Raw genomic sequence first — 144,179 nt, 5'->3', positions numbered from 1 at the left:
GATGAAGTGGAGGGTAGTCTTTCTTTGACGGAGTGCAGTTGGCATACTGAGATGCATCAAAAACGAAAAAGGGAGGGGGGGGGGGGGGTGATCATTGGTCCGGTTGGTCTGTCTGCTTGGTGTATACCATCAAGAAAGAATGATCTCCTGTGCAAGAACTTCAAGTCTGCTGGCAGCGTCAAACCTTTGAAAGTGGTACGATATATTTCTGTGGGCCTTCAGGAGCTGCCCTATAGTTCTATTAGCGCGTTCGTTCCCTACGACGCCGCAGTGATGTGGAAGCAACTGAAACCTCAATGGGTGTCATCTCTCATGTGATGTATGGAGAATACATCTATAGTCTTGAATACGAGCTGTTCGCAAACGTTTTGTTGCACACCAGTGATGAAGCGGGAAGTGAGCTTGAGTTGGTAAAGAAAATATTTATAAAGCGGTGATATAGGCAACTATGATAATTCTGTGATGGTCTGATTAACTAAATAGCGGCAAATAATATTATAATGATGATGGTATCATAACGATGATGATGTAGAAAAACAATATCATAATGGCTATGATATTTAAAATGACGTAGGGAGTCATTTCATATTTATCCAAACTTTTTTTACTAAGTGAATGGTCAGAACTCTTTAATTCCTTCCACAAACATATTTGTTGTCCCCAGACAACTATCTGTGACCTCTTACGAGGACATCTGTTTCTTTGCTGTGTTTTGCTCGCACACAGGAAGAGGACCTGCCACTTCAGTAAGCAGCTCCGTCATCGATCTCAACCCCCGGTCTCGTCGCATTGGCAGCACCGAACCTCGTGCCTCGGCATGCACTCCCTGCCGAAGCCTCTACGCGTACGCACGACCACGCGCGTCCCGTTGCTGGGACCACGAGTCCCCGGCTTCTCCCTGCTGCACCCGCCGGAATTCTCTTCTCACCCGAGCGACGAAAGAAAACAAAAAGACAACGAGAAAAGAAAATAAACGCGGGAACACAAAACGAGAAGAGGCGCTTACAGATGTGCAGAGAAACGAGCGCCAGAGGAAACGGGTGCAAAACCTCGCATCTCCCTGCCGGTGAACCACCTCGACGCTTACGCGCAGGCGCACACCTAGATGATGAGGAAAAACGAAGGAAAGGGCGAGGAATTCAAAAACGAAGAGACAGGCCTCAACCACAGTTTTGCATGGTCGCAGCAGCAGCAGCAGCAGCAGTACACGTGGGGACGGTGGGTTGCGCGGAGTTCTGCAGCCGAGTGAAGAAGGAACGTGCACAAAAACACAAGATGAACTCGGTCCAGGAAGCGGGACCAAGTGTCCCGCGCACCTGGGCGAGACAGTTCAAAAGAGGGCACACGGCGGAGTTCCGTGAACGCCCATCACTCGCTTCTCCCCTCAGCATGGCACGGTCTGTTTATATCGCGCGCTATGGGAGGGCGACGCTGAAGGAACGAGACGAACTCCGGCGCCCCAGCGGTCCTATACCTGGCCTGTGTTTGCTGCATTCCCGGCGTCTCACTCTGCCATTCTGCTCGGTCGCTTGCGAGTTCGCTTTAATCCTGCTGCTCTCCCGGATTTCTTTTTGGGAGGCTTTGGTTTCCACTGACGGTCGTTTTGGGTTCTTCCCTAAACCACTAGGAGAACCCTTCCCCTTGCCCTATATTACTTCTTTTTTGTGCGTCTGAAGGGAGAGAGAAAGAGAGAAATATTTTAATGAAGAACTGGAGAACTTTGCCTGGCTTTTCACCTGACATGCTACTCCAGGTACCGGGTGATGACTATGATACATACAGTGAAAACGCGGAAAATTGGACGAAGGAGAAGAAATACTTGTGAAGACGAGGAAGTCTTTGAGACTTCTTCGTCGGTGGTGATAGAAAACACGCGTTCTCAAGTTACTGGAACGAGGACAGGATGAAGAGGGAACCGCCGTAGGAGTGTGCGTACACGTTTTTCCGTTTGCAGGTGATGCGGTTTGCGCCAGTAGATTTTTTTCCGTGTCGCGGCTGGAGCGTAAACATTGCTCCGGGAGCTCAATATGTTTACAGGTTCTAAAAGTAGCACGCGCTTCAAGTGGACGACGGAAAGAAGTGAATGCACTAGTCACGGTTGTCGCTTAAGACATGTTAATATACAGGGTGTCCCACATAACTTGAGCCAAGAATTTGAAAGTGAAAGGCACTTAGGAGGCGAATTGAACCGAACGCATACTACTCGAACTACCTGTAGGTGCTCAGGCTATTTTTTTATTTCTCCCCATACTAATTAATTAATTATAATTCTTAATTACCTATTTTTGAATTATGGGCCGGAAACCCAAAATATGAACACTGAGATCTAGAGCACTTTCAGAAACCACTGAATAAATTGTTTCCTGTACGATACTTTTGGCGATGTTATTTTGACCATGTTGTAAAGAAAGCCTGCGAAACATGAAAAAAAAAGCCATGTGACGGACCACGAGCGCACTGCTATAGTGCTGCTATAGGCTTTCTTTACAACGCGAAAAAAATAACAGCGCTAGACGTATCGTACAGGAAACAATTTAGTCAGTGATTCATGAAAATGCTCTACATCTCAGTGTTCATATTTTGCGTTTCCAGCCCATAATTTTAAAAATTTGTAAATAAAAGATTAATAATTAGTGTGGGGAGAAATAAAAAAAATAGCCTGAGCACCTACAGGCTAGTGCAAGTAGTACGCGTTTGGTTCAATTCGCCACTGAAGTGTCCTTCATTTTCAAATTCTTGACTCAAGTTATGTGGGACACCCTGTATATGCCTCCGCGTACGTCCTCTAAATTACTTATAATCGTTCTCGATTCGGAGCAGTGGTCCTCAAGGAGCGTGTAACCGACGCGCGCTAGCGGGATAAGTGGCTTCCGGGTAAGAAACACGCACACTGAGACTTACACCCCAGCAGTGTTCTATATACGTGACGGCATAATACAATGAAATTTACAAGACACGTCTTTCAGGTAAAATAATTAAACGATTTTTTACACACATGGCTGGAAAGTGTGCTCCTTGTGGCTACATGTATGTTTTTATACATGGCATCTTGCACAGGCGTGCCCAGGGTACTCCTTCAGGGGCAAGCCATGTCTGCTCACAGCCCCCTCTCCCTCTTTTGATTGAGTCGTGAGGAAAACAAGTTCCACAATGGATGCAAAAATAAAAATGAAGGACTCTCAGAAAGGTCTGCCATTGTTCCCAGGCTTTCCGCGCTAAAAGTAGAAAGAAACAGCACACGTACTGACAAAAATGTGTAGCACCAAACTTTTTTCTTAAGAGAACATTTTTGCCAATAGCGATGCGGGACATATCATTAGCGAATCCGGCTGACCAATGGGGAAGCCCCTTACATAGAAGTATTGATAACTGGGGCTGGGTTATTTGAATGCAACACCAGGAGTTTGTGGTCGCCATTATATTTAAAACATGGCGTGACAGGCCGGACTGAGTAGCGCTATGGGGCTATGGCGCCTTCTTCAGCGTGTCCCAATGCGACAGCCTTATGGGAGTTCCTGATATCTTTGACCAGAACGCACTAAATGAGAAAATAAATGTTTTATAATTTTGATGAAATCAGCAGTTTTCCATTGCTTGCCATCCTGACATAGCAGCTGTATCTCTGTCAAACATCTTCACATTGGCCGTGTTTCACTGAAACAAGGTTTGCAGACTGTGCTGCAACAAACCTTGCTTGTGAGTTACATAAGCTTTTTTTTTCTCAGTCGAGAATTTTTAAAATCAACTTCAAGATACATGATATTTAGGTTGAAGCAGTATAGAAATACCGATAAAGCTAGTGACTTAAAAATTAAGCTTCTCTTAAGTTTTTTTTTTCAGCGAATAATAAACTGTTATCATTTTGAGGGCGCGCTATTGCCTGGCAGTACACGTCATGGACGCACTCAACCGCGATCGCGGTGAAGTGAGCGATCAACACCTTATTGCGCACTCGGGCAAGCTTGATATTTCAGTCGTTTTTCTTCTTTGTGCATAAGATACGGTAACAATACAGGCTCTGCTTCTGTTTAGCCTCCCAGTCTTTCCTTCAGCACATTATCTCTCTCTTTCTCTCTCTCTTTTTCTCCTTCGTCTTCAAGCATGCACGCCTCATACGAGAAACCAAGAAGTTTCCAAACTTCATGTACTGGTGTTAAGTCTATTTAGATACCTCAGCAAGGACAGCAAGAGCTTTGAAGGCTTTTCCGATTCTGGGCAGCATCAGAGAAATTCGACGTTGACAGTTTAAAGGGCAGCATCGATGCCGAGTCGTCCTAGTCATGGATCGCGTCTAAAAATGTGGCCCCATCTTGTGCCTACAAACTCAGAGCAACGCATGAAATATGCTTATTTTGATTCTTTCGTGTTCAAGCAGGTGAAAAAGTAAATTTAGCTTACATTAGGCGCGTACCAAATGGTATCTACATCTTCCGGTGAGCAGGTGACCTTCCAGGAGAGTTTTAAAGCCTTCTGTTACTTCTGTTTAGCCACCATTCTGTTTGGACAGCGTAGTAGGCTACATAGGCTTTTTAAAGGCTTTGTTTGACGTTTATTATTGGTGTATTGGTGATACACAACATGGAGGAGATCTTCCCAAACTATGCAGACTTAATGGAGACCCACGATAAGGAAAGCTTGAAAAAACAATTCAAAGGCGAATGACAAGACAGCGTAGAACCAGTTGGACTCTGTTACACAAAAGGTAAAGAAAGAAAGCAAACAATTAAACTATAATATTAATAATAAATACAACATCCAAGAAAAATTCAAACTGTACATCAAAATTCAGATAGGACAAAATTGAATTACTTATAATGAAAGAAGATATGATTTCAAAGTTTTTTTTAATGTACATGTTACGTAGAGAGCTCAATTTCGATTGAAAGAAGGTTAGTAACGAAATGGCTGTAAATTATAATGCTATTGTGCCGTAGTTAGCGCAAACTCGAGGTAGTATAAACTTCCTTCCGATGGGAAACATGCATGGTTAGCATTTTTCAGTTAGTCACACCTGAGGGGATCGAAAGCACGGTTTATTTTTTTTTTCAAAGCAAACCCATACAATCGAATTAAAATTGTCGTTACTAATACATTCAATATCATATTTTCCAACTAATGAAACAGCGTTAGAATGGCGGCAACTGATAGCGATGTGACGAATTGATTGGTTCTTAGTGTGTTGCACTGATGAAATGTGCGAAGTATGTGTTCGCCTAGGTAGTTATGGTGTAGCTAAAATTACTATGAATAAATGAGAAGTAGAACAATGATAATTCACTAGTAAAAATGTAGCCTAGCTCTAATTAGCACACGAATGCCCAACGCAGTAGTTTTCTTAATATCTGTAATAAGTAATCCGCAATCAGGCTTTGCATCTAAACATATTCCGAGCAAAGAACAGTATCACGAGCGTTAATAGTATTAGGATCCCATTGTTATTGCCGCAGGAGTTAAATAAAAGCTTTGGAAAAGATCTAACGATCGTAAACTGTGTTTTATAATGGTGTATAGTTAGGTCATAGTTGTTAAACCCTATATTATTACATTGTTGAGCAGAGTTTCCTTATAAATATTATGTCTGGGCCAAGCTGTGTGTTTACCCGGCTTCAAAAGACCACAAATCAATCTTTAGAAGTCTGTTGTCCGCCTATAGTTGTCCATTCACTCACCTAGGGGTGGGTGTTGGACAAGACCATAAGCCTATATGTGAAGCGTAATATTACGGCATACTAACGAATGCCCGCCTGGACTTCAGCCTTGATTGGCCAGTGGACGACGTCGGCGCCACTTAACATAAGTCCTCCAGATGGTCGCGGAATACTACACGTACGCTTCGGCCGCTTAGTTGAGGGAGCTTGGCTGTCCGCCAGTAATGTCACACTGCGGGAAAGTTGAGTGGAACTTCGAGAAACCGCAAAACACCAACAACGTCGCTTGACCTACATTCCCCCTTCATTCGTCATTGGATTCAATATTGTCTTCTATAACTAGTCGCCGCCAAGCCATCAGAGCGTTTCCGAAACAAAGCCCGGCGCAGAAACGACCATTTCGAATCGCCGTGATACGCTAGCGACGAACGCACCAAAAAGCCAAACAGACACCAAATTGAACAAAAGAATGCTATAGCCAACCTATGGCTACCGTGTCAGCAAAAGGGAACAAGCCGGCGGGTCTTTAGAGGAACGAGCCACGTCAAGATCGGCGACGTCAAAGGAAGACAAAATAGGCGACATCCGCCGCGTATATGTCTCATGTCGAGCGCGCTCCGGTCGAGGACGTAGCTCCATTGGGCGAGCACCGAACGATTGTAACGTTGCCTTGTATGGGAGACGAACATAAATGAATAATATCGAAAAAAAAGGGGAAGAAATTCGGAGCAGTACGAGCAATATGGTGCGGTTTCAGCAGTGCCATGCCGTCGGCGAAATTTGGTCCGTACGAGGACGATATGTCGCCGTGTACGATGGCCGCAAAACTAAGCGTCACGTGTGTTGCGGAAAAAAAAAAAGAAATGATTGTTGCGGCTATGTAGGAAAGCACTTTAGATGGGGGAAGGGGGGGGGAGCCACAACGACGAAGAAGGGATGATCAAATAAAGATACCAACAACGGGACAAACTTCGACGCTGGGCAAGAAGACATCTCGCACTAGAAAGCGGAAAGGAATAGACGGAGGGATATAAAGATTGCTGAGGTGAGGAGCGGAGAGAGGAGGGCGCGCTTTCCTCCTCCCGATGTCGGTGAGCATGGCTTTAGGGAAGGTTAAGAAATGAGAGAGAGGGAGAGAGAGAGACCCAAGAATTCGCACAGCAGCAGCAGCGTTTCGCCAAGCTGCCGCTCGTTGTTCCAGATTTATGACTGCACGCTGCAGCGACCGTGGGCTCCTCTGGCGGAATGGGGGTGAGGAGAGGAGGAAGGAGGAAGGGGGGGCGTCATCGCTGCGGTAGAGGTACGGTGGGGCACGAAATATGGTGAAGTTGCAACTCTCGCCGTCAAAGCCATATACCGCACCGCGCCACTCGCCAGTGCAGCCCAACCATTGTGACGGCGGCCGACGTCTGCGACTGCGACGTGAGAGGCGCGCGCCGCCACTGAAGAACCACGCAGCGAAGCGGCCACAACTAAAGCGACGATCCTTATTGTGGTCCCCGCGGTGGGGATTGATGAATATACGCCGGAGACACGTTTCATTACTTACGGCGAACGACTTTTACGAGGCGACTTCCTGCCAACGCCGCTGAGGAATCGGGAGCTCCGTCAAGGGAAGAACTGGGAAGAAGAACTGGGAAGAACTCTGGTGCAGAGAAATGCCCCCCACCCTCCCCCGTATATGGCAAAGTGTACGCCACCGCGCGTATTGTGTATCTCTCCTACGTGTGCGCTTCATTTTTCAGCAAAATTTTGGTATAGGATACAACGCGAATAAGCCCACGAAAAAAATAGAGAGACGAAGAGGGCAGCGTTTGGACCCGCATCGGGAGCGATGCGCCGGAGAGAAAAAGGAGACGGGTGGCCTCGAAACCGATTGGAGCGGGCAGAAACTCATCAGTTCGTTGGCTGAGCGGTGGATGCTCCACGCTGCCGCGCTGTGCCTTAGCTCTGTACGCGAGGTACGAACGATGCTGGACAGACACAAAATGACGTCAGAAAGTATTGCGCCACGTCTTCCAGGAATCCGCAAAGTATGTATATATACGGTTCTAAATAACGGCAAATGTACAAACGACAGTCGGCGCATGCGCATTATTTTTTCGGACCAACAACAACAAGTTTGCGGCCTTGTTGCATCATCTGAGAGGGGCGGGCGGAGGTAGACATATACGATAAACGCGACACTAATGCTATACGCAAAAAGTATTTTTTTTTTCAGAGTTCTCTCAACAGACCGCGGGTTATAAAAGAGCCATCGGGTCGGGCGCATTGCGCTACAGCTAAAATCCCTGCCATACTGCAGTGCTGGACAATGCGAAGAAGTCGCGTTAAAGTCGTCGACCTCTATTTTGGAACGAATCTGCCCGTGTGGCAAGGGCATGTGCGACTGAAAGAGAAACGGCGAAACAAACAAACAAACAAAAAAAGAAGTCTGACAGTAACGAAAAACGATTGGCTGCGGACAATGTAAAAGGGGCTTGACGAAATAGCATGCAGAGGCGAATAAGAGAAATGAGATAGACCTTCGAGTTGAACTCGAGAACGTTCGTGGAAGGGCAGACAGCACTTGCGTAGTTCAAGAAATAACGGCGTCTGTATACGTTTCAAAATGAATTGTTATCAAGCATACCCACGAAGTGCTGCAGGTGCATAACGGGTGAAGTTAGCGCAACGCTCGCAAACTCGATTGGTGTCTCGATGATCTGCCGAAAGTTTCACGGAGTGCACTCAATGTCTTCGGTGTTATCCGCCTGCAAGCACAACTTTTCTAGGCTTGACTATAGGTGGCTGCAACATCGGCAAGAAGGCACATCTGCGATGCAGCAATGATTTATCTTGCTACTTACAAGCTCTGAACATGCTTCAAAGCACGTGCTCAAAAATATTGCTGTACTTCCTTGCATTCACCATCTATCTCACCGCCTTAAAGAGGTGACCTCCTGCTATAGCGTGCAGGTTTTAATATAGCCGCAAACAAGTTGAACAGATTATGCGGCCAGGTGGACTGCAGCGTGGAGAAGGGTGGCTGCTTCAGGGGTGGGCTGTACTGTCAAGCATATTCATATTTATGTGTCTTGCAGTCATCCTCGAGCGCTCGACTACATTCTCATCATAGGCGTGCGAGCAAGGGTGGCTGCCCCTTCCCCCTAACGTTACGTCAGGCCATAATAAAAGGTGACTGATCCCTCTCTTCGGGAATCCGTATAACACTAAAGTAAAACGCGTCATCACAGAGGTAGTTGATCATTAGTTGTGCGTCGTTTCACCACAAGGGCGAAAGGATGAATGCTGCAGCAACAAATTCCGATGTCACGTGAAGAACGACGAGCAGCTCGAAACTTGCAGCGCGCACCTTAAGCAGAAAGCACGCACGAAACCAGCACACACAGGACGAGCGGGGACAAACAACTGTAGCCCCGGTGCAGTGGTCCAGTGGGTAAGTTACTCGGCTGCTAATCCGCAAGTCGCGGGATCAAATCCCGGCTGCGGCGGCTGCATTTCTGATGGAGGCGAAAATGTCTGTGTGCTCAGATTTGGGTGCACGTTAAAGAACCCCAGGTGGTCGAAATTTCCGAAGCCCTCCACTATGGCGTCTCTCATAATCATGTGGTGGTTTTGGAACGTTAAACACCACATATCAATCAAATCAATCAATCGACAAACAACTGTAACAGTTCGACACCTAAACCAAGCTGCTCGTACAGAAAGAAAGGCGCACGAAACGAATACTCCTGGACGAGTGCGAGCAACTGTCACATTTCTTACTTCTTCGTGTGTGAGCAGCGCGTTCCTTTTGTAAACACGGCCACGCTCGAAGTGACCTTCATGCTCTCTTTAACCAGCGTAATCTAAAAGCGAACTTGTGGTTGAAGCACAAGGTGTACGAAGCACCTGAATCTCGAGATAAGCACGCGCGCGAATGAGCGAGCACGCCCGAAAACATCTATGTGGCCGGACTTTGACCAAGCCCAGTGTGGAGGCGCGCACGCATCGCAACGGGTGGGGTGGAGCGGAGCGTCGACATTAGTAAAAGCGCGCGCGTTCCACGCAGTGAAATTGTCAATCTCTGAGAACCACCAACGTTACATGGTGTATATAAACAACTTGCCGTAAACAAGCTTGGAAACGCCCGTGTTGTAGTCTAGGGGCTTGCGTCGAGCGCTGAGGAACGAGAGGTAGCTGGTTCAACGTCCCGCATGAGGAACTTTCTGTTTGCAATTTCAGCATATATACGTTTTACAACGTTATATTCATGACAGAAATACATCGGTGGGTCCGTGGTGAACTTCAAGATACAACACGTTTGTGTTAAAAGTCACAGTTTCACCGCAAGGGCGAAGCAGTGAATGCGATAGCAACAAATTAGAATGGCACGCGAATAATGGCGACAAATTAAGCGCCAACGAACACACAGAGGACAAAAGCGAACTAACAATGTTGACAACTCGACACTTACTGCACTGAAACGTACTCACAGGTACAGACATGACAAGCGCGAACTAACAAGTGACTCCAGTCGTCACTTCGCTGTGTTTAAAAGAGCGCTTTTTTTGGCAAACAGGGCTGCAGCAAGCGAAGTGACCTTCGTGCGCTAAATAACTATAAAGGCGTGGAGTCTGCCGAACTTGCCATTTTCAGCCGTGAAAAGCCAGGCACCAAAGGAAAGGCCGTTGTAAAAAACACGCGATTGTTTCTACTATCATTCATGCATCCACTGGGAACTCAAACACCGGGCGAGGGGAAGGATGGGGGGAGTGTCGTGCGGTGTGACTCGTGCCCCCTAATGGGGAACCCTGCGCACATCTGTGGATGTGACATTCAAACTGAAGCGAACCTATTTTGCACTATAGTGCAGAATAAGGGCAGTTGATGCTTCGTGGTTGCAAAACTTTCTGGCTTCGAGCGGGATGAAAGAACTTGCCCGGATGCCAAGAAACGCCCACGAATACACCCGGGAAGCTCGGCACGGTGTTGGCACATGGAAAGCATAGAGAAACATATATACGTAAACAGCTGACACTCTCATAGGGGCCCTGCGGCCGAGCTACTTCGCTGCTTTCAGCGCCACGAGTGGCTGGTCAGACTCGATAATGTCTTCAACATAAATAAAATAACAAACTCATTCTTTTCTGATGCTGGGATTTGAACCCGCACCCGAATGCTCCGAAAGCGAGTGTCTTTACCACTAAGCTACACACCCATAGTTGCGCAAAGTGAATAAATGTACAGTGCATCTAAACCACATGAATCCGCACTCTTTGTGCAAAACAAATACAGAAAAACAACACTTTCTAGTCAGACTTTACGTATCTTTGTGATTGATTGATTGATATGTGGGGTTTAACGTCCCAAAACGACCATATGATTATGAGAGACGCCGTAGTGAAGGGCTACGGAAATTTCGACCACCTGGGGTTCTTTAACGTGCAACCAAATCTGAGTACACGGGCCTACAACATTTCCGCCTCCACCGGAAATGCAGCCGCCGCAGCCTGGATTTGAACCCGCGACCTGCGGTTCAGCAGCCGAGTACCTTAGCCACTAGACCACCGCGGCGGGGATTACGTATCTTTGTGGCAAAGCATGAACAGCAAAGCATGCATGCTTACCATGCATGCTTTGCTGCCATGCATGCTTTTCATTTTAACATGCATGACAAAGCCATGCATGCTAAAATGAAAATTAAGTCATGACGCACTTCTCACAAAGGCCTGCCTTAGGACTCCTGTTTTCCAGGGTGAAGGAAGCAGTTCTTTGAATGCGACGACAGGAGTCCTTGGTCACCATGACTGTAGAAAAACCACGTAGTCATAACCCTGCGCGTTGAAATATGACGCAGAAGGCCCGACTAAATAAAGGTATCAGACAGAGCTGGCGCCACCTTTAATTAATTTAATATAGCGGGCCCCAAACCCCTTGTGCGCAGGCTCATGAACAAAGAGTCTTGTCGCACCTACAATTGCCACATGTAATGCTGCTGGCCATTCTAATTTGAAATGATTATATCTACATGAATTTGTGAACGGAAAGGCAACTCCAAGTCACGGGTGGCAAGTTGCCCACATAAGGTTACCATGACGATGCATTCTAGTCAAGCTTGCCAACAGTTTCCAAAAGCAACGAATCTTTACTATATCAAAAGTAGAAACACGCCTTGGATATGCCACGTGCACACGAAGATGAGCAACAACCGGAGAAAGAAGAGGAGGAGTTATCCGTCAAAACTCTTCGGGAAGAGCGTGACATTCGCTCACACCTAGGGGATGGCGTGCCACGCGTTTCTGGTCATTTTTATTTTCAAAAAAATGCCCAAAGACTGATTCATTAATCATTCCCGGAAGAGATAAATAAAAAGAAGAGCGCCTCACGTAAACTAGAGCATCAATGCTTGAGCAACAGCTGCTGCTTGAAGTTTAGATTCCACTTAACCTTCTTCCTATATTTCCTACCATTTTGTTTTCTCATCTTCGAAGGAGCTCATGGGCACAGCTTGCGGAACGGCGCCGATGTGAATGTGGGGGATCCACTTTCCACGGGACTCCATGGCCGAACACTCGCGCATCAAATTCTGTCAGGAAAGCATCTTGATCAAAGCGTTCTTATGCCGGGGCTATACGGTAGAATGTACAACAAAATTTTCGCGTCGTTTTCTTTTTAAATGAGAGAGTCGGCTCAGTCCTCGCAAGACACCTCTGGCGCTGCCAATGACAGCAGTGACAAGGTGCCTGGCCAAGTCAGTTCATCAAAGCTCAGAAACACCCAACTGCTCCAAAGTGATGTCATGCATAAGGCGTATGCATGCATGCACGAGGTGATGGTGTTTGTTGACAGTTGCCGTAGTCTGTTCTTCAGCCATGTGCTTCGACTGGCGCGGGACTTTGCGTTTACAATATTTGTTTACATGTGATATTCAAAAACACAGACGCAGCACGACAGGAATAAGAATACAAAATGAAAGAATACGCAACGTTGGCGTCTTGGACTAGTTGAAAATCTATGACAGCATACTATCAGCGCAAGGATACACGGACAAGAAAGAGGACGACACGTTGGCAGACCGCACGATGCTGCATCACCTGTAGAATCTCATAAGCAAGTGCCGCTTTATTGTCAGAACACTTGTAAGGGGACGCAGCCCAAGGCTGCTATAGGCAACTATGTAACGTCCGCTGCCCCTCTCTTTCTTGGCGAACGTGCATTGGTCAACACTGCATCTCGACGATCTCCTTGAACTGGTTGTCGTAGGACAGGAACTTCGATGAACGACGTGTTTTCAGAGATCTTTGAACAGGCTTTGTGTCGGAAGTGCTTTCTGTCCTGATGTGTGGTTCTACTGGGGCAGTCACAGGAGCAGATGACCCAGCACTGTCATCGTTATTCTGGTCAGGAGTTCGATGCACTTCCGAATAGTGGAGTGACTGCACATCTTTTGTCATCCCATCATCGTATCGGTTCCTAAAACTGCAGGCTTCCGACGTGGGTCGAAGATGCCGTCTATTTCACCTGAACTCATCACCGCCTTCAGAGAGTACTCTGTAAGAACGCGGTACAACCTGGTCGAGCACCATGGCTTTTCTTGACCATCCCTTCTCATCCCTCAGGCGAACGATGTCTCCTGGATGAAAAAAAGCGTTCCTTTTGTTTCACCACGTTGAGGTCGCTTTGTGACCTTTCAGCTGCGAAGTGGATTGAAGTCGGGAAGACCAGACCTGAGGTGGCGATTCATTAACAGTTCACGGGGGGAACTACCGTAATCCAGAGGGTCTGTGCGATAATCCAGAAGGCCTTGATAAAAGTCACCTCCAGAATGGTGGTCTTCTTCAGAATATGTTTCACCGCTTGCACGCTTTTTTCCGCGATATCATTGAACGTGGAAAGAGAGAACTTGACGTGATATGCTTGAAGTCATAAGATGCTGCGAACCAGCAAACTCTTTTGGCGTAAACTGCGGCCCATTCTGAGAACTTCCATTTGTACTCAGTGCCTAGCAAAAATGAACGACATTTTGCGTACCACTTCCTATATAGTGAAGTACCTTGTAGCAATTAAACCTCCGGATAATAGGGGTACGCGTCGTAGAGAACCACGTATGTTTTACCTGCATATTTATCTGCTCCAACACGATTACATGGAGAATGGGGGCTTCTCTCATCAAGAGCGATTCTTATATGGTTGGGCATATGTGTTGATCTTGCAAGTTTCACATCTGCTGATCATGTCCCTAATGTATTGAGTCATTCCTGACCAGAACACCAAAAGCCTCGCTTTCATGTGTGATCTGTTTATGCCTAAGTGACCTTCATGTAGCCAACTGAGCATTTCTGATCGTAATGGCTGTGGTATAACCATTTTGGCTCCCTTATGTAACAGCTTTCCAATGACCGACAATTCTGAGCCGGATGCTTTGTATGGACTCGTAAGCGGTTGTTTCTCCTTACATTTAATTACTCTGATGACATCTAAGAGAATTGGATTTTTTGCTGTCTCTTTGACCAGTCTCGCGCTGGTTTTCTCACTGAACAGACTGGACAGGACCCATACTGCATGTACTTCCAAATCGCTATCTTCGTCCTCTGTCACGTTGCAGTGGGAATTCGGAGCCCTAGAAAGCGTGTCTGGCCGAACTAGAAGTTTACCCGGAACATAGGCAGACTGGTATTCGTATCTCATCAGTTAGAGGAAAGGCGTTGTATACATTTTTGTGTATGAGAAGCCTGTATAACGCTGTCCGTCTGTGTTTCCTTGCCAACGCGCCAGGCTGCGCTCCTCTCGCCGCAGATGTTGGGGCGGTGCCAAGTAGGTCGCGCCTTCCTTCGCAGTGCGTGATGAGGTTACTCTCTCCCTCGCCTTCTCTCACAGTGCGTGATGACGTGACTCTCTTCCTCGCCTTCCACGCGCTCACCACGTGTCACCTCTCTCACACTTAGCCCTCTTCACCACTATCAACGTTCGGGCGCACATCCAGTGAACACTCTTTCGACTCGTTTATTTGCGATGAAGAGGACGCCGGACAGCGACGCTCCTTCACCCACTAAAACATGCACCGAAGCAATTTGGCCTAACCCGGCCTTCGCCAGCGTTGCGAAGGTTAGCAGAGCCGACCACATTCGCGAATGGTGACGTCACAACTGCAACACCGACGAGGCGTGAGCTAGGAAAACCAAACGCAAGCGTCGGCAGTGGAAGACCAACGACTCCAACGAGGCGCGAGTCAAAAACGCCGATCATGTCCGTGGGCAACGCTGCTGCTTCGCATCCCATCAAGGTTCTCTTTGGGAAGATGTCATTTTTTACATCAATATCAACGGCTGCTGATCTGTTTCTATGAGCATATTTGGCCATATATAATGTCCTGAAACTTTTCACAGCCATAGACAACACCTAACGCCTCCTTTTCAATGTCATGAAACTTTTCACAGCCATAGACAACGCGTAACGCCTTCTTTTCCATTTGCAAAATCTTTTTTCACAATACGTGAGTCGTCTTGATATATGCCACTGGTCGCCAACCTAAACTATGGTTTTCGAGGAATACTGCGCCAAGCCCGAATCCTGAGGCGTCAGTAGACATTTTACATTCTCTTTTGGGATCACAGACCGCAAGCACAGGTGAGCTAGTTATGGCCTCTTTAATGGCTTCTAATTATTGTGTTTGCTAGGGTCCCCATGTGAAGTCTCTATTGTGCTTTAACAGTTCACGGAGAAGCGCTATAGTTCTGTCTCAGAAATGAGGCACGTATTTTCCGAAATACGCAACCATGCCTAAGACGCGCTGAAGCTCGTCCTTTGTTCTTGGTTCTGGCATTTACAAGACGTTGCAGATGAGTTCGAGAGACGGCTGTATGCCTTTCTCACTGATCCTTCATGCCCACTTCACGCTTCTCAGCGTTTACGCTAGCTTCGGGTCCCCTGCCACCGAGGACGACTGGTTCAACCACCTCGGGAGCCCCGACAGGGCCCTTCAACACCAGGCCGTCCAGAAGGCCCAAAAGGTGGCTGGCGAGCTCCGACTCCCAGTCCCCACATGGGCGGAGCCACCGGGCTGGCCCCAGTAAGGGGTGCCCAGTCCCCTTCAGGACCTTTATTAAAGTTAATTCTCTCTCTTTCAGCGTTTAGTGTTATTCCATGTTATCGAGCCATGTCCAACGCAGCCCTTCAACGCTCTTCATGCTCTTTCAGGGGCGAAGCTCCTTAAAGCGGAGCCCGTTCGTCCCTCGTAGTAACCGTAGTCGTAGGGTGTAACCAGTCTTACGTTTTGACCTGCAAGGTTGTGCCAGTGGGAGATTTCTCCTGTGCGTTGTTGAACAATAACAAATTATCAGCGCGCGCGTTAACTAGAAGCCGAATTCTCCTATCTCTCATTCCCCATTAGCAGCCATTGGCATGTACATTGATCACTATCTGACAAGAAAGGGTTGCTGCGTTATACTCGCTGGGCGTAACCTCCTTGGTTTTAGAAAGGTTTAGCGAGCGTTCAGCCGCGTTGCCATGAATAGGCACCCGACAGTGGACCAGAGGCCGCGACGAAGCTTTTTGGGCTAAGGTCCCTAGATGAAACAAGTTTCATCTATATAGGGACCTTATTTTGGGCCGCCTCAGCATTGTTGCTACCAACCACCAGAGATACAACAAAAATTAAACTCTCGCTGAAACTGTTGAGACGCTGAGTTGTCAGTGCCCTTTTTGACACCTTTTCAAAGAATGCTTCCTGGGCGCTTACATAATCAGCCCTCACCTCCTGCACACAACTAAAAAAGAAAATGATATACACGTGGAAGTCCGGTTTTGCTGCGTCTACTCGCCAGGCTATGCATTGGAAGACTCGGTTTTGCTGCGCCTACTCGCTAGGCTGTGTGTTCTGGCGCTTCCATCAGATCTCGTAAACTCCATTGCCGAGTGCCTATACAGTGAACTAGTATATACCATGAACTCAAGGTGGTTAAAGGTGGGAAGTAGATACGAAGCGCAAACCGTAAGAAAGTAAAAGCCGAATTCTCCTATCTCTCATTCCCCATTAGCAGCCATTGGCATCTACATTGAGCCTTATCTGACAGGAAAAGGTTGCTACGTTATACTCGCTGGGCGTAACCTCCTTGGCTTTAGAAAGGTTCAGCGGGCGTTGGGTTACAGTGCCATGAATACAGCGAACTAGTTTATACCATGAACTCGAGGGGGTTAAAGGTGGGAAGTAGACACGAAGCGCAAGCCGTAAGAAAGTGTGCGTGTGCCACCTCTCATTTAGTCCTTGGTATGTCCGCTGGATGGTGGTGCTTCTATAGGCACCCGACAGTGGATCAGAGGGCGCGACGAAGCTCTTTGGGCCGCCCCGGCATTGTTGGTACCGACCGCCAGGGATACTAAGAAAATGGAACGATCGCTGAACACAGTGACACGCTGAAGTGTCGGTGCCCTTTCTGGCATGTTTTCAAAGAACGCTTCCTGGGCGCTTACATAATCAGCCGTGACCTCCTTGATCAGAACTGAAAAAAGATAATGATACGCACGTGAAAGTTTGGTTTTGCTGCGCCTACTCGCTAGGCTGTGTGTTCTGGCGCTACCATCAGATCTTTTAAACTGCATTGCTGAGTGCCTATATGGGGAATATATGATGAAAAGATGCGAGATGGTGGTACTTGGAGTGTTGAATAGATGGACTAACGGACACACAGACAGATGCATGAATGGACGCATGAACGGACGCAGGGGCGGATGCATGGACGAACGCGGGGACGGACACACAGGTGGACGTGCGGACGCACGAACAGACGCACGCACGGACGGGCGGATGGACGCACGGATGGTCACACAGACGGAGGCATGGACAGACGGAAACAAGAACGAATAGACGGACGGATGCTTCGCCCCACTCTCCATCATTCACTCCGTGGATATGCTGCCATTTTTTTTTTCATTCGAGCCCCACATGAGCACATCATCGAAGTATACTCTCACACCCGAGAGGTCATCAATTACTTGCAACATGGCTTTCTGATACACCTCTGGTGCAGACACTAAACCGAATGGCATGCGAAGAAATCTGAAACAGCCGAATGGCGTGCTGAATGTACGTACAAATACGAGAGCTCCCTCCGTCTAACGCAATCTGACAGAAACCAGAGTTGGCGTCTAATCTTGAAAATTCACGCGCACCTGTCAGCTCGGCTTCATTGTCTTCCCGCTTCCGACATTTCAAAGTACTCACGCTTGAAGCATTCATTTATGTTCCGGGAATCCATACGAATTCTCAGAGAGCCACTATGTTTTTCTCCAAATTACAACCAAAGGACTCGCCCATTGAGCCGGTTCATCAACCTTTGCGATGATGCCGTCTGCGCTTAATCACTGCAACTCATCCTTTAGTGGTTGCTTGAGGAGGTGGAGCACTTGGCACGGGTGTTGAATAACTGGACTGCATATAGTTTCCTTAATTATTGTGTGAAACTGTATGCTGGACTGAAATAACTGGACACGTTCCCTGTCGAAGCACTATCTCGTACGGCGTTCGAACGCATCCCAAGCCGCGAAACAAGTTCGGGTAGTCGTTTATGACGCGCGTTCCCGAAGCGTTGCTTTCCCGGTATAGCTTAAGAAACAGCTGATACTTCCGCGGTGCGTTGAACAAGGTCAAAGTCCTCACATGCAGCAAGTCCGAGTATGGCACATTCTTTTAACACCACAAAAAATTAAGGCTCACAGTCTTGCCTTCAAATGAAACTGGAATCACTACTGTTTCAAGATGCTTGATGGCTTGACCACTGTAACTGCGTAGCGTCGCCGTGCTTTTCTGAAGCTCGTGGTAGCTCCTGGCCTCTGGAATTTTTGAGCCAACGCTGAAGAATCAAGTTTGCCTGTGATCAAGTGAAGAATCAAGTTTGCCTGTGATCCTGTGTTTAATTTGAGCTTCAGTTTTCTGTATTTCACGGTTGCGTTTATAATCCATTCCGAACTCTTGCTGCAATAAACTTGACACACTTCATACTGCATGTTCGACAAGTTGCTGCACGTCTCTTCATTGTCTACCGTTTTAGGGGCGAAGCTCCTTATAACGGCACCCGTTCGTCCCTCGTAGCATTGTAGGGTGTAACAAATATAACATTTTGACCTCCAAGGTGGTGCCGGTGAGAGATTTCTTCGCTGCGTTGTTGAACAATAAATGATAGTGCTCAACGTACATGCCAATGGCTGTTAATGGGGAATGAGATACAGGAGCATTCGGCTTTTAGTTAACGCGCACACTGCGATCCCCATTAGCAGCCAATGGCATGTACATTGAGCACCATCCGAGAAGAAAGGGTTGCTACGTTATACTCGCTGGGTGTAACCTCCTTAGTTTTAGAAACGTTTAGCGAGCGTGGAGCTGCAGTGCCATGAATACAGTGAACTAGTATATATCATGAACTCGAGGTGGTTAAAGGTGGGAAGTAGATCCGAAGCGAAAGTCGTAAGAAAGTGTGCGTGTGCCACCTCTCGTTTAGTCCTTGGAATGTCCGCTGGATGGCGGTGCTTCTATAAGGGAAATATATGATGAAAAGATGTGAGATGGTGGTACTTGGAGTGTTGAATAGATGGACGAACGGACACACAGACAGATGCATGGATGGACGCATGAACGGACGCAGGCGCGGATGCATGGACGAACGCAGAGACGGACGCACGAACAGACGCATGCACGGACGAGCGGATGGATGCATGGACGGTCTCACAGACGGACGCGTGGACAATGGAAGCAAGAACGAATGGACGGACGAATGCTTAGCCCCACTCTCCATCATTCACTCCGTGGATATGCTGCCATTTTTTATGCGAAGCATTTCTTAGGAAACCTCGGCAACTCTGCGCGTGTCTATCTATCTATCTATCTATCTATCTATCTATCTATCTATCTATCTATCTATCTATCTATCTATCTATCTATCTATCTATCTATCTATCTATCTGTCTGTCTGTCTATCTATCTATCTATCTATCTATCTATCTATCTATCTATCTATCTATCTATCTATCTATCTATCTATCTATACGCCAACAACATTTCGCTCTCCTGACCGTTTTGATAATGGTATCGGTACCAAACTTGGTATGGCATAACATGACTCTATGAAAAACGTATTTGACTAGTCAGAACATGAAAATCATGACATGGATGTTATAAATGTCATAATTTACATGTCATGATCCAGCAGCTCTCACGGTGATTTCATTCACATGGCATGTTGCAAAACTGGTATGGTATGACATGATTGCATGGCAAACACAAGCGACAGACCCCAACATGAAAATCATGACATGCGTGTCATGTAACAACATGACTACATGCCAAGCTCATGATGCGCTCGCAGACGTTTCGCTAGCTTCACTTATACCAAATTTGGTATTACGGGACGTGAGTGGATGACGAAGGTATGGTACTCGTGCAAACGTGATAAATATGAGATGCGTGTCATATACACAACATGACTACATGCTGCGCTCATGATGCACTCGCGGCAATTTCGATAGCTTTACATGTACCAAACTCGGCCTTATGCGACGCAAACGGACGACATAGGCAAATGACACATATAAACATGATAATTATGACGTGCGTGTCATGTAACAACATGACTACATGCCACACTCATGATGCACTCGCGGCCGTTTCGCTAGACGATAGTTATAGCGCGAGAACAAAACGACGACACAGAGACAAGAAGGACACGAAAGACACGAGCGCTAACTTCCAACTGAGTTTATTGCGCAGAGCGCGAAAATATATAGAGGAGACAGTAACCATGTGATAAAAACCATATGGCACAAAGAGCAGAACATGAGTAAGAAAAAAACAAAAAACAACACAAACACAAAAGCACTGAAAAACAGCAAAGAAAAATCTAGAAGAACAGCGCTAAAAATTACACACACTTAGAGAGGACACAAAGGAGCACTCGTCTGTGTCCTCTCGGAGTCTGTGTAATTTTTAGCGCTTGTTTCATCTTGAACTTTCACCAACACGCCCAACTCGCAGTCATCCTAATTCTGATATATGTAGCAGTGTACAGGGCTGCCGTCCTCGCGAGCACCGGCGCTTCATATGAGCTTATCATTTTTGATGTTGGTACTAATCATGTTCTTGTTGTCATCGTTGCGCAAGTGCAAACTGTTCGAAAAAGATCGTCGAAGGAGGTGATGATCTGTTCTGGCCTTCGAATGCACGCGCTGCAGCAGCATCCCAAGGAGTCGGGCGGCGGTTTATTGTAATAAACCCTGTTTGCACGCATAGGAGGAGGGGGGGTCAATTTTTTCACAAACAACAGCAATTCTTCAACGTATGTCACTGCGTTCAATATTTATACATATATTTATCATCATTTCATGACGCGTCACCCAATAAAACAATTATAGCACGGTCACCTTCCCTCCACGTGCTTCGCATAACGTCGATTACGGGACCTGCCGAATTGTTTTTGTAATGTCTTTAAGGGTGGCGACCCTCGAGTAATGATACCCTCCCCATCCTTTTCCTTCGGCTGTATGGTGTTTGATCCAGCTTCACTGGACATTAACGTTCACAGGACTAGATGGCGGCCAGACCGACAAAGAACTTTAGTGACGTCCCGACTTCGCTGACTAACACCATATTAATGAGAACAGACAGCAATGCCAGGAAAAGTATAGGGGACGTTGTAAGAATTAGTTTTAATGTATATCTGAAGAAAGAAAAGTGGATGAAAAGATGTCTTATCACCAGTAAGATCCGAACCTGCGACCTCCGAATAACGTGTTCGATGCTCTACCACTGATCTACGGTAGTGGTTACCCCCCCCCTCCCCCGCCCATTCTATAGATAGATATATGGGGTTTAACGTCCCAAAGCCACCATACGATTATGAGAGACGCCGTAGTGGAGGGCTCCGGAAATTTAGACCACCTGGGGTTCTTTAACTTGAACCCACATCTGGATCACACGGGGCTACAACATTTCCGCCTCCATCGGAAATGCAGCCGCCGCAGCCGCGATTCGATCCCGCGACCTACGGGTCAGTAGCCGAGTACCTTAGCCATTCGGCAACCAGGGCGAGGTCCCGCCCACTTTGTAGGGTATACATTTGTATTCAACGTGGAAGTAGACTTACTGTATGCTACTTTAAGGTATACCATATACAGTAACTCTACGCGGGAGCGTCAGTCAGCGCCACCTTTTGCCAATGCGGCGAGTGTGGACCAATTATTTCTCGTATACCAACCACTTCAAGGAAACAAGTGTGCTAAAACGCGAGCTTTGCTGTGAATGAAAGAGAGTGTAATTTTGAGGACTCGTTTTTCCTTTGTTGGACACAATTTTAATGTGAACTAAAAGACAATAAAGCCAGGGAAAGTATAGGGAATGTTAGAGGTTACTCAACCTTCGCCGTCTTTATTTTCTGCAAATATCCGTTAATTACTTTCGAATCCGCTATATGACATTATTCGTAATGTGTATTTCTCTCTGCCATTTTTTAATGCGAAGCATTTCTTAGCAAACTTCGGCAAATTTTAGCGTATCTATCTATCTATCTATCTATCTATCTATCTATCTATCTATCTATCTATCTATCTATCTATCTATCTATCTAGCAGCCTAGGACTTTTAGCTCTCCCGGCCGTTTCAATAAGGGTATCAATACCAAACTTGGCATGGCATAACATGACTGCATGAAGAACATATTTTCTTAGTCATAACATGAAAATCATGACATGTATGTCATGATTTAAATTCCATGGTCCTGCTGCTATTGCGGTGGTTTAGTTCACATGGCATGTTGCAAAACTGGTATGGCACGATTGCATGGCGAACACAAGCGACATACCTTACCATGAAAATCAGGACATCCGTGTCATGTAACATCATGACTAAATGCCACGCTCGTGATGCGCTGGCGGCAGTTTCGCTAGCTTCACTTTTACCAAATTTGGTATAATGAGACGTGAATGGATGACGAAGGTATGGTACTGGTGCAAAGCATGATAAGCATGAGATGCGTATCATGCAACAACATGACTACATGCTAGGCTCATGATGCGGTGGCGGCCGTTTCGCTTGCTTTACATGTACCAAACTCGGTAATACGCGACGCGAACGGACGACATAGGCAAATGACACATGCAAACATGATAACCACGACATGCGAGTCATGTCACAACATGACTACATGTCACACTGATGATACGCTCGCGGCCGTCTCGTTAGCTTCGCATATACCAAATTTGCTATTACGTGACACCAATGGATGACGAAGGTCTGTTACTGGTGCAAACATTATAATCATGAGATGCATGTCATGTGAGAACATGACTGCACGCCACAGTCAAGGCGTCAATACATTTCGACGTGACGCGGTGCGCGTGCTCGCCGGCGTTGCCACGCCAGGGGCCGGTCCTGCCATATAGGCACCGTTCAGTCGAGTTCGCCAGTCTCACTGCAGCGCCAAAATGCATAGCCTAGTGGTTGAAAAAAGCAACCTTGAGACGGCTTCGGTAAAAATGGAACACGACGCTCCCGTCTCGCGCCCCGCATCTGTCAGCGAACTTGGCCGGAATACATGGGGTACCCGCGCAAGCGTCTTCTTCCTGCGTGCCCCTAACGGCGAATGTCAAAGACTTTGAGACGGGGCGATCTTACTCTATGACGGGACTGTCCCTCTGGCCAGTGTGGGCGCCGCACTGCGTTGCTTTGACGCATGCGCGTTTCAGCGCGTCCGGTGTCCCTCCGTCACGAAGAGGGAGACGCAGTGTTGTCTGGGTAACGCATCGGCGCGAAATGCAGCATGTTGCATTTCGCGCCTGTTGCAGTCGGGCCACGCCGACGGACGCTGGTCGCGCCTGGCGTAAGACTATACACCAGAACACAGCGATGGATGGCAAAACTTTATTTCGTCAGAAAGCAACTGCGGATGAATCGTGTTAGATGGCCATCAATCCTAGGTTGGCGGCGACCTGTGTGGCCCACTCGACGACCCTTAACTGGACGACTGGGTCTGAGCTGGTCAACACGGCCTCCCAGAGAACACAGCGAGCTCAGTCAACAGGAGGCGTTGGCTCAGGGCTTGCTGCCAAATTGAAAAGCGCGTGGCGCCGTCTGTTGCAATCGCGGCGAAGCAACACACTCAACTGCATGACCTACTACACTCCTGACCTGCCCAGAGAGCACCTCTTCCAGCGCCCACGTTCTAGTTCATACCTTCTGCCGCTAGGGCCGTCACCTACGAGCGGCGTGGCGCTAGTCAGCACCTGCTCGCTGACGTCATCTTCACTCTTTGTGGTCAAATTTTGACCAACAAAGCACTCGTAGTGCGTATTTATGATCCAAAATTTAGAATTATTCAGAAATAATAATACTAAAAGACATTCAGAATTTTTTTGCAATAAAATGCACGCTACCACGCATAGGCTGCCCTACATCGTGTAAATCTACGGGTTCCCACGTTTGTCAACCAGTGTGCTATAAATACTCAAGCGCTCTGAACACCTTGCTTAACCAGCAATGTATGGGAAGAAATAGTCACATATATGCCGCCAGTTCACTACAGAATGCAGGCATTCTTATACCAGCGCCTACAAAACAACCGTAAAGAAACAGACGAACAGGTTATAGGTAGCGCCACCAATGGTGAGCGGTTGAACGAGAGCGGGGACACGCGCTCCCATAGGAACCCCGCTATCTGAACAGGTCAGGAGTGTAGTAGGTCATGCTCAACTGCCAGGCGAGCAGACGCTCTGCAAATCAAACGCGAAACTCCACAACTCGAGTCCGGCTGTAAGCATGTTTCGCGCTGTTCCTGTGCTGCGAGTTTATGCTGATGCATTGTGAAACGTCGAGGAGACCGTCCTCGACAGCCTGGAATGTCTGCAGCACGTGTATTGCAGACTACAGATGCAGCTTCATCAGGTACGTACTATTGCGATTGAAAGAAACGCGAACAGCGGAAAGCGTTGCTTTCGACTCAGTCGAACTGCGGCGTGCCTTGGCTGTGACAAGGCGGAATTTGTGCTGTAAGCCAGCGTCAACGTAGCGTTAGAATCCGGTTCCAACTTACGCTCATGCACCGCATGTGTATCAATTTTCAGTCCTGCCGGGCACTCGGAACTCACGTGCGGTGCGAAAGGGCCAGCCAGAACAAGATTTTGAAATACTGCGTTGGCGCCGGCCGAAAGCACATATAGATTCGCCGCGTGACAGTCAAGGCATGTTGCAGTTCGACCGGGTCGAAAGTCACGCTTTCCGCGCCGTTCACGCATCGCGATATTAGGCAGTTATGGTTGTACTAAACATGCACGGTACGTGCATCCACGCGAGAATCGTAATACGTATGTCCTATTACTGACATGCGGCCTGCGAAAGAGTACGGCAATAGTTTTGTGCCTCATACTACAAGCATACTGCACGCAAATCGCTGCTTTAAAGTGAAACAGTTAGAGTCATTTGAATAACCACAATAAGTTTACTTACTCGTACAGGGCTCGTAGGTTTTCCTGCTGATTGCGATTATATCCTAAGGCGGTGGAGCTCAGCGTTTTTCGTTGTGAACGGATATCTGTGCAATCCGACTTATCCAAAGCGGCTGCAATCGCAAAACACCGCACCGGCACGATTCCCGCGATGCGCTGTGAACTTCACGGGCATTTTCAGCAATCACTTGCGCTGGTTGTTGTCGCATCAAATGACAACGCAGTGGTAAGCAGATGACATTTTATAAGCGGGTGCAGCGTGAACAGGCGCTTTTTCACATTTTAAACTGCCAGAGCCACTGCATATACCACGTTAGCGAGGTGCGCCTAGACAGTTCCAAACAAATTTTGGCGTCTCTGGGAGCGAGGGTATACCACCGAAGGCGCCTCGGTTCGAGATAGGCGTGCTCTCGTCTATAGAGTGCTCGCATTTTGCTAACGTAGCGTCGCTGTGCCCAGCGTGCGCGCGCGTCAACGTGACATTGGAGTATACATTGAGCCCTGCATGATGCGCTCGCGGCCGTTTTGCTAGCTCCACGTATACCAAATTTGGTGTTACGTGACGCCAACGGATGACGAAAGTATACGACTGGTGCAAACATTATAATCCTGACAAGCGTATCATGTTAGAAGATGACAACATACCACGCTCATAGCGTGCTCGCGGCCGTTTCACTAGCTCCTCATATACTAAATTCGGTATAATGTAAAGTGAATAGAGGACGAAGGTAGACGACACATCCAAACATGATGATCATCACACGGAAGTGATGTACGGCATCATTTACCTCCACCTCGTAACGTTGTACTGATTTTAAAGTGACATATCAACATTTCTCATTCGTGCTTTGCATATAATCGCTTCCCACTGTACATGGGATCTGCCAATTTGTTTTTCTTTGCGCAGTTCATGTTTCGTATACGTGCAACATTTGTGTGTGCAATAGCGCAAAGAATATGTTTGTTCGCACAACATAAAGTATTTGTTGTACTTGTATATTTTGGTAGAAATGTATGCTACGTACCCTCCTTTGTTTTGTTTTTTTTGCCTGCGTTTTTACCATGATATGATTGATGTATTTCCATCCTGCTAAAATCTCTTATAGGGATTACATAATCTGTAAGTAAAATGCATAAATATTTAATTTGCGTGCTCTACACATGACATTCATAGAACGAGCTGAATGAGTTGCTACAGTGGTCTCCCTTTAATATATAAAACTGAGAAAGTCACGCGAGAAGACGGAAGAGCCATTCGTCGCGATTCGAAGCCCTCGTGTGAAGCGCAAAGCAGCTGCAACCTAATCTTTACAGAGAACGCGTGGGAGAAGTTCCCTTGTTCACAGGTGCCTTCCATCACGCGGTTTTGAAGCAATGGTTCTGCGGTTTTATTATTCGAATACTGCACTCTATATTGTATATGCTTGATTACAAAGAAAGGTCCCGTTTGCCTTCAATCGCTAAAGAGTCCCTAAACCACAGTTCAATTCACCTGCGCCAATCAAAACCGGTCCACGGCAATGCACGAGAAGTTCAGAATTCGTGCAGTGCAGTGCGAATGTAATGGTGCAGGCACAGCACGACACCATGCACAACGTATGAAGAAGTGCCGACATAACTTCGGCAGGTGCCAAGAACACGTGTGGCGTGTCTTTTTTTTTTTTTCTACTGACAATATCGTCAGGTCGTCTTCAACAATTTTTTTGTCAGTGTATTTCTGTGCGATAGAATAAAACAAGAGGCCTGCGCACATAACATAGCGGGGAGGGGTGGGGAGGACAGGAAAGCGCATCCTCCCCCCTAGTCACCCAGGAGGAAGAGGAGGGGGGGGGGGGCGAAGTTTGCACCATACATTGATTTAATAAGAGGGGGGGGGGGGCACTACGACGAAACCTCGCCTCCCTGAAAAAGAACCATGTGCCAACTTATAAAGACTAAACATAATCCTAGTGCTTGCTCGAGGCCTTTCAGGTGAGAAATAGTAGTGAAAATGGCGGATTTAAACTGCTAGCCGCAGTCTGTCGTTACTGTGGAGGGCACCCCGAAGCGCGCTATTTAGTGGTACAGCAAAGCACTCGATGGTAACCACGTCTTTCTACTTTCACTTTTTTCGTGTTTGTTTCGACACCTTTCTTCGTGTCTCTGTTGCTGCTTTTCGATCTATTTACTTTTATATTCATTTTGTTCCTCTCCCTTCTTTACAAGCCGGACAAATAGGCGCAAGTGCTCCGGGCGCGAAGCAATGACGAAGACAGCCCATACCTGTTCTTGTTAATTTTTGTTCACTTCACACGTACTGACCGTTGGCTTGAACAGCTCCGCTGCTACAGCTTAACGCGTGTTTCTGTCATCCTGTTTCACGAAAAGTACACAGAATTTCATGCAGAAATGCTTGTTATAAAAATTGTCAGTGTTCTCGTAGCTGTTTGACGCACAGTTATAAGAAATAAATAAATAATGAACGTTAAGAAAAGAGTCCAGGTAAAAAAAGCATTCTCTATGCATGGCCTCTGAGATTGCGGGCGCGCGGCTCTGTGTGTCGAATTTACCACGCTCATAGCTAGTAGTTATTTGCGAGCGCTACCAAACACACTATTTCTTACACGCATGTTTCTTCCTAAATGAACGCAGCCTAAATGCGGATTCAAGTTGTGTGGCAGCCAGGTTCAATGCCGACATGCTTGATAATGCCGTGTATTCAGCAGTTTCAATTGGTGAGCTCCGTTTCAATCGTTGAAAAACTTAGCGCTGAGGAAGTAAACAAACAGATTGGTAGGCCTAAACATGCTGAAGTCATGGAGGAAAGAAACAAATCCTCCGTTACATTCTAGGCACTGTACCTCCGTGTGCTTAAGTCCTGCAGCTATCCACTGCAGCCCTTTAGCATTGTTATCAACTTAAAGGATATCATGCGTCAATAAGTGTTCTTTTTCCAATAAGTTATACAGTAATTAAACAAAAATAATGACGTAACATTCACGCGTTTTTACTTTTCTAATAAATAGGCGCACAATAAAATTCAAAAGCTTTCGGTTTTCGCGTTAGAAGAGTGCAAGTAAACGCCTAATTCTTTTTTTTTTTAGTAAACAAGGATCACATTTCACACTTATGATTTTGAAAGTGGTATGGAACTTAGAAAATCTCTATGGTAATTAAGGAGATTAAAGAAAAAGATTGCTCGAGGGAAAATTACTGGTCGAGCGTAGGAAGTTTTCAAATAGCGTACGCAAACTCTAATCGTTGCATACCGTCGCGGTCGCTGCCGTTGCACATGCGCCATAACGCTAGCCACCGTTAGCGTATGCGGTCCGCACGCAAAAGAAAAAAAAATCCGAAAAGCCTGCGGCCCGCAAAGCTCGTTTGAGGTGGCATTGAGCGTGTGTTGGCGTTTGCGGGGGACAAACGCTATTCGATGACTGATATGCCGGAACGCAAACGCGAAGCCCGCTACGCCCCATACGTTGGTGGGCCATGCCCACCCAAGTATGAATAGTATATTCTAGGGAAGGGTCATCATGGAGGCAATTGAGGCTGCAGCAGCCATCTTAGTAGAGGTAGCAGAGGCTTGATAAGTATTGGTGTTGAGCGAAAAATTGGAGTGTTTTCCTCGCACGCCTGACGAGTCTAATGTGGCAACTTTTTCGGGTGAGATTTCCATCTTTGTGTTATTGCTTTAACCTCCTTGAAAGTATCACCATGATATTTACACCACTATAGTTTACTCTAAGCAGTTGAGTAGCAGATCACACTGTTAACCAAATTATCCCAATTCTTACCTGCGTAGCCGTAAATGAACGCTGGAGCGTAAGATCGATTGCCGGTTCAACGAACGGACGTCATTGACTCGTAAAGGCTTCATCACACGAATTTTAGGGGTGAAGCTCCTAAAGCCGTAGGTCTGTACATTCATGTCCACGACTGGTTCGTAACCACCTATAGTTGTATAACTCACTTAGCAGGTGGCGCTAGTGTGAGAAGCAAACAGACGGATAGACAGACAGACAGATGCTATGCCCCACTCATCGTCACTCACTCTGTAAATGTGCTGCGATTTTTTTTTCTTTTCCCATGCATCACCGAGGCATCACTACGAAGAGTACAGCTGCACAGAGAGTTGGCTTGCCATCATGGCATATTTCTAAATGAGATGGCCGATAATCTGATGTGGTGGTCGCAAGATGGTCCGGTAATGTCCACTGAACCTGCTTACAGCCTTTTGTTAGTGTCAAGATTCCGGACAATATTACCTCTGAAAGATTTTGTGAAAATTAAATTACCAGTTGAATAATATGACACTCTTCCTTCTGCTTGGGATAATAAAAGGTGTCCCACTCACAAACTGATAGCATATACCAACACTTAATTTTGGTTCATACAGGTCTGGTCTGGTGCCATCTCTATGCTCTGACTGTCAAGATCTTGAGCACACCATTTATTACTGACCTGCCATTATTTCACTAGTTCTTAAGAACATTTTAATATTTTATACAGGAACTTAATAATTACTTAGAATTCTAAACAAATTCTTTTCATTGGGTTGTTCTCACCAGGCTTCTGCAAACAGAACGTCTGTTCAGCCATATACAAATTTCTTGGTGACACAAGAATTCCTTGATCATATTATTCCCACAACACAATTCGTACTGTGACATTTTCCTCACTAGATGATTGTATCGCGTGTTATTGTATTACTGCTCATCTTTGTGGCCACAATCCAGTGATCCTTCAGTTTTTATTTAAACCTTAGGCAGCCGATTTGCTCCTCAACCTTTGTCTCAATTCGAAAATTTTTTTCCCTCATATTAACCAGCTGTTTAATGGCCAATACCAATAGCGGGTAGGAGCCAAGAATCAAGAAAACGACCAAGCAAGCAAGCCCGAGCTAGCTGAGTGATGTTTTTAATTTAATTCCCTCCTGCATTGGCCAGTGCACAATCTAGTCAAACCTATTATAGTCCGAGAGACTGTGGCATGATGCACTGTCGTTAACGTGCTAAGTAACATGTTGTCTTTATGCTAATTAACATTTTGCCTTTGACTGTAAAACAATTATAGGTGATAATTAACATGACTCTAAAATAAATATGTCAGTTTCCTTTCCCTTCGAATGATACTTACAATACTGCACAAATATAAATGGCAATTGTAAACACTTCACGCAATGGTCATGTATCACACAAAGTGTGAGTAACTGCATAATCATGATGTAATCAATGTCCCTTATTGAACCTCTCATGAGATCATTGCAATTACAACCACGAAACCTTTTTTTTTTTTCAACTAAAGGAATTTTTTTTTCCAAACAGACATAAAGGCAACTTCAGAAAAGTAGTGTGTCCAAAAGACCTTGTTGATTTCACATTTATATTACGTTAGAGTCTGTGTTGTTCACTGAATGTACACCAAGTGCAACAGATGCTACAGCGTTGGTAGAGTAATCAGAACACCGAACAAGAAACACAGGGTACTTTACAGCATATAGAAATAAATAATGGTTTATTATGACGCATAATATTGGCACTGAAGTCCAATGTGGGTTCAACGACCCCCATATACAATACATATGTATATATTTACACGTAATGGTATAATGTCGCATACCAACACAAGATGATTCAGTGTCCTATCTTACATATGTACACGCTCGTGAGAGGCGGGGTTACCTCTCATAAGTGAAAGGAGAGGGAGAGATAAGGCAATATAATAAGGAAAGGGAGAAACACTGTCACGCACACGTTTCCACAGCTGCTTCAGATGAAATAAATACAAGCTATATACATCACACGAACATTGGAAAAAAAAAGTGCCAAAACCAATGGCGGGGGAACTTCCATTTCTTAAAAACGCATGCCATACAGATATACCTCTTTTGTCGTTAAAAGTAAGAATGAATTATGGTAACAAATGTACATGCTGAAGTGCTGAGATGAATTTAAAAAAAAAGAGAGAGGGAGGTGTGACTCATCAGTGCCTGGTGGCTACATGAAGTTTGCCAACCCCAAACTGTGAATAGGTGGTCAGTGCATGTGCGCACTGCTCTCGCAAAAAGGAGTGCGTCAACCGACTCCGCACCCGTTTAAATGAATGCTGTCCTTGATGCTTCATACTTCACACTTTCCCTCGATTTATACGTGCAAACAGCGTCTCTCCCAAGTGTGCTCATTCTTGCACACGTCCTGACCTCTCCTACACAGATACACATGCTATATATATTTTCCTTAAGTACAGTTGACATGCACACACAGAGCATAGAGCTCTGTGTGTGCATGTGTGCTCTGTGTGTGCTCTGTGTGTGTTGACATGCACACACAGAGCATAGAGCATTTGACATCCATCCCGATGCCACGGAGATGGAAAAGCGGCACTGCAGACATAACATCAGACACGCATAGCCATACACAGTGTACAAACTTCAAAACACATATACAGGCCTCAAATTCAGTGAGAGTTTCTGAGAGCCTCGTTACCTTCCTGCACGCTGCTAAACAAAGGAACAGGCTTTAAATGTGTATAGTGTGTGTGTGTAGCAATGAGCAAGTGGCAGATCTGAACAGCTAGATACTCTAAGTGCCACACAGGTTTCAAGGGAATAAAGAGAAAAAAAGGGGGGGGGGCAGAAGAGAGAGCATTGAGAGGAGGAAACGAATTTTTGGAGAGTCTCCCATACATGAAATTTAAAAATGGGAAATGATGTATCCTACACTCTCAGCGATGCATCCATGCCATGATGAACAGGCTGCTGTGGACAACAAACTCTTGGCAAGGATGCAACTGCCCTGTCCAGACAAATGCACGAGTGCCTCATGCATTGCCAATGTTGTCAATACAAATGTGCTCACGAAAAAAAAGCAAAAACATTGCCTTCTCTTTCTCTCTGTTGAGAGGGCAACAGAGAGAAAGAGAAGGTAATGTGCACCAACTTACAAGATTCATGCCAACTCAGTGTTCAGGCATGTGGAGGCCTCGTTTGGTGCTGCCGTGCAAATGTCTCGAAACGCATGATGATAATGATGCACGCAAATGGTGTATATTTGTTCTGTGGATGACATTATGCGCTGCCCAGTGGGATTATGTTGCAGTGTTGATGATGCTAAGATGAAAGCAAAAAGTATGTGTGCGTATATGGAAAGCAGACACAATATGCACCTTGTGTACACGTATGAACACAAAAGTTAACCACCAACAAACCACACGAAACGGGCTGACAGAGTTCTCCTACAATCGTTACTTCACAAGGGCCAGCCCAGGCAGTGCAGAACGTGAGAGATGCACCAGGAGAAATCTTGACTGAAGGAGTGAAAGACGCCATAATGGCAGAAAAGAGGGTGTGCTCAAAGAATCTTGTGAGATGTGGCCATGACGATTCTTTGCGTTCCTTGCAAACCTAATCTCACCTTAGGCTGCGTACAATGATTGCAGCTCTCTTCTGATCACTCAATAACATGAGTTCCCAACTGCACTTTTGTTGCAAGATAGATCTGCCTTTTGGCAGGAAGAGTGTGCCAATACATAAAAGGTAAATGAGTGTATCATATGATTTCAATTGTAGCACGATTACATGATGCGCTGCCACTAAAATGCACTAAAAAAGTGTGCTAGAGAAACAAGAATGCATGATTAAATCGGGACCATTTACAATAAAACTAGGGCACTCCAAGCAGCAGCATAGCTAGGCGTTTAGCTCACAAGTTTATGCTTGATATCATAATAAAGTGATAAGTGTAGTGTCTCCAAAACAATGTTGCAAGGACTGAATGAAATCATGAGGCTGTAGGCACTCAGCCTTGCATAAACCATTAGGTGGAATAAATTTCAAGAATTACATCTAAAAAATAAGCATTACAGCATTGAAAGTTTGCTTTCAATGGGAAGAGACATTATGAAAAGAATGTAAGCCACAATTCTGCTGCCGGTTGCTCTATGGGCAAATCAAATCAGTTGTTTTTTTCGCTCTAAGCCAAGGTGGACCATGACTTTCACTCAGCATACGTGACCATAGAGATTGCTGTCTAAGTTTCACCAGTTCAGGCAAGTCTGCCTTCTAAACTCCATAGAAAAAAGAAAGGCAGTAAGCGTCCACCACGTTTGGAATGTACCTTGACTTGACGGATCTGACACAAACCAGCACCTTTTAGGAACATAGCCTGCATGAAAGTAAACCTTAGCCACGGAAGAATGATATGTCAAAATTAAAGATAATAAAAGATAAAATCAAATAAAGAATGCAACAGTGAAAATCAGTGGCCCACAAAAGAAGTGCGTCAAATTGTTAAATCTGGTAGAAATGTTGCAAGCTACAAAAAGGAAACATATATATTCAGCAGACAAGTCTATAGACATAGTCTACAGACATAGTCTATGGACATGGACAAGCAAGCTTCAAAACGGCACATAACATAATGGAAATGTGTTACGTGTTGGCATACTATAAGACACGTCATAAATCAAAAGAACATTCTGCACAATGGGCTATATGCAGCAATGGGAGAATTTCGAAGCATATGAAGTTGTCCCTACCATATTCAAGCCACAGGTGCATAAGCCAAAAGCAATAACACAATAAGAAAAAATTACATCAAGTTGATAGCAAGAAAATATGCACAGATGGAAAAGTGGATGATGATGGGTTTTGTTCTAGAAATCAGGAATGAAGCTCTACCTAATGAAGTGTCCCAAAAACAGGCTATCCCTTAATTTTGCCTGAAATTTCGTCTACTCAATAAGAATATTTAGTGCATGATGATTTCGAGAGATCAGCTGAAGGAAACAGGACATCACCATTTAGGATGCTACTAAAATTTTCCAAAACATCATGTCTTGAAACGATATCAGGCAAGTAAGCATAAAGCTCAACTTATACATGATGATGCATGCAGTAGGCCGGAATTTCTATGACTATCTAATGCAAATGGACCATGTCTAAGCTAGGTGAAATGCAGGCATCTAAGGAGGTTATCCAAGAAAAGGATAAAAGTATAAAAGCAACTGTAAGATAGGATGGTAACTCCTTTTTCACATAACTACACACAAGGCTTATTACTCCTCAATTCTAAAATGTCAGTGTGCTTAGTGTTAGTTTTCATGGTTTCTCTTCAGACTGCACCACAAGCACAAACTATGAATTGCAGTGATTGCCTCTTATGTACACATCTAATTTTCATCAGAGTACAAAGATGCCTCTATGTAATGTGCAATGCTTCAAATTCAATCGACAAGACCTCTTCCGGCAGTCCCACATTGAAGTGACAGCCAGGGAAATCCCAGATAAAGCTGAGAAAGTGTGTGCCAATGGTGCGGCATACACTAAGAATGGCCTAGAAAGCTAAGAGATTGATTTTAACAAAGCACAAAACTGTGTGATGGTCTGAAAGCTTTGCAACATGCATGCCACTAGACGGAGAGAGTGAGATAGAGAATAAAAAACAGAAACACTCGTGGAGATGCAGAGCAAACTCACAGCAAAGGCATGAGAGTACAGGGAAGGGTGTGAACCTACTACAGGCAAACCAAAGCGAAACACCGTTTTCCTCCCAGCGAGCACTCTTTTCTTGACACCATCTTTGGCACCATCGCACGCACAAATGGGGGAGGGGAGGGTGAATAGTGAAAGAGAAGATGCTTTCAATTGACACTTGATTATAAGGACCACTAAAAACAATGGCACAAATACTTCCGAAGATCAACACAACACAAAGTGGGTAGTACATGCATGCTTTGTTTTCGCCAGCCTTTCGCGACAGTTCACAATACTAAATGTAAAAAACACAAATAATACAAGGCCAGCAAAAAAAGAAAGATGCTATAAAAGAAATTTAGGTTGGGGAGAACATGCGAGGGCATCAAATGAGAAAAAATAATGTGATCAAAGCATTGTAAACAACAAAACCATGGTAAAGCAACATGAACAAACAAAGTGAAGGTAATAAAAACACCCGTATGGAAAGCAATGTCGTTCTGCCACTGCCAACTGACTGCACACATCTGGATTACGAGTTTGCAACAGCACACGATGGCATCAGCACACAAAGCTAGGCATGTGACAAGCATGCTACAGGTTGTATAGGGTAGCTCGAGAGATGTAACAGTTTAATTTATTGAACAATTGTGCTGCGACACAACCACTAGTTACGGCGCACAGTGACAGCATTGTTCCTGTCCTTTGGTCATCACATGTGCTACGACAAAAGTTGACGATGAGGTTAACTTTAATGCAAATTGTGCTGCGTGAAGGGGAAAGATTCACAAAGAGAAACATTCTCATAAACGTAAGGCAGCAGTTGCACTGAACGCTCTTAAGCAAAATGTAGTGCCCAGAAAAAGAAAACGGAAAAGAAAAATGGCTCGTGCTAATCAGTCTGTCACCGAGCAAACCAGAAACTAATGGAGACTCGCCAAAAGCAAATGGAACAAGACAACTGCAAAAATAGTTATCTCTAGAAATTTAATCTTGCCACAGGTACCAACAAACGAGGCTGGAAAAAATTTACAGGTGACAAAAAAAAAGTACAACTGGCCCACTCTTCATTCGTTTTGTACTACATATAATGAAGTAGGAACAAAACTCTCCACATGAATGATCACGATCTTAAAGGCCAGCAATATCGTAGTGGTGAGGCTCAGTGAAGCTATTTTACATAATTACGTACAAACAAAGAATGAAGCAAAAGATGTGACTAGATGTGGTGATGACCGTCATGGCATAAAATACTTAAAAACAACAAGCTGGTGACATGAAGAGTCAGCCAGCTACACACATAAAAAAAGTGAAAGAAAGATGATTTAAGAAAAAAAAGGCCATGCGAATATGCATTACCCGCTTGTATACCTTGTGCCGTTACCCTAATACCTTCCTCTTTGAAAAAAAAAAAAAACGCTTTGACACTGAAGCAGAAGAGTTGAAAACACATACAAGGCCTGTGTATATTCATGAATTGGGAGAATTCCCAAAGCCAGTAGTGTGCGTAAGTGCAACTTGACATGAATGCAGCGACCCCTAAGTACATTTGTTCAGTGAAAATATGAAGTAATGAGACTAGCTTTTGAGAATAACTGCAGGAAAATATGTTTGCCATTGAAACCTCAAACTCTCTGAATGCCTCAAACGATATTGTGCTTACACATCAACAAGTCATGCCAAAATTGACACTTTAAACTGATTGGACATGACATGAAAAGTAATGTGGCCAGTATTGTCATACTGGAAGTATGTTGCTAGAAGTCTAGGCTGAATACACCCCCTTCTATGGTAAACTAATTTCACAATAAACATTCTGCCTAATATCTCTAAATGCCAAAGGTAATCCAACTGATCTCATTAAAAAGATCACTGCTCCAGTGGTCTTGCCAAAATAGCACGAACAGAGCGGCCCACATGCAGCGACCTCGTAGCCACTTTTGACAACCAGATCTCACAGCACTTCGATCATGAAATTCCTTGTGCTCATGAGGGACAAGATTCATCAATACTAGCTCATTTTCATTGACACCCCAGAAGAAATGATAATAGTCAGTGCAACTGCAGCCTTGTCCGCTAGCACAAAAGACCACGGTCATTACACTTGACCATGCTAGAAACTATGTAAGGCATTAATCATTTCAGAAATGTTGTGTTGCATGCTCTCAAGCAGTTTGATTTACCAAACCACAACAAGGCACTCGCATAGTTTCAGCAACGATAAAAGGGTACAATGCAGTCGTCAGAATTTCTTTTGCCGTAACGTGTGCTGTTACAAATCGACGACCAGAATGGCTCGGCAGCGACTTGCTAATGTTACTGTCACTACAGCGCGAATGTCAGGCAGTGTGACGGACTGCAACTGGACAGATGTCTGCACGATACATGGCAGGCCTTCATGTTGTGCGTTCGTTGAAGACGTGCTTCAGCACATCCAAAACACACAGTGGACCGATTACCGCAGTAATGACGGCCCCTTTCGTCTAAATTGTGAGTGGAGCTCACAGCACCTCTGTGCCGATGACAAAGCAAATGAGGCGTGAGCATCAGCAGCAGTGATTCATAGCCAAAGTGACCCTTTCAGGTGCATGAATAAGCACTATAGACCTGCACACAAAAACCACATAGCTGTTACAGTGACAATCTATGAGAAATCTCATAAAGCTACACTTCCGTGTCAGAACAGATGGAACAACCACTGAGGCTTTCGGCGGAAGCCGTCCCGCCCTACAGCATGACCCACTTGTGGCAGCCTCTATCAGTTGTTTCAACTGCCACCCACACTTTCCTCATGGGCCTTGCAAGGCCTGCCACAGACTATCTATTCACGTGCCCTGCCAATGCCTAAAGAATGCGAGAACACAGAATCTCCACAGTGTGTTCTTTAGCAGCATTAAGTAAGTGTGCTACTACAAGGACCTCACAGCAGCAGTTGTGTCACATCAGGACCAACACAAACGCACGGTGCACTCTGTTGGGCCTTCTTTTTTTTTTGCCAGTGCAGTGGCCCCTGTCGTGTGGTGTGGCTGATGGGAGTGAAGCAGCCCAGCTGGTGCCTGCGAGAAGCCCGCCATCTTGCAAGGCGAGCGAACAGGAACATTGGTGATGGCAGAAGGTGAGGAATGGGAGGAACCCCTTCACCCCCTTGACTGCCGTGTCGGTGCGGAAAACCCCTGAGACCTTTGAGCTCTCAGGTGACCCAGTGCTAGCACGCAGTAGTCCGGTTTCCAAGCTGCGGAAAGCACATGCGTCCATTCACAATGCTCCCGTTGGATAGGTTGCTCACCTTACTCCCCTTGCTCCCATCGGAGGGAGGGAGCTCGTCACCTGACCGCTGCTGCTGTTGCTGTTCCTCACGCAGAGGAGAATTATGTCCACAATGCGACGGTACCATGAACACTGACACGGGCGGGTCACCGGCAGCCAAGCCCAAGGCTAGATCGGCCGCGTCCATGTCAGGATCATCGTCGTCTTCTATCTCGTCAGAGAAACATCGCTGCAGGTGGTCTTCATCCATGTCGTTGAGTGACGACACGTCTGGCATAAAGCCACGAGGCCGCTGCTCTGAAGCGGTGCTCGGAGCGTTGCAGAGCGGAGTCTCTGCTGTCAAGTTCTCCTCCTCTTCTTCCTCGTCGAAGTCGCCGGCTGTGGCACCAGCACCATTCTTGTCTGTAGGCACCGAGGAACGCCTCTCCTGGTGCTTGAGGTGGCAGGTGTGGTAGAAGGAGACCTCCTTAAAGTGAGGTACCACGTCATTCAAGAGCATCTCGATGACTTGCGTGAAATTTGGTCTTGATCGTGGGATGCGCTCCCAGCACAGCTTCATGATCTGGTACCTGTGAAATCGTGAGAATAGAACTTTTACAGATTTGGACTTGGTCAAGAAAAACATTAGAGTTTCATTTCTGCCTTCTTTTTTCAGAACATATTAAGAATGTCTCAAGCAATAAAGTATTTCTTGAATGCTTTCTTAATAATTAAATCGTGTCAGACATTTGAACTTGTTTTCACAGTCTTGCCATGATTCGGGTGAGGTTTTACTAAGAAATATCTGTACTTTCAATTCGAAATAGTAAAAAGAATAAGACTATTTCACAAAAGCACCTGATACACTGCAAACCATATTTAGTGTTTCATAACAGAACAACAAAAATGACACAAGAAAATGAAGGTTGAACAAGATATGACAAATCCCTTCTATGTGATCTCTTTTAATTTGTGCGAGAGTGAACAAACAACCATTATGACAAAGGAAGCTAAGATTATGAAGAAATCCTACTTACAATTTCTCAGGGCAGTTTTCTGGCTTCTCCATGATACCGCCACTGATGACATACTTTAGGACCTGCTCATTAGACAAACCTTGGTAAGGCTGGGAGGCCAGTGTTGCCATCTCCCACAACACTACTCCATATGACCTGCAAGCACAGCAAAATTCCAGTGATGTCAAAGATGGTCATCGAGGGTAAGATATCCAAAGCCTCTCAAGCATGAAATGCGCGTCATTTCCATTGGATTGAATACTTAACAAGATATGTGAACTGCACAAAGGGAAAATGAATACTATAGCTAAAAATAACATTACACGGAAAAAAATAAGCATCCCATAAAAAGTGACACATTCAAGATAAGGAGATTAGGCAGAAAGATAAGAAAGCTGAATGGACACATCTGTACCAAGCTGCAGTGTTCCTTTATTAATTAACATGGGTAAAATTATTGATGTTAATGAACACCTGGGTAATAAAGGCTCACCACCACCAATGCACTCCTGGCATTTTGAATGAACAGCGTTTAGCTCAAGTGCAGAACCTAAGCTGCGAGTATTAGTAATGGCATATTGTTACAAATACAGGTGCACAGACATTCTGAATGTAGTGATTATCACTCTTTATTCAAAAGGACACTGAAGTAAAATAATGAATCAGTTTAGATTGTTAAAGTATACTCCAATAGGTCTAATTTTGCTGATTTTATCATCGTAAGTTTGTAAGCAGAGAAGAAAATCAAGGAGAAAGTTTTATATTTAAATTTAATGCCGAAATCTCGGTGCGTGATGTGAATGATTTCAAGCCTTGTTTTTTTTTTTCCTGTGTGCATTTAGGCCCCATTGATTGAACAAGCTTTCCTGATACTTGGTATGTCAAGTCCCTGGCAGCCTCGAAAGTCAACAAAGTTATTTTTCATTGATTAGGAACTACGTAGACCCCAGTAGACACCGTCAAAATCTATGACATTTGAGCGACCTCGAAGTGAAGTCCCCACCTGAATTTTCCTTTCATGCATTTTATCATTTTTCTATATGTCGTCTCGCAACAAATGTGGTACTTTTCATATTGTGAAAGGGTAATTTACAAATGTGAGAAAATAAATTTTTCTCGCTAGTGTCCTTTTTAGGATCTAAACATAAGAACCCAAATTAAGCTAATTTAACAAGCTGGACACTGTGGACATCAAAGCACTTATACCAGGCTGGCCTAAAATGGTTCATTTTTGTTTTTTAATAGGCCCTACGGGAGTGGATTATGATAGACTGATTGCAAAGTTGTCAAAGTCCTAGAACATATTTACAAGGCACTTAATATTAGACTCCAAGACAGAAAACGAAGTAATATGTTGTTTTGAGCGAGGTTTAGCATGCTTGTAATTTGCATGTAATTGTAATTAGCATGTAATAAAAGATTTAATTATGATAGACTCTGAGCAAACAGAAATCTGTTAAACAGACCTGATGCTTGACTAGAACATCTGCCTCCAGCACGATTGGTTTCATACTTGAATTGGAACCACCCTTTTTCATCTCTCAGTAAATGAAACTATATTGTCATTTTCCTCGTCCCTTCAGGTTCCATTTAACGAGTCTACTGTATTTTGCAGTCAATATTGCTTCATTTGTAAATAAAAAAATAAAGCTGTAGTATCAAAATACATATACAATTTGTTTTTGATTATATTAACTCAGACCCAAGAGAAATAATATGTTAGACGTTGGTCTTGTAACACCGCACGCCAATCAAACCATCGAAAATCATGAGTGCCTTCATCAAAGCCTGTGGCAGCAGCCATGCGCAGCACATTGAGGTTCATCTTGTGCGCAATGCATCTCGCTACGTAATGGCCACTAGTCCTAAGAACTGTCGAAAAACATGTTACATCCAAACATGTACGCCTCAATGGGACGGTAAACAAGGCACTGACCACACATCCGAGTGGCTGGTGAAAATTCCATCCTTGAGCGATTCAGGGGCCATCCAGCGTACGGGGAGCAGGCCCTTGCCCCCTTTTCTGTAGTAGTCTGTTTCGTAAATGTCTCGTGTCATGCCGAAGTCACCAATCTTGACCGTCAGGTCTTCCGCCACCATGCAGTTACGAGCGGCCAGATCCCGGTGCACAAACTTGTTCGCTGTCAGGTACGCCATTCCATCTGCTATCTCAGCTGCCATCTGTAGGATCTGCTTGAGCGTGGGAGGAGCGCCTCGTGGTCGAGTGGCCTCATCATTAGGCTGGTGTGTGAAACAGAAGAAGAAGCATGCAAATATGTAATTACGTAATGAAAGAAGAATATACAATACACTGCAGTGCAATACATATTTATTTCCAGAAATACGAGAGTTTGGTGGTGCAGTAAAACCTCAATGATACCAATTCGAAGGGAGTACACAAAATATTCTTATCATCTCAAATTCGTATGAACCAAAAACAAGTTAAAACTGATAATGAAGATTAACAAGAACCTCATTGACAATTACTTCTTGCTGAAAAAGTCGATAATGTTTCTTTGAACTTTCCTGCCTTCACCGTCTGCTCTATAAAGTGCCACGGTTTCCTCACTCATGCTGCTGGCACGAGGCGTTTACACTTGACACCGAACGAAGCAAATGCAGCCAAACTCATTGGAAATGCACACACTTCGCCGCGCTTAAGTGGCCGCAGAACAAGCCGCAATGACGTCGCGAAAAAAAATCAATCCTGAAGAATTCACACTGGGGAGTTCAAGCAAGAACGCTAGAGCGACCGGAAAACCAGGTCCACGCCCGTCGAGAACGTTCACATTCGTTCTGCCCTGCGTACATGTCACCCCCGCCGCTGACATAGCTGCTTGAAAATTCATTACATTTTTCCCGTTTCCTCAGCATTAAAGTTCGCACCGAGTTCTAATTATAGGTACGTGCAAAGCAGAGAAAAGAAGCAGTTTGCACCTTTACAAATGTTGCCTTGGAAGATACGCCAGCAGAAACGACATGAGCGGACTCAGTGGTGGCGACAGATTCAGCCGGCAGTGTAATAACGAGACATGTTTGGACGTACAGTCGCCGACCGTTTATTCGGACTCGACGGGAACCGCCGAAAAGTCCGAATAATCGGGAGTCCGAAAAAACGGATTCACTCGAAAAAAAGCACTTTTATTGGCCCGATCGCCCGAAAAAACTGTCTGTGCGCGTCTGCACACACGCACGCTTACGCGCGACCACGTCGGCATCTCCGCTTTCTTCGCCATCGTGAGCGTCTTGTAGCTCCCACGTTGGCCGCGTTTCTTCACTCCCGACGGCGCAGCAACGGGTGGCGTCGGAGCCATTTCAGCACGCCACGGAACACACAAGAGAGCAACAAGACGAACCAGGCCTACCCGCAGAAGCAACTGACTGACACCACTGACACGCTGACACAAACGCCAAACCACGCCAAACGCCACAGCGAACAGACTCCGTAAGTGGCTTGGCTTGGCCGCCCGACTGGCTAAAACAAAAAAAAAAAACGTGTCGCCAAACATAGCCTTTGAGATCGGCAATGGCGATTTCTGCGTGCATTTTGACACTGGCCCGACGTCCATCCATAGCTAGTGCAGCATATCAGTGCTGGCAACCTAGCAAACGTATTGTTAACGTCCCTGTCAGCGTGTCATGGCGTACGGCGACGCATCCGGTCAGTCAAACGGAGTCCGAATAATCGAACGGCGCACAGCGGGGCGTCCGAATTTTCGGTCGTGAGTTTACATTAGGTTCAATGGGGCGAGTGGCGGTGCCACGAAGATGTCCGAATAAACGGGCATGTCCGAATTTTCGGCGTCCGAATAAACGGTCGGCGACTGTACCGATTCCCTGCTGCTGCATTTCTACTTCCAGTGTTCTCAGTGATTGTAATTCAAAGCAGGCTCCTTATTAACGCGTCCTCATAAAGGCGGTGAGCTTTGACGTGCTGCATGAGCAGTTTGCGATAGCGCTTGCGCGATCGCCGGCACGTTGAGTTTGCGGCTGGTTGTTTACATCACGTGGTTTGAGAGCAAGAGCAGCTGGTGTAGCTAAAGCCAAAAGCGATCTGCTACAGCGGGAAAATTGGTCTCGAACCCAATTTTTGGCTTCGGCTTCACGGCGTGCCAGCCACTAAAGCGAGAAAAATTCTGTCAAATTTTGCCGCATTCACTCTCTTTGAGGACGACAGTGAACGCGCCTTCCTCCCACAAACAAGCAGCGTTGCGCCGCTTGCGTTCAGCGGTCAATCGAATATTCATATTATCTGTGGTGAGTATAGCACCGAATCACGGCGTACTTTATATGATGTAGTCTATCCAAAACAACCTTAGAATTCGTATCATAGCGAAATTGGCATAAACCGTAATCGTATCATCGAGATTATGCTGTACTATTGGCTAAAAGTTGTTGTAGAAACACCTTGACTGGGCTGATTATCCATTACAAGGCACACGATGGTTACATGAAAGACATTGTTAGACACTCAAAATAAAGCAATAATTGACACAAATGCACAAAACAAAACAAAAATAACATAAAGACCAATAAAAAGCATATTTGATACATAAGAAAGAAATATATGTACTGAATGTGTTTTCTGTCTTTATGTTATGTCAGCCTTGTTTAGTACTTTCATGTAAATATTTCATTTTGAGTGTCTAACAATGCGATTTGCATCCTCCTCATCTGTACTTATCTTCAACCAGAGCACATATTCCCCATCTGTACAGTTTATCAGTAACCAGTATATTCTTTGTTCTTACAGCTCGAGCTTGTAGAGGAAACGTGTAGTTTTTCATGGCACCAGTAAATCTATCTTGTAATGGTTACTTATTGCCTGCAATAAGTAACCAATACTAATGTTACCAATGTTACCAATAAGTAATCAATACCAATGCAATAAGTAACCAATGTTGCAACCAAACAATAATGCGATTCTAGAGCGAAATATACTTGACTTCATTCGAAGCACTTGAGGCGGTGCTCAGGGCTGCATTCAAGAGTGAGCCAATAACAAAAAAAAAGAAAATCTCACAAAATGAAGCTTAATGGAATAACTCATAGTACAGCAAAACATTTTAATGCTCAAGGCTGGCTCATCCTAAGAGAAGCTTGCAATACATATAGCATATATTTTTGCGAAGCTGAGCGCAGAGCTAAAGCAATGTCAGAAGAGGCTAGAATGAGGAAATAAAGTAAGCCGCTTTTACAATTTTATGGTATACAAAAAAAAAGACGATGTAGATGTAAAATGAATACCAGGCGAGAAAAAAAATTTCGACCTCTTGTAGGTCAGTCCATTTTTTGCAAATCTGACAATCCGATGTAGGGGGGTCGACTTAAAATCAAAACCGAATTGTGTACCGCTAGTAACCGCAAAAGAGATGAGAAATCAGGGGCGTTACGTTGCGGTTAAAACTTTGCACCTACGTTTCCATGGTTACGGTAAAAGCGTAGCATAATAATTTACCGTATCACATACATTTTGACATCAATAAAGGTGATGCTGACTTTGAAAGAAGTTGGTCATTGTACTTAGAGCTTTAAGGCTTCTACTGGCGCTTCCAGAAGTGTATTGAACAACGCCACAACGTGATATGATCGCAGATCACCGAATGGCGGGTATTTATAGTTGACGGAAGAGCCAGGGAACAGCTTCTCTTTGTAATAGCATTTTTTAAGCAGCCACATCGCAGCGTGTTTCTGTCACTTTTGCTGCTATGTTTTGCTGAATCGTTGCGCCTGTCGGTTCTCTTCAACGGCAGCGTTCGAACGGGCTGCTTGACCACAGCAGCTATGACGGCAGCAGTACCAGTGAGGACGACTCCAGCAACGATGAGTAGTCTTTGTGAATAAATTTTCGTTTTGTGAACTGCGCGAACATTTTTTTTTTCCTTTTGGGGGACACCCGATTTTGGGTCTGTCGACCTACATTCGAATCGACTTGCAATCGTGTAAATACGGTATGTGCACTTCTTGTTATGCTAACCTAACATGGAGCCAACCTAACAGCACTTGCGAATGTTTGTCTGAGCAGGTTGCTACGGCTGGTTCATTTCAAGTCATCAACCGAAGGCACAGACACTACTCACATCATTGTCCGGCCTGTGTGAGCGTAGGTAAGTCTTCAGGTCACCGTTCAGCATGAGTTCCATTAGAACAAACACAGGCTGGTCCTTAGACACCACACCTAGCAGTTTGACGACATGCTGACAACTGAAGGCCCTGCAAATGGGCACAGACAAAAAACTTGTACACATTGACGATACTGCCATATATACAGAGGCATTTTAAGAAAAATGCAGTTGAGCAGGCAACTGTTTACCACTATAGGCACTTGATAAAGATGCAGTGCTCATGACTTGAAACAGAACAATATAAGACTAAGTAATTAGCAAGTTCGCATTTAAAGGATCTTCATTTCATCTGGCATCTGCGCAATTTTAACTCAAACACTTACATCAGGTCCGGAGTTACCTTCAGTGGACACATTCTTGACAACATGACGAAGTTATATCAGACAACGGTACTTAACGTTTTGACATCTCATTTCAGTTCGTGACCAGTATACACACCGCATGCACAGTCAGTAAATGTTTCTGATAGAGCTGTGCCAACAAGAAAGTTTTTGGTGCGAAGCCGTGTGCAGAGAACATGCAAGTTACATGCTTTAGCCACTCGATTAGAGCATTGGAAAATCCACACAGTTAGCAGTCATGCGCGCACATGTTGATGTAAGAGCAACAGCGGGTGGCACAAGCACAGCTGTACTTACTTCATGACGGATGCCTCTTGGAGGAATTCTATTCGTTCACGCATTGAGGCACTTTCATTGACCGTCTGAAAATGAGGAAATGGGAGTGCAATGAGCACAAACGAAAGTGCATTTTTACAGGTGCTTACTAGACACTTTCGCTTTTTCAAACAACAAAAAATCTTGCCCAGAGCCGTGGGTCTCATGATAGACTGCTACAGTCTACAACTCGTTACAACAGACCTGTACCTGTGTACAATGGACTTCAGGATAAACTGGACCTATATTGGACCCTAGATTTGACTACCTGTTTTAACAATGAACCAAACATTGCTTTTCACGAACCACGTAACTATGATCACAGTGGACAAAAACAGCGACATGTATTTTCAAACTTGGTGCATAAAACATACTATTGTCGTGACAACACGAGCTGACAGCATATTTGACCAAGCTGCCCGCTTCAAGCCTGCCAAGTTTAAATGTGCAACTGTAAGCACTGGTGGCCTCTAGCCACAGTAATGTTCCGTGCTACGCCGATGAATTTCCATTCAGAGACATGAAAATTCTCTATTTCGGGGATTTTTCTCTGCAAACATTGACGAAATTCCCAGACTATTTCCCTGCACAACAGTACTAATTTCCGCCCCCATCCACAAACACACATACTATAATTACACGTGTCTGACATACTGGCGACTTTTGAAATCACGAGTTCATGACTTGTCCCTCCTTTGCCGCATAACGAAAGCATGACTTTATTATAAATTCATATACTGTTAATACACTGCACATTGTGGGCTTCAAGTCTAAGAGCAATATTGTAAATATCAAAAACAAATCTCAAGCGCTATGCTTGCGTGTTGCATGCGCCAGAGCCGATTACTGCAGATGAAAGTGCACATTGACCGCTAATTATGGGTCGTTATATGAGAATTTAACCACTCCTAAAATTCCCTGCAATATCACGAAGATTCCCTTTATCCCTTTGGCTGAAAATGACAGGAGAAAATTGCCAAAAAAGGGTAAATTTCCTGCACAAAACATCACTGTCTAGCCAAGCCAGTCTCAGTTGACATTATCGATCTTGTGGCATGTTGGCAGTATTAGCTGACGTGTTTTCATGATAGCCAGCTGGAGCCTATTTTTGAGCAGATCACTCGCAAAGATACTTTCACTTTTGTGAGACTCCCTGAATAAAACGCTAGACATGTCAATAGACCATAGAAGTCTCACACTGTGCCAACCATGCCCATACAATGAGCCAGACATGTTATCACTTGTAATATAATGTGATGTGGAATGCCCGGACACAAGCCACAAACCGGTGGTTGTGTTCTTTCACTTTCTTAATCTTTCTGCCACCTTGCGGGTTACCGCAGAACTCATTTTCTGTACCCTTTGATTCTACATTTGCATATTAAAAGTGGTGTCTCAAGAAGAGTTAAATGCAACAGTGATTTCAGCAATTAGCGACTTCAAATAAAGTAGATTCATTATTGTCAGATAACAGCAATAATTGTCTGGGTTTTACATTTCAAAACTACGATGATTATGAGGGATGATGCAATGGAGGGCTGCGGAAATTTTGACCATATGGTGTTCTTTAATGTGCCACAAAATATAAAAAAACGAGCCACTAGCATTCCACTTTTATCAAAATGTTGCCACCATGACCCAGATTTGAACCTGTGTCTTTCGGGTAAGTTTTCAAAGTGCCATAACCACTAGACCACTGTGGCAGGTGTCAGTTGGAATATCTCGGTCCGTTGTTACGAGAGCAGATTGTATCAGGTAACACATTCTTGATAGATCACTTTTGGGAGAAGCTGATTAGCTAAATCAAAGCACAGAATGTTCTGGTTATGCCAATCAGCATCCCCCAAAAGTGTAGGTGTCATGAAAACTGATCAATTAAAACACGGCCCCAGGATATAAACACACTACCATCTGGTAACATGCAACTAGGTACTTATTTTGACACAATGACAACACATCTCAAGGGCTTTTCAAATTTCTTTGAAAGACCCCAGACGGCATTCACACAGTGTTGCAAAAACCTTGTTTGAAAGCCTGAGAATTTCTGCGTATGGAGTTACAAAAAATTGAGAACTTATATGAATGGTTATAAAAAGGTGTTACAAAGAAGTTGTAGAAAAAACGCCTATTATGTACATTCCTTTCAGCAGGCAGTAAACATTTACCTCATTGATTCTTGAAGTCACTTTCACACTGCCCCCCAGTATTATAGCTGAACTTGGACACGATGCTGTAAACTTGTAGAACAGTACATTCATTCATTCATCATTAGTTACAAAGCTTTCAGGGAACATCGTGTGAATATAATTGACAAATTTTGAAACACAGCACTGACGCACCTAAACTTACATGATGTTAATTTAGCAAATAATTGGAAACAAAAAGTGCTCACAATATATGAAGCATGACTGGAATACTAACAAGTAAAATAAATACCTACTGTGCAATGAAAATTTTACAGTTAGACCTGCATTTCAACTTATATCATCGATATTCCATTGCAGTAGAAGTGAAGTTTTGTTGCTGTGAAATCACAGCATTAAACTGAGGTTAAAGAATATACTGAGGTGTTCATAAACATGAAGTTATAAAAAGCTAAAAACTTTGTTATCTAACTGTTTCTAAAGAAAGTTAATAAAAGACAAGGAGATGATAAAAACCAAGACATATGCAAACATTCCAACATTAAAAAAGAAAATATACTTGTTTAGATTACATATTCATAATACAGCTGAACCCCGCTACAACGAAACTAACGGGGCACAAAAAAAATTTCGTTGAAGAGAAAATTTCGTTGTAGCGAAATCGAACAAATATAGCTGATCTAAGCTAGCAAAACAAAGGAACGTTATTCTCAAAATTAAAAAAAAACGTTCGCTGCTTCCTGTTCTTTCCCAGCAGCATCACAACGTCATTCTCACCCATGAATAGTGAGGCCATGGTGAAAAGCACGCTGAAACAACCCCTAAAACCGCCTTCATTAACGAACCACAGTTGCATTACCACATTAAAACCAGCACCTGTCCGCCGTCAAAAGTATCCGACAACGCCGAGGTGGAGGCAGGGTATCGTGCAGCGGCGACTTTTGCATTATTCTATGCCATTCTTATCATCAATCACTCGTGGCTAGCTGATTTTGTTGATAATGCAGACGAACAGCCACTCTGATTAATTACCACACTGGCCACGCGTGAACATAATGATAAGCATAGGAATCGGAAAAAGCATCATTCCGCGGTTGCACCCAGCAGCTGCGTGAAAGAACCCATTAACTGAGTGACTGAGCTTCAGCTGGGGATCGTCTGCGGCTCAAATGCAAGCCAGTGGCAAAAGCAGGGCCAGGGCAGTCTCACTGCCATCGCTATTGAGCAATGGCGGCGCCCACGCTTGCTGAACAGCGGCAGTTTCTGGTGGTGCCAACGCGTGTTTTAGACTACGTTGACGCATTTTCAGGCTCTGAAAATGCATCGAAATGTTAAATATTGGGTTTACTGCATAGCAATAAGTATCTGAGCCTAGAATTGCATCGTAAAGTTTTGTTAAAGCGGGACTCAAAAAAAAAGTGTTCGTTGTGGTGAAAATATTTATGCATTGACTCTTATGAACTGCTGACGGGGAATCGTGAATTTTTCCTTGTAGCGGAAATTTCGTTGAAACGGCGTTCGTTGTAGCGGAGTTTGACTGTGTTGCGCCTATAACCAGCAGTGTGGTTAGCAAGTACTACTTAAAAAGAGGCCATGGCGCCGTCGCCAACCAAATTACGGTTTTCAGCGAAATACAGAAGTACAGTCGCCGACCGTTTATTCGGACGCCGAAAATTCGGACATGCCCGTTTATTCGGACATCTTCATGGCACCCCCACTCTCCCCATTGATCCTAATGTAAACTCACGACCGAAAATTCGGACGCCCCACTGTGCGCCATTCGATTATTCGGACTCCGTTTGACTGACCGGATGCGTCGCCGTACGCCATTAAACGCTGACAGTGACGTTAACAATACGTTTTCCAGGTTGCCAGCACTGATATGCTGCACTAGCTATGGATGGATGTCGGGTCAGTGTCAAAATGCACGCAGAAATCGCCAGTGCCGATTTCGAAGGCTATGTGTGGCGACGCTTTTTATTTTTTAGCCAGTCGAGCGGCCAAGCCAAGCCACCTACAGAGTCTGTTCGCTGTGGCGTTTGGCGTGTGTCAGTCAGCTGCTTCTGCGGCTAGGCCTGGTTCGTCTTGTTCTCTGTGTTCTCGCTCTCTTGCGTGAAATGGCTCCGACGCCACCCGTTGCTGCGCCCTCGAGAGTGAATAAGCGCGGCCAACGTAAAAGCTACAAGACGCTCACGATGACGAAGAAAGCGGAGATAGTTCGCCAGGTAGAAGGCGGCCGACCTCAGTCTGAAGTGGCTTGAGAATTTTCTAATTTCCAAGCAAACCGTCTTGAAAGCGTGCGTGTGTGCAGACATGACATTTTTTTCGGGCGATAGGGCCCATAAAAGTGCTTTTTTTTAGTGAATCCGTTTCTTCGAACTCCCAATTATTCGGATTTTTTGGCGGTTCCCGTCGAGTCCGAATAAACGGTCAGCGACTGTAATTGTTCTGTTGTGCACACTCATGTACAAAACAATATTTGTAAAAGAATATTTCATGGCAATATGAGCTCTAGAAGTCACTGCCGTAAACCCCACCCACCGCCGGCAACCGCCATTTTGCTATGGCATGTGTGACGTCATGTCTTTTATGGAGCAGAGCCACTGTCTTCTTTCTAACCTTAAGCCACAGCAAACTGTTTATTTATTCACAATGTCGCAATTTTCAGTGCCAAACTGAAGAAAGCTCTAATAGCTCTTATCTGATCAAGAGATGATATTATTGGTCGAAATTCACATGCTTGCAAAACAATAGGCTTGTTGTTAGACTCTCAAGTCACTCGCATGTTTATAAAGATGCTCATTATAAATTAAGCTTCCGAGCAAATGTGCTGAAATTTCACTAGCCTGTTTGTGAACACCCATGGATTAACTCACGGGCCTCAGATTATGAACAAAAATTTAGTGTCATGGCCCCTTTAATGTTTCTCTTAAATGCTAATGGTAAGAAAATAAAAAGGAAAACATAAGCAAATATTAAAACATTAACTGAAACAAAGGTTCGGTTATATTACATACTCATAATACATAAAACGTCTGTAGACAAACAACAATTGACAAAAAAAGAAGATTTAATATGGCGTCATGTTTGTTCCAGTAAATATACCCATAACAGAAAAGTAAACACCACATATTTAGTGCTTATTCAAGGAAGTAAGAAATCTGTAACTGTTAGCACATTTGGAAATATGAGTTGTATTAATAAAATGAGGAAACGACAGGGCCCAAAAGAAGCCGGCAACATCTCAAACCAAAATAGGCAAGCGAATCTCGAGCTCGGGCCACCAGAAGAGCTGGCAGCGTGGCTGTAGCACTGGGCATTCCTCTTCACTGCAATTGCTCCCCTAAGGGATGTGGGGGAGAAAAGTGCTAATCCAGGTGTTCTTGCTTTGCTTAGAAGCCATGTCACAGCCTGCTGGGGATGAAAGTACTTGGTCAAAGACAGATAGGCAGGCAGCATTTTTGGTTGACACAAACGAATCTAAAAGTGTGTCAGCGTCACTGTGGTGTGGCTAGATGAGTAGACAAAGAGCATATTGATATTCTGCAACCCCAATGTCCAGCAAGCTAATCGGCCGCAGGGGTTCTTCAATGTGGACAGCCAACAAAGTGTATGACACTCATTACTAGGTCGCAGAGAAGACCATCGAGGTAAGGTCTAAATTTACCGAGTGCCAGATTATGGCCACACAATCGTTTTCCAGGTCAGTACAATTCATCTTGGTGTTAGTGAAGGTACCACTTGCGTATACGTATTCGTAGTATCCAGATGTTCATTGTGTCAGCACAGCGTCGAGTCGAGCACTGCTGGTGTTGGTGTCTACATACTTCGATCAGAAAAGTCGGGTCAAAGTGACGGAGTATCAGCGGCAAGTTTAGGAGACGAAGCAACTTCTTGAAGGTAGCGTCACAAATGGTTGACAAGGCGTTCTTTTTTTTTTTTTGCTGTTTCGTAAGGATTCGATTTAAGAGAGTGGTGATGGACAAAAAACTGCAAATGAAGCAGCAAAAGTAACAACAGAGGCCAAGGAAGGCGTGACGTACCGTATTTACTCGCGTAATCTTCACACTCGCACAATTCTCGCACCCCGCACATCGCCCAACAAAAATACGATTTCTTTTTTTCCTCGAGTAATTATCGCACCCCCGAAAACTGCTGCAATAATGTCGTCTGCTCTTTCCAGCCACTGATGATGATAGCACACGTCATCTGGCGCCATTTCTTAAGCCTCAAGCGTTATATTGCACAGAGATTCAATCCAACTCAAGCCAAGCCGAAGTGTCCAGTGCGCGTTGCGGCGTATTTTGTATGTTGCGTCGGTAACCTTGTCAAGTTATCAGGCAATACTGAAGCTGTACGGCTGCTTTCAAGTTGCAAGTGATAGATAATGCACTAAAGAACGGCAACAGGGCCACGGGTAGGCCCTTCAGAGTCTACGAGTTTTGTGTTCGCTACTGGTGATGGCTGCTGAAAGCCACTAAGACACGTTAGGCCTGCTGTGTGCCTAAAACTGCAATTGATGGCAAACTTTATTTCTTAAGAAGGAAACTGCGGACAATTCTGTTAAATAGCCATCAGCCCAATACTGACGTCCCACGCTTACCTTTTGAGGGCTCCTGTTGAGCGACGAACGCTACCGCTACGCCGGCAACATCCGAAAGCTTTGCGTATGGTATTCTAATTCTCGACTATTTGTTTCCACTTTTTGTGTCTCAATTAAATCTTGTCTTGTCTTGAACCTCTGCTTTTATTGTTGAGGTAAGTTTTAATTAGTACTTCTTAAAGCTTGCTGTTAGTTGCTGGTGTGAGAATCCCGATTTGTAGCCACTTCATTTTCTTTTTCGCTCTGTACGTTTTCGTAGAAAGTTTTCCCCGTGTAATTCTCGCACCCCCTAACTTTTCATCGGTTTTTCGGCAAAAAAAAGTGCGAGGATTATGCGAGTAAATACGGTATGTAGTCTTTCAGAAAGGTAACTTCGGCACAATCTACAACCACGCTGTGTTTTCTGTCATCCGGGTGAACAGCACCTCCGAATACCACGTAGCTGAGTTGTAACGAAGTAGCATTATTCAGGTGGAGATCTTGGTGTATGTAGACGGTCACGGTGTGCAACGATGTACTGGCAAAAGTGAACAGTTTTAAGGCAATGACAAGCACCAATCAACCAGAGGGCAGCAATCTGAGCATGAAGATGTCAGGCTGGAGTTTCCAAGTGTGAAGGACGACCAGCATAGTGTAACATACAATGGGTACAATGATACATAGGTTTGAAGCAGCAAGACAGCAGGATAATATACAGTGACCACACAATGGTTCGACATGGTCAGGTAGACGAAACACATTGGTCAATTGCTGCAGAGCACCATCGGCAACTGCAGTGTGCATATGTCGACTGAACAAGCCAGAAGTTAGGCACAGTGGCATGGCTTGCGTAAACAGCTGGAAATTCTGAGAGAGTGGCCGTGCGACAACTGAACGAAGCCCGTTGGTATATTTAGCTTTGTGTAGGTATCGAATGTCGGCAGCAATGCAGTTTTGCGGAAAAAATGCACAGCTACAGTGACTTCCTCCTCAATGGCTTGGCGAAGGTTTGCAGGCAAAGGTGCGAGTAGTTGTCCAGCTGTGGATAGCAGCCGATGGCTGATGAGCAACTTCAGCATAGATAAACTCCTTTATGTGGCAAAGACATGTTTCAAGTACAGGTGAGGTGGCAATGCTCGAGTCTTTATCAGGACATAAGTGGGTGCCGCTAGAGATGCTCATTGGAGCTTCGGTGGAGCTCATCAAAACAAATGAGTGACTGCGGGGCTTGTCGAAACCCTGGCCGAGCTGACATCCCATGAAGAACAGTGCCAAGGTTTTTTAACATATGAAAGGCATCATCAGAGACTACAGTCACTGTGCCACACGTTTTATGCCACCTTCTATGTCGGGATGACACACTGCCAAAGGTCGACGCTGTCCTCTATGTAGCAGGTGAACGTTTTGCCACTTTGCTGAGTCAGCTTCAGGGGTGTTGGTTTGTGCAAAGCTTAAACATACCAGGGAAGCGGAAAACTTCCGTGGAGCTTGTTCTCAAATGAACCCCCATGAGTAGATTGGCGTTGCGGTCTTTGAACCACAGAATGGTAACATCCGTTAAGTAATAAAATTAGCACAGTTTGGGTCGCCGCATAGCCAGTGGGCACCTAGTTGGCCTTGGCTTGGCTATCATGCTTTTACTTCTCGCCTCTTTCGATCCATCCCTAACTACACTATACTATACATGGCTATGTTTGCTCTTTTTATTTCTATCTTTCTTATCTCTTTATATTTTTGTTTATTTCTCTCTTCGCCGTTCTATTTCTCTCTCTGTACTCGTTCTATCTTCGTCCTTTTCCTCTTCCCCTAACTCCTCTCCTCTTCCTCACTTCCCTTTGATATACTCCACTATACAACACTACACTAGGCTTTGTTAGAATAGCTGAGTGGGTAGCTGAGTTGTTGCGGCGCTAGCCTTGAGATAGTGGTTTCACAGGTTCGAATCCCACCTTGACAATAATTTATCTCTTTTTTTTTTTCTCACCCTCTCTCTCTAGATGGCCCCCCAAAAGGCCAACTCAAAGTGAAAGTCATCATGTTTATCAATATTAGCACTTTGTTAGGAGGGCCCACGTTATTCCTGAACTTCCAGGTGCCGAAAAACAAGTATCTGTGACAGGGTTGTACACTGTGAACACACTACTTACATTGTTAAATTATTCAAATGCCAAGATAGGAAAAAATCGTAGAAAAAATCGGCTTCGACCTCATCTGCTCGAACAGCGAGACACGTGGAGGCACTAAAATAAGATGGGACGCTCACCTTTATGGCACACCTCGTCTCTGGTTTTTCCGGCTTCAAATTGTAGATGAGCCCCTCGTAGACCATGCCAAAAGAGCCCTGGCCCAATGCCTTCACCACTTGAATGGACTCGCGGGGCACTTCCCATTCATCGGGTTCATACACTGCAATAAAGAAGATGGGTCTAAAGCTCAACAGTGACTGTTTCAACAGACAAAATCTGGTCATACTTTTATGCACCATTTCATAAAGCATCTTTATTTCTTTAACAGCAGAAAAAACACTGATGAGCATGTTTGTAACGCAGTTGTCTTGATTCCAAGCGATACTGCTTGTTTGTACACATTGTGTATTGAATGAATTTTGTATTTTCAAGTTTTGTATTTTTTGTAACAGTAGATTTTTTTGCCTGTTATTTCCAAGGTTTTGATATCTGGCACCTTTTTATGCATTTTATCTCATCTTAAGCTACACAGCAAGGTAACACAAGCAAGAACACTGGCAAATAATAGATTAATATTAAACCCCATTCTTCAATGGACAGCTACAAGAAATGTCATTAGTGAAACAGTAAACAGTAACAGTGACATACCAATGTGCTAAAGGCAGGCTTGTGCGAATATTTGAATGCTTCAAATATCTGAGCGAATAGTACAGTATTCGAATTTGCTTCGATTTGAATTTGAATCATTGAAAAGTTCGAAGCATTCGAATTGAACCAATTCTATATTCGTCCGCAAGTAAGTCCTGTAAAGGTGGTTTCACTTCAGTAAAGCTGCGAAAACACCTAATTATTGAAAATCCCCACAGCCGCGAAACCCCACTTCAAGGTTAGATAAACATGTCGCCCTCACATGAATTCATTATTTTTGACACATAAAAGCTTGTTATACCAGCTTATATGCTCTATTATATTAAATATTAAAAAAGAAGGCATTTGCACAGGCCTTGTTTCAATTTTAAGAATATGCATATTGTACAGGTTAGTTAGGTCATTACAAATATGCCCATTCTTTTCATAACATGTGATATATATACCATTTAAATTCGATTTGAAATTATATGACCCAATCACTATTCACTTCAAATTTGCTTCATTCACTATTCTTTTGCTTCAAATTTGCTTAAAATTCACTATTTGCAAAAGCCTCATTAAACATTCTATTAACAAAACTCAGCTGCTTTTCTTTCCTACAAATTCAATTAAGCGTCCTGATATGTGTTGGGGCTGCGCACTACTGATGCTTGCACACTGCTCACTTGTTTCCACAAATGGCTTGCTTTTTGTGTGTTCTGTGACTCGCATCAATTTCAATGTAAATTCTTTTTTTTTAATTTTAGCAACATGAACTGCAGCTGTTTGTGAAAAAATGTTAATAGAAAAGTTATGAAGTGCCTTTAGCCGCACTTGAGCAACACTGGAAGCACTGCCAAGTATTTTGAAAATTTGTTTTAGTACTCACCTGAACTGACATATTCCGGATTAGTTGAAGAGTAAAGAAGCCCATTGGGAACCTCTGGGTTTCGTCTGCAAGATTGTTTTTTTTTATTTTACGGTGTTAATAATAAAACATAACATAAGATGCACAACCAAACAACAACATCAAATAGTTTGTAAGAACTACAAATACAACAAGCAAAAGTAAACATGCAATCACCAGTGCACATATGTACTGCTCTCGATTCTGAAGTGTATGATAATGCAATACAGTCGAACCCCGCTACAACGAAACTGACAGGGCGCGAAAAAAATTTTGTTGTAGTGAAATCGGAAAAAAAATCGCTGATCTGAGTTAGCAAAACAAAGGAACGTTTATTCTCGAAATTCAAAAAATGTTCGCTGCTTCCTATTCTTTCCCAGCAACGTCACGACGTGATTCTCACACATGCATAGCTAGGCCATGGTGAAAAGCACGCTGAAACAATGCCTTAAACCGCTTTCGTGAACAAACCAAACAGTTACATTAACATGTTAACACCAGCAGCTGTCTACCGTAAAAAGTATCCGACAACGCCGAGATGGAGGCAGGGTATCGTGGAGCACCGACTTTTGCATTATTCTATGCTATTCTTATCATCCATCACTCACGACTAGCTGATTTTGTTGATAATGCAGACTAACAGCAGCTCTGGTTAGTTACTACACTGGCCAAGCACGAACATGATTAGCATCTGAATTGGAAAAGGCATCGCGCCACGGTTTCTCCCAGCAGCTGCGAGAAGGAAACCATGAACTGAGCCACTGAGCTTCAGCTTCGGATCATCTGCGGCTCAAAAGCAAGCCAGTGGCAAAACAAAAGCAGGGCAGTCTCACTGTCATCGCTATCAAGCAATGGCGGCGCCCATGCTGGCTGAATAGCGGCTGTTTCTGCTGGTGCTAGCACGTGTTTTAGACTTCATTGATGCATTTTCAGGCTCTGAAAATGCATCAAAATGTTAAAGATTGGGTTTACTACATAGCAATAAGTATATGAGCCTGGAATTGCACCGTAAAATTTTGTTGAAGCGGGACGATCGACGAAAAAGTGTTCGTTGTGGCGACAATATTTATGCATTGATTCCTATGGACTGCTGACGGGGAATCGTGAATTTTTTGTTGTAGCGGAAATTTCGTTAAAGCAGCGTTCAACTATAACCAATTCCATTCTCCCAGAAAAAAAGGTTGGACCTTGGTGCATTTAATCTTTCAGTTCGTATATCCCTCAGAAAGATGAAGACCGTATGAAGAAGTGAAAGGGACATGAAATTGCTCTATACGTCAAGCACTTGGACTTCTGCGAAACATTGTTATCAAGGAAATGAGGTCCAGGTCTACTGGAGCATAAAATGCTCAGAACACGAGTGGAACGAATTGATAGGAAAGCTCGGCTAAGTCTGTTTCTAACTGTATAAAGCTTGCTTGGAATTTCACCGTAACGCAAAAATGATAGGTTCTCAAAATGTTTCAAGTCAAGCAAACCGCAGCTTGCCTTATTCTCCTGTAACGTCCCACAAACTCCCTCGCATAGTGAATACTTTGTGCAGATGGCCCCTGCAAATGTTAAACACTCGAAACCAGATATATTGATTCTGAAGAAGCTCACAGAACATTCTATATACAAGTAATTCAATTTATAAAATATTTTATATATCAAAATATAATCAAGAGATTATACAATGCTTAATACGCACAATTTTGCGCTTGTGAGAATATTGGATGACCTTGAATATTTGAGCAAATGCATTATTACAGTACACAAATATTTTTCAGTTCGAACTTATATTATTGGAAATTTCAAATTGTTTGATAGTGAACGAATAAGGATATATTACTCAACATGTAACCCTCTGTAAAGGTGGTTTCATAGCAGTGGCGGCGTATTACGTGGTGAATACAACTACCCAGAAAAAAATCCATACTGCCGCAAAGCCCCACTTCAATGTTACATGACCATATCATCCTCACATTGATTCGTAATCTTTTCAGTTTAAATGCCTGTTATACTGGGTACAGTCGAGCCCGCTTATAACAAACCTGAGCGTGACGCAGCATCCGTTCGCTGTACCCCCAAGTTTGTAGTAAATGAAACACAGCTTTTAAAAAAGTTGCGAGTGAAAACGCAAACTTTTTTTTGCCCCAAAAAGTCCGTGATGCACGTGTTTCGAAGAGCAGAAGCAATAAGGGCGGTCTCGAGTTCATTTAAAACGGCAGGGTGCTCGTTTGCCGAGGCACGTAAAAAAAACTTAGAAAGAGTGCTTGTGCGCAGCGGTGTTCGAAGAATCGGCGGCCGTGGTGAAAAATCGTTTTGTTGCGCCGGCGGGTTGGCGTGGCCTCACGAACTTCGATATTTTGTGATTCGTTCTGCGCAAACTAACAGCCAATTTCGTGCTTCCGCACGCACGCGGAAGGCATGCTGAGTCGAAGGTGAAGTGAGCGAGAACAAGTCCTAAGCACGAAACAAATCACAAATTGTCAGAGTTGGTGGGGTAGCGTACGCGCGTGCACTAGATGCCGAATACTGGATATAGTCAGTGGCCGTCGATGTTGGTAATGGTCTGGTCACTCCAGGCCGGCGACGCCAACGACAGTACCTGCGATAAAAAACAGGGTAGATGGCCGACCGGTCTTCGAAAGATCGGTGGCAATGTGAAAACAAGGGCCTCGTCTGGCGATGCGGGGTGCTCAGAGAAGCGGGGAGGACAAAGGACAGAGGGGTGCCTAACAAAAAGCAGTCGGGGCATGGAGGAAGGAAACAGCTTTCCTTCCTCCATGGGTTGGGGAGAGCGGCAACTAGAGGGTCGTGGAGGCAGGGTCGTCGTTTAACAATAGGAATGTATGGGCACTTCGCCGATGCCTGATCGGTGGTGTCGAAATTGGTTTCCCGGGAAGTCGGCAGACCGCTGACTCCATTCACTGTAACCGATCAGCGGCGCTCGGAGACGTTCGTTGTAAGTGCGATTTTGTGCCATTGAACCAATGTATATTTTGACGGTCACGCGGATATTGTTCGTTTTAAGCAAAAGTTCCTTTTAAGTGGAGCCGTTATATGTGGGCTCGTCTGTATATAATCAGTGTAGCGTAAATATTAAATTTGACATGTTTTACAAGTTATCTCTTGCATTCCAGCAAAAGTCAAATCTTGCTACTATTCAAAGTTGCTTCCACTTCCTTTGAACTTAGAAGAATGAAATTCGCACATGCCTCGTTTCACTTTAAAAAAAGAAATGCTGTGCAAGTTAGCTGGGTCATCACTACCCTCATTTTTATTTATATTAGTGATATACACTATCCATATTCATTTAAAAATTATTCGACCAAATTGCTATTGACATTGAATTCGCTTCAACCTGGAATTTACCATTTGCACAGTTATATGTTGGCTCGATACATACATGCAGGTTCAATGGTATGCAAGATGCATCGATGCTATAGTGGCATTTTGACAGCCGAAAATGTCGCCACTTCTGGAGAATGAAGCTGAACTTGACAAGGTTGAGGCGGCGAACAAGAACTCTGCCAAGAGGGGATCAGTAGTGCAAAGAGACACTCACTTCTTCTTCTGGTAGATGAAGCACATGGCTGCAGCAGCTGCGGCCACGATGGCCACGACCACCAGGCAGATGGCAATTATGGCTCCTTGGGAGATCACTTCTACCAGGAAGCACACGAGAGAGGGAGAAGAAACAAAACGGGAAAAGCAGAAAGAACAGGACAATGTTCAGATTCAAGTTTGAGCAGCAAATGTACAAGGAAAAGGACGCTTGTAAAAACAAGAAAGACAAGCAAATGACTTGCACACTGGTTAAACCACAGATACAGCTCATTCTTGGCCGCGCCCCGCCGTGGTGGTCTAGTGGCTAAGGTACTCGGCTGCTGACCCGCATGTCGCGGGTTCGAATCCCGGCTGCGGCGGCTGCATTTCCGATGGAGGCGGAAATGTTGTAGGCCCGTGTGCTCAGATTTGGGTGCACGTTAAAGAACCCCAGGTGGTCGAAATTTCCGGAGCCCTCCACTACGGCGTCTCTCATAATCATATGGTGGTTTTGGGACGTTAAACCCCACATATCAATAAAATCAATCATTCTTAGCAGCATCAAGCTTTTACTACATTACAATGCCACGAGCACTTCTCATTTTCGCTTTTTCTGTATTCGGTTCATGTCCACAATGACTCTCAGCGACTGTCAGCAGAAACCGCGACTCAGTGTTCTAGAAGATTCTCCATTGTTGCAGATCGTTCTGTCAAGATTGCGCGCACAACGCAAAGGTTACAGATTCTTCTGGAACTTACGTGGCCACTGGCGATAAAGCTAGAATATTCAACGGCACATGTATAAAAGCCGATGCACATCACCACTTGTCACTTGATTGACGGCCAACACTCTGTTCGCCGCTATCAATGCCAGTGTGTATCGCTATAACCCGACTTTCAGTTTGCAGGCCACAAGTTCGGCCAAACAAACAGTTTCATTTTGGACGAGCCATCTCTGCCTTCGTCAGCATCACAACCTCGTGACGATATTGTATTGTGCAACATAAGAAGCAATGTGAACAGGGCTGGTACAGGCCTGCAAAGCGAAAACTTAAGGATATTCAAGGACTTTCCAGGATCGGTCACAGGTTTTTCAAGGACTAAAAGGGCCTGCGCACTGTTGAAATTTTGTTACTCTAGAACTTCCATAAATGACTAATTTTTATTGCACTTATATACGAGCATATCACAGTTATAAAAAACGTGTCTAGTCTGCACCTAAGCTAACTTTAGCATCACTTGCTTCACCGCTTTTGCAATAGGGAAGGAGTCAGCACCCAAAAAGTGTTACGATTTTCTCTCTTCGTTTGTTTGTGGTTTGAAGCAGTGAAACTTTATTCCCCATGGAGTTTCGAAAAATGAAACCATATTCACTCATGCCAAATTACTGTTTCTGATATGAAAAATTTGTTAGGTTGATGACAATCTACTTCATTAAGGAGGCTGCAATGTCGATTGGAAGTGCTCAGAAAATTCCAAGGATATTCGAGGACAAAAAAATTTTCCAGGGCTTTCAAGGGCCTTAAAAACCCTTGAAAAGGAATTTTTCAAATTCAAGGGTTTTCAAGGACCTGTACGCATCCTGGTCAAGATAGAAAGAGTTAATTTCTTCTCTGCTCTTTGCACAAAGCAGAATAATGTATAGCAGTGCACAGAAAAGTGCTTGCTGAGAGAGAGTGGGTCATGCTTGCATTACATTCTGGGTTCTGGCTGTTCACAATATGAATAAAGGCCCCCTCTTTCCGACCTCAAGTAAAAATTTTCAAAGACCCTAGTTCCATCTGTGAGCAGCTGATCACAATACAACCTAAAGCAGTCTTTATGGACAGGCCCACCAAACGTGTAATGGCAGCATTCTATCAGCAGACACTAGCACTATCATCACAGCAGAAGCCGGCCTACATGTAGACTTCAGATATCTGATCATTGTTACGTCAACTACTCATACACATAACCTTTCTGGCTAGTGACACTAAGTGACATTAGTGACCCTTTCTGGCTAGTGACACCAAGGCATGTCACTGTTTAGAACTTCCTTTTCACTACCACTAATAAGATAATTTTATACCAGACAGTCATTTTTCAAGTACAGTAGACTCTCAGTAAATGAAAATCGGTTAAATGGAATGACCGCTTAAATTGAACAATTGTTTCTGACATGACTAGGCTTAGTACTTGTATTCTGCACACCTGTTCATCTTTCGACAAAGTAAACTGCCGTTAAAGGAAACATGTTTCCCTGGTCCCTTCAGGCTCCACTTCACAAGAGTCGACAGCACTTTTCTTTTTCTTTCTTTTCCAATTCACCATCACATCTATCCACATCTCTTTTTACCTTCTCAGAATTTTGATACTGGTTATATTACATTACTTCGTTTTCCTTTAAATTTATAAATCCACAATGATCACACAGTTTCCATTTCTCGCCATTATGTCGTAACGCTCACCATATCTTCAATCCCTTCACCAATCCCCATATCTTCAAGTGTGATAACCAAGTTTAGTGCCTATCAGTAAAGTAGCCCAATGAAGTTGTGGTGAAAAGCTATAGCTCACCCGTGCGTTCAGCAATGACAAAGTAAACTGGACGGGTCCAGTTTCCTGGTCCAGCCAGCGATGAAGCCATCACACGGAAGGAGTAGTTACCCGGTGCGAGACCATGAATAACACGCCCGCCATGTCTAAAGAATTCGCTGTGGGAGACGCAGAACTGGAACGGCTTGAACTGGAAAAGAAGAGGAAAGAAACATCCACTTTGTTCATCAGCCTTGCAAATAACAGATCTTGAGTAATCCCTAAGTTAACTATTCTCAATGTCCATATTTCACACAGAAAATATTCTAATTTCAAATACGAGTATTTACTGAAAGTAATATCGAACATATCTTGTTCCATTAGCTCCAAAGCAGCGTAGTCGACTGGACAGGTTGGGTCATAATTTCAGGTTCACAGCACAGATGAAAACGGGGTCTATGTCACGACTACTGTTGTCCCTGCTTTCATCTGCACAGCAAACCTAAGGTACCGATTGGTTCAAGTGAGGCTACATGTTAATGCAGAAGAGAGCGTCAAGATTCTCTAGTGCTACACAGAAGTCCAGCACTGGAAGCCTTCCTTGTTTTGCTTCAAAAAGCAATTTGCGTACTTACTAGATGGCTTACATTTTTGTCTGAAAAATATAAATGAGGATGACGCAAACATTAATTATGACATCAGGAAAGCCACAGTAACTGTCAGCAGCATGAGAAATTAGCATCTAGTCTTTATTTTTTATTGTTCTTTTTTGTACTTCGATAGTAACAACACAGATTCCCAATGTGCATCAGCATCAATGCTGTTGACATGGAAATTCCGTTAGCATTCTAATGCCATCATCCTACTTACGCACTTGCAATAGTACTTGAAGAATTGTCAGTATTCAGATGCCCACAATGAATTCATCTTGTGAAGTGATGAAGCTGAGTACATTGCACTGTCGTACCGCACTCGACTGGCTCTGTTTCATACAGGGCAACGTCCACGCTGACCCTTCATCATAATGAGCCAGTAATTTTTAGTAATGAGCCAGTAGATGCATAACACGTCATGGTGTGCGAACTCGTATAGTCAAAACGACTGACTATACCGACTTTTTGGTTTTTGTAGGGCATACATGTGTTGCCTCTTCAATAAACTTCCAGTAGAAAGTGTGCACTTGTGTTGCCTTCCTCTTCTCCAAGAGCTGTTATGTACTGCATCCTACTTCTTGCATTCACAATCAACCTTTTAACAACTAGACCAAATGACTATTTTGCTACGTAATCTTAATTTCCTAGAAATCAACTCTGCTCAATGAATTGTTTCTTTTTTTTTTCTTTGTCACTATAGTTATTCTAAACTCCCAAAAATTGCACCCCACTTTGTATCAAGTTTTTTTTTTTTTTCAACTAGTTAGCATTCTATGATTTTGAGTAATGTGGCGAGAGGTGAATGTTCCACTGAATGAGGAAAGAAAATAATAAAGGAAAAGAGGGGCAACAGCTTTGCTGAAGTGATAATGTCAAACCCAACTGCACTCTTCAGGACGCACGTGTGCAAGGCGTCCTTTCAATGCCCAGAGAAAAATGAGATGACATCAACAGATTATTGAGAGCTGTTTTCCGAGAAACAATTTTTTTCCCCTCTTGATTTCCTTTGAAGGTTCCTTTGAAAGAAATGAAACGTGCCGAACCTTTTCTTGGTTGACCATTTTGTACTCGACTTGGTAAGACACAATAAAGCCATTTGGGTCTGGCGGTGGCGCCCACTTTACAAAGAGGCCGCCGACGCTTCCATCAGAAGTGGTAGTATTTTCGTGCTGGACCACCACTGAAGAGCTGTCGATATCGTCTGCATCAGCTGTACCACGCAAAAAAGAAAACAATATTCAAGTTCAACTTTTTCCTAAACTTATACCACCCAAATCCACCAACTTATCGTGGCAATGAAGTGCTACATAAAAATCTTTCAGCGGTATCACTGCATTTGAAGCAAGAGGTGCAAGCGAATAAATGGACACAATTGACAACATACCACTTTTTCACAAAGACACGGCGCCCCATAAGCTGCTATGCTATGAAACGCAAGAGGTAATGTGCAGATGAACGGTAAACCACATTTCAACAACAATTTATCAGGTAGCTCAGTCAAAAAGGGTGTGCTATTCGTAAACGCATGCACAACAATGATAAATTTTCATTGATGTATCCTATACAGAGACATCGCACATCTGACAATGTTTCCCTTCTGCCACGAGGCACTGTATTGTTGTTGGCTGCAATGTGGAGTTACGATCATTTATGTGGTGGCATTTTTTATAAGCGATTAATGATCAATGTTTATCAATCCTGTTTCAGTGATCTTTTCTCCAAAACGCGAAATATACGATGACTCTTACGGAGGGGAAGTGTGCGGATCCGTGTGAGGGACTCCACGCTGCAACACATTGGCTCGTTCTCAAACTTTGAATCAGTCTCACAATCGTAGAGAGGCTGCTTGAGCCGGTTCAGCAACTTCTTGTGACAAGCAAGGACCTGCACAAAAACAAAAATGGCACTGAAATGCCAGACAACACTACTAGCCGGGAATGACCTCCTTAAGCTATGGTCAGTGGCCACCAATGTAATATAGTTGAGAACATGTAAAAACGACTATACAGTGTAACAAATGTCAAGACAAAATATAACTATTAGCTACAAGAAGAGCTAAACTGGAAACTCTGGATTAAGTTATACAACTTGAGTTGTTTTTTTTTTTTTCATGTGCACCTTAATTAAGCACACACGCTTCTTTGCATTCCATACCCACCGAGATGCCACTATAGTGGTGGGGAAACGAATCCATGACCCATGAACCGTGGACAATAAGATCAATTCATGACAAAATCTATGAAAAATAACTGATGTTCAATACAGCTGTTCTGCCTCAAAACAACTTTTGGACAAGCTTAATGCTTTAATTTCTCCCCCTCTCTAGAAACATGTTATTGAGAGCATAATTGAGGTGTTGTGTTACTGAGGGTGACATTGACATGTGCACCCACCTTTGGAATCGATCAGCAAATAGCAGAAATTGCAATCACAAGCTCCTCTGTTTGCTTTCATTTGGTTATGGTAGTGTAATTTCTACTTTTCGTTCTGCAGCTTTTTTTTTTTGTGCTTAACTAAACACTGCATGCCCCACATCAGCAACAAAGTGATGACATCGATCGTGCTTTCTTCATACCATCTTTCACTAACACGAGGCAGTGGAGAGGACTATGCAAGTGGACATTCCCTCATGCTACATGTTGACGTTCAAATAACACCTTTGAATGTATCTTTCTGGTACATAATGTCTTCGTTCAATAAACCAAGTTTCAGTCTGTGCTCGTTTGTCTCTTCCTTTGCGATCCATTAGTTTATGCTCACAATATTCCACTATGAATATACACCAATTAGCCCGCCTATACCCTTCTATACCGTAACCGTTGAACTTTCACTGGATCGCACTCACCCGTATTGAGTAATCCGTGAAGTGGTGCAGCCCTTCTTGCAGCATCTGTGTCTGATTAGACACCCAGGCACAAAAGTGGTGCTCCGATGAGGATGCATTGCCGTTAGACGAGCCGCACGCGTCGAAGACGTCCAGCATCTCCTTAACAGAGGAGCCTCCGTTTTGTAAGCCAACTGCGGCAGCAGGTGAGCTCAAGGGTGTCGGAGGGAGCGCCGACGAGGGCAGAGACAGCGGCGATGGGGAAGTGATGATTTCCGCAGTACTTGCACTCTCTCCCTCCAGGCCGTTGCCAAGCCCTGCCTCACTCCCTCCTTGCAGGTACGAGCGCTTATGCCTTTCTGTTGCAGCAATCGGGTCTGGTCTGAAGCAAGAGAAAGGAAAAACTGAGGGCTCCTTATGTGTTGTTACAGAGACCCCTTACCAGACACGACAGCGAATTTTGCTTAAACACCTTCAGTTTCAAGGTGCAGCTAAAGTATTGCTGAATTCTTCAACTGCATAAAATATCACACTGCGATTGTTGTAATGGTGAAAAGCATCTAATGCGATTCTCCCAAATTTAGAAGAGTGCATACCTTCTCAGAAAGACAACGTTATGTATGGCGTCCTCAAAGCTTGCCCGATCCTCAACTTCTTCTTCATTGACCTCACGGTCCTGAGGGAACAGGCACGGTGGGCAGGTGTCATTCGATGGTGGCTTGGCAGGCGAACTGTCAGGGGACTTGACTATTGGTTTTTCGGCAGGCTCTGACGGTGTGGGGGCTAGTGGATCTTTGCCATCCGACTTGCCCCGAATTCCCAGTGCCGCTGCGCTCAACAAAAAACACGCAAACTAAATTAGATGTGGCACATACTACCCCGAAACAAAGCTAGAGCCACCACAATGGCGGATTCTTTCTGGCCATCTAAAATCCTTCTATGAACACAAAGCGCTGTGCATTAAGCCTCACTGGAACGACTGCAATAGCCAAGAAACTAACTCGTGCCCTCTACAACACCAAGTAGTCACTGTGGCAAGTAAAAGACAGATACAGTGTCACTCAATCATCTCGTGTGATGCTAGCGACGATCGAACTCCTACTAAATGAATCACAGCTAAAATTTAGCCCAGTGGACAATTAGACACTTGTATTAATTTTTACTTACTTCTAAGAGCAGATAACGTAACCTTAATTTAAAGGTTTTTGAGCAAGTAGTGCACTTTAGCCACTTTAAATAAGCCACTTTAAAATAATTCAGACCAAGTCGTGCCAGACACGAATCAAGGGTTGGCTGTGGCAGTCAAATGCAGGAGGGCTCTGATTATAGTGCTGTGTTTTACAGCCCTCTTACTGCCTGCTGAATGGTATGTGCAATATACCCGTAAAATATTTAATGTTAAGTCCCAAGCAAGCGCCCCTACTGAAGAAAGTGCCCTTTTCCTTTATTTTTTTTTTCCTGGAGACTTGAAGTATGTGTCGATGACCCACTCAATGATTTTTTTTTTTTAGCCTGTTCTCAGCTACACAATGTTGTAGCTGCACTCTTCCTAGAAATCCAAGTTTTGGGAATCATTGAGTATGTGCATGATTTTTTAGTACGTGTATAGTGTGCTGCCTTGGAGCTGCATTCCCAGTTGTTCCAACTGTCTAACACTTGAGAAACCTTACTCCTCACTTGCTATAACACATGAAATTTCACAGGAGAAATCCCTCTGGTTCCGTAGAACGGTAAGTGCACGCATGTTCAACAAAACATTTCTTTATAAGAACAGGTGCGCATTCTTATTGGAGGGTCTTCCGCCACCATGCTGAACTTTTTTTCTGCAACCAAACAAGGGCCCTCCCTCCAAATCTCGTTCAATTATATTTCACCAAAGGAGGGGGGCACTCACTCGGCAAATTCTGGTAAAATCGACTATTGAACCTTATTATTAGCTCTGAAACTGCTCTTTTTAAACAAACTCAGAAGAAACAAACTCAGAACAAACTCTGAAACAAACTCAGCATTTTTATCCACACGCTTGCGCACACACACACACACACACACACACATCAATGGGGGCGCCTATCGGCAATAATCCCAACAGTAAAAGTACGCTACTCACGGTCAATGCAATAGTCCCGGTTCTCGCCCAAGTACTGGTGTTGAGGAGCACTGGGCTGGGCTATGCCCACTACCCGATAGTACCGTACATCCCCATTGGGGTGCTTTGGTGGCGTCCAGCTGATGAGAAGCTTTGAGTCTTTAACAGGATGTGCTTTCAAGTTCTGAGGCTGGCTTGGTGCTGAAACACAATAGAACCAAGAAAAGCAACACTGCTTAGAGAGCAAAAAAATCCAACAGTAACATTTTTTTTTTTTTGCAGAGACCATTCCAATGATTATAAAAGCACAGGCAGCTTTTAATGTGCTTTTTGAAAATAAATATGCACTAATGGCACATATTTATTATGCAGAAAACATTTCTGTGGTGACTTACTTTATTACACAATTTTATGGACCACAAAGCAGTCAACTTGAACATATACTGCACAGTATGCAGGGGAAACCATCATAGCTGTAATTTGCCGATTAGTGTGGTTGTCACACCTTTCCTTTCCAGGTTTCGCAAAAGTGTTCTTCCTGATTTCCAGTTAGTTTTTTTTTTTTTCTGCAGGCATGAATTGCACTCACCCAGCCTCCTTTACAAAACCAAACCAAAGTGGATGTTATGTTCACAACAGCCCTTACTCAATCTTTTATGCATGCCATGCCACTTGCTGCCAATGCTATTTAGGATTGGATCATGAGCCCATTTGTTAACCATGTCATGTTTGGTGCCATCAATAGCATTGGAAATCTCTGCTATCTTAAAGCTCATCACAATCACATCAAACAGTGCTGCATATCACGTGCTAAGGATGCATAAATAAATGAATGGCAATGGTGCTCTCTGAATTCATTCAGTGGGGATTGTTTCTTAGCTTCCCTAAGCCATTTGCACTGTGCAGAGGCATGAACTGGCCTGTTGACAAGAAGTGACAAGAACAAGTATGCAATGCACAAAAACTTGTTGAGCTGTGCCTCACATTGAAGCAATACACTAGGAATAAATGAATAACAAACTAGAAGTTCAATTCAATGTCAAAGTAAATAGAAATTTTCAAGTAATTTTGAACCAAATGGTGGGAGTAGTATTTATTGCATATTTTAGAAAACCCAACTAACTTCTACAATATTTCAAGAATTAACAATAAACATGTACGAGGATCACCTTTCTGGTTTAAAGAAGTTGAAGCACATTCAAACACTGGCAGGATTTGAATAGAAACAGGGTCTACATAATAAGCAGTAAAACAGGTCAAGTTTTAAAATTTGCTATACTTAGTGCATATTAGCCATCTTAATGCTTTTAAACTTTAAGAAAAAGGAAATTGATTGAGGTGCAGTGAATACAAACATTTTAACCTTGACGTGTGATTTCATGGCAGAGAGGATTTTCCTTGACAAGGTTGTTTCATGGCAGAGCAGTCTCATGCTACAGTGAAGCCACTTTTTAACGGTGGTTACATGCGGTCGATGGCACATCTATTTATTCATTTAGAATAATTTTAATTTGCGTGGAAGCATATTAAAACATTGAAGTATTCATTAAAATACTCGGAATGCTCGAATATTCAGCTATCCCTATGCTATATTATCACGCTGGAACTGAAGTATTCATTAAAATACTTGAAATGCTCGAATATTCAGCTATCCCTATGCTATATTATCACCGCTGGAAATTGTCGATCAGCACAGTATACACCGCACCACGTATACAAGAATAGAAGCAAACTTTTTCGTTTCCAGTGCAACAGCTGCTGAGATTGTAACTATGAAGTGTTCTCACATGCAGGAAGGGTCTTGAAGTAAAAGATGTCACTCTGTGCCCCTTGTGTTGAGGTTGTCGTGAACAGCGTGTAGGCCTTGACATAGACAGCATATTGCGTGAACGGCTTTAGGTGTGCAATGATCTGGACATCAACACCTACTTCTGCATCAACCATCTTCCACCTAAAGTAGAGAGAGAGGAAAACTGTTAAAAAAAAGAAAGACGACAGGCCTGTGCAGAGCGCACACCACACTCTCAGCAAAAGCTGGAAGAGCGGCCTTTGTTTTAAATCAAGCTTGTGACATCCGTTACCTGCATGTTGCCCACTACACTATAAATCATCATAATTTTCGTGTCATGGCAAAGTGCCCACTATGCTATTATTCACAATTCTTCGAAAAAGCATGGTACCTGCTACACACTAGTAAGAAATTATGTCAACGTTGTTGATGCAGTGGCTGACGATAATGAAGAATTACGTCAGAGGCTTTAGTAATGAGTTGGGGCATTCAATTACCCACTCATTACACAATTCACATTTTGTGATGCCTGGTTGTTACTTCACTGTTCTAAAACACTTTATTACACAAGTTAGTGCGATTCATTATCCAACAGGAGGCACATATAGAATCAGTATGCAATCAGTTTCAAGCACCGCTGTAGCTCTGTGGTAGAGTTCCGGGCTACCACGCGGAGGGCTCCGATTCAATTCTAAATCAATTCCCAATCTGTCTTCGGTATTTTCAATTTATTGGAGTGCTCTTTTTCTTATTTCGCATAATAGTGGTTACAGACACCTGCGGCGAAAGCTGACAACTACGGCACCAGAATCTGCCCTTGTTGTGATTTCACATCAGCATTCGCTGTAAAAACTATAAAGTAAAAGCTGGAACTAGGTAAACAAAACAAAAAACCCTTAAGAACCATTTCTACCATTGACCTCATAAGCAACACGTCCCAGATTAGGCTGCGCTTTAACGCACACAGAGACAAAAAAAATATCTGGCAGAAACGAACCATTAACGTTGAATATTTCATTTCTTTTCTAGCGTCCGTTCTGTGTGTGTGCCACATTTTGTTGAAAAAGAACGTGTGCCAACTTGACCGATTGTCCTTGCCACTGCTTATGCAGTAACACACCTCCAATTCACACATCACACACAGTTTATTGAACTTACGTTACATACAATCGAATGGGGCATCATTACTGTTCGACCTCATGGCTTTTCAGCCGTACGCATGATGCTTCCAGAGGCATTCTAGCCATCCGCAAGCAAGCCGTGCATGTGTGTATGTGTTGTGACAGCACAACAATGCCAGTGCTCCTCCTCTCTGTTGTCGCACGCATTGTACTCCATTTCTTAACTGTTCGGTGTGGAACCGAGGTTAGGCACTTGCTTACCACACAGTAGATCAACTACAATTTCTCAAGTTAACTTAGAAATTTTTTTACATGATTATCATAATGAGGCCATAGACATGGCACAAAGCAAGTTAGGGTAAAAGAAAAAAATCCTATTGTATGTAATTATACACTCAAACATCATTATAACAAAGTCACAAAAATACTTCGCTACATCTAAAAATTCGTTACGAATGGTTATTCATAGCACTGTATCTATAACAAAACAATTGTTCACTTACTTCATTAGTACCAATACGTTATATTTGTGTTCATCATATGAAGCTTTGAGTGTACACCACATGGATGATTTAGCATTTGGAAACTAACTAGGCTCAGACACAGCCTCACGAAGGCTGTTGCCTTATCTCGTTAAGCCTTACTAAAAGCAGGCAGTAGTGTTGAGCGAGCATGGCCTGAGGACCAACTAGCTCTAGCTGCATAAGAATTGAAGCTCATAATTGCAGCTTAAGGCGCGAAAACGACACGGACGAAGAGAGACAGTACACACACACGGAGCGCCACTTCCAACAAAGATTTATTTCGAAAGAGCACAGAACATATATAGACACCGCGCGCGCCGTCACCGTGCCTTAATGCGCAGCCGCATTTAAGTAGCGTAACTCCTTTGGCGATAAAGAAATGGAGGCTACGCTAACGCACAGATCACCTAATTCGATTATTCTCTTGGCCTCAATGATTAGTCTTACTGATTTATCAGGGCTTCGGGCGACTACCGCGCAGGCGCTAAAGTTAGGAACGCAATGACAATCCCGGCAGTGAATTGCGAGGTGGCCCTCTCTGCCATTCCTGACGTTGTTATTATGCTGTCTTAGCCTATCATTCAGGCATTGCTCGGTATGGCCTACGTACCATCTACCACACGAACAGGGGAACTCGTAGACCACACCCTTCTGACAAATTACATACTTGTTCTGGTGGTTCACATTGCAGGCCGGAGCTTTCCTGAGAAAGGGGTTAGTCATCTTGCAGAGCCTGGAAAGTTTTAACGGCGCAGAGAAGACCACCTTTACATCAACCTGTTCGGCAATCTTTTTCAAATTATGGGATACGCGGTGTACATAAGGAATCACAGCAAGCTTGACATTATTCTGGGGCGACCCTTCGCTTGTGTGGCAGTTCCGCGACTTCTTCAAAATCTTCTCCGCCAACTTTAGCGCCTGCGCGGTAGTCGCCCGAAGCCCTGATAAATCAGTAAGACTAATCATTGAGGCCAAGAGAATAATCGAATTAGGTGATCTGTGCGTTAGCGTAGCCTCCATTTCTTTATCGCCAAAGGAGTTACGCTACTTAAATGCGGCTGCGCATTAAGGCACGGTGACGGCGCGCGCGGTGTCTATATATGTTTTGTGCTCTTTCGAAATAAATCTTTGTTGGAAGTGGCGCTCCGTGTGTGTGTACTGTCTCTCTTCGTCCGTGTCGTTTTCGCGCCTTAAGCTGCAATTATGTTAAACCAACAAGCCCAGTCTGCTATTCTCAATTGAAGCTCCTTGCGAGAAAAACTGTAAAGTAAAAACAATTTTGCACGAAAGCAACATAAAACAATCTAAATTATAAAAAAATTCCAATATTAACTTTCTCTTCAGATCTACTCTGTACAGGAAGGAGGGAGGAACAAAGGGGAGAGCTAGGGAGGTTAACCAAGCACGTGTTCACTTGAATATTGTACACTTGGAGAGCGGAAGGTTATATTGATAAAGCTTTCATCTTTCATAAGAAAAGTACGTAGCAATCATAAAAATTCCAGACGCAAATTAGACCTCAATCCAAAGATGCAAGAGACTTTATGATTAATCCATTTTGCCCCCTAAAAACAGAGAGAGAGAGACTAGAAACCATACTCACACATCTCCTTTGCAAGCATCCCGACCGTCATAGAGTGTCACATTTTGAAACGGGCTGTAAAAAAGGCAGAAGAAGCAGTGTGGGAACAAAAGTGACTGGAGGCTAAACTTCTTTGTTTAACTATGGTTTACCACTTCTTATGTGACCTGTCATCAAGCAAGACAGAATCTCGCAGGAATACAGAGACTTGAGGTGATAAAAAGTGGTTTAGAAGGCTCCAATGCAAGCTTTGACCGTGGGACCTCCTTCTGTATACTGAGTGCCCGTCACATTACCCAAATTTTAACAATCAAATTCCAATTCTGAACAAACCAAGTTGCTCGAGGCCATGTTTTGACGAACGGCTCGTCTTTTGTCAGAGCAGGCAACATTTTTACTGGGGCTATTGAACATCTCACCAATGACAAAGAAAAGCTCTTCTTGCTGCTGGCTTTAACAACATTGCTCAATTTATCACTGTTCGAAAAGCAAACATGTTCAACACTTACGCTTCCCGGTAGTACACCACATAGCCAAGAAGAGACCGCTTATCGTAAATCACTGCTTCGAACTGCAAGGACCAGTTGATGACAGCAAACTTGTTCCCCACTTTGCTAAGCGTGGCGTTAATCTTGTGAACATCACCTGTGACAAGAAGCAATGGCCAACATTGTGCATAATAAGTGAACCAGTAGCAGTTGCTATGACTGCACTTCAAGACACTACAGGTTTTAATACTGCCCAAAAAAACATTCAAAACGCATGCATCAGATCAGTCAAACCTTGACTACTGCGAACAAGCACGTAATCTTGCTGGTACCAGACACTGCTGTGGGTTTTAAACTCAAATGCATGTAGTTCTGAAACTGCAGTACAGCACTGATATAACAGAGTCGTATGTGCAAAAAAAACAAAACTACTTTGTTATATTGAGAATTTTGTTGCACTGAAGTTTTTGTTTTACAATTAAGCGTATTGTGTGATGTGTACCTTCAAGATTCCCATGCGGCTATATTTTACACAGGTGCATACGTGAAAATACTACAAGCGACCTTATAGACGACATTAAGGAAAATTAGAGATGAGAGCAGTTTAGAAATAAAAAAAGATCATTAGCATTGTGTGACATCGTAGCAAGTGCAAAGAGGGCATTGTTGTTGAGCACGAAATGAAAACTCAGCGACGCTGCACATGAACAGCTAACCTACTACTAGATGTCCAGGACATAAAGACAACCTATGATTGATTTAATTAGGTAGGGGGCACTACGGAGGATGGATGGTTAGAAATAAGTATATTGAGAGGTCCTGCAGGCTTTAACGACCCGGGCACTAGTCACCTGTGACAGGTTGTTAAGATCTTGTCTCAATACCGCTTTGAGAGCACACCAGAAGGCCAAAATTTCATCGGCACAGCGAGATGGCCCATCTCCACCACATTTATTTTTTGTCTATTTTGAACTTGGTATAATAACTTGCCGAAATTCGCCCTTTGTGCGACCTGCCACGGTACTGCATTGCCAAGCTCAAAAATGACTGTCCGATTCTCAGCCATAGTGACCGCACTTCAATAAAGGCTAAAACATCTGTGCCCTTCATTTTAGGCACACAAAAAAGACCACTAGGTTGTGAAGTGTGTTGCACAGTTCCCCACTACAGTGTGCTTAATATTCTTGCCAGAGTGTGACGAGGTTTATTGAAGTGCCAAAGTCGCAACGAGGTCGCGACGAAAAAGGACCGTACAGCAAGGCTGGCAAAAGCGGCACAGACTCTCGCGCAATCAGAACGCGAGGCTTTCGTCCTCTTTCAAGGCGCTTACACGCTTGTCCATCTGCTCCACTAAAATAGTTTTGACTCATAAAGCCACCGAATATAATTCCCTATTCTGCTTCTTCAAAATCAGAAGCCATATTGTATCACGGAAACTGCGTCACAAAAGTACGTTGTTAGGAGGCGGGAAAAATGCACTCCAATGAAAGCACGAAAGGAAAACGAGAAAAGCTCGAGACATCATTAAGTGGAGATCAGACCACATGTGCATCTTTTCGTACATGCATTTGTGTGGAGCATGTTTTCGAGTGCTTGTTTTTTTAGTTCTTGCATAAAGGGCACTCACATGCTGCCCGATCTCCGTTGGTGTGCGGCGATACGTCATGGTCGCTCCACTCCTTGATGTTTGTGTGCTTCTTCAGCTCCCCAATTCGACTGATGCACAGCTTGGGATTGATGTGGAAGAACACCCTGCCATTGTTCAGGGTGAGCGTGCGATTGGATGGCTGGCTTGACCAATCCCAGAGTAATTGCAGGTTCTGGTTGTCCAGGACGATGAGGGAGTAACTAGGTGAAATAAGATTAAAGGTGCAAAATCTTGAATAAACAATAACCCAATACAGCTGAACCCCTTTAAAAGAGACATGCACCTGGGAGTTCTTGTTCCTGATACGAGGGGCCCCTCGTTTTTTGATCAAACCCAATTTCCGTTTCGGGCATAATGGTGCTTCTTATTACCTAACCAGTGTCTTCTCACGTCAGTGTCTCTTATAATGGGGTTCAACTGTACATGTATACAGACGACAAACTTGGGGGATGAGCAGCACACAAAACCTGACATTCAGATCGCTCAAAATTTTAGGTGCGAAATGGCTTGACACAAACTTAAGCAACAAAAACTAAGGGCTTTATTTACTCAATTGCAATGAAACCTTTTATTTTCCATGACTTTCATTACTTGATAAAGTTGATCTTCTTTTTGCAAAATAAATATTCTAGATCCTGCAACTTTACGATTACGCTGACAGCCTGTTCCTACACATTCCAATTCAGTCTATAAACAAGCTGACCGAAGTCAGAATCAGTTTCACGTTCAAATCGACACATTTTCATTCTGTTCCTTGTGCCACAGCATGCTGTGGCATTTTCACAACAGTGGGCTGCACATTTGAGCTGACAATCATGCGGGCCTCAAATAACTAGCATGCTGCTTCATGTCGTCCCTGCGATTGACAACTCTCTCAGCCTCCACAAAAAGAAGAAGGACAACATATGTGGCTTACTATGTCCGGTCAAGTGCCTTGCCGTGGATGATCCGAAGCTTCTTCAGAAAGTTCAGGGAGATGAGCTGGTTTGATCGGGTGACCTTGAGGTAGTCTCTGATCTCCTCTATCATATCCAAATTGGTCTCCAGTTCCTTCATTATGTTCCCTGCATAAAACAATGGCACGAAAAACTTAGGGGTCTGAAAATACTAGAATATACAAATATGAAGCAAATTCCAACTTGTCAAATATTTCGATTCTCAAATCATTTGACAAGTACGATCGACGGGATCGGTACGAGAGAAAGCAGAAGAGTGCATGCTTGCTCATACAAGTTTCCTGTCGTTGAAGGAGGTCCTTTTAATTACGTACAAATGCTTAATTCATCTGGTGTCGCCGTATCGAGAGAACCAGTTTCTCCCAACATTATCGAGAGGAGCTTCCAGAATATGGGGCATTCGAATCGCGCTTTGGGAGGGCGAGGGTGTTGACGTGGTCACGACAATGATTCTCGGTCGGACCTTTTGGATCAGTGATTCTGACTAAACTGCGCCTGACCGAATCTGACTGGTTAAAGTATGTGCTATTTATGTTAAATTATGATGTACACTTCGTTTGTGTTTCAATTTAATTATTTTTTATTTCGCATGCGTTCGCGAAATCCCCGCATAAATTGCACCCCACCTCCCCTTCGGAGCCCTAAAATCGTGAAAAAAGATTGCCCAAACTACCGTATTTACTCGCATAATCCTCGCACTTTTTTAGCCAAAAAAGCGATGCTAAGTTGGGGGGTGCGAGATTTACGCGGGGAGAACTTTTCACGAGAACGCACAGAGCGAAAAAAAAAAAACGAAGTGGCCGCAAATCGGGATTCTCACACCAGCAACTAACAGCAAGCTTTGAGAAGTACTAATTAAGAGTTACCTTAACAATAAAAGCAGAGGTTCAACACAAGGCAAGATTTATTTGAGACACAAAAAGTGCAAGCAAATAGTCGAGAATTAGAATACCATACGCAAAGCTTGTGGGCGTTGCGGGCATAATGGTAGCGTTCGTCGCTCAACAGGAGCCCTCAAAAGGTAAGCTTACGACGTCAGTATTGGGCTTATGGCTATTTAACAGAATCGTCCGCAGTTTCCTTCTGACGAAATAAAGTTTACCATCAATCCCAGTTTTAGGCCCACGGCAGGCCCAACGCGTCTTGGTGGCTTTCAGCTGTCGTCACCAGTAGCAATCACAAAAACTCGTAGACTCCGAAGGGCCTACCAGCGGCCCTGTTGCCGTCGTTTAGTGCCGTTGTCATCTATCACTTGGAACTTGAAGCAGCCGTATAGCTTCAGTATCACACCATAACGTGCCTAGATTACCGACACAGCATACAAAACACGCCGCAACGCGCACTGGCCACTTCGGCTTGGCCTGGATTGGATTCAATTTGCGTGCAATAGTATGCTTGATGCTTAAGAGATGGCGCCAAATGGCGCGCGCTATCATCATCAGTGGCTGAAACGAGCAGACGACATTTTTGCGGCAGTTTTCGGGGGTGCGATAATTACTCGAGGAAAAAAGAAATCTATTTTTCTTGGGCGATGTGGGGGGTGCGAGAATTATGCGAGTGCGAGGATTACGCGAGTAAATACGGTACGTGAGTAAATACGAAATGTGAAAAATCGACAGAAGAATTTTTCAGTGAAAAATCAGACCTATACATAACTGGCTGTAAGCCCCGCCCACCATTTGAGATCCCAATTTTTACCAGGCATGGGTGACATCATGTGCGACACGAAGCGCAGCTGTCGTCTTTTACCGAATTTTTAGCCCCTGCAAGCATACGTAGTTCCATTTTATTGCCAAGCTGAAAACAGCCTGCTTAGCTCGAAGGCATGCACAGCTGACCATGGAACAAAATCATTTTCCGGAATGTGTACGATTGCAAAACAAACAGTTCGTTACAGCATGGCTTGCAACTTTGTCAGTGTTCAACTTTCAGGCCACTTCCATTTTTACAATATTGAATTATAAATAAAGTGCTTGACCAAATGCACCATAATCTTGCAAGATTGTTGGTAAATGCACAAGGATTTACCGACAAAAGACAGATTAGGACCAAAAATTGGTTGTTATGACCCCTTCAGTAACTTTTATGCGACTGCAATGAAGCTGGAAGACAAATGGCCAACAGACTGATGAAAATACAGCCACGTGACTTTTCTCATATGCTCACCTCCTCCACGAATCTGGATGACCAGTGACCCGTTAATGTATGTGCACCCTTTGAGCTTCTGGGCAGATGAAATGCTGTCAACCAGAAAACTCGAGCACACTGTGAACAGGGCAGAAACAAACGGGAAGCACAGTGTTCATTGTTTGCAAATAAAATAAACACAATTAAATTCAATCATCCCAACCAGCAACCAGGAAACGTCAGGAGTATCATGCAATACAGTCAATCTTGACATAACAGAAATAGGTACTACGTACTGTCAAATACACTGAATGCATTTCTTGATGTCTGATGAAAATTCATCTCAATGATGTTCTGACAGCGCTTACCCTGCTTTCCCTAAATGAAATGCTTTCTATGTACTTTACACAGTATACTATACTCTTGACTGTATCAGTAATGAGTGACAGTCTAACACATTGAATTATGCCACCATTGCCTGAATTTATATTTAAACACAAGTTCACAAATGCTTATTGAGAACATTATAACCGGAACAGAGTGCTGTTTCCACAATAAAACATGTATTATTAAGAAGTTCACATGCAAGCACAAGTTTTTCAAATAAACGTTTCACTGTGATATGCTATTTATGTTTATGAGAGACATGCGCTCATTTTATCATTGAGAAGAAACAGTCTGTTTCACCCCAAATATCTGAGCTGATACTGTTGATGCTGCTGATGGCAGAAATTTCTGCGGTGGTTACGAACAGCGTGCCCTTCTGTGTCATGAACAGTGTTTAAAAACTGAAGTGAGAGATACTTGTACCTCTAGTAATAACTTCTGCCTCAAAGAAAGTCAAGCATGGAGGAACATGAGTATTAAGATACACTGCACGCAAGAGAAGTATACTGTTTACCTTTGGGACAAATCCCGCGGCATTGGCGACATGTCTGGCCCTCGCGGACATAGTTGGGCGGGCAGTCGAGTGTACATGAACCGTTGAAGGGAATGAAGGTCCGGATGCTGCCTTCAACTGTCGCTTCTTGCCGTCTGCAGTACGCCTCATCTACACAGCGCCGTCCCATGAACTGCAGCCAAAGCAAACATCGTACGAACAGAAATTTAAACAAAAAAAAAATTCAATTACTAGTTGCTTCTACTTTACTTAGGAGACTACTGTTACAGAGTCTGATGCACCATGGACAGATGGTGCAACAGTTCACACTTCTAGCTTACAATGAAATGACTAACAGGTCAGCCTGCCTGACCATTTACTGTATCTGCAGATAGTTTTCACTATGTTAAAATGATACAATGATGAGAAAGTATGTGATTTTTAAATTATACAATAATGAGTAAGTATGTGATTTGTGCGAGTTCTGGTTTTTGTGCAAGTTTTTCAAATCTCTGAGGAAACCATTGCAGGCTCTTCAGCACATAAGAGGAGACATATTATGTGCTTAAATGCAATATGTCACCAGCAAAGAGTGCATTAGCATATGACATCACCTGCTAGTAGTACATATTAAGAGGAGGAATAAAGTCCTCTACAGAAAAGCAAACAGGTTAACTTGTACTTGAGCCTTCTGGCCTGCTACTCTGCACTGAGAATTCGGTAAAAAGGGAGTGAAGGAAACATTATATATACGAGGAAATATATTGTGCCCAATGCCAGGTGTAACGGAAGCAGTGGCACAGATCCTTGTTTCGCACATCAGAGATACGTTAGCGTCATATGCCTAAGAAACAAATGCACGAAGTCTCTGCATACGAACCACATAGGTATTTGGTGGGCAGGTGTTGACACAGCCATTCTCGTATGTATAGTGTAAGCAGGCCGTGCAGACTGAGAGTTCCCGTTCCGAGCCAGCACCACAGCCACCAAGGCACTTGGGGTCGCAGCAGCGTGTGCCAGCCTCGTTGTCGCAGGTCGTGTGGTTTCGGTCACAGGCCAACGGACACACTGCAATGAGAAAATCGCGGGAGATGTGACTGCAGTGGCCTTCCTTGGTTTCTGAACATAATGAAATGCAGTGACGAGTTAGAAAAAACATAAACAATACTTATAAAATTTGCTACATCCCTGCCTAACTCTGACGGCCTTCGGTTCTGGTACCTAGATACTGTAGAATTTTGTAACGATGTGGGTTTGCACACAGAAAAAAACTTGCCAGTATGAATGCTGTAGGAGCTTAGCAGCAGAGCTGCTTGACATGGAGTGTTCTTTAAATGGTTATAGGTATTATTACTTCAGATAAAGACCCGAACATGAATTTGCATAAAAACCGCAGGATTAGTGCTAGAGTTGAGTAGAATTAGTGCTACCTTAAGTGCTGCTTTAGAGTTCTTTATGTGAAGTTGAGTGCAGGATTCTGCATTGTTCACTTTTCTCGTTTGGGTCAATCTGCCCTCAGGGAATGTTATGGCCATGGCAGCTGGCCCAACAAGCCCGGCTCTCTTGAATGGTGTTCTCAAATAAAACAGGACACACCCTTCTGACAGCGTTCGCGGTTCCAGCAGAGGCGGCTGCCTGCACCAGCACGGCCATCCCTCAAGGGGCAGTGCTCGGGGCAGGGCGCACACTCCGAGGGGTCCCGGTTGTCCACAATGTGATGGACGTCAGCCGCATGCGGAGCTATGCGGTTCCAGTCCACCGTGTTTGCGTGGCACAGGTTTGGGTTCTTCTCGATGCGCACCGCCCCTCGTTGGATGTCGGTCAGCCGCGACAGCCCCAACTCAACTAGCGTCTCCACTTCAAACACCACCAGGGCATAGTTCTAGAGCCAAAGAAACAGGAAATGTAGGTTAGCCTTTAAACTACAACATATTATACACTCATAAACCTTGCAGTGGTGTCGTTAGTGGTGCAAAGTGCTAGTATCTATGGAAGTAACAGTATCTATAGAGGCTTTGAGTATGGTGGTTCAAGCAACCAAACTGTATATATATATATATATCCCTTGGCTCTCTCCTCCAATCTACAAATGACTTTGTGACTTTGCAAAGTGTTCATATTAAAGCAAAAGATTGTGTTACAAATGCAACAACTTACAATCATTATTCTTGTGTGTAGTCTTATTACTATCTTCGTGCATTTAAAAACATATGAAAACTTGAAACTCTGAAAAGTAATAAATTAACATCGCAAAAGCCTCCTGAAGGTACAAGCATGAGTATTACTAGACAGATCCAAATTACGACATATGAATTATCAATCCCATGGTTGCTTAGCAATAAAATAAGTCATGTAAAAAATCCTAAGGTAAATACGGCATAAGGGGCCAGATGTGGTGCTTTTACAGCACCAACTCTCCCACTCAGCATTCACAAATAATTCCATGCGAATGCCTTACAATGCAGTAACAATCAAGAAGGCTTGTATATGTACTAAAACGGGTACGTCTACTTCTATGGGACCAGTGTCCCTTCAACCTATCAGAAGTTTACATTAAGTGACATTAGGCGAAATTCACTCAATCCACAGGATAACAACCAGACACACCACTTCTATAGATAGTGCATTGTAAAAACCTTTCCTGAAGCCACTCAAAATTAGACTGTTGTCAAAATAAGAGTGTTGCTACATAAACACGAAAGATTATTATTATGCAGAGTGCAAAGTAGGTTACTCGAAGTTGAAATGACAGTACTTGCTCACATTTGTATCACTATAAATACATGAAGGCTGTAAGGATCCTTTAGCAAGTTTCTTGGGCCCTGATAATGTGTATTTTGTAACTTTACATCCCATTCATTCAAAACACAAAATAGGCTTTCATGGATTATAAGATGGCACTGCGAAGCTGTTCACTGCCCAATTAAGACTTCTACTCCAGGTTGCACGAGCTGGTACTCAAACTACAATCCCGTAAAAAGTCTCACAGAGACTGCAGTGCAAATGAGCAAAATATTGAGCGAACGAGTATACGTGAAAAATTACGATAAATAGTGGCATCCATACCTGAAATAACTGATTGCCCCGGATGACAGCCAGGTTTGGGAAGAGTCGTCCCAGTGACTGGAGTCCGATGGCTCGGTAGAAGAACAGGAAGCCCGTGATCTCCGTCAGGTGGGGGAAACTCAAATTCGCCCAGATATCATCTTCCGCACGTGTCATCATGACCATGAGAGAGCCTTCGACCACCGAGCAGTTGCCCAGGTGTGTCACCAGGCTGCTCACCCGATTTCGCACCTCTATGTGGCCACATACTGCAATACACGTACAGTGGTTCACTGCTTTAGGCCAGCAGTTGTTAAGCATTTGATATTATGATCCCATTAATGCTATTGACGGCCATTAGAGAAGCTGTTACTCATGTATACTCAATAATATAGATGCTAACAAGTCAGGTATAAACCGAGAAATATCTCAATGGAGGGCACACAGTCTGATAGCATAGCGATCATCATGCTTTTCATAAATACAGGCTTCAGTTTTATATATGAAAATTGATATCGTGCTATCAAACAGAAAAAAATCGCAAATGCACCTGAGTAGCTAGCATCTGGCAAAGTCAAGTTTCTGGAGAGAGAGAGAGAGAATATCTAGACAGAAAGATAAAAAAGTCAGCCTGAGCTACAGTTTGCTCTGGCCTGCTGCTCTACACTAAGGAAGGGTGAAAGAGTGATGAATGACAGCGGTAAGGAAGGGAGATGAGAATATGGTCTTGTTACCCCGGTGTAACTCTAGAAAGACGTGCATCAAGTCTAGTTAAATTTCAAAGTCGGACTCGTAGATATAGGCCCTAACATAGTTCTAGCTAATATGCAACTCAGGTTAAACCACGCAATGAAAATGATAGCATTTTGTTTTTCAAAAACGCATAAAGGTACACCTTTTCACTTAAGCTACAATTTTCATTCCGTATAAGCCTCCCAGGGTTTACCCCATGGGTCTTTCTTGCTTGAGGGTTGACATTAACAAGGGTTCACTATATTTAACTGTCGTGCAACCCCTATAATGATGTCTGAAAGATAAATATCAAGCGGGACACTTGCAGGGAATGTCCTTTCCACAAGAATACCAGGTTAGTGAGGTAGTAGGCATTAGTTGATTATCACGCATCTACCCCAAAGGAATTCTGTGGTTATGGTGTTCGAGTGCTCACCCATAGGTCGTGTGATTGAATTTCGGCAGCAGCAGCATTATCAATACAGAGTCGAAAATGCCTGAGGGCTGTGTGCTTAAATTCAAATGCATGTTCAAGGACGCCACGTAGTTGAAATTTCTGGAGCCCTTCACTATGGTATCTCTCATAATCACATCATCGTTTTTGACATGTTAAGCACTGCCACCAGAAACAACAATTATTATTATTATTACCTGGCATTTATAGTCTTGACAGTTTGCAGTGTCTTGGAAAAGCTGACCTATAAATGATGGGTAACCTTGATGGCTTGAGCAAGCTAGGAAAATGATGTCTTTAATATGAGCCTGTGTCACAAAATGTCAGCTGGGTTGTAAAGCAAAAATCTCATAAGTTAAAAGTGACATACTTGAAAGACGGAATTAGTCTGCATGAGAAGTATTGATGTGAAAACTCATACACATCTTCGACATGTGGCGAAATACATAAACGCGACCCCGAGAAACATTGTCATTACACTGCTGAAACTTTTTAAAAAAACAACATATAAAAATATTTTTCCAGAATTTATTACACAGCCCCATTGCTATGCGAGGTCACCATCCTGAACTTAAAGAAACATATGCCATAGGCGAGCATCAACACCACCAACACAGAGCCAAGTGTACGTCACTCCAGTCAAAACAGCAAGTGCTTTGCCGAGTCATCAAAATCCTTCATCAAGAAGCGTGGGAGCAACAAGGAAATATAAAGTCACAACAAGACAAGAAGCATGCACAGGGCTAGACAAAGGGCATTTAAGCAAGCATGACGAGAGCTTTTGGCTCCGTGACACAGTGCTCTAAATTTAACCCCCCCCGAGAGATGCCAGTGGCCCTCACCACAGGCAAGCTAGAGTCTTTCTCTGTGTCGCCAACACTTGGCTTCAGACCAAGGCAGATTACCTCAAAGGCTTGCTGCGAGGAAGGCAGCACCAACACTTGAGTCAGTCAAGAAAGCTGACCCGATCCATCAGACACCACACACTCATCAGTCTGTGGGATTGGGTTGCATGCCTACATATGCTAGCCCATACATATTCTGGAAATATGCGATATGTCAGCACTAGAAATTAAGCCGCTACAATGTAGCTGTGCCATACAGCTACATTGTAGTGGCATTACTACACACGGATGCTCATCTCAATAAAAATGCATGAACGTTATACATGCATAGTAAAAACCAGGTGATGATAAAGCATACCAGAGTCAAAATAACAAAATACCAGCGTACTACGCTTGCATGCTCAGGTAAAATTCAGCTCGAAATTGGTGCTATTTTCTCCAGTGTGCAACTTTCATTGTTCTATCCTGGTTGATCTTATTTGATGCAATAACCAGCTTAACAATCAGTGGCTATAAATCATAAAAAAAAGCTGTATTTTGTTTATAGCAAGTTTGACTCCCCACCCTAAACAGATGCACAGGTGACACAAGCAAGTGTAGAAAATAGAAACATTTGAACGTGTAGATATTGAAACGAACTTGAGATAGAGTATCAACTTGCAATATGTTGACTATTTAAGCTAAAAACAGAAAATGAAATCATTTGTAATACTACAATAAGAAACAGTCAGCCAGCATGTTGAAGTCTTAAGATATCTACATTTGCAAAAATATTTTGCCCACAGAAAAGTCAAGTTAATACTGTCTCCTGCGTGGTGTCTTCATCCAACAGCTATTTACATATGTGGTGCTGATCACACACAGTATTCTCAATCACGCACTGAAGTTTGGAGACAGTGGATTAACACCAAAGTCCCGCAGAGCCGAAAAAAAAAAGAACAATCAAACATGCTGAAGAACTTACTCGTGCGATTTGGATTCCTAGAGTAACGACCGACTGGATATGAGGAGGCTAGCTGGCTGGGGCTCCGCTTCATCAACGTTGTTATGCCTGTAACACAAAATGATAGAGCGTTACCATTGGCATCAGATAGAGCGATTTCACTGAATACGCCTCCACAACCAGAATTCAACACCCTGTACAAGGCACTATACTGTTTCCATTAATGTGCACTTACGCTACAAGTGGTTGGAGAAAAATAACTGAAGAGCTGAGCAATATTAAAAGCACTGTAAGCTTTACTCTCAGCACTTTATTTTTATGCCGACAGACATGATCAGTTATGTAACACCTGAACAACTATATACTTGCCCTCTCCCTAGGCCGAGAGAGGGTATGTATAAAGGTACTACAAAAATTGAATGATTTGTGATTCCCTGATAAAACCTAGAACCTGGATTAACATAACCTTTTCAAGTATAAGTTTCAGTACTGAAAACAAAGGTACAAATTCGTTTCTTTGGAGTGCTTCTGCTCAGTGTCTACACTAATACACACTGAGGTCCACTACAAAAGATATGCATGTCTAAATACATCTTGCAATATGATTCTGCACTGAAAGGCAAAGAAGGCATAAATCTTATATTTAATGTGACCTTCACCTTTAAAATGAAATGTTTCTTCACTACGGAACTACAGAATCCTGCCTGAATAACTGCTTCTTGTGTATTGCTATCTGCGCCATTTATGCATTTGTGAAACACATATGATGTGTTGTATTGACAGTACAACATACCGAGCACATAAATCTGAACAGTACATTAAAAAAAAAGGTGTGTGTGTAGTATTGCAGGAATAACAAATTTATATATAGGCACAAAACATGGCACAAAAACAGATTTTGCTAAGAGGCTCATTACTTCCAAGAAACTTGGATCTTTAGATTCATTTGAGTACAAAACTTCGAGTTGTGCCTGCAACAGCTACTATTCTAGAGACCACCATAAAGTGAAGGCTGCAAGTTTTTCATCTAGGTTAAAATGAATTTGCACTGAGAAAACATGCAAATATGGAGACATCATTTTGCATTTTTAAGTTTTCAGGAAAAGGTTCACAAATTTTGCCATAGGAGAACAAGATGTTATGAAAGCTATTCTGGAAGTTATAATATGATTATATCTGCACCTTTGATGGATACTCAAGTGTTTCTAATAATGTTATAAAATTCTAGCCACAAGACTATGAGTGTCGCGAGACTTTCCTGGGTCTATTGTTGGTTATGCGTCCTCAAGTGCCAACATAAACAGTCAAGATGTAAAACACTGATTTAGCTACTACCATTCTCGAATCCCTCTGTGCATTTGTTTAGCAAAGCAAAAACAAATAATGAAGACTTCCTAGTAAAGCACCATACTTTTAGAGAAAGCTAGAGCTGACTGAGAATTTTTTTTGTGTGTGCAAGACATCATGTACTGTTTACACAGGAAGTACTGAAGACTGCTTTATGAATGGATGAAGGCAAAACTTTATTGTAAGTCCTGAGGTGCATGACTCAATGCGCAGCGGGCCACTCCCATGTTGGGACTGTCGGCCCAAGCCTGACTGCCGCATCGTGGGCCCTCTGGGACAACCCACAGTTGGTCCCACACATTGGGCCTCTTGATAGCAGATAGCCACTTGTCTTAATTGGATCGGCTCCTGCCCAGTAACGAAAGGCAAAACTGGAGCATGTGGTCTAGGCTAGAAAATTCCTGACAGTGCCTGCAGGAGCCACCGAAATAAATGTCGGGATAAATTTTATGCAATAAAGCCGGGCTGGGATATGAACCTGTGTGAAGTAGTCTGACAGTCAATGTGATAGGAAGGACAAAGTCTCTCCAGCCAAAATAAAAGTGCTGTGTGATTCCGCTGTAAGTGATCGGATGATCTCTGTTCTCCACAGCTGCAGATTGGCAGGGTAGTTCTCCATGGTCGCGTAAAGCGAGACCTCGCGCCTAGGAGTGGGCCAGCTCATTCAGGTTTGTGGGGCCTCCCTTGTGAGAAGGAAACCATGTGAGAGAGTGCGTGGTGAAAATCTTACATGCCCCATGACATATGAAAATTGATCATCGGTACTGGCATCACGTGTTGACGACAGTAACATGAGTGTTGAAATAAATCATCATCACATAGCGGCGCTCCCGTATGATCTCACAGATGGTCAAAATTTGAGGTGTCATCAGGGCAATGTCAAGTGATGACGTCGTCACACTTGGACTTGGTCAAAGGTGGGCCGATAACAGAGGCAGTGCAAAGCCACGTTAGATGCGGAAGGTTTTCAGAAGGGCGCAGTTGAGAATCAATATGTCGACTGAGAAGAAAAAAGAGTTGGCTTTTGCTTTCTAGTCATCTTAGGTAAATGCATAAAAAGCTTCTTTTTCTTTTTTTTTTCCAGGACCACACACACAGAGTTCACGTGGCACTGTGTGATAAATAAAAAATAAAGTGTGTTCATACAGTTCTATGCTAGAGGTAGTGGACGTCAGCATGACAGGGCAGCTAACAAGTAAGAGTGTGGGCTTGCTGACAATTCACCAAATAATAATTACACAGCAATAATCTTTATCCCATAATTTTAATCAAAGCATAATTTACACACCAATCATATTTAGCCAGTACTAATACTGTGGTGATGCTGGAAGACTGGCTGACACAAGAAGTTTAGAGCTTGACATAGCTCCCAGGGGTATCTTAACGCAACAGTGAAATAACAAGATCACACCGCCCAATCTGTGAATCTAATTCTGATATTTAGATGTCATAAGATTCCATGGCATTTCTAGTTAAGTTTTGTTCCATGCAGGAAAAGTGTACTTCTGCTTTCGTTCAACATCAAGCGGGTCACAGGTGATGCCACAATGGCCCAATGAACCCACAGTGAGGCCACAGGTCGGTATAGTACCATCCACCACCCCTGTTGTATTACATTCTCTCATGGCACTTCGAGGGCAAGCGTCCCGCAGAGGCCACTTAGTTGCAATTCACGTTGTGCAATCTACCATTAAATGTAATTGCATGTTTGTCTGCACACTCGTATACAACAGTGACCCCGAAGTTATGACCAAGTGGCCATTGTTTAGTGTGAAGTATGAGAACATAAAAACAACAGTAACAGCAACAAACACTTAGTGCAAATTACAACGTGGCTGGCAATTACATCATTCGCATTCCCCTTTCGCACGTAACACACACAAAGACGGACAATCCAGCACACTCCAACGCGCTTCCCATTTCCTCTTCGCCCAACATCGGCTGGCTGCTATAGTACGAGAAGTGGGGGGAGGGGAGGGGGAGGGCTTCCGCGTTCGCTCGTCGGCGTTTGTTTACCTGTCGCCAAGGCTGCTGCTCTATCAACCCCCCTTACCCTCCCGCCTTTTGCCCCACCTCCTCCGTTCGTACGGAGGAAAGAAACCAACAAAACAGACAGCAGAGCACGTGTGTGCCTGCGCAGAATCGCGTCGAGTTGCAAGGCCGAGCCGGGCAAGGAACGCCCGAGGCACGTGCATAGGTAAACAGACGGGCCACCAAACAGCCTCGCCTGACCAAAAAGTGCCTTGAGAAACAGGAGGAGGGGAAAAAAAAGAGCGCGGCCTGCCTTGTTCGATCGCGGGAATAACGAGACATTTATTTGGCAAGAGTAGTAGTAGTAGTAGTAGTAGTAGTAGTAGTAGTAGTAGTAGTAGTAGTAGTAGTAGTAGTAGTAGTAGTAGCAGCAGCAGCAGCCCCGACGCACTTTTACTTCCCGATAGGAAACGAGAAACGCGAACGGGACCAAACGACCTCGTTGTTGTTGTTCCGCCTGCTTATCGGATCGCCAAAGGCGGAGAACGCGCACCAGTGGCGGTCCTTACACAGATTCCGGTTGATCGTTTGGGCCGAGTAGGTCGAGGTACGTAAGTACGTACACGTCGCGAGCGAATACAACCCACTAGCGTGAAATGTCACATGTGAACCGCGGTTCCAATTTGCCATCGACTATCTCTCTCCCTCTCTGAGACTAAGCCTCGCGCTTAAGGTCACTTCCGTCTTTTCCCGTCGCCCCCTTGGGCCCTGATCGACGGTAATGGTGGTACCTGCGGCGACCTCGCCGTTCTCCATATATAGCTCTCCGTTATCGCGCATCACCGCTTAAGGCCCAAACTCCATAAGCGCGAAAATGCACGCGACAGCGACGAGCGACGCGACGTAGATCGGCGTCGCGCGATCAGTCGCTAGCGCAGGCAAACCTCATTCACGCGACGGCTTCGGCGAGCGAATTTCACTGTTGCTGGCATGAGGCCGTCAACTCGCACCAAGAAAACCGCGTAGCGAGCGGTTTCCAATTTAAAAATAAGATATATTGTTGTGTAATGGAACGGAAAGTGTTTATTATTGTCTTGCAGCACTTTTTATATGCATATGCGTAATAAACATTGCGTTATTTTTTGTTGCGCCCACGTTCGATTACATCAATGAGGCGCTCATTGTACGCGTTGCGCTCATCGCCGTTGGCCGTGAAAACAACCGGCAGTACGTCACTGATGTATATCCGTTTCCGGTTTTTTTTTCTATTGGCTGCTTGAGCCCAGCACTTCCGGGCGATGAGCGACGGTTTCCAAATCTGGAGAACCGAGCGATCGCGCGAAAATGAGTACGCGACACGTCGCGCGACCGCCCTGTTTCGTCGCTCATAGCGTCGCTCGTCGCTGTCGCGTGCATTTTCGCGCTTATGGAGTTTGGCCTTAACTGCTACCGTCCACGCGAAGAGCTTAGTGTGCAGCTATAGCTGCGTGCACGGGTCTCGAAGAGCGTGCAGTAAAGGCACCAGGAGGTGTGCATCGATACCGATCTCTCACACTTCCAGATGTGAGAAACTGACCCGTTCCTAGGTTGCTGATCAATATTGTGAACCGACCGCTGGCTCAGTAAACGAACAGCACAGCTCCACGAGTATAAAGTTGGGCATGTTGGTAAGACATAATTAATCGACGTAGCGCGTTTAGAATCATAGGACAAGGGAAGGGACAGAAGGGAGCACGAAGGGAGCGGAAAGGACAGAAGGGAGGGACAGAAGGGAGCACGAAGGGAGCGGAAAGGACAGAAGGGAGGGACAGAAGGGAGCCACGAGTCGCTAGGTGTGCCGCTAATAGTCCCAGCTCACGCAACTTTGCTACGTGAGAGCACCGACTGAGATAATCATGACATACCAATGTATGTGGCGGCTGGAGATTAGCTTCTACACTAACCCCCACTTATGCAACATTCGGAGGTACCAGAAGCGCACTCGCGAGAAATGCAATAAAATGAAAACGATGACATGTGTCATCATTATGATGAACGAAACATGTTTAGCGGAGTACGGCACAAATTTCATTAGAGCGGGCACAGGTTAAGGCGATAATAGAAGCACTGTAATTGAAGAAGTCTTTTAACTTCACCTGCAGGGAAAAAGTCTGAGATAGTCAGAGAAACATGTACGTACTGGAGAAAAGTTTTATAAACCAGACTTCGCAGTAGTTAAATGACATTTGACAGCCATTACTAGCAGAATTATTTACCTTTGTGGTCTAGTAATTTAGTAATGTATTAATTACTTCGACGGAGCAATTGTTAGATAATTATTCATTACTTTTACAATTACTTCGGGCTCCTATATATAATCTGTCGGCTTCTCCGTTAGCATAAAGATTTGACAAAAAAGACAGAAAAAATAGCAAATACAACTTAATCTTCGCACCAAACCTCAATAGTCTAAACAAGACAAGTACACACACACACACACACACAAAAATCCCAGTTTCGCCACTTTAAAGGGCGAAGCAATGAATGCGATAGCAACATATAGTCAAACGTTTCACGAAGCAAGGCTAGCATCCGATCTCACGCAACTCTACAAAACGCAGGCGTAATAAGAGAACATGATATATATATATATATATATATATATATATATATATATATATATATATATATATATATATATATATATATATATATATATATATATATATATAGGCCGCTGTGGTAGCTCAGTGGTTAGAGCATCTTATTTACATTCCATTGGTTCTAATAACTTCCCCTGTACATTCCTTGGCATTACTGTCTGTTAGATCTCATTAATATTGTGTTGAAACACGGAAAAACGAGCCCTTAGATATACACTTCTTTCCCTATATATATATATATATATATATATATATATATATATGTGTGTGTGTGTGTGTGTGTGTGTGTGTGTGTGTGTGTGTGTGTGTGACGGCGGCGGCAACAAGAACCAGCCGAGACTGTCCATATAATTGCTATCGCAAGCAAAGCTGTGCTGCAGCAATACCCGAAGCCCTGAATAACATTTTCGGAAAGCCGTGCACGGCCCTCGAAACTAAAAAAAGAGGGGGTCGACGACGGCTCCACGTTTTTTCGACTTCCACATCGCCAATAGCGCATGCGCACTATCACGTGACACAGCATTTCCGAGGGGAAAGCTGATTTCAGGTTATAATGACACTAATTGTACGACTTTTATGTCGCAAAAGGATCGAAAGATGGACTATAGTTGGTTATTCATATTCATTCGTTCAGCGAACTGGCAGCGCCGGAACAGACAACGTAAGGAAGAAGCCCACAACACAAGCGCTCGTGTTGTGAGCTCCTTCTTTAACGTGAACCTAAATGTGTACACGATCTATAGCGTTCTATCGAAGCGCGGCCGGCATCCGATGTCGCGACATTTGCGTCAGCAGTCTACCACCTTGACCACCTTGGCGCCCCGCCGCGGTGGTCTAGTGGCTAAGGTACTCGGCTGATGACGCGGTTCAAATCCCGGCTGCGGCGGCTGCATTTCCGATGGAGGCGGAAACGTTGTAGGCACGTGTGCTCAGATTTGGGTGCACGTTAAAGAACCCCAGGTGGTCAAAATTTCCGGAGCCCTCCACTATACGGCGTCTCTCATAATCATATGGTGGTTTTGGGACGTTAAACCCCACAAATCAATCAATTGACCACCTTGGCGGAAACATTTAAAGATAGGAGGAAACGCAGTCGAGCCAGAAGACGATCGCTGTTGTGCGACAGAATGACGTCCCAAACAGTGTAAATGCTTCAGAGTGCACCTGCTGGAGTTCTTTGAGAATTGTGGCCTGCGCATGACTAATACACATTGGTATAGCGATGACCAACGCTCATAAATCACCATTTCCAGTATAAACATATTTCTTAATGCTCTCTAACCACACTTCTCAGCGTGGCTCGAGCAGAAACTGCATAGAACGAACGCAGCACAAAAATGTTACGGCGCTCTACCCCTCGCAACAACGTTTCTTGGAAATGCAGCGAGAAACCAACGAAACGGGGAAGTCACGCGCACACGACAAGGAAAGCAGCAGTGCGCCGGGGTCCATTAGAGGCTTCGATGAAGAACAAGCCCCTGCAAAACAGGGATGCGCGCCACTTCTCGGCGGCCAAGGTCGGTGAAGATGCGCCTCACCCAGGCACCAACTTGCTTTATAATATTTGTATTTTTTAAGTGTGAATACACTTTATAAGCGACCCCAAACCATCCACCGCCGTCGGCGACGTCCGCAGTCTTCTCTCTATCTTTAAAAGAAAGAGGACTTGGCGGGCCGCAGTGCGACGCTCTGCCGAATAAACCACGGACGCGACGCTGATATCGGTGTCAGTAACGCGCCTTATACCCCCTCCCCCTTCGCTCGCTCCTCCGCTCTCCTCTCTCGCTGCAGCTGCGCGCGCACCCCTCTCTCTCGCGCGCCCACCTTCTCTCTCAGTCTCCCGTCGAGAGCGGGTCGTGAGGGGGAGTAAAGTTAAAAACCGTTGGCATTCGCCAGTGAGTCAACGTAGACTCCCCCGTGTGATCAAATTGCGATTCCCAGGAACCATTACACCATAAAGGTACCATAGTGTGATTAATAAATATAATAGTGCGAATTGATAAATACCCCTCATAGCATCACCCCGTGCATTCGCACTTAACCATGTTCACCCTCAGGGAAATGCTTGGGAGTTTTTTTTTTTTCATTTTATTGTATTTCGTTTTCACCCTGTCATTGCTGACGTAGGGTGGGCGGTGCTTAGTCAAGCTGCAATAACTGCAGCTTTTTTGCCGTCTCCCCATTTTCGCCATTGTATCTGTTTTGGTGAAAATAAATAAATAAATAAATAAAAATAAAGTAAACTTACAAGAATTATGGACTGCAGCTCGAGAGACTTTTTTCTTATCCGGCCCACTCCACGGCCGAAAAACAGTGAAGACTAGCGTGCCGAATGAAAAAAAAAAATGAAATGGCCATCGATATTTCGTGAATGCGTACGGCAATGAACGCATACACTCGTCGGAGAAACGCTTTTCGCGTATACGCTATATGGCCTTTCTTTCGTGCACGTGAACTTCAACGGCTGCGACGGTAGCAATCTATATGCCCGCCCAGAAAGAACGAGTAAGCTCGTTAATTTCCCGGGCCGACCACGCTTCCGTGCTGCTCCGACGCTACAAGCTCACACAGTATATACACTGTTGTGACCGGCGCCGGAGCTGAAGAGGGAGCGGCGCTCCTTTAATCTTCAAACCAAACCGAACGACCGGCTGCCTACTGTTAGGACCGGCGCCAGGTCTGACAATGGATCGGCGTTCCTTTTGATGTTCCTTTTTAGTCGCCAAACGGGTTGGCGGCCTGTGTCCGCCATGTATTGTTCCCCCCTGGCCGGAGGGTGCGGCGTCTTGCCGCCACGACACCGTGAGCAGTTCGGGAGACCACAAGTGCAGCTTCTTCTTTGGAAGGTGACGGCGGCGGCGGCGGCCGGAAATCGTCCCGCTAATTGAACGAGTCGTTCGGCGACCGTTTGAAGCTTGTTTACGGCGGCCCTTTCGATGGATGCAGTCATCAACTTCAGACCCCTCGCCCAGCGACACCCCTTGACGAGGAGGAGCCACGTTCGTGCCACATAGCCGTGCAGTGACCACGCTTCAATTTTGAACGTTCACGTGGACCGTGCGTGCTCGTCACCCTCGCGGGTAATGTGTGATCCGTGGTTGGACGGTGCCCTCTGTACGCGGTCCCCGATCTAGGGATCTGGGGAGGACAGACCCTTTATAATGAGCCCCCACGGCTCATTCGGTGTGCTTTTTCTCGAGAAGAGAACCAGGCAGAACAGAGCAGAACCGAGCAGAACCATGTAGAACCAAGCACCATGGAGCGCTATGTTAGGAGTCATGTAGAGGCCTGCCACGTTTGAGGGCTCACCGTGTAGGGAGTTCGCAATGTATATATTGTAAATAAACCCTCTTCAAGTCTCTCTTCCTCCTGCCTCGACAACTTCATCCCGGACCCCCGGTGTCTGGAAACCCCGGTCGCAACAGCTGGTTGGCAGCGGTGGGATACGAGTCTGCGACGGAGAGCGACATGTACCGGAGGCCAGCCGAAAGCCCTGGAACTCGGCGGGATCGAAGCAGCGTACCACCACCGCACGTAATGGGGTGAGTGCCTGGCTTTGTGCTTGAGATATATCGAGTCTTTTAGCCTAGATTCGTTAAAAGATAGATATAACCAACAACTGCCTGGCCACTGTGGTTGTTATCTCAGCACAAGGCAGCACTGGATGATTATCTGAGCAAGTACGCTAAAGCAGGAAAGCTTAGATGATTCAATAGGAACAAGTGGTAATGTTTCAAAATTTCTAAGGGTACGTTGCGGGTTAAATTTTAGGATGTTGTAAAAAGCAGGAGTGAAAAATTAACAAGAAAAAGTAGAGAGGGATGTTGGCCACGTAGTGCTACTTGGGTGCTTAAGCTTGTGGTCTCCGCTGTGAGATTTGCCAGGCTTCAATTTCTCTAGACCCAGAATTGAAACGCTGGTGGGTTTGTGTTTTGTCACAGCTGAGCCAAAGCAAAGTAGTCGCCATGGATCTTACGAGATTGACAAGAGAGGACCTGCTGAACCTGTGTTGGGATCTGGAGCTAGATTTTAATGATGATATGCCTGCTTCTAAACTCCGCGAAGTGATTCTCGAAAGCAATAGTGACAATGAGGAAATCGAGCACTTCGGGAATATGTACTTATTGGACCAGGAGGAGGAAGTACAAAGGGCGCAAAGAAAGGAAAGATGGCGCCAGGAGGAATTGGAAGCTGAGCGCAGGCATGAAGAACATATAAAAAGGATGCAGGAATTAGATGAAGAGATAGAAAGGCTTAATTGTGAATTGGTGGCATTGCAGCAGAGTGGTCAATCCATAGATGTAGCGCACGAACGGTGCGATGTAGCGGCGGTGCCATTTGAGACCGAAGCGAAGGCTACAGGTCAGACATCTGTAGATGAAGTGCACGAACGGTGCGACGTAGCGGCGGTGCCGATTAAGGCCGAAGAGAGGGCTACAGGTCAGAAATTTGCAGATGTACCGCACGAACGGTGCGTTTCAGCAGCGGTGCCGTTTAGGGCCGAAGAGAGTGCTGCGGGTCTGATATCTGTAGATATAGCGGCGGTGCCGTTTGAGGCCAAAGAGAAGGCTAGTGCCTGTAAGGGAATGGAACAGGTTTTAACCCATTCTGAGGGAAAAGAGCTCGCGGTCACAGCAGGGTGTGAGGGTTCCGTGGTGGTGGAAACGAAGTTAAGATTAACAGAGTGTTCCATCGAACCTTGCAGCCCTGTAGACCATGTTGATGAGCGTCAGAGGCGGACGAAAGGCTCCAGGTTTGGCACCAAGGAATGTGCCAAACGGAGAAAGCGTCCGAAAAACAGAAGCGCGGCAAGGCTCGCGATCAGCGCGGCGCGTTTGACGAGGACCTTCAAACGGCGTGGCGGATTTGCGAGAAAAGGCCCGTTGTCTTCTCTGACTGGCTTAAATCGCATGCGTCTGAGCGGCCGGAGAGTAAGGAACAGAAGTGCGCAATCTACGCGGCCGCGGTCTAACGATGAACTGATAGGCAATCATCAGGACTGGGCGCGCGAGATGGCGGAGGAGCATATCGGTGATGAAGAACGTCAGAGTAGGACGAAAGGCTCCCAGGTCCGCACAAAGAAGCGTGCACAGGGGAGAAAGCGTCCGAAGGGCAACAAAAAGGCAAAGCTCGAGATGAGCACAACGCGTTTGAGTAAGGGTTTCAAACGGCGTGGTAAAATCGCGAGAAAAGTGCCGTTGTCATCTCTGACGGGTCTGTATCGTATGCGTCCGAACCGCCGGAAAAGAAAAGCGCATCGTACGCGGCAGTGTTTGAAGGATAGATTGCTAGGCAATTATCCAGACAGTCCGCGCGAAAAATCAGATGAGCATGTGGGTGCTGGTGAGCATCAGAGATGGGCGAAAGGCTCCGTAGACGGCACCAAGAGACGTGCAAAACGGAGAAAGCGCCGTAAAAACAGGCAGGCAAAAATCGCGACGCGTTTGAGGAATGTATTCAAATGGCGGAGCGAAATTTCAAGAAAGTTGCCGTATCGCAAGCGTCCAAGCGGCCAGAGAACAAAGAAAAGAGAAGCGCATTGTGTGCGTAAGTGGTCGAGGGGCAAGAGACCCTTCCGTTGTTCTCGCGGTGCATTGGACGGGGTGCGGGGCAAAAGAGTCGGTGGTTTTCGAGGGGCAGGAAGCGACAGCAAGTCGGCTTCGAGGAACGTCGCGGGGTTCGGTAGCAGGGCGATTGACGCGTGTTGTAGACCCCGCTTCTCGAGAAAATCGTTCCGGGCGCGACCACCGCGAGTTCGACTCAGAGTTGTTGCGAACAGCTGTTAGCCTCTCGGAAAACGTCGACTCGGGACTGTTGAAAGGAACATTTTGTTTGTTTTTGTGATTTTGTAAATAACTCGTTTGTACTTTGTTTTCGTTAGCGCTCTATCATTTTGGTAGCCTATATGCGTTGTATAGATCTATTGGAAGGATAGTGACACGCATTAGAGCGTACAGAATTAGGCGTTTGTCATCGGCACCGGAGTTGGTTTGTATGCGTCCGAGCCGCCGGACAAAACGAAAAAAAAAAAAAAAGCACGTTGGGTAGAAAGGCAGACCCTTTCGTCGCTCTATCGACGGCATGTTTGATGGACTGCGGGAGTGCGAGGTACTCAGCGAGAGTAAGAACGCAGGTTGTCAGCGCAGAGCTTTGCGGGGGTCGGAGGCGAAGCGAATGGGTTTTGCCATTGTTCCATTTCCCGTTCGCCTAAAAAGACCCACAGGACGCGACACCGCGCGTTAGTCCCAAAAAGGAGTAGACATCCGTGAGCTTTTGACGATGGTCATTAGTGGATTTATTTTGTTTTGAAATTTGCTTTTGACTGTTTAAGTTGTTTTGGATTTTAATGTGTTTTTTAAGAATCTCGTCTACCAAATAGTGTTTAGGTAACACATTTTTTGGTTTTGTTCATTTCTTGGGCGTTGTACGTTTAGCTAAGGTAAGCGTTGTGCGATTGCATAAACGACACGCATAGGAGCCTGCGTCATGGTAGATACGTGTAAATGAGCAGGAGCAACGTTATGAACTAATTATGACTGAGCGTAGAGACGCAAAGTTATTGCTTGCGAGATTTTTCAGGATTCATGCGAAACTTTTTTTGTTGTTCATTTAATGTTTTGTTCGCATGTGTCCGGTGTGTAAGAAAAGCTAGCTCGTGAGTTTATATGTATGCTTTGTGAAAGTGGCAACAGCAAGGGAACGGTTAGGTGGTATCTCCTCCAGGCAGGCGCACCGTGATGTGCGTTTGCGGATGTATAATAAAGACGTTCCTAATGCAGGTGCAGCACGGCAGTTATGCTTTCGTCTTCTCAAAAGGAATTGACGACTGGCTTTGGCGGCACTAAATTTCGGGAACTAAAAGATAGCGTGAAGTAAAATGCTTCATTTTATGAGTATGATACCTGGTGGGTTACGGCGGATTACTCACGCAAGCACTCGGGTATGCCACGGTGAGCGCATCACTTGACAATTAGTTTTCTTGAAAGCAGTTTGATGGGAAGATTATTATCGGATCGGGATTAGGAGTTTTGGTGAAACCTCAGAGAAACGTCCCGATTGCTGCTTTGTGTTTGGTAATACTGCTTAAGTAAGGTTGCTTTTGGATAATTTGTCGGACTCGACGTGTCTCAGTGCGGGCAGGGTGCTCTCCCGTGCCTGTGGTGGTGTGTATGAATGCTTTTCCCAGAGGGGAGCCACAAGGAACGAGAGGGAAAGAGTCCTTGGCTGAGCGTCATCAGCAGTGGCCTGGAAGACAGCACTACACAGCGACACTTCGAGCAACCTGTGCAGCTGGTCACCCTCAGGTCGCTTCTCCCGCCGGCGGACGAGCTGTTGTGACCGGCGCCGGAGCTGAAGAGGGAGCGGCGCTCCTTTAATCTTCAAACCAAACCGAACGACCGGCTGCCTACTGTTAGGACCGGCGCCAGGTCTGACAATGGATCGGCGTTCCTTTTGATGTTCCTTTTTAGTCGCCAAACGGGTTGGCGGCCTGTGTCCGCCATGTATTGTTCCCCCCTGGCCGGAGGGTGCGGCGTCTTGCCGCCACGACACCGTGAGCAGTTCGGGAGACCACAAGTGCAGCTTCTTCTTTGGAAGGTGACGGCGGCGGCGGCGGCCGGAAATCGTCCCGCTAATTGAACGAGTCGTTCGGCGACCGTTTGAAGCTTGTTTACGGCGGCCCTTTCGATGGATGCAGTCATCAACTTCAGACCCCTCGCCCAGCGACACCCCTTGACGAGGAGGAGCCACGTTCGTGCCACATAGCCGTGCAGTGACCACGCTTCAATTTTGAACGTTCACGTGGACCGTGCGTGCTCGTCACCCTCGCGGGTAATGTGTGATCCGTGGTTGGACGGTGCCCTCTGTACGCGGTCCCCGATCTAGGGATCTGGGGAGGACAGACCCTTTATAATGAGCCCCCACGGCTCATTCGGTGTGCTTTTTCTCGAGAAGAGAACCAGGCAGAACAGAGCAGAACCGAGCAGAACCATGTAGAACCAAGCACCATGGAGCGCTATGTTAGGAGTCATGTAGAGGCCTGCCACGTTTGAGGGCTCACCGTGTAGGGAGTTCGCAATGTATATATTGTAAATAAACCCTCTTCAAGTCTCTCTTCCTCCTGCCTCGACAACTTCATCCCGGACCCCCGGTGTCTGGAAACCCCGGTCGCAACAACACCCCGCTTCCCGAAAAAAAAAATAGTAACGCGACATTTTCGCTGCCACACGGAGTGGGAGTGAACTATTTCCCTCCTCCATGCGTGATCCCCGATCGCCTCCATTCGTGATGTATAGATTGATTGATTTGTGGTAAGGTTTAACGTCTCAAAACCACCATATGATTATTAGAGACGCCGTAGTGGAGGGCTCCGGAAATTTCGACCGTGCACCTGGTGTTCTTCAACATGCACCCAAATCTGAGTACATGGCACATTTGATTGATTGATATGTGGTGTTTAACGACACAACAACATTTCCGCCTCCATCGGAAATGCAGCCGCCGCAGCCGGGATTCCAACCCGCGATCTGCGGGTCAGCAGCCCAGTACCTTAGCCACTAGACCACCGTGGCGGGGCTTTGATGTATAGGGATGTGTAGTCAACACCAAACGATACTAGGGGAAGTTTCGGTTAGCGAATCCCGTAGAAATTTTAAGCTCTGAATCACTTGCGACGCACCTTTCAAAAAAAAAAAAAAAAGGTGTCACGCGGACACCGTCATGTAATCGCGCAAGGTGGCACATGATTTACTGATACCTATTTCCTTTTCTGTCCAAAAGACTCACGATTCGATTTGGCGGTGCTTCAACAATAAGTGCGAGGAGCAATGGCGTGGGCGGAGGCGAAGGGGACATGTGAGTGAGGAGGCCTGTGGGAGGCCCGTGCAACTGACAAGGCCAGGCATACCGGGCTCGCTAAACGGGACATCGCGTATTTGGGGCGTCTGTATACATCCCACAAAAATAATCGTCATCTAAATTTCGCATGCCTTTCCTGGCGTTATCACCGTGTGCTTACAGGTCAGGAACGGCACGCGAACTATATCAGCGTTGGCACAACATTTTTGATAACGAAGTCGACAGCACACCATTTTCAAAGATTTGATTGATTTGTGGGGTTTAACGTCCCAAAACCACCATATGATTGAGACGCCGTAGTGGAGGGCTCCGAAATTTCGACCACCTGGGGTTCTTTAACGTGCACCCAAATCTGAGCCCACGGGCCTGCAACATTTCCGCCTCCATCGGAAATGCAGCCACCGCAGCCGGGATCATTTTCAAAGACCGGAAACGGTGAAAGCCAGACGACACATATATCTTAGTAGGACAGAAATACGACTTAGAAAAACAATAATTAATTAACGTCGTCTTTCTGGTCCCGACCTTGGTATTCTCATGGGAGACGCTGCAGTCGGTGCCTCCCGATTGATTTCGACCTGTCACGTGCACCTAAATGTAAGCGTGTGGGTATTTTGAGCATTAATTTCCCCTATTGTACAGGGACTAAGTGCGTCAGGTTAATCAGTTTTCATACTTACATAAATGCCTACTTTTCGACTACTTCACAGCAACTGTTATGTAGCTTAACATAGGCTCACAAACCTCAGCTTAAGTGTAGATAAAATAATAATAATAATAATAATAATAATAATAATAATAATAATAATAATAAAAGTTGTTGGGTTTAAAGTGCCAAGCACGATCTCATTACGAGACGCCGTATATATAGCGAGGGGCTCCGGAAATACCGACCAGCTGGATTCGATTAACGTACACCTTAATCTATGTGCACGGGCCTCATTTTCACCTCCATCAAAACAGAATAATTTGACAGTCTGCAAACGTTTTCTTTATTGTTACCATTCAGTTTTCAGCTTTTATTCATTCAAAATACAAATTTCACATTTAAAATATGCAGACGAGGGTCCCTAAGTCAAGCGACTGCAGCGGGACGGGACCATCGTACAACAATCAACGGGCTAAATATATTTTCAAGGAATTTCTTTACCAACCCACACCAAATAACCGCTCAATTTGTTTTCTTCATGCAAGAGTTCTGGCAATACCCCTAAAACGCATCCGGGATATATGATCGGAAGCAAAAGACAAAAAGAAAAAAAAAAAGCGCATACGCAACGACCGCTTCTCGCGAAAGGCGATGACGACGAGCTGATGATGTGACCGGACAACCAGCGAGCGACAGACAATTCTGCGAATCGTCCCGCTTCGCAGAAGAGCTGCTGCACACAGTAGAGAGTTTCAGTACTGCGTACGCTGCGTACGTGGCGGCGTTGCGTACGTAAGGACGCCACGTTCTGCGTAGTGCGCATGCGCAGACCGCAACGCGCACGTATCGCGTTACGTACGCAACCGCTACGTACGCACGCATGAGATGCGTGCGTGCGTACGTATGAGCTGATCGCGCCGCTCTCGAACAAGTTCGCGACAGCGCGAGACTTCGTTTTGCAAAATGGCGGCATCGAAGGCAAACACCGACCGGCTCTGTGGCTTGAAATATGGCCATAATCTGGCTATAACACTTGGATTGGCTCACATTGGCTCTCAACAACACGTGCTTCTATTTTGATCTACCAGATGACGCAACACGCTTCACGCTCGTTACGTACGTGGGTACTACACGGCGTACTAAAAGCCGATTAGTGGCAAACGACGCCACGTAACGCAAGGCGCTTGCGTGATGCGTACGTATAGCACCATTCCGCAGTACTAAAACTCTCTAGTGTTACATTATATAAGCTCGCCCGGAATTCCTCTGCCCACCTGGAAACGGGCCGCATGACAAATTCGCGCATGCTTCGCGTATAGCGCGCATGCGTCACGGCATAGATGGGAATAAAAGAAGCGATAAAACGAAATGCGTATGTAGCAGGCTGGGTCGCAGCGCGGCGGAAATTCAACATCGACAGAGCGCGCGCTGGCTTTCGCGTAATGTGTCCGCCCGATAAGAACACGCGACGAAATCGGCAGCGCGATAAGACACGTCAACGCGCAGTTGCCGCCTGTATTAAAGGGACACCGTGCTAGAGAAACATACTTACATAAAGAGCGGACACTCCCGTATAGGGCCCTGCTGCCGTGCTACTGCACTGCTTTCAGCGCCACAAGTGGATGGTCAGAACCGGTAATATCTTAAGCCTAAATAGAGTAACAATTTTTTTTCTTTCGGCGCTGGGATTTGAACCCGTACCCTCATGCTTCGAAGGCGAGTGTCGACTTTACCACTAGGCTTACACGTCCACACGTCAACTAAGAGAACACAGATACAGTGCATCTAAACTACATGATTGTGCCTCTTTGTGCAAAACAAATGCAGATAGACAACACTTTCTAGTCATACACTGCTGTTTTCTGCTGTAAGGCATTAAATGTCCCAAGCGGAACTTCACGTAGAGCGGATATGGAAAATCGCACAAGTTAATAAAATTTCTTCTTTACGAAAAATTGGCGCCAAACTTTGGTATTCATTGTCCTCCTGAGGCGGCTATTACACGCTTTAACAAAATGAGTAAAAGCGAGCATGGGCACGCCATCTAGCGGTTGGTCAGACCCTTTCTTACTGGGCCGCGAAAAGGCCCCAGTGGCCACTCGGAAGAGTGGCCACTGGGGCCACTTTCGTCGCCACTGCAACAGAAGGCGACGAAAGCTCTGTTGAAATTCCTACGCGACACCGACTTGAACAAGCGACTGTAACAGCAATGTCACACACCGCGAAAGACAAGACTAGACTATGACTGAGTGTGCGCCCATGTGCTGCCGAATGTGCTGTTTTTATCTTCCCTCTCTGCTCTCTTTCATCTCCCCCATCCCTCTCCCATGCGCAGGGTAGCAAACCGGCTGCGTATAGTCTGGTTAACCTCCTTGCCTTTCTTTTCCCTCTATTTTCCTTCCTTCCTTCTCTATGGGGACACTGCACTGATGATGATGAACAAACTTTATTCAATTAGCAGAAAGGTCCTCTTCCCCTTTCAGGTGCGAGAGGAGAAGGGAGGACCAAACCTAGACGACGGCCATGATCCCATGGGCCCTGGCGGCGTCTTCGGCCTGCCGTATCAAGCGGGCTTGTAATTGAGAGTCAGAGCTGAGGAGCGCGGCATCCCATCCACTCCCGTCTGGAAATTCGCCTCTCATGGGGGCCTGCGGGCATGCCCATAAAATGTGGCTCAAGTCCGCCCTGTTGTGGCAAAATTTACACTTGTCCGAATGAAGTTCCGGCACGCAGCGGTTCATTGTTACCGCACTAGGAAACGTGTGGGTCTGGAGTAGGCGCCACGCCAACGCCTGTCCTTTGTTCAATGACGAGTGTGCGGGAGGATAAATTTTCCTGCTTAGCCTGTAATACTGTGTAATATCTCTGTAAGTGGTCATCCACTCAAATCTCTCATCGTCCTCCGCGTTCGACCAGGGCGATCCAGATGCTCGGTCTGTAAGTAGAAAAAGTTTTTCAGAGGATCTGCACAGTTACCCCAAAAAGGGCTCATTGCTCCTCCAAAATAGACGAAACATGCGTAAATTATTGCACACTGCACGGTAAGAAGGGGCACTTTCCTCCTTGTGGAGTAAAGCGCTTGTTTTGTGCAGTAACTGCAGGAATGTTCGCGCCGTGTGCAAACGACCCAACGGTGCCTGTTTACTTACAAACGTTGCCCCATCGAGGTGTGGCGTAGCGGCTAGTGTACACGCGCATGCTGACTAGGTGGTCGTGAGTTCGAATCCCGAGTGATTGCCGCAAATTTTCCGGAATTCATCTCTGAATTTGACGCTTGCACGTCGATTGTACGTCTAATCAAATGCCTGCGCGCATTTGATTAGAGGTACAATTTGATCAGACGTTGATTTAACCATCCTTTCGATGGTTAAACATGGACTTAACCATCCTTTAACCAACAAAAGGATGGTTAAGTCAACCGAAGCCTAATTTTTCTATTCCGCAAATAACTGTTGCTCATCTGAGAAGAGCGCAGTTACTGCCCCGCCGTGGTGGTATGGCTAAGGTACTCGGCTGCTGACCCGCAGGTCGCGGGTTCGAATCCCGGCTGCGGCGGCTGCATTTCCGCTGGAGGCGGAAATGTTGTAGGCCCGTGTGCTCAGATTTGGATGCACGTTAAAGAAATCCACAGGCGGTCTAAATTTCCGGAGCCCTCCACTACGGCGTCTCTCATAATCTTATGGTGGTTTTGGGACGTTAAACCCCACATATCAACCAAATCAAGAGCGCAGTTACTCCCAAAATAGTGCAATAGGTGTGGCAGGTTTGTTACTCCTCTAAAGGAGCAGCCTGCGTACTCCTCCTCCTTCTTTTACTTCGTAGAGTGCAAAGTCACATAGCAATTTGTGTCAGAGTGAAAGCTCAATGTATGACAACGTCTAAAACACCGATATTATCAACAGCAGTGTCCTACTTACCACTAAATTATGGTAAATGCACGATAACACATGCGCTACGATAGAACATTCGCAAAACGATCCCGATTACGTCACAGGTGCCGCCTACAATTGATCCCTAGAAATCGAACTAGCTGCACTAAATAAAGAACCTTCCGTGCATCAAGGGAGGTAAGTAAAGGCTGCTTGTTTGTTAGTGTTTGATTCAAGAAAAAAAAACACCAGACATTACTATGTGAAATGGCGCGAGTGGTTCAAAAGTATTTTTCCCTGGTTAAACTGGACAGGTAATGCCATCTATCGGGCCCCGTTGAACCAACACGTCTACCATCTCGCAGGCCATCGCAGGAAATTGTTTTATGGCCGTTGTTGCTGCTGTGGCTCCCGCTACTTTCATTCTGCTGCTATTAGTGTTTGCGGCCGCTCAGTAAAGCCGGGCAACGTTGTTCACGGCAACAGTGACGTGACACGATCCGCTTGAGGCGGTTAATTTGAAGTGCGCTAACCCGATGCGGACCACTAAAATGTGATTTCATTTAAAAAAAAAAGGCGATTCTTTGGAACAAAAGTATGACTACGAGGTTTCTGGACCGCTATTTCAACAATCAACGTCCACATAATAGTTGCCTGTAGTGTCCCTTTAAACTGAAAAAAGAAAACAAGAAAAAAAAACACAGGCCTGCGCGGAACGCCCAACACAATCACAGTGAGAGCTAGAAGAGCGGCCTTTCAGAGCCTTTCCTAAACACTCTTTGGGTAACTGCTACAATCACACTGCTGGGTACCCACTAACACATAAATAATCGTAATTTTTGTGTAGTAGAGGCCAGCATTCACTATGCTATCCTCCGTCATTCTTTGGAGAAGCGTGGTATCCGCTACACTCTTATTAAGAATTTTGTGAAATTTTCGTATGCAGTGGCTGACCATGATAAAAAATTATGCCTGCAGAGGGTATGCGCGCCACAGTTCACAGGTGACCGAGAACAAGTTTTCCAGTGGGTTGGAGCATTGGACGGCCCACTCGTTACGAAATTCGCATTGTGCGACACCTGGCTGTTCCTTTGATGTTCTAAAAAACGCTTTATTGCTCATATTAATGCGATTCTTTTGCCGATATAAAGCCTGCCTTAAGGCCAGTTTAGAAACGGTATCTAAGCACCGGCGTTACTCTGTGGTAGAATACTGGGCTGGCACTAAGCGGACTCGGGTTCAAATCCCATTGTGTCCTTGGTGTGTTTTTCTTTGTACTGAGCTTTTTTTTTTCATTCGATACTAGTTACGGACACCGGCGGCGGCGGCAGACAACTACGACGCCGCGCGTCACCCGTGTTCTATCCCATAACAGATTTCGCTGTAAAAGTAAAAGAACAAACACACGCAGAGATAGATAGATAGATAGATAGATAGATAGATAGATAGATAGATAGATAGATAGATAGATAGATAGATAGATAGATAGATAGATAGATAGATAGATAGATAGATAGATAGTAACGCAACGGCGCTGGCTGCAGCATGCATATGGAAACAGTGGTCAAGGGTTTAGAGCAGGAGTCTCAAAATTCAACTCCGCAGGCCGCCGCGGCACGATTTGATCCTGCAAGCCGAAACAGAAAAGGTAAAAGCACGCATGCACCGGGGGGGGGGGGGGTGTCAGTACAAACCACGGTGTTAGTGTAACACCGTGGTACCATATTCCTTCAATACATTCTTACAGTTCAATGCATACTTCAATACACTCCTTCAATCAAGACCATCAATCCAGTCCTCCAGAACCACTATGATCATAAGGGATGCTGTACAGTGGAAGGCTCAAGAATATCGACCACACGGGTTTCTTCAACGTGCACCTAAATTTAAGCACACGGGCCTAGCCTCCATAGAAAATGCGGCCGCCGGCGCCGGGATTCGATCGCGCGACCTGCGGGTTAGCAGTCGAACAGCATCATAACGGCTGGACAACCGTATATAGCAGGTCCCGCCTTAATGGTCACACAACCACAGAATGGAATACTGTGGATTGGCAACACAATAATGCCACCTAATATGCTTGGGTGAGATCCGGCAGTGGAAGAAGACAAAGACGATCTGTCTGAGCTGCTGCTTGGCTAGTCGTACAACGTCTCACGATCCACCCGATACCCAGCACCTCCACCAGTCTTGTCACGTTTCTTAAGACAAACTTGGTTTATTGGGTTCGTAGAGTCGACTAGCCAAGCAGCAGCTCAGACAGATCGTCTTTGTCTTCTTCCACTGCCGGATCTCACCCAAGCATATTAGGTGGCAATATATATATACTGCAGGCAAAGGCGTGTGCATGCATAGGCCGGGGGTTTTGCCTCACTTCGACTGAAGACGCGCCATGTGTGCCTCCTATATAGCTTTACTCGGTCGAACTTGTGCCGTCATTGTTCAAGGTGAAAGGTTACGTTTACTTCGACTGCAAAGCTTTCTTTTTGTCGACCGCGTCCCAGAAATGGAGCGGGGGAGAGGCGCTAGGCGGAGACTTCGTGTTGAATATTTGAACTGGTATAATGCATTACAGTTAAGCAGAAAAGGCCGAGCAGACCGACACAAGAGGACAGAGTTAGTTGGAAGTTGGCGCTCTGCCTTCGTGTGTCGGTGTGCTCGACCGTCCCTTCTTTGGTGTATACGCTACACCAGTTCAGCTGCATGGATGGATATGGATGGATGGATGGATATGGCTGTACCCTTTAGATCGGGCGGTGGCTAGCGCCACCAAGCCGTAATACCTAATGAATCAAAAACTATGTTTATTTTTTTTCCTTAAAAAGTGAGTTTGAGGATTCGTACTTTGCAGTGAAGAGTTTAATTTTCACTCGTGCCTTGACTTTAGCCACCAATCAGATAACCTCCTTCTAGTTAAGTCTACCCGCTTGAAGTCTATTTTGCCCTCGCTGTCCCTAAACAACAGTGCTTTGAAAAACGCCGCGCCATCATCCTGAACTATAGGGTGAAGCCCTTTACAGAACATTATCAAGTGTTCGGCAGTTTCTTCTTCCTCTCCACACGCACTGCATACTGTCTCTACCCCTTCGTATTTGGCCCGATATGTCTTGGTTCGCAGTACTCCCGTCCTGGCCTCAAACAGTAGAGAACTACCCCGAGTAATATCATAGATCCTTTCCTTTTTGCCCCTATGCGCGCCTCTTCAGTGAGAAACCGAGCACACATTTAAGGATACAGGCGCGACAAAAACTCGCTGTCGTCGGAAGATATCAGGCATACCGGTATCGGGATGCAGCCTGCCACAGCGCGCGAAAACAGATGGGAAACGACAGGATAGGCGTTTCTCGCAAGCGGTTCATTTCGCAACACCGGGAAATAATTAACTTGCCGCCATGCTCTTACGAAATAAACCCTCCACCTGGTTGGTAGAAGCGTTTCCTTGTTCGCGCTGTATCAGTGCGTCGATTACACACACCTGCTGCGCTGCCTCCCGTGTAACAAAACTACCACTCCCCGCTGCAGCTTCAACTAACACCTCCATACACTATACCGTAACGATTTCCAGAGGTACAAGGCGTCAGCAACAAGGGGGGTTGCGAAACTATCGCTCTGTTACGAAGGACGCGGGCGTTTGTTGGCTTCACACCTATACGAACGAGATCGAAGGGCGCCAAATCGGCAGAGGTGAAGTGTTTCGGTATCTCACGATGATCAGGAAGGGTTTTTTTTTTCGGAATATAAGCATGCCCACCTGTGCTCACCGGCGGCTTTTGCGCGGCTTCACGTCACGTCGAGAAAAATGAACGAGCTCAGCACGTGCCCGACATTGGTAATAAACGCCGCGCCCCGATAACACACACACACACACACACACACACACACACACACACACAGAGAGAGAGAGAGAGAGAGAGAGAGAGAGAGAGGAGAGAGAGAAACACGCACGCACGCACACATGCATGCACGCGCGCAGTTGCGAACTCCAAACACATTTGGTTCCGTCCTCATTTCTTACCCCTCCATTACCGCGCCCGGAGAGGAAGCAGCGCGGAAAGATGCACCTCGCGATGAGAAAAAATAGAATGCTCAAAGATGGCGCATGTTGTACGGAAGCGTACAGCTATAACCTAGTTCTAGGTGGTGTTGGTTCAGGCCTGAGTTCTTTTCGTTCCGTGAGAACTGTCATGCTCTGCCAGTGCACTCCGAAGTAACAACGGTTAATAACAATAGCGACAACAATCTGTGAACGAACCAAACGATAAGAGAAAATCATTTCAGCCTTAGAAAAGGAGCTCAAGCAAGCGCCAGCGCGCGTTTGTATGCGTGTGCGTGCGTGTGTTTGTGTGTTAGGTAGAGAGAAAGAGAGAGAGATGAGAGAGAGGGAGCCTGTCGACGAGAGCTGCGTAATGAACCATGGCGCGGAACCGTCGCAGTCGTTCCATGGCGTCGAACTACGGAGTAAGATATCGAACAGATTCCATTCACATTTGCACGCGGCAACCAAGATCTTTGTAGGGGTTCAGTGAATGCAAAACACTCGTGTGTTAGGCGAAACACGAGCGCCTGAAGAGCACCGATTCACAGTGCATCCCTCCTTTCGTTTCGGCGGCACGCGTCGACTTTCCGCACGGCTGCCGACGGCGATTTCGCTACAGTGTGAACGACTGAGATGGAGCCTGCACGCGAATCGAGCCGCGTAGTAATTTACGCGCTGCTCGGGCCTCGAACCAAACGACGACGATAGCGAGGCATTGCATATCAGAAAAAAACAAAAAAAAAACACAAAAAACACCGTAATTCAGATCGCGCAAGATTTCTTCTATAGGGACCTAACGCAAGCCAACAAAGCAGGGTTCGCATGCGCGTACAAACCAATAGCTTACCAGTCTACAACCTCCCAAGTAAAATATATCTCGCAACTTTTAGAGAAAACCAGCCCTTGGTGCTCAGACTGACAAATATTCTGGCACCAACAGGCCCACACATATAGATAGGCCGCACATTACTAAGCAACCATATGCGTTTCATATATACATGGGGAGGCATGGCTTCAGTGTGGGCAACGGAAAGCAAAGCAAGATATCTCTGCTTGACCGAGCCGCTCGTGGAAGCGGAGCCCTATAGACTGAGAGCCCAACCACAAACAACATGAAGTTATTCATATATTTTCATTTTGTGAATAATGTTTCTCCTCCTCCTCCTCCTCCTCCTCTCATGGGTGATAGAGTACGCGTCTACCGCGCGAGGCTACACAGACGTGCAATGAGTGGTCTCTGCGCGAAAACAAAGTTAAGCGACCCCCCTCACACTTTTCTCTCCGTCTTATTTCTCATTCAGTCCCTTAAATCACGAGAGCGACCTCGAGTCCGCCGCTCACTTGGGCGTCCAACTGCCCGCAGGCCCGTGCGAACTACACGACACATGCCCGTCTGACCACTCGCACTACAGCGAATTGCCCCCCGCCGTATAGTGCGGTGTTCTCCTCGAGGACGAGGGTTTAGATTCACGGCCAAGGTGTAACTAGCGCGTGTTAGAAAAGAAGCCCAGGTGGTCTATCCGGACTACCCTGCTACGGCGTGCCGCATATACGTATGGTTGCTTCGGCACGTAATACCCCCGAATTTAAAACGTAAGAGCTTCCGTCTTGTACGTGACAGACGGACAGACTGTTTTCCTCGTGTGCATGCCCGGACATGCTTACAATATTAAGATCAACAAGACAACCGGAGTGCGTGTGTGTGCGTAAGCGCGTTGCTACGCGAGAAAGCAAGAAGACGAAGAAGGCCCCCCAGTCTTCCCGAAACACGTAACGGTGAGTCAATGGCGGCGGGCCCTGTTATAGCAGGCGAGACGGCGACCTCCTATAGCAGAGGACGCGGCGGCGGCTCGCATAAAGAGACGGTGCGGGAAGGAAACGCGAGAACGCGCACAAAGCGAGACAAGAGGAAGGCGGCGAAAATGGAGACGAGAGGAGAGCCTTCAGCCACGCGCAAGCGGTGTCTCCTCCTCCTCCTCCTCCTCCGGCTCGGCGGCGGCCTTCTTTTACCGAGGCGAAAGAAGAGAGGCCCGCGCAAGAGAGGAGGAGAGAGACGTTGCGAGAAGAAGAGTGCGAGGCATATACAAAAACAAACAAGTCGATCTCAAAACAAAAGCGCTGCGGAGACGACTCAGTTCGCGTATAGAGTACGCACAAATATAGTATACGCGGCAGGACGGATGGCCAAGGAGCACCTGCCAGCGAGCCAACAACAGCAAGACACCAACGTACCGCAGCAAGACCACGACTCGTCCGTGTGCGCGCGTATATGAATGCGATCGAAGCGCCGAAATGGGGACGTGTTGGTTAGCAGAAGGATGCCGTCGACGACGACTGCATGCGTTCTTCTCACTACTTTTTTTTCGCGTCCCGCTTGTTTCCCCATAGGTGCCGCCACGTATGCGGAGGCTGCGCCTCTAAGTACATACACGACCTGTTATTGCGCATCAGATCGAACGGACGCGCCGCTTTCTGCCGGTATATCGTATACCGCGATCGCGCTTCAACGATGCTCATACATCATTCCGGTTCTACGAGCGCAGCATGCGTACACTGCGAGTCAGCGCTTCGGTTGACTGTGGGATGAAACTTCTAGTATATATGCCCTAACGAAAGTATAAGCCGGCCGCAGTTGTGGGGATAGCACGCTCAAACGCGTCTTAGCGGCGTGCTCCGTAGCTGTAGGCAAATAGGCCACGAGGCCAATAACACGCGACGCGGTTTATGGAGTTAAGAGAGGAGCTTCCGCCCCGATGACAGCCCCGTGCAAGATTGCGGCACCAGATAGTATTCTAGGGACGTATCTAAAAGGTACACGAAGACGGGCTAGTTTCCGCGCAGATCCGAGAGGATTCTTGTTTTCTGCTTTTGTTTCACTTTGAGCGGTAGAGGCTCCCGACGCGCTGTGCTCTGAGGAAGCTTTGCGGCTGCGGTGCGAGTTTTCCAAGTTTTCAACGCCCCTGATCTACGAGAAAAAACCGTGAACGCACACACACACGATGCACGCGCCACTATTTCGGCTTGGCACGACCACAGAGAGCGGCGCGAATCCATTTCTCTCGAGCTTTTATTTCACAATGCTCTAGGAGAACTAATATCCGAACGAGATGCCCAATACAAACCAAACGTAAAAGAGGGTTTCGTCAGCACATTATGAAAGAAAAAAAAAACTGATCATTTCGAAAGCAAACAGTTTCAGAACCGCGGAAGTCCCGGTCGTTTCAAAACACGGCGCTTCGCCTTGCGTCATGTCGAGCTGAGCTCGAGCGCTTCGTCTACTTCCGATTGTAACGGCTATGCTAAACGAACAGAATAGATGGCTTTACTATACTAACTATAGAAGTGTTGCCAGTGTTATGATCGGCCTCCCTGGCTTGGCGCCGCTCGGATGCGTGAGACATTGAAACCTACCCCGATTTGTTCCAGGTCGGTGGAGCGAAAACACGCTTTCTTATACATGCTGTGAGGAACTGAAACCGGGCACGTACAAAGAAGACAAAGGAGGACATTATAGGGTAAGCTGCATTGCGACGCAATTTTTTCGACGACATTTGGGGGAGCTGAGGCACTCTTCCCTACATGCCTGGTTTCAGGATTGGCACCATTATAACAGTGCCACTTCGAAGACATATCTCAAAACACCGCATAATTAAAGATAAGTACTCCGACTGAACAGAACAAAATATAACAAACGACACAGACGTTTCGCCACCTATGCGGGTGGCATCCTTTTCAGGCTTCACGTTAGCGGAGCTGAAACGCCCTCTCCTGAATGCTTCACCCTTCCCGAATTTTTAACACGAAAGTGCTTTAAGCCGGGGTCCACCAAGACTTAAGCGACGCATTTCTGTCATGGAAATGACAGGAATGAAAATAAACGCACCCGATCAGACGGCAGCAAAAACTCGATGAAAACAAGTTCCATTAACGGGAGTCGAAACCACGACCTTTCGGTCCGCGACAACAAATGCCACGCACTGTGCCACGGTCACACACTCGGAAGACTTCGCGTACAGCGACTTTTGTATCTCACACTTTCCTCCCGCAGTGCTCTTGGCCGGTAGGGCGGTGGCGGCATCTGGGAGCGGCAGAACGAAGCAATGCCATGGGCCTCCACGATTACTTCCTGCGACGCGCCATGGCTACGCGCCGGTCTTACTCAGCGCGTTTCCAATAGAGGTGCAACTTTATTGCGATAGCAATTATATGGACACTCTCGGTTGGATATCGCCACCGTCACTCACCATATATATATATATATATATATATATATATATATATATAGAAAAGTAAATCAGAAAAAACAAAAACAGACCGGAGCGCGAACGTGGGACCTCTGAATAGTGAGTGCGAGGCGGCAACCACGTAGCCACGAAGGAGCGCCTCCTTTAACGCTCAAACGGCAAGCTATTTATATCTACCACTTACCGCAGGTGACGGGCATGTCGGGGGGAACTATCATGTTTTCAGCATTACCAGCAAGCAAGATGGCGCAATGAGCGCGCCTCGCCAATTCGTTACGACGCGGCGGCGGCGCGCGCTCTCACGTCACACGCGCACTTTGCCCCGCGGAGAGGGAGCAGGGCGGGCGCTTAGGCACGCGCTTATCTCGCTTCGGGGACAATCGTACGTCTTGGCTGGCCTCGGGCTTTCACCGGAACAATTCTGTGGTAGTTACCGGGCGCACAGAGGTCACTGCAATCGTTGCACAGTCGTCGTTTGCAAAAAGGGCGCGCTTTTCAAACACAGCGAAGTAACAACTGAGACGCTTACTCGCGTTCATCGGTACCTGTGAGTAGGTTCGTGCGTTATTTGTGCGTAAGAAACGTGGAGGACGTTTCAATCTGCTGCCAATCTGCGCGTGACCTTCCAATTTGTTGCTATCGCGTTCATTGCTTCACCTTTGCGGCAAATCTGTGACTTTTTGTTAATGCCTATGTAAGTCGTTGTAATAATGCAACACGACGGTTTCCAGCCGGCATTATGTGGCCGAGAATTTGCGGCATATCAAACCACTGTCGTTAAATAGGTGATTATGCAATGACGGGACAGATCGTGTAGAGAGAAATGATATAGACTGACTTGGCAGATTCCATAGATACCCCCCCCCCTTTTTTTACGATCACCTATATGTCGGCACGTAAAAACAAAACCTACCTTCGCCTTCCAAGCTTCTTTTAAAAATTGTGTTGTTGAACATGAAAAAAGAAAGACGGGTCCCAAAATCCGAGGAAAAACAGCCAGCTATACGCACATCCGGGTGTGTCCCCTTAGCAGCATGACGATTCGGGTGAAGGCGCAGCACACACCGCGCCCCCGTATATCGACCTGCGTTTCGCCAAAGTGACCGCTATGCGATTCAACGTCTCTGCCGCCGAAGAAGTGCCCACGCGGTATTGTTTTATTCATCTCATTCCACGAGATTTCGTCAACGGCCAAGAAATCCCACTCGTGACTCGGTCAGAATCCCGGACGGTTGCGTCAAACCGTATAGTGATTCATAGGCGTCAAACTGTACAGGCGCCTCTCGCTGGAGGCACTTGCAACCACGAGCTGCAAACTTGCCCGTGGTTACAAAGCTACAGGCAAGAGACAGTATACGATGCGGCACATTAAAGCTGCCGAGAAAAACGAATAATAAACGCTTCCTCGCGAGTGTGTGTTGCGGTTGAACGAGGAGACATTGCGCATATACGCTTACAGGGATCCAAGTTAAGGAATTCAGTTGGTTCGCATGAAACGCGATAACATCACGTCTGGCGATAGGAAAAACCGGTCGCTTGGTTTGGGCGGTCGTCTCGACGGCATGGTTTGACTCGTCTTACGCATAGCTGGATTAGAGTTGCCTTGAATCAGCGGGTATGCTGCGACAATAGAACTTAAAAGAACAGCAAAAAAAGTGCCGCCATATCCACGAAGTGAATGATGATGAGTGGGCGAAGCTCCGGAGGTAAGCCTGGTAAACCATGAATCCTCCGTACATTTTGCCCACTCGATTTTATTACAACGCTCCCCCTAGCGTACGTCGCCGCACTAAATCGAACGATTGCCTGCCACCAATGACACGAGCCATATATGACATCATTCCTATTTTATAACATCTCCCATCTTTCATCATCAGCTACAAGTACCGCCATCTACTGAACACTGCAAGAACTAAACGAGAGGTGGCTACATACAGGGGACGCTACCGCCATCTAGTGAACACTGCAAGAACTAAACGAGAAGTGGCTACATACAGCGGACGCACAACCCACGTCTTAAGGAGCTTCGCTCCTAAAAACACAAGTAGAAGCAATCCGACTTTACTGCATTTTGTGCTAGCCCTTATCACTGGGCGATAAGGCAAGGGGCAGGGGGGGGGGGGAAGGGGCGCAAGAGGCTCCCGTTACAAAAAAAGATGGCATCTGTTTCAGTAGCCCATAGGGGAGCCCGGCTAAACGTCACATGTAAAAGATTGTATAGAGGGATAAAATGATATAGGTGATCGAGAGAGGACACGGTATCGAACCAACGCGAAGATCAGACGAGCTAAAGCACCTTGATCTTGTGATTTAGGGCGAGTAGCACGACTGCGACCTCTATCCAGCACGCGGAGTCCTCTCTTAAACGGGGGTAAATATTACACTTAACTACAGTTTTTTTTTCTCTCCGTCTTGCGCCACGAACATACAGTGCAATCTACGCGGGAACCAACAGAAACGAGCGTTTACAGAACAGCCACTGCAGGTAACTGTCGCCAATGCCACGTCAGGATATACAGCTGCTAGTTTCTCACGCACTCTATTTCTCTACACGCGCTCAGTGGAATAAATTTACCTGCCACGAATATATATATATATATATATATATATATATATATATATATATATATATATATATATATATCACAGGGAGTTTCACACGTGTTTGAACCGGGTTGCGTTACTGCAAGATGATTCCAGAGAAAGATAGATAATCGATGAGCAGCCTGGTTACTCGTTCAATCACCCAGACATAGAAAAGACTCCTTCCTCGTTTGTGGACACGTGGGCATCTAGCAACATTGATTTTTTTCTTCGTTCTTTTTTTTTTACTTGTCTGCCGAATCACATTTGCCACCCGTACAAACGCCGGCGTCGCACAGTGTTCGCGGAAACGCTGCCTCGTATCGCTCATAGAGAGATAGAGAGAACGTGAGGTGAACCAAAGCGCTGTTAGGTTATTTATCCAACAGTGCACACTGTTATAGAGCAACCTCTCTCTCCTCACACACACACACACACACACACACACACACACACACACACACACACACACACACACAGGAAGGAGAAAGAGAGGTAACTTCAAGATGAGTTGTTTCAACACACTGTCTCTTTTGAAAAAGCTTCGAAAAGATATCAACACAAAACTTCGCTGACGCACTTTTCATTGCGGCAATCTAGAAGCCATGCCGAAAGTCGGCGCACCGATTATACATTCCTTCAAAAAGAGTAGAAGAACAAACAGCAAGTTGTTGCACATCTACGAATGCACGCATCCGTACATTCATTTATGTAATATTGTTTAGAAAGTTATCCGTTAAAAACCACGCCTCTCTCCTCAAGAGAGTACCGAGTCGGTATACTTATAGTGTCTGATCTCCCCAGTCTGTTAAGGGCGAAGCTCCTCCCCAGTCTGTTAAGGGCGAAGCTCCTTAAGGGCCAAACCTCATAAGCGCGAAAATGCACGCGACAGCGACGAGCGATGCGACGTAGATCGTCTTCCCGCGATGAGTCGCTAGCGCAGGCAAACCTCATTCACGCGACGGCTTCGGCGAGCGAATTCCATTGTTGCTGCCATGAGGCCAAAAAAAAAAAAAACTCTCTACTCTCTCGGCGCAGTGCCTAAAGCGACGCTTAGCCGCTTTTGCCACTCTTGAATGGCGAGAAAGTGGGCTTTTAAAAAAAAATGGCCGAGGGGGCCATACACGAGAAACGTGCCGGTTTGTACCACCGGGCACAAGAACGTTGCCCTCCCGTGCCACACTCGGCCGCTCGCACTATACCGGCTTCTTAATGAGCGTACGATAGCAGTAAACAAAAAGAAGGAAGAGGAGGAAAAGGAACGACGGTGGCGGTGAATTGCAACGCGCTTGCGTAAGCCGAGACGGAAACGGTTCAACAAGGAAGGAGGGGGAGGGGGGGAGCGGTGTAGTGGCTGTGCTGCACGGGTGCCTATCAATCCTCTCTCGCAACTTCTCTCTCTCTCTCCTAGTCCGCTTCGGCGTGAACAGTCACCGGTGCTACGCTTTCGGGTGGAACGCTCTGCGAAAGGCCCATCTCAAAACCCCGATTGATATGTGGGGTTTAACGTCCCAAAACCACTATATGATTATGAGAGACGCCGTAGTGGAGGGCTCCGGAAATTTAGACCACCTGGGGTTCTTTAACGTGCACCCAAATCTGCATCTCAAAACCCCGACTTTCAAGAACCACTATAGCACCACCCGTATACCTGCTAGCATGTGCGCCTTCGTCATGCTCGTCCTCAAAGGGCAGTTTGTCGGTTGTCCCGCTCTGTCAACGCAAGTTTAACTGTTTTTTCCGTTTGTCTAGCACGATCAACAGACACATTTGGCCTTGCTTCGTTGTATATGCACTGAAATAGGATTCGTTCGTGCACTTGCCAACAGTGCTGTGTGTATCTTCGACGTACCCTCATCGCCAGGATCACTTCGGTGCAATTTGTAGTCGAAACACATCGTAAAGTACACTTGGCATCGTCCAAAACATGATGGGTACTAAATGTTGTGTGAATGCAGCGTTTTAGCGACTCAGTGTTAAACGCAGTTTTGCAACGTTAGGTGCCTAACCGCACCCTACACGGCGATCTAGTGGCCTGTCCACGCGCTATCCGCACAGCCGCAACACGCTCGTGCCGGGGCACCTGCCACACCAAAGCGGAAATAGCATCACGGATTCGCTCATGCCCCCGCTTGGGTGCGCCAAGTGTCCCGGCGCGTGCGTTGCGGCTGTGCGGGGAGCGCGTGAACAGGTCCACGCGCTACCCGCAGGTCGCAGGATCGAATCCCAGCCGCAGCGCCCACAATTTTTTGAATGCGAAAATGCTTGAGCCTTATAATTAGGGCAACGTTAAAAAACCCCAGGTGGTCTAAATTTCCGGAGCCCTCCACTACGGCGTCTCTCATAATCATAAAGTGGTTTTGGAACGTTAAACCTCCAAAATTAATTTATTGGTGTTTAACCACGGCGCGTTGCTTATTGGTTATGCAATGATATGCGCTTGAGATAGCCTTCTATTGTATGGTCCTGGTGCCACGGCAGCGAAATATTTCTGTCTAGTAAATTCTAACACTTATATCAGTACTTAAATTGTTTTTTAAAGAACATAAAATGGAATGACACGGACCTGATTGAAGTTTTGTCGCCGTGCGCAACTAACTTGAGCGAAATATATCGACACATCCGTGGGCTCAGGTTCGGGTTCGCTTTCAAGAACCCAAACGGTCAATATTATTCCAAATGGCATACCTCACGCTAATCTCGTATAATTTCACGCAAAGCATCTTTTTTTTACATCACCTTGAGCGCTTTTGTGGCCTTGACGGAAAGAGCGGGCATTATTCACGTGAACAAAAAAAAAACTTTTGTCCCATCAAATAGCCAAACCTTCGTTGCATCACTGTCATGCAGATAATCAATCGAAGAAAGCTGTGTGCTCAACTGTGACCTTCTATATACTGATATTGGAGCAAGAACGAGCGCGCTAAAGTTCTGTCAACCACGTAGCGTTCCTGAATAAACTTATTATAAATTGTCCTACGCGTTGTGCTGTGCGGTTCCTGTTCTGTTAGTTTCGGTTTTGTTTCATGTGGCGCCTCGCACAGCAGCGATATCTAGAGGCACCACTAGGTGGTGCCTAAGATATCGCTGCTGATCCTTATACGAATATAGTTGTGAACAAATCAGTTGGGTGACGAGCCCGTTGTTCGAGGCGGACGTTCTTTCTATCGGCGCTCCGCGCTCAAGTCGTGGGTGGCTGCCGCCGGCAGCGTCGGCGTGATGCGGCGCTTCGTTCTTTGTCTTCGTCGGCAACGCGATAAGTTCAACCCCGACACAACACTACCTTCATTTCACGAAGAAATGCATGGAAAAAAAAAGCATGGCATTCACGGTTATTCTGGCTCATCGTTCCAGAATATGGGATTCTTTTCTACCTCCTCTTTTTTTTTAAGTATCTAAGACGAACGCGCGTCAAGAATGAATTCAACCGCGCAGTGTACAGTAGTCGGGACACAAGCTTAAAGGGGTACTGACACAAAAAATTCGGCCTCGCGTTTTTCTGATGAGATGCGTTGCTGGGGACATGTTAGTCATGACACCACACATCGTTCGCTGCAGCACGCGACAGATAATTAATTACAGGCCCATCGCTATCGACCAATTTCAGTTTCGGTTTGAGAGAGCTACAAAAACTGGGTGCAACTGTCGCCACCTAGCGTGTGCAGCTCTCTCGACCACGTAAGCACACAGAACTGTGACACGCTTCCGCTCAATTTGCATCGAGAATTCCTTTCGAATAGGAAACGGAGCTGCAATGTCACCAAACACAAAACTTTCTAAGCCTGCGCCACGACCATGCACTCGCAAGCAGGGGTTTGAGACGCGCGCGGAGGTGAGCGGTCGCATGTGACTTTGGCTCCTGCAAATTTTCCTCTTGTGGCTAACTGATCACTCCAAACGCCCCGAATACTTGACTGGACCTATATGTGAGTGTTACCGACGCTTCCTGTGATACTTTTTCAATACTAAGACGTTTTTTTACGCAAGCCGCAGCCCTTTTAGGGCTGTCGGCTAGCAGTATCGCTGCTAGGCCTACCTCTCCCTAGCATGAGCGCTGGAACAGGGCGCGACGCAGCCGGCGTCGATGGTGCGCGTTCCTGGCGCGCGATCCACGAGAGCCTCTCAAGACAACGCCAGCATCCTTCGTCACCACCAAGCCATGCAGTGGCTCAGGAGCGCCAATCAAGAGCAGCACCGAAGCCCCCACCACTGCCGCGCAGTGATTACAAAATCATATTAAGAGTCCGTGGAGGTTTAAACTGTGCTGTGATACATCCATGCGTCCTCAGACAAATAATCCTCAAGGCGGCGGGTCTCCCAATCTCTGACCGCACCAGTTCTGACCAAATACGCGTCAACTCCATCAACCATACCGTTCTGATTAGCACACCAGACCTGGATCGTGCCGACCTCTACCATGGCATACGGCTCTTGAACTTCAACGGCACCCCTCATGAAGTCGCCACCCATGTCGCTGATCCCGTCGATACCTGCAGAGGAACCGTTCTCCTGCCTTCCGATTACTCGGAAGACGAAATCATCTCGACCCTCCGCCGATGCAACCCAAAGCTGACTATCGGAGGTGCACGACGCCTGGGCAGCACTGAAACCATTCTAATCATATTCCAAGGCAAAATCGTTCCTTACTACGTCCACTACGAAGGCTGTGCACTTCGATGCCGTCCCTTCAGGCAAAAGGTTGAAGCCTGCACACGGTGCCGTCAGATTGGTCATCGCCAAGACGTCTGCACCAACACCAGTGACACACTTTGTCCCAAATGTGGACTAAAAGATGCACCTATGGACCACGAGTGTGACCATGTTTGTGTTGTGTGCAATGGAAACCATGAAACAGGTTCATCGCTGTGTAGACAACGATTTAAGCCGCGCCCTACACGGTCCATGGAAAAGCAAGACCCACCCATCCACCGATCTCCTAGTCGCGAACAAACTCACGGTTCAAGCCAGCGGAAAAGTCGAAGCAAAAGCAAGGAACGCGGGCGGAAAAGTCGAAGCAAAAGCAAGGAACGCGGGCGACGCTCCAGTGCCAGCAAAAGTAAAGATCGCGGTCGTCGCTCCGATTCAACGACGCAAGACGACGCCTGGCCAGCCCTATCACCAAGCCCTGCTCTCACCAACTCTTCGGTCAACTCACACCAGGTAGGCTGGGCTAAGTCAGCCTCTTCTAGCTGCTCCTCAAATCACACCAGTAACAACGACTCCACCCTCTTTAAAGAAAATGCAACCCTAAAAGCTGAAATTCAAAGGCTTAAATTACAACTTGAGTCTTTTCACTTATCCGCTACTACCACTCAAATTGATTCTCGTCCTCCTTCCGCATCAACCACCCAAGCCCCTCCCTCTCATTCCGCCTCTTCCATGTGCCATTCATCAGCCCCACCTGAACCCTCTGCACAGTTGCCCATGGACACTAGCCCCTGTGCTCAACGCGAACCACTTCTCCCTCCCCCCAGCAAACGTAAAACTCCGAGCACTCCACGATCAGAAGAGTCCCTGGAGGAGACAGTTTTAAATTATAATGACAGAATAACCGCATTAGAAACTAAATTTCATAATATACTCACCGCAGTTGAAAAACTCAGTGCAGATTACGCAGCCAAACATGAAGCACTCGACAAATTTATGGACCTTGTGCAAGCTCATATCCAACAAACTACAAGTTGGATAGCTGAAGTTAGTGCCCATAATCCTAGCATAGCACCACTTTCCACCTCAGCACCAGCTTCGCTTAACAATGGCCAATAACCCGACTCGCTCCGAGCTTCAGGTTTGGCAATGGAACTGTAGGGGGTTCCGAAAAAAGAAAGCACATCTGCAACAGTTCCTTGCCTCCCGTTCTAATCTACCCGAAGTCATTGCCCTCCAAGAAACTCACGGGCCAGTCAGCTTCCCAGGATATAATGTCCACCAAACTAAAAAGCTGTCCCGGCCTGATACGGCAATTCTTACTCAAAAACACCTCACTGCAAATCACTCCCACTTCGACGGCGTCGATATAGAGCATGATTTTTTGGAGATTATCCCTCATAAGAATAACACATCTGCTCTTTACCTTCTGAATGTCTACAGCCGCCCTCGAGACAAACATCACCGCTTTGACTCCCTTTTTACTCAAGCCATTTCCGCTGCCAAAGACCATCCCCTTTTAATTCTTGGGGATTTCAATGCACCCAACCTGTTGTGGGGTCACACTGTTTCTACTCCTAAGGGCAGAGCCCTGTGGATACACATACAAGACCACAGACTCACGCTACATAATGACGTCGATGCACCAACCAGGCTAGGAAACAGCGTATCGAGAGATACCTCTCCCGATCTTACCCTTACACACAGAATTCAGCACGTTACATGGAGCAACTTGCAAGTTAATCTCGGTAGTGATCACTACATCATTACTACTACAGTACATTTCAAGCACAAACCCTTCGCACCTAAGCCAATCAGTCACACCAATTGGGACAAATTTCGAGAGGCCCGCCAGATATCAGCTCCCAGAAACATCCAAGACATCTCAGAATGGGTGAAGCAACTTCACTCAGATGCTGGGGTGCATACTACAACTTTGCCCCCCGAAACCCCCCTCACCACGGTTGATGCCAAGCTTTTACATATGTGGGAAGCCAAACAGTCTCTCTTGAAGAGATGGAAAAAAGGACGGCACAACCGAAAGCTAAAACTCCGAATAGCCAAGCTTGACCTGCAGATCCAGGAGTACGCCACACAACTGGCCTGCCAGCAATGGGGCCAGGTGTGTGACAGCATGCAAGGAAACCTTGACAGCAAACGCACATGGCAACTACTGCGCCACCTCTTAGACCCTACCACATCACGCACACATCAAAACCAGAGCATAAAGAAACTTGTATATGCTCACAAAAACGATCTAAACGGACTCTTCGACGACCTCCGCGATAAACATCTGCCTCCTGCTCAGAAGTATAACACACCAAAGTACACTGGAAAGCCCAACGAGTTATTGAGCGCCGCTATCACGGAAGCAGAGGTTCGGCATGCTATGGCCACTCTGCGCACAACGTCAGCACCAGGCCCAGACCACATTACCAACAAAGTACTTCGCAATCTGGACGACAACTCCGTCACGGCAATCACAGATTATTTCAATCACTGCTTTGACACTGGCACCCTTCCAAGTTCCTGGAAGGATGCCAGGGTAATTTTCATTCCAAAGCAAAACAAACCAGTGAACACTTCCAATCTCAGGCCTATTTCACTAACCTCTTGTCTTGGTAAAACGCTTGAACACGTTATACTCAACCGTCTGAATAAATACATGGAAGACAACAATGTTTATCCACCAGAAATGGTGGGTTTTCGAAAATCTCTGTCATGTCAAGATGTCATGCTTCGACTGAAGCATGATATCATTACACCCAACAGCAGCCTAGATACGCAAGCAATCTTGAGTCTGGACATCCATGGAGCTTTCAACAACGTTGCTCATTCCGCCATCCTCCGCGAGCTTAATCTCATAGGGGTTGGCGCAAAGACATATAACTATATAGCTACTTTTTTAGCCAACCGTACCGCAACCATACACATAGGCGCAGATCAATCTCAGTCTTACGCTTTGGGAAGTTACGGCACGCCCCAAGGGTCTGTGCTGTCACCGTTTCTTTTTAATGTCTCTATGATGCCGTTGGCGCAAGCATTAAGATCTATCCCTGACCTCAAGTTTTCACTCTACGCCGACGACATCACTCTTTGGATGACTGGCGGCTCCGATGGAGAGATTCAAGACACCCTGCAAGCTGCGGCAAATACGGTTGTGGCACTTACAGGGTCTATGAATCTTTCATGTTCCCCACAGAAATCTCAGCTACTTCTCCTACCATCTCACAGAGGGGGCGTAAAACACATATCCAATATACAGGTAATTCTAGATGAAGTACCAGTTACTCGAGTGGATAGGATCCGCGTGCTCGGTTTACACATTCAAAGCAATCGGCTCAACACATACACACTAAAGACACTTCACACCACCGTTGATCATACCTTGCGACTTTTGGGTCGGGTCAGTAATAAACATGGCGGACTAAAGGAGGCCGAACTCCTCCGCTTGGTCCAAGCCTTCGTTATCAGTAAAATAACTTTTACAACGCCTTACCTACACTTTCTTAAATCAGAATCCGACCAGATAGACATCCTTTTACGCAAAGCGTATAAGTTCGCTTTAGGGGTGCCTATACGGACCTCCACTGAAAGGCTTATGAGTACTGGCACCTTCAACACCCTTGCTGAACTAGGAGAAGCCCATATTGCATCTCAGTATAACAGACTTTCTAACACCGTGACAGGCCGACACATTCTACAAACCCTTTCTGTCACTCCGGCATCCATCACTAAGGTCAAGTACACCATTCCACACCACATACACGAGAACCTATACATTCCACCACTTCCAAAAAACATGCACCCTGAGCACCAGAAACAGCGCAGGATGCAGCGCGCGAGGGCCCTCAAAAAACAATTCTCCTCCTCCAATGATGTGCTCTATGTTGACGCCGCCGATTACGGTAACAGGCATCATTATGCAATATCGGTAATCAACTCTCACGGCCAGGTCGCTGCGGCCGCCTCCGTTCTTGCTTCTTCTTCGGAGGAAGCGGAAGAGGCGGCCATAGCCCTGGCCCTGACAATACCTAGTTCATCCGTTATAATCAGTGACTCCAAAACAGCTATATATAATTTCGGAGCGGGCAGGGTTTCTAGGCCAGCCCTTTCCCTACTTTTGCATCATCCCCTTGATCGACTTGTAGCACTAATCTGGACTCCCGCGCATGCGGGCCTTGCCGGAAACGAGGCGGCTCATGCGAGTGCCCGAGGATTCACAGTCCGGGCACACGCATCCGATGTGTCGCAATTCGCTACGGATGAGGCGCCATTTACAGCGCGGGATCGCCTTATTTCATTCCACGATATTTGCACACACTACCGTTTAGAGCGATTAACCTTCCCGCCACTCACGCGCAAATCTTCACGCAGGTGCGAAATTCTGTGGCGACAGCTGCAGACTCGCACCTTTCTTTCGCCTTACCTCCTACACCGCATTCATCCATCCTGTTACCCTTCTCCCTCATGTAAATTTTGTGCCTCTTCCACAGCAGACTTGAACCACATCATGTGGCGCTGCCCTAAGCACCCTCTTCCCCCATTCCTGAAACGCCTAATTTCTAGTGAGGAGCAGTGGGAGGCTGCCTTGCGCAGCTCGAGGCCCGCTATCCAGGAGGCCATCCTGGAGTGGGCTGAGAGGGTAGAGGAGGACTACTTCAAGTAGTTCATCCCCACCACACCCTTTCCTGTTGCCCCCTTCCCTTTAACAAGGGATAAATAAAGTTGTTCATTCATTCATTCATTCATTCGCAAGCAGCCGCCGAGAAACGTAGACAGCGGGAACAAACGTGGCAAAAGAAAAATGGCAGCTATGACATCATCATAACTTGTTTTGTTAACTGCAGCGTGGTGACGTGAGGGAAGTAGGAGGTCACCTAAGGGTCCCCTTCGAGAGTGTCAATGGCATGATGGAGTCGAGGGCTCACGCAAAGTACAAAATTATTTTAAAATACTTTCCCAACTATATTCGCTGTTGATATTTTGCAGATAATATAAGAATGTTCCTGGAAATCGACACCACAGGCTATCTCGGCCGCGAAATTTTGTGCCAATGCCCCTTTAACACCAAAAATAAAAATACCAGAAAGCACCGACAGTCATCAAGTGCGAACATCCCTTTAAAAGGTAGATTGCGTTTCTCTCGTACGAAATAGAAACGTTCAGCTAGCTCCAAGCATTCATTCGGCAATGGACGGCCTATATATGTCTTACGAGTAGGCAACAGCCAGCACACTTTATTCGCCGACAATCGGATCGCACAGCTCAGAAAAAAAAAGCGCCGCGGTGTAGATTCGTACAGTGCGCGCCTCCGGCCGCCTATCCACATATTATAGCGGCGTGACGTTGTTGTCCCTATATCCCCAACCTAGGGGCGGAATAAATGCACTTGGAAAACAAGAGGCCACGGCAAATGGACACGCTGCACATTTGCCGACCCGTCTTTACAAATCGCACCACGAAGCAGGGGCTCGTGAAGCGCGAAAACGAACTAGTATTACGTACAGTCTGACTCACACTTATCCAGAGCGGTCGAGAGCGCGGCTGTAGACACGGGCGCCACCCGCAACTGCTACGTTGTGTAGGCTACCAATTTCCTTTTCTATACTTCACAAGGACTTAACATCCGTATAAGTATGTTTGGTATCACTTAACGTAGGTCGCAGCTTATTTATGGGGGGGGGGGGGGAGGCAGCTGAAGCGGCCGACTAGTTGCTATAAGGACGACTCAGACATATTATATAAGCTTCAGCATGTGTATATCCCAAGCTTACGATGGCGGTCTAGGTAATGAAGACCGAAATTTCCTTTTACAGTAGGCTAGTTGACACGCTTAAGATGTTTTTTTTTTCCATGACTCTAACACCGCTATACACATTTAAAAAAGGGGCGTTTTCACGGTTCTAAAGATCATACCAGGGCGTGTTGCCAAAGACCCAAACACTCTTATCATTGAAAAACCGCGGGAAAACAAGCTAGGTCTACGAGCCACGGAACGTGCAATTGCGGATGACATCAGCATTGCAGAGGTATGTACGCGCAAAAGCATACGCACAAAACAGTATATACACTGGAAAACACTCCATGGGCACAGCGCTCGCGCTACACAGCCTTACACCAACCATCTGGTATAATACCTCGGGCCACTGTTGAGTGCCGGTGTGGACATTCCTTTTTGTATAAATGAACATTAAACATGAACAGAATATGCGTTAAAGTTATGATGTGCTTGTAGAGAGCTCTAAACGTATACAGATATTTCAATGTAAACTCGCCCAATATCAAAGAACTTTTCAATGAGACAGTGTCACTTATCATCTCGCACGCTGTCGCATGCGGCTCTATATAGGTTGTTTCAACAACCCATAACGCCCTCAGCTCCCAAAGGGTGTTTTTGGGTAAAACCTCACCCGTCAAAGGCGATGTTGTGGAACAAAAGGCAACTTTGCGTATTCTGGTCGATTTGATTGATATGCCGGGTTTGACGTCCCAAAACCACCATATGATTACGAGAGACGCCGTAGTGGAGGGCTCCGGAAATTTCGACCACCTGGGGTTCTTTAACCTGCTTACTTGAAAACGACTTTGAAAGATGAAGATTGGTTTAAGGAGTTCCTTGAATTTGCAACGATAGCTACGAGGCCCGGATACGTCGGAGCAAGCGTAAAAAAAAAATCGTGTTGCCGAACCTTAACGGTGATGAGATAAAACGCCAGAGGAAGGGCGTATTATTTTGTCCACGCGGAACCACGACACGCGACGTGTCCCGACGCACGCGCCCCGCCGTTTCTCGAAGGCGACCGCTCACGGCCCGCCGCATTCCGGACAGCAGGAAAAAGAGGCACGCATTCCAGCGGCGATATTCGGCGTACCACCTCGCCTCCCACTGCAGCCACGCACGGCACATATACGAGACGCTTCTCACGACTTCGACCCGGGCGAAAAATACTGTTCGGCGCGGCAACGGCGCTGCCGATCACATTAGTACACTTCTCACCGCGACAATGCACAGGGAAGGCACGGCCGTGGTATAGCTGCTTAAAATAGTCTCCCAATCCCACTCGCCTTTATTCAGGATGGAGAAAAAAACAGAAAGTGTGAGTATCCACGGGGTCTTTTTTTCTTAGACAACACAGATTTCTCTTATGAAAAAATGTTATCGTAGTCGGCCACCTGTCATCCTCACACACGAACTCTACATCAAGGCGAAAATACTTTGTCGCACCTAAAGCTGCATCGAAACGGCCAATTAGCGAAAACTTGCTAATTCATTTTTTATTACTTATTCATTTAAGGGTTGTCACAGGACGTAATAATATATGGCGTTTCCATGTTTTAGAAATATCCTGTGTACAAAAAAAAAGAAAACCCCCAAAATCAGGCAATTCGAGATATCATAATAGAAACCGAAGACACCGACACAGGCGATATAAAAACTTGGCACATAGGGCTAACAGGAAATCCTGCGGCTGTATTACGTGAGACCGAACCTTCAAATGAAGAACTCTAAAAGAAAAAAGAAAAACGGTGCCTCACAGAAACATCAGGTATAAGGAGAATCGGCAAGTCGACCAGCAACACTGTGCAAGGCTGTCTTTGGCCATAACAGTCCTTGCGCGAAAATCAATAACGCACTGTCCTCATCAACATCAGCCAACGCATGACCGCTTACAGACGTTGTGAAAGGCTAGTCAATGCTGTCGTTCCAATACATAGCTAGATCAACGCTGCAGCTTCCTGAAAAGACCACAAGCAACCCATAATCGATCCCTTCTCTTGCAGAGCAGAACTGGTCAGAACTAGACAAGAGACTCTTACTAGTTTTTGGACATCCAAGGTTTCGTTTCATCATCTCACGCCTCACCAACGTCTCTCTCGTGTACTCTGTCTACTCTCTCCCCTTCTGCAACGATAAGTAGCAAGTCGGAAAATTGATTCCGGTCGACCTCTGCTTTTCTTTTATAATAGAGAGTTTTAGGAAACTACGGAAACACGTTACGGAAATGCGACACGGTTCCTTTCCGTATGCGTGTACAATGTTCGCGCATGCGCACTCGTCAGCCGGTTCCGTGTTGCCGCCTTTTTTGTAACGTGTTTCCATAGCTTGCTAAAACTCTCTATTAAACTGCGCTCTCTTTCTCCCTTCTCGCAGGGTCGGCTCAATATCTAAAGTACGAAACTACGCAAGCAAAGTATACCACAGCATAGAGTTTCCCACAATACTTACTAGAGGGAACTCTGGCGTTAGTGTCTATGGGAGTTGCAACACACCGCGCTTAAACGAGCATGGGAATGATGGGTAGTACACACATTTGTCTAATTTTCGTGCTTCTGGCCTGCTTCAGGCTCCATGTGTGTTCGTGTGGCTTGGAGCTGTTTTTCCACGAAAATATAAATTAGCAAATGTTCACCGTTTGCACTTCACAACCTCATTCTTTTAAGCTTACTATTTTGAATCAAGTCCCCAAGTTCAAAAGGTTTCGTTCTTTTCTTTAAAACAAAACCGAAACACAGCAATAAACGAAGCCGTAAGTACGATTCGCCACCCGCAAGTACGAAGACTAGGCAAATGTGTGTACTATACCCATCATTCCCATGTTCGCTGAACGATCGCAGCGCCAGAGTGCCCTCTAGTTAATTTTGAGAAACTCTATGTACCGCAGCGCGTATAACGATATGCGCTACTGGTGCGAGTTAGCTCGCCCGCCAGCAGCATCCGCATTGTTAACATTCCTTCGCCACGCTGAGTCACGACCTGCGCAGCACTCCAACGCGCGTGTTGCGACCTGTCGCGCATCGCAGAGACGCGCCGCGGATCGCCGAGGCAATGCGAGAAACGACCGTCCAGGATCGACCGACGCCGCCACGCACGAAGGTCCCCGACGAGGAAGAGCGAGAGAATGTGTGTGTACAAAGGAGAAGAACAAAACGAATGAAAAGAGAGATCCTGCGCGGTCGCATTCCGGGCGCACACACAGACACGGCGATCGGCGCGCCGCCACGCCAGCCTCGTTTCACTGGACGCCGGCCGCGGCACCACTGAGAGGGCACCCTACGCCGACGACGACGCCGCGGCGCTGCGCTTTTTGCCGGCCGGCCTCCGCTCCTTCCTTCCGTCATCGGAGAAACACGCGTCCTCCTCCTCCTCGCGCCCGATCCTTGGATGGCGGCACGGCGCCTCTCCTAGGCCTCCGTGCGCCCAGCTGCCGCCCCTAGACGACGGTCGTCGCGCTAGCTATAAAGGACCGCTCCAGTTGCTCGGCGACACCACTTAAAATATGCGGCACGCCCTTTAAAAGTGGCATTCTTCTCCCGCGCAGCGGGACGATTATCGCCGCACACGTGAACTCACCTTCGTAGAAGAGAGAGAGAAAAAAAAGGGACCAATTTACGAGAAAGGTGGCAATTTGTGCCCACGTTCTATAGCTATATATCGTCGTCAAACGATTGGCACCGACATTAAAGTTTGTTTTTTACAGTAAAACATTTACAACATAACTTTCTACAAACATTTCTCTACGTACGTCTTCGAATGCACATCTACGTTATCTTCAAAGCCATGTTTCGATACTGTGCGGTGGTCTAGTGGCTAAGGTACTCGGCTGCTGACCCGCAGGTCGCGGGTTCGAATCCCGGCTGCGGCGGCTGCATTTCCGATGGAGGCGGAAACGTTGTAGGCCCGTGTGCTCAGATTTGGGCGCACGTTAAAGAACCCCAGGTGGTCGAAATTTCCGGAGCCCTCCACTACGGCGTCTCTCATAATCATGTGGTGGTTTCGGGACGTTAAACCCCACATATCAATCAATGTTTCGATACTGTGTAATGAATGGCTAAAGATTTCGTGCCGCTTTTGCAGCGTGAAATCGTTACCAGTACTACACGGGCCCGATAAATCGCACTTAGCGTCAAGTTCCCGGATGACATTTTCTTTTTCTTCGTCGGAGCTGCCAGACGTTTAAATGTAATGGCGTTTGACCGGCTATTCTCGATAACGGTGACTTTTGAAATTAAAAATTTTAGGGCAATAATAAAGTATCAAAAACGCATTTCGACACATGAAATCTGCGGTCAGCCATGCTGAAATTTAGAGGTAAGGGTACAATGGTGACATTGGTTTAAGTTTCTTTGTGTATTTTACAACGCTCCTCCTGTTCACAGCAACTTCGGTCATTCCAAGTTGAATACGAAGCCCGGAATCCCAACTGCACATATGCTGCCATGACCATAGCAATTCTGAACTAAATTTCGCTATATTGCAACTGAATATGACGAGCGATGAGTTAACAAGTATAAAATATTTTTGACAAGGTAGATAGGTTATTTAAATGTTCCATGTGTACTGCAGTGAGAAAGTTTTGGTGTCGAGAGTACGTATTTCCCAGTCGAATGGGTTCTAGCACACGCATCTGCAAATGCTTTTTTTTATTGCACAAATCAATGTATCTTGCTTCGCAAACAAATGTGTTTTCCTTTCAACTAATGTCTTTTTTTTTTCTGCCGACAAAACGTACACGCGATGCTTTCACCAGCAGCCAGGGGATAGGAACAGGTCGAAAAAAAGCAGACAAGTTTATAGGAATGCGAATAGGCGTCGAATATGACTTTTATCATTTTCGGTGATGCATATAGCACTGATACATAATAAGCAAAATGGCAGGACAGAAGCAAAAAAAATAAATAAATACGGTGCTTAAATTGGGCAACATGCCTGACATGCCTCGAACGATATTACTAGTGCGCAGCGCTACTCCGTATGCAGTCTGCTGCATCATAATGCATGTGAACGCTATTTTTCAAAGAAGGACATGAAGTCAATTCTTTATTATTGCACACGCATTACATCTTACGGCATTCGGAAGTTAATGCCTGCCATTATCTGCACCCACGTGGAACACGTATTAAAAGCCTTCGTCAAGCCTTAATGGCTATACGCATTCGCCCCACAGCATCATTTTTTGTGACTATTGAAATCAAATGTTACCTACAATGTCAAAAGAAACTGAATTCAACTGAATCTCACCGAAATCCGAAAACGTCTAGCTACGTTTCACAGCAATTATAATAATTTCGCATTGACGGAAAGACGGCTTCACGAAAACAGAGTCGTTTATGGTCTACTCAAGCCAGCTTGAGCGTGCAAAGCAACACTCTCCTGGTAAGAAGTGTTTGTCAACGGACTTCCCCTCAGTCTAGGCTTGTCTATGTTATCAGTTTCGCTATCTGTTCTTAAGAAAGACTCTTCGAGATCATACACGCTGTGCCTCGTCGATTACTGGCAGCTGCCAGGGAAATCACCGCACTTGCTGCCAGACAGCGCAATACGAGCGACAAACACTCAAGCTCGTGCAATATAAACGAACGGGAAGGGCCCGGGAGCACGCAATCATAGGGACTTCATACGCGTTGCAGCTGCAAGTCTCGACCGGCCTATAACGTTCCTGCTTGGTACCATTAACACTATTCTCCAACAAAACGCATAAGGCTCACGTCGTCAATACCTCAAAATGGAGAAGAGGATGAGCAAGACACTTTATTCAGGGGAAAAAAAGGGGGGGGGGGGGAAGGGGAGAGATGCAGGCTGTTGTGGTCGGGCACTCAGTCCAAGGCTGCACTGGCACGCGTGCAGCCTTGGTCTGAGTGCCGAAAACCGACACCAAACCACGTGCTTCGATCGCAATGCTGCGCGGCAATACATCAGCATACAAGCTACCGCACTCGCCATCTTCGACTTCAAAGGAGGGGCCGAAGATAGCAAGAAAAGAAAAAAAGAAAAATCAGATCGCTAAAACGGAAAACGACACGAAGGTAAACCCCGCCGCGGTGGTCTAGTGGCTAAGGTACTCGGCTGCTGACCCGGAGGTCGCGGGTTCAAATCCCGGCTGCGGCGGCTGCATTTCCGATGGAGGCGGAAATGTAGTAGGCCCGTGTGCTCAGATTTGGGTGCACGTTAAAGTACCCTAGGTGGTCGAAATTTTCGGAGCCCTACACTACGGCGTCTCTCATAATCAAATGGTGGTTTTGGGACGTTAAACCCCACGCATCAATCAATCGACACGAAGGTAAACACGAAGATTCCAAGAGGATCGCGCACTCCCCGTCCATCGCTGTCTTCCGGTGCGCGCCGTGATTAATCGGCCTCAAAAACAATTTTGCCGGTTGCGGCCTTAGCGGCCTTTCCTTGGTCGGAACACGGCGCCAAACTTCTCGCGCAAGCAATGATTTCGACGAGCAAAACAGCTAGCGGCACCGTTGCACCCGCTTCGCAATGAACAAGCAGAGAAAAAATGCATCACCCTTAGCGCTAATGAGTGAAGCTATACAGCTTGCGCTACCTTCGACAGCTGTACAGCAGGGGGGAATCGAGTCAGGGGCGGAGCAAAAAAATGTATCTGATATGGTTCATGTCCGAGGTAGGGAAGGGGGTGGGAGGAGTTCTGGTGCCCCAGTGACTGTGTTTGTTCGTGCGTAGAGGTATACGTCAGCGCTATCGTGTGCTGCTCTTTTACTGTCACGTGTCCGGCGCAGAACCGATGTGCAATAAACAATACGCGTTGACGTGTTTTTGATACGTCGACGAATTCACGCTGGCGCTGCGCATTGCTAGCTTCCTGGCTACAGCTCACTTCATAGAGCGACAGCCTCGGAAAGACGTTGGTCCCGGCTTCGGTTACACGCGCAGGATGGACCTTTACGGCAACCTTCTCTCGGAGAAATATGTGCGCATTCTCTTGCAGCTCCGTGTCTTTTAATGGGACAGTTATCGATTCGCCTTGTGTAACATTTTTTTCGTTGCTTTTTTTTTACGAGTAAAACATGCAACATTTCACTCGTCAGTGTTTCCCTTGTGCATCGAAACTTGTGCTTTTCGCATACCCAGTGTTATAAACTTTGTATAATCATTTTGTAATACTTTGGCAGCCGTTTAGCAACGTGTGCATTATTTCATGATTGACCGTACGCTGTTTTCTTTTGTTATTTGTTGTTTTTCTCTCTTTGTGATTTGCTTATTTTATGTAAACCTGAAACTGATGTAAGTTTGATACATTTTCTTTTTATATCCTAATTTCTTGAAGTTTTGAAGATCGACGTCAAATTGTTTTTTCATGTTTGTGCTCTGCCGATTTTGTAATGCCAAGTGAAAAGGGGTAGGAGCCTCGTCAAGCTGCTAACATAGCAGCTTTTTGCTCTTATCCTTGCGTTTTCTTTTTCGCAACTCCGTGAAGAAAATGCTCAATAAAACCGAAACTGAAACCCTTCCGCCACCTTTCAAGATGCCGCGGAATTGGTATGCAACACTACTACCACCGCAGCCACCACGGCCACCACTACTGCTGCTGCCACTAAATAGGAAGGGAAATTCTTCGACGGGCCCGTTCCTTTGTTAGACACAACCACACGATAATAATAGTTCCACTTCCTTATTTGCCATCTTCTTTTACTACTACTGCCTGTACTACTACTACTACTACTATTACTACTACTACTACTACTACTACTACTACTACTACTACTACTACTACTACTACTACTACTACTACTACCAAAGCCACCATTACCACTGAGAGGCACATAAATTTGAAAAAGGACGCTGGCGGCACGAAGTTGCCAATTCACCACCCCTTCCTATCCATGTTTTTATTTATTTATTTATTTATTTCCTCTTCGGAGCAAAGGTCGACGACGCCTGCTCGTTACCTACGCGCAGACAGAGAACCGAGAAATAATTCGTCACACCGAAAAGCGCAACTGCCGCACAAAGCGAAGGCGACGGAGGGAGGGAGAGAGCTAAGGAGAGATGCCATTTTCTGAAAGGAGGGAGAAAAAGAAAAGGAAGGAAGATGGAGAGAAGGAGCGGCGCAACGCAGGTCGGCGACCCCCCCGTCGAAGAGGCCGTTCGCCGCGGGTCCATTCTTGGACGCGGGAACAACACACCACCACCGCGCGACCGAGAGGAGTCGCTCCCGTTTCGCTGAGGCCGCCACCAACGGGAAGTGAATGGACGACGTGCAGGGGCGCCCTCGCACTACTCCTCGACCTGGACTCCTTTTTTTCCGGTACTCTCTTCCAGGCGGCAACGAGCCATTTTCAAACTACACTCGCGCGTCGATTAATTTTTTTCTTTGTGCCATATGTCTGAAATATGCACTGATTAGTCCTCTCCTGTTCTCTGGTGTTTTCTTCGATTGTTCATTGCTTATTTCTTCTCGCTCTCAATTTGTATTTCTTTTTTTTGTTTTAATCTGGTTTTCATCATTGATATACAAACAAACCACTCCTGCTTGGGCCGCCCTAGGCCTGCAGTATTGTATAAATAAATATAAATAAATAAAATAAATAAATAAAAGACTGCGCAACTTCGATATCGAACATGCCATTTGCGACAGCTCCGTGGCTAAGCGAAGAGCCTCGTGAGCGCACGACGCCACTGGTTCGATTCCCGACAGCAGCCCCGACGCGGTGGGCTAAGGTATACTCGAAGAAGAATGGCTATTTGGGCTAGTTGGTTTGGATTCATGGTAATAAGGGCTGCAGCGCGAGCACGAATGTGCTAGAAGAGACAGACGAAAGGCGAGGCACGGAAGCAAAGAGGACAACACGAGCGCTGACTACCAACTGAATTTTATCATTGTACCTTCTTTTTATCAGACCATTCCCCAGAATATGTCGCGTTGCTCACACTTGCAGTTAAAAGGTTGCCTGTCGTATATATTATCATGTGTGCTGCGAATAATAAAATTCAGTTGGTAGTCAGCGCTCGTGTTGCCCTCTTTGCTTCCGTGCCTCGCTTTTCGTCTGTTTCTTCTAGCACATTCGTGCTCGCGCTGCAGCCCTTATTACCATGAAGGTATACTCGGCTGCTTACCCGCAGGTCGCGGGATCGAATCCCGGCGGCGGCTGCATTTCCGATGGAGGCAGAAATGCTGTAGGCCCGTGTGCTCACATTTGGGTGCACGTTAACGAACCCCAGGTGGTCTAAATTTCCGGAGCCCTCCACTACGGCGTCTCTCATAATCATATAATGGTTTTGGGATGTTCAACCACATGTATCGTCATTGATTCCCGACAGTAAGTGTCGGGCGCATTTCGATAAGCCGACATGTAAGAAACTTCGCGTGCCCGAAGTCAGGCACATCTACGGGCGTTGCCGCGCCACGTTCCGGGTTAACTAAATTAAGCTTTTTTTTTTTTTTACTCACTGCGACCCGCTTGTGAGGCAATGCTATGATAACTCGCGGGTGCATCTAAGTCAATATGAGATTTTAGAGGGCCGAAAAAATGTATTTCCTCCATTCCACGAAGTTTCCGGTTTAACAAAGAAACTTCAGAGAGTATGGAAAAATCCGAAAGCTATCGGGGCCCAGTAAAAAAATCATTATATAGTTCTCAAAACATTAGCTTAATACCAAAGAATCTGTGAGCTGGGTTAGTTCAAAGAAGCTATTCATAATTGTTCTGAGCGGACAACAAAAGAAGATACCAGAGAACTGAACATTTGTTCGTCCTCGCGCTGCGTCTTGGTTTCATTAAGCGATAGCGTTAAACAGCTCGTTTCGCAGAAATTCCGGCATCGTCGTCGTTGGTTATGGGCAAAAAACCCATGTTTGCGCGACCGAAAGATCGAGAAAGATGCAAAAAAATAAATAATAAAAAATGTTGGCTCTGCGAGGGGATCGAACCCATGTCGTTTACGTGGCAAGTAGGTGTTCCCACAACACAGCCGCGCCTCTGCTTGTGAATGCAACGAAAATAACTTTCTCTGCTTCGAAATGCAAAGTAACTTTCACGCTTTACAAACACACGCGTCCTATGATTCACAATACAACATGAAATACTCCAGTAATAATGCATGGTAAAAGCGTAAATTGCCGCGGGACGTCGGAACATGGGATTGCCATAATGACCTCATAGTTTAAGGCTAGTCACCCACTACAAAAGGCACACACGCTACTGCACCACTAAGGTCACGTAGTGCCCCGCCATGGTGGTCAGTGGCTAAGGTACTCGGCTGCTGACCCGCAGGTCGCGGGTTCGAATCCCGGCTGCGGCGGCTGCATTTCCGATGGAGGCGGAAATGTTGTAGGCCCGTGTGCTTAGATTTGGGTGCACGTTAAAGAACCCCAGGTGGTCAAAATTTCCGGAGTCCTCCACTACGGCGTCTCTCATAATCATATGGTGGTTTTGGGACGTTAAACCCCACATATAAATCAATCAAGGTCACGTAGTGGGTGCATAACAAGTTTGAAAAGATTTCATACACTAAGTGTTTGAAGTAGATACAAGAGCAGAATATCGCCATCGCGTTCAACTTTTAAAGGCGAAGCTTAAGGGTACCCAAATTTTTATCCCTGGTCTCTGTTTTGCGCTCGAAACAATAATGAATGGTTTACATCAATGCTTTTTTTTTTTCAAAGGACCACTATAAGAACTCTGAAACTCGAGTCCCAGTGCACACTGTTCATCAGTGGCGGCCTGTATTCCCGTCGCATGCCATTATAAGTGCACAATGCTTTATATGTGTTTATTGTAACTTTTTTTTAGGGACGAAGCTCCTTATGGCGTGGCTTGTGCGTCCCTCGTAGTACGTAACCACCAGTGGCACATACCCGAAATAGCGGTCCTTACGATTTTGACCTCCAAGGTGGTTCCGGTGAGAGATTTCTTCTGTGCGTTGTTGAACAATAAAAGATATTGCTCAATGCACATGTTAATGGCTGCTAATGGGGAATGAGAGACAGGAGCATTCGGCTTTTAGTCAACGCGCACGCTGCGATCCCCATTAGCAGCCATTGGCATGTACATTGAGCACTATCGGACAAGAAAGGGATGCTACATTATACTCGCTGGGTGTAACCTCCTTAGTTTTAGAAAGATTTAGCGAGCGTTGAGCCGCAGGGCCATGAATACAATGAACTAGTATATACCATGAATGAATTCGAGGCGGTTAAAAGGGGGAAGCAGATACGAAGCGCAAGCCGTAAGAATTTAAAAGCTGAATCCTCCTGTCTCTCATTTCACATTAGCAGCCACTGGCGTGTACATTGAGCACTATCTGACAGGAAAAGGTTGCTACGTTATACTTGCTAGGCGTGACCTCCTTGGTTTTAGAAAGGTTTAGCGAGCATTGGGCCGCAGTGCCATGAATACAGTGAACTAGTATATACCGTGAACTCAAGGTGGTTGAAGGTGGGAAGTAGACCCGAAGCGCAATTTGTCAAAATGGTTGATTGGTCGAGTTGGTGATACGAAGCGCAAGCCGTAAGAAAGTGTGCGGGTGCCACCTTTCGTTTAGTCCTTGGAATGTTCGCTGGATGGCGGTGCTTCTATATGGGGAATATATGATAAAAAGATGCGAGATGGTGAGACTAGGAGTGTTGAATAGATGGACGAACGGACACACAGACAGATGCATGGATGGACGCATGAACGGACGCAGGGGCGGATGCATGAACGAACACAGGGACGGGCGCACGAACAGACGCATGGACGGTCACACAGACGGACGCATGGACGGACGAATGCTTCGCCCCACTCTCCATCATTCACTCCGTGGATATGCTGCCATTTTTTTTGTATTCTCTTGTACCCACTCCTGCTTAAGGTCTGAAGATCAGACCGGCAGTATTGTAATAAATAAATAAATAAATAAATAAATAAATAAATAAATAAATAAATAAATAAATAAGCGCAGGGCAATATTTCAAACACGCTGAATGCACCGAGACAAGAAGGAAGATCCCCACGTTGTGCTTGTATACGCTTTCCGTGTATACTAAAACAGCTCGGCTGCATCTCGTGACCACCAGAAACAACCAAGCATTTCGCAGCTTAACGAGACTTTTCTTTTTGTCCTGCTTACACACGCACGCATTCGCACATGAGCGGCTGCCTCTGCAAAACACCCTTTGCGCAACTATATCGTCCTCAAGCAAACGCAAACACAAGCAACCTCGTCAGAGCAACAACTCGCACGACGCAATAAAGAGGAATGCAGGCGCTCGTATGCGCGACCAGTGCTAATAATTAAAGAGCAGCGCCGCCTGAGGCGGCACAACCGGAAACATCCAACCAGCTCAATGCCTCTGATATTTTTATAGCAAAGAGAGAGAGGGGGGGGGGAAGAGTTGTGGGACCACAAATCATTGCGGATGTACTAGGCAAAAGATGCGCATACGAGTCCTATACCTATAGGCTCAGGCACTGCGCCGTCTCGCCTGTAGGCAGACAGAAATTAGGTGCCTTCTTCCTTTTCCTCATGAACCACTAACAACAACAACAACTATAGGCTCTATTTGTGTCACGCGATATTGCTGTCGCCATGACGACGTCCCGAACAGCCCGTCGGATGCAACACATCCTTGCAAGTGGCAGGTTGTGCGAGAGCAAGCGACGCCTTTTTTTTTTGCACTGTTGCCTTCACTTGCAAAACAGGTGCACGCATCTCGTGCCGTCGCCCACCACACAAAAGGAGGGCGTGCGATAGAGCCATTTACAGCGACGGAAGAGGTACGCACACAAACCAGGTTCACAACCCCCGCGTTGCAAATGGTCATACGAATGCGCCTATAGTGAGTGTTTTGTCGAAACCAAACAGAACACGTATCGGATACTACTTTCCAATATTGGCGAATTCTACGATCAATGGTGGTCCTGCAAGGTTCAGATTTGGAGCAGTTGTAGGAGCGACAATATATATATATATATATATATATATATATATATATATATATATATATATATATATATATATATATATATATATATATATATATATATAGTCTAGTAGATCTAGTAGTAGTAGATATAGTAGATATAGTCTAGTAGATATAGTCTAGTAGATCCTCCGTGAGCGGTCACAACGTGGTTTATTTCGACGTTTCGGCCTAGAGTCTGGCCAAGGCCAGACTGTAGGCCGAACCGCTCACGGAGGATCTACTAGACTATATGCAACGCTACGGCCACTCAACCACCATGCCTGCCTATATATATATATATATATATATATATATATATATATATATATATATATATATATATGTATATATATACGAGAAAATTAAGTAGCAGAAGGAAATATGCTTAGCAGCAGGTTTGTGGTCGTAAAACTTACGTTTGTAAGCGTGTTTGGAGCAGACGAAATAGTGTTTGGAATCACTTGCAGAGGTGAACCCGTAAGTGCACAACCTTCTTATTTTTTTTGTTCGCAATGCGCAATGAAAAAATGCTGCTCAGGTGCAAACAAGACAAGGCAGTTATAGAGCCACTTACACGAAACGTCACACGAAGAGAAGGTGTGCATTGTGGTGAAGCATTAGCGGCGAGGAGCGCTTGCCGCATTCTGCGAGTAACAGGTGTGAGAAACATCGTAACTTCCTAATATTAGACAAATGAAGGAAGTCACAAAAGCCCCCAGGAAAAGATGGCCCGGGCGACAATCCTTATCAACCGCTTTTATGCACTTGATTCCAGCCTTCCATCATCTGCTGAACGTATATAGGTATACCGACACCGCCGAAGAGTCGACTATCTCGCCGCCATCAATTCGAAACAAGCAACGGGAACTAAATCAAATTTTCTGATATATATATATTTTTTCATTCTTCCCTTAACTAAATTTACAAATCACCACCACATCGCCAAACTGCGGCGGTCCAGGAGTGTCCGCTACAGCATTGTGAGCGCGTTACGCACTGCAAGATATCAAAGATGATGCCCCCGCCCGCGCTGTTGCAGGCCACTTTCAGGCGAGGGGCGAGAAATCCATTGTGTACTTGCAACAGAAATACTAGCAAAGATGTTTAATCCATCTTACGAAGGCGTACCAACTACCTGGAGGTGCTTCCTGATTGATTGATTCGCGGGGTTTAACGTCCCAAAACCACGCTATGATTATGAGAGACGCCGTAGTGGAGGGCTCCGGAAATTTCGACCACCTGGGGTTCTTTAACGCGCACCCAAATCTGAGCACACGGGTTTACGACATTTCCGCCTCCATCGGAAATGCAGCCGCCGCAGCCGGGATTCGAACCCGCGACCTGCGGGTCAGCAGCCGAGTACCTTAGCCACTAGACAACCGCGGCGGGGTTGGAGGTGCTTCCTAGATCTCGGAAGATTGAGTATTCGGTTAGTCGTAACGACGTCGAGGCGGAGCGCCAAAATAGGGGGCCGCGGCGGGGCTTATCCACTGCCGCTGCCCGACATGCAGGCCAAGAATTGGAAGGGGGAAAAAAAAGTCAGCTCAAGCTTGCGCGGGATCATACGCAGCTCCCTCAGAGCCGTTCCACGCGCTTTCCGCACAGCCGCAACGCACGTGTTGGGACCCCTATACCACACGTAAGCGGGGGACAAATAAGCCGATTGGCAACGCTGGGGAGGGTGAAAGAGCGTCGCCAATTGGCTTATTTGTCCCCCACTTATAGTGTGGTATAGGGGTCCCAACACGTGGGTTGCGGCTGTGCGGGAAGCGCGTGGAACGGCTCTGAGGGAGTTGCGGCTGTGCGGGAAGCGCGTGGAACGGCCCTCACAGCGAAAGAAGGAAGAGCGGTCTTTCTAGAGCTCGTTACAAGCTCACCGAGGGCAACTATATCTACTAGAAGTCCTACACACACTTGCAATGTGCCCACAAAACCATAAATCATGACAATTTTTCCCGTAGGTCTGGAAGCACCGCTATAATTCGTCAATTCTGCGGAGAAGCGAGGTACCCGCTACACATGTGTGAGACATTATGCGCGCTTTGTCAATACCATAGCTGATGATGATAAAGAGCTATCGCTGAGCTATTCGTAATGAAGTGGAAGCATTAAACGACCCACTCGTTAGGCGATTCGCATTGTGTGTGAAGCTCGGTAGTTAGTTACAACGACACGTTACATTCGTACACCTGATCCATTGCCCTATACATAACGCATTTTATAGGGTCTTGCTGCGAATGCACTTCACGCACCGGTTTGGCACTGCGGCGGAATGTTCAACTGCTAGGCGAAGAGCCCCGGTTTAAGTACCGCCCGATACAGGCCTATTTTACGTGAATTACGTGACTTGTAACTAGGCCATTGCATTTATTATGTGTTTTATTATGCGAAAAATACGATGTGTATTTCGGCAGTGATGCTCTCTTTTCTTATTTTCCACTAACTTCTCTGTTTAAACTATATGCTTAGCCATTATGATATATTTGTTGTATGTGCTCCGAAATTATGTGTTCCAGTAGTGAAGGTTCTTCTTCTTATGTTTCTCTTATGCACACTGTTTTATATGAGTCAACTCCACTCCTGTAATAGCCCGCAAAAGGCTGACAGTATCAATAAATGAAATAAAATGAAATGAAATGAAATGTTTTTTTTTTAATTTTGCGCGATAGCGTTACAGGCGGCGGCGGCGGACCAATACGTCACCATAATCGGCTGTGGTTGTGATTCCCACAACAACTTTCGCTGTAACGAAAAAAATTCCGCCATATCCACGAAGTGAATTATGATGAGTGGGCGAAATTCCGGAGGTAAACCTGGTAAACCATGAATCCTCTGTACATTTTGCCCACTCGATTTTATTACATCGCTCCCCCTAGCGTACGTCGCCGCACTAAATCGAACGATTGCCTTCAACCAATGACACGCGCCATATGTGACATCATTCCTATTTTATAAGATCTCGCGTCTTTCATCAACTACAAGTACCGCTTTCTAGTTTATAACATCTTGCATCTTTTCATCATCAGCTACAAGTACCACCATCTAGTAAACACTACAAGAACTAAACGAGAGGTGGCTGCATACAGGAGACGGTACCACCACCTAGTGAACACTGCAAGAACTAAACTAGAGGTGGCTACATACAGGGGACGGTACCGCCATCTAGTGAACACTGCAAGAACTAAACTAGAGGTGGCTACATACAGGGGACGCACAGCCCACGCCCTAAGGAGCTTCGCCCCTAAAAAGAAGTGAACAGCCACTCACGCTTTGGCGACGGGCCCCAGCGGTGGTCCGCCACGAGCGCGGCGGCGCTACGACCCAGCGCCGGCGCCGATGCGAGCGCCAGGAGGAGCAGCAGGAGCGCCGCGTGCAGCAGCGCCCCGAGCCGGACACCAGCCATGGGCCCGCCGCTACATGAACGGGGCCGGCCACCGGGCCAACCCCTGTCGCCGCACGACGACCTCCTTCCTCTTCTTCTGCCGCCTGCAACAACAACAACGACAAAACGGTCATTCCAAGAGCGTTCGTTTCCTTTGGCACACACACACACATTCGCCTACGCGAGTTTTAATCTTAGGTTATGTAAACTATTGATGCGGTACGTTCGGGGTAAGGAGTCACCGTGGCCTCTGTCTAGAGTGTCGATCCACGCATTAGCGTACCAGATACACACACCACACGCGGGACGAAACGGCCCCGAAACGAGAAGTGTGCACATGCGAAACGCTCTCTCTCTCTCCGTTTCTCACACTCTCACTGCGTCCACCGCGCGATGCAATATTTACTATATCGACTATGTACCCATCAAGCCGGCTATAACAAGGCCGTCATATATGGCGTACCTCAGCGCACACGGACGAATGCAAACGCGGAACACGGCACAGCGAAACACGGCGTGGCGTGGACCGCTCCCGCTAAAACACTGACGCCTTATACGGCTCAACAAAGCACGCACGCACAAAAACGACAGAGCGGGGTTCGAGCTCGATTTTAGTGGACAAAAGGGCGCGCACCCCGCGGTGAGAACCGGTCACCCGAACACGATGTGGCGTCCGCTGCTGCTGTAATACGGCCGTCCTGTATCGTCCGTCGTACAAAAGGGGAGCCAACGGACGGCACACGAACCGCGGCTGGCGTGCACGAGAAAAATAAAATAAAATAGAAATAACATGTGGGAGAGCATTGGCTACGAATAAACCTCTCGCCAAGTTGGCGAGAAAGACCCTCCCCTCTGCTCACACTTGACTTTTCGTCTCAATAAGGCACCAAGTCTGCATGGGCCAATCTGAGAAGTTCGCATGCCCCGCCACGGTGGTCTAGTAGCTAAGGTACTCGGCTGCTGACCCGCAGGTCGCGGGTTCGATTCCCGGCTGCGGCGGCTGCATTTCCGATGGAGGCGGAAATGTTGTAGGCCCGTGTACTCAGATTTGGGTGCACGTTAAAGAACCCCAGGTGGTCGAAATTTCCGGAGCCCTCCACTACGGCGTCTCTCGTAATCAAATAGTGGTTTTTGGGACGTTAAACCCCACAAATCAATCAATCAATGAGAAGTTCGTACACACTTGTACCGCCGCGCTCGTTCACACCGAAGGCACAAGCGACGAAGCGGATTTTCGACGCGGCGAGACGACGGGTGCGCTTACCCGTGAAAAAAAACTCGCAGCACCAAAAAACAAACAAAGATAAAACCTTGTCGCGGCGAGACTTGAAAACATCAGTGAGAGAGGTGTGGTGGGCTTTTTTTTACCGAAATTCCGCAATTGTAAAAAGAGTGCTACGATTTTCAACAAAAACGGCCACAGGGAATATGCAAACTTTGTGGTTAAGCAGGCATGGATGGTTACAGCAAAAGCATTTTGTCTACGCTTAGTCTTTGTGACTTTACAATTAAGACAGCTGTGTGTTTGTTTGTGTGCGTGTGTGCTTTAAACTACTCATCACAATCTACAATGTATCAATATTAATATCAAACAACGCGTCACACATGTGCGCAGATACATCTCACATAACATGGCGCTGCAACATTACGATCGCTTTAATACGTAACTTAATACGTAACGGCTACAAAGTATTGAGATACGAAAACGAAGGTTGAGACAATGCATGTACAGCGAGAACGGCGCAGAAAAGTATTATTTCAGTTTTGATAAAGACAGGATCGCTTTGTTAGGGCGTCCACCCCTATCATTCAACGCTCTTTCCCAGATGAAGCACCTTTATTTTAGCGAGAGCAGGGATCACGCAGAACGAAGAGGCAGCTTCAAGATTTTTTTCTTTCCCGACACTAACCCGGAAGTGTTCTTTGTTGCGTGCACCCCCACTCCCCCTTCTTTACATCTCTTTCTTTAGCCCTCTTTCCTGCACGTCTCTTACCACAGTACACAATTTAATGAAAGGAGATACCCGGCCACCATCCTCAATCGCTTTCATGGTAGTGACTCAGCCTATGGGGAGGCCACGCTGCATGCTGCTTTCCCTTTTTGAAACTGAGTACAATGAATGTGGTTTCTTTAGGTTTCTTATTATTTTTCTTTACCCCTTGCATGTGCGTGCTGGCCTAATGCAACGCTTCAAGGTAGCCGCAATGAAGCATTTGTAGTTTCTAAGCGTTAAGTCCGCACCGACCAGCATACCCAATCAAACATATTTTCGATGGAGGCGAAAATGCTGTAGGCTCGTGAAAATGCTGTAATCCCTCCCTAGACAGAGTACAGCGCCGTCTAGTGCTTATGCTATGAGTCACCAGCTAGCTCAATTCAACCAACTAATTTGCAAAAGGCACCCCCGTGTGCGAAGGAAGGATTTTGTTTACCGGGGTTGCGCTGGTGTATAGC

General features: G+C 45.8%; 1 protein-coding gene across 2 annotated transcripts; it reads right to left on the bottom strand.

Annotated features, from left to right (window-relative positions):
• Nucleotides 1-30,594: 30,594 nt before the first annotated feature.
• LOC119185245 (insulin-like growth factor 1 receptor) lies at nucleotides 30,595-141,808 on the bottom strand. 2 transcript variants are annotated; one of them, XM_075896154.1, is made up of 27 exons: nucleotides 141,610-141,808; nucleotides 84,825-84,911; nucleotides 81,851-82,098; nucleotides 80,381-80,666; nucleotides 79,665-79,852; nucleotides 78,806-78,977; nucleotides 77,944-78,042; nucleotides 75,738-75,885; nucleotides 74,801-75,021; nucleotides 73,195-73,330; nucleotides 72,707-72,760; nucleotides 69,457-69,620; nucleotides 67,691-67,870; nucleotides 66,180-66,411; nucleotides 65,605-65,965; nucleotides 64,508-64,643; nucleotides 63,803-63,969; nucleotides 62,149-62,317; nucleotides 59,612-59,711; nucleotides 56,044-56,108; nucleotides 54,602-54,744; nucleotides 47,778-47,849; nucleotides 45,595-45,659; nucleotides 44,912-45,044; nucleotides 40,768-41,072; nucleotides 38,853-38,987; nucleotides 30,595-38,405 (listed from the first exon to the last, which is right to left on the bottom strand). In XM_075896154.1, exons 1-27 carry the CDS (start codon nucleotides 141,743-141,745, stop codon nucleotides 37,775-37,777), a joined length of 4,833 nt encoding a protein of 1,610 aa, XP_075752269.1. In that variant the 5' UTR covers nucleotides 141,746-141,808; the 3' UTR covers nucleotides 30,595-37,774. The 2 variants fall into 2 exon arrangements, with proteins under 2 accessions (XP_075752269.1, XP_075752276.1); XM_075896161.1 differs by lacking the exon at nucleotides 47,778-47,849.
• Nucleotides 141,809-144,179: the final 2,371 nt, after the last annotated feature.

The sequence above is a fragment of the Rhipicephalus microplus genome, chromosome 1 (genome assembly GCF_043290135.1).
Source record: "Rhipicephalus microplus isolate Deutch F79 chromosome 1, USDA_Rmic, whole genome shotgun sequence".
In the NCBI taxonomy this organism is placed as follows: Eukaryota; Metazoa; Arthropoda; class Arachnida; order Ixodida; family Ixodidae; genus Rhipicephalus; species Rhipicephalus microplus.
The sequence above is the reverse complement of the archived record's forward strand: the minus strand, read 5'-3'. Positions and strand labels throughout refer to the sequence as shown.

Coding starts and splice junctions, on each gene's coding strand:
- LOC119185245 (XM_075896154.1), bottom strand. CDS start 141,745: ATGGCTGGTGTCCGGCTCGGGGCGCTGCTGCACGCGGCGCTCCTGCTG. Junction 82,099..84,824: donor TAGGAATCCAAATCGCACGA/GTAAGTTCTTCA, acceptor CGTGTATTGCAG/TATGTGGCCACATAGAGGTG. Junction 80,667..81,850: donor GGGGCAATCAGTTATTTCAG/GTATGGATGCCA, acceptor CTTTGGCTCTAG/AACTATGCCCTGGTGGTGTT.